Genomic DNA, 121,896 nt, shown 5'->3' with positions numbered 1-121,896 from the left:
GATGTCGGATGTAATACTGGTTCATCTCACTTGAATCACCTAATGTTTGCAGATGACTTGTGTGTATTTAGTCCAAGTGCTAAAGGTACCCAAAAACTCATTGGTGTGTGTGAATCCTATGCTTCTAGACATGACATTATTTTCAACTGTAACAAAACTGTTGGATTGGCCCATCAATGTCGCAAATTTAAAGTTTTGACTTCTCCATGCATGCGGCTGTACAATACACAAACTAAATTTGTTGGACAAGTGAAATATTTAGGTATATATACTGATTGATGATACCATCAGTGATGACGCAGATATTAAAAGGCAAGTGCGATCTCTTTATGTCGCTGCCAATCAGCTTAGGTCCAAGTTTGGAAATTGCTCTACCGAAGTTAAAAATGTAATGTACCAATCATATTGTATGCCAATGTATGGTTCGCAACTACGGTGTAACTATAAAACTTCTACTTTAAATCGCATACGAGTTGCTTACAACGACTCGTACAGAATTATCCACAATTTGTCGAGATGCGACAGTGCTGGGTCCACGTCTTTTAGGCGCTGACAGTTAGGCGCTGGTCTAATAGGCGCGCACACTGTGGCGTCTGGATATTTAGGTGCGGAGCACTGTGGCGCCCAGTCATTTAGGTGCTATTCCTAGTAAAATCTGTAGATTGTATCAGCTTGGCAGGTAGGGGCGTAGGGCAATGCTTTTCACACAAAATGTTATATTGAACAGGAAAAAAAATTGTTTTGTTAATGCAGTCCTCGAAATTAGCGGCGGCACACGGCAATTGCCGTAGTAAATGCCGCCGCAAACGTCATAATGGCCATTCTGCTACGGCAATAAAAATGCCGTCGCAAAATGAGCATTTAATTCCGACAAAAATTGTTCAAAATTTCTTCCTGTTTGATTTACTCGCAGCGGGAGTTTAATCAGCAGAAACATCGCACCAAGACCTCACCTAAATAATAATAAATAAATTTTACTTGCTGTGAACACTCACACAGTCTTCGAAATTAGCATATTTTTACTTGGCAAAAACGTTGACGAGGCCAAACGGCAAAAGTTGAAATTGCCTCGGCAATTGCTGTGAACGTTTATTACGAAAAAATTGTACCAAAACATGTAAAACGAGAAAAGAAAAAAATAATCGAATAGTCTATCACGACCGCACTGTTTGATTTGTTGTGATGTAATAATACCAAAAGTAGCGATACGCACGCTGATACGCACTGATACGCACGCTGATACGATACGCACGCTGATCAACGCGATACGCACGCTGTTACGGTGGTTCACGTTATAACTCACGGAGAGGAAAAGTAAGTTAATTTTGGGTTGATTCAACGTTCGAGTCAGCACAAATCGATTTAATTTTCCTGGCGAGTTATATCGCGTAACAACAATGCCCAATAAGAAATTTACGTTTGTTTTACATTAATTCGACATCTAGCGACGTTAAATTATCATGAAATAACGTTAATTGCTCAATCAGGTACCGATAACAAATCAATAGCTCCCTGCGAGAAGATTGCCTCGATTTACGTATACAGTACACTAACATAATTTCGGCACAATTAGGATACTGCGAGCAACACAAAGTCTGTTGGATAAAGAACTAGTCAGAATCGGAATCATCGGAGGATGAGGTTGTCGCGTCGTCACTGGAATACTTGAAGACGCAAAACTTCCCGTTCATGAACGCGCGATGCCATATGATCGGAAGCATTACTTTTCTTTACTGCCGAAGAACCATTTATTTTGTACCACTTTTTATATTCGCAACGACACGGGTCAAAAATAAGCATTCGATGAAAGAATAACTTTTGCATAACAATTAAGCCAGTATTTATAAGGTTGCAAACTTTTTACAGTTCACAAGAGCATTGTCAGCGCATAAAATAGCGTGCGTGATGCTCTGGGCTACCGCCGTGTGACACGATGCGCATAAAATTTCGTTTGATTAAAGCATACGGCAATTGCCGCCGTGATCCAAGGTTTGTTGATTTGGCGACGGCAATGTTTTTGCCGTCGTAGATGGAAGCTAATTTCGAGGGCTGTTAATGCGTGTGTGTTGTTGGTCATGGCTTCAGTGAGTGAAGTTGCTGAGTAATGCTGAGTATAGTGTATTCAGGTAGGCTATTTTTCAACATAAATGCTTTTCTTGACTAGGTCAATAGTATCCCAGTGCTTGTTTGTTAAATGACTTTCAAAATGTTTAAAAGCGCACAACTTTGATTAATTAATGCTATAGTGTGTACAAACTTGAGATGTCCAAAGCGGTTAAGCTATAGCCTGAAAAACTGTAGCCTACATTAAAAACTATTAGATAGATTTTCCTATTAGTTTACATGTAATGTTTTAGTTTACATGTAATAAAATTTTAACCACCCGCTTCAATGTAGGCCACGGTATGATATTTTTTTTACTGATGTTTAGTGTAGTTATTATTTGACTCTTTCGCAACCACCGAGGTCAAGACGTTTAATCTAAATAGTACCAGACATTTTTCACACAAATCTGTTGTATTTACGCCGTAAAAACATCTCATGTGATCGACATAGATGCACAATCTTGACATCAAATGAAAGCATACATCTTCAGCTATCCGAAGATGCAAAGCTTTGCAATAAAATTTAAAACATTCAATGTACAACTAGCAACTTTCCACACGGTATTTTTTCTAATTTCTAAAAAAATTAAAAATTGGCAGAAAAGTGTAGCCTACTTCATTATAATCCTTACTACCCAAGCATGATACAATAATATGAAAATATATGTAGTTTAATCGAATGCCAAAACAATTCTGCACATGAGAAAAATTTTATCTGCCATCATTTACATTTTTTTTGCTTGAAATAGGCTACCTTTCAACCTTGGACGTAGGGATACTTGGGGATACTTCCTTGGTCATCATGGCAAAAATCCCAAGACGTGTGTATACGTCCGTGGTCGCGAAAGAGTTAACTAAAAATGAACTCAATAATGTTCGGAAGCTTGAATGATTTATTGATAAAGCTTTCATCAACGCAAACCTGGACTAACAACAAATAAAACAGTAATAAATCAATAAAACAACAATATATTTTTCTGTTCAATATAACATTTTGTGTGAAAAGCATTGCCGGTTTAAGCAGCTTCACTCACGGAAGTCAGGATATAATTTTCTGGCAAGCTGATACAATCTACAGACTTTACTAGGAATAGCACCTAAATGACCGGGCGCCACAGTGCTCCGCACCTAAATATCCAGACGCCACAGTGTGCGCGCCTATTAGACCAGCGCCTAACTGTCAGTGCCTAAAAGACTTGCTCCCACAGTGCTAGAGTGGATCAGGTACAGAGCGACGTGTTAACATTTGATGCTCTATTAAGAAAAAATTGCTATGCATTTGTAGAACGTTGCAAAAGATCAGTTAATCCACTTTTGCGCAATGTTATGTCTTCTGATTACTACTTTAATTCTACATTTTATATTCACTACAACAGTAGCCTATTTTGTACGTTGTTTGATGTAGCCTGCTTGATGTTGTGTAAGTCTGATATTTTGTGTGATGACTGTTAAAAATTTGAATTCTATGGACTTTGAGTCTGATTGCAAATGAATAATAATAAATAATAAAAAAGCGGTTGGAGACGTCGTTAATGCCGGCAATAGCCTATCTGCGACTAAGACCATTAAACACTTTTTCTTTTGTCGGTTTTCGATTTAATTCTCACACATTGCGAACAAAACAATGTGTTCTGTTGAATCATAATTTATGCACCGCGGGAAGACCTCGTTGAAATAGCGCTTCTAATTTAGCTGGTTTACTTATTATTGCCGTAATTAGTTACGTGACTACTTCAGCCGCGTAAGTTACTCTACGCTCTACTTTGAAATTTCCTCGCCGTATGTCAATGCCAATACTTAGATGAACCATCGAATGGTAGTGTCGGGAATAAGCTATTCGACTTATAACTTACACGGGAGAAGGAAATATCAGTATCACTGATTTTCGGCTCAAAAGTAGGGGTTCGACTTATACACGAGATCGACCTATACTCGAGTATATACAGGAGTGTATATTGATAAGTGTATGAGCTTATTGAAGCAAAACACGGATGATAGTATTGACAAATGCATTTTTTCTGCAGTATTCACGTAGTTGTTTGTTGCGTTGTAGTTTCAACTCGATAAAGTTTGCTAAAATCGATTTTATGTTTGAAGTCACAAAAAATCTAACGGACGTTTGGATCACTCGTGAAATGAGAATAAATATTCAACCTTGCATTAACTTTTTCGCTACCACGCGTTTTGACTTTGAAGTTGTTTTGACTATTGTTTTCAGGTGTAATCGCATTTCTCTCAAGCGATTATACCTTTCAACGTCGTGAAATTATTCAACTAAGTTAGTTATTTATTTAGAAGAAAAAAATACATCAGTTCACAGAACAGAATAATTTCTAAGCATTTATAGGACACTAAACAAAGTAGGCTACACATAAGTTTAGTTTAGAAATATTCTAACTGTATCATTTTCTGACGCTTGTTCCACCATTAGCAGCAACACAAAACCCTATTGTTTTGTTGACTATATGTATGTTACAAAATATGTTTTCGAACACAACAAAATATTTCTGAAACTGCTTGCAACATTACATCAAAATGACTTCACACTGACTGAACGCGCATGATGGTGTTTAAATTTTATACACCCGAAGGAAGCCATTAAAAAAAACCATTTAGGATGAAATCTTTTTATTGCAATTGTGGTTATATTGTAGGTGAGTGCAGAAGCTATCTAATATTGTAATAGAGTGATTTAGGGATTAATGATTTCTGTCAGGCTGCAATCGTTATTGTAGTGTAAACAATGCATCTATGTTTCTTCACACGTCATAATTGCGCCTTCCAGACAAAGCGAATACAGGAAAGCGAAATTAAAAGTGCCATGAATAGCTGCGATCACGAAAACGACAATTGTCGTCTTACGCACAGCAAGAGCGGCTGTCTAGGACGACAATTGTTGTCATACGCACTTAACAGGTTAAGTCCAGTTTAAATGATCTAAATCTCTTTCGCAAAGTATTTTATTATTGAAACACCATTTGTAATAGCCATTTTTGTTGCCCTTCAACCATATATTGACGGAGGGCGCCGGCCCCTCCGAAAGTCGGTGCGTATGCTTAACATATTCGAGAAAGTTAAGTGTAGTGAAAGAGGAGACAGTAAAAAGTTGGAATTTGCCTGCTGTAGGCTACACAGTTGAGGAAGGGAAATATTGCATACGGCAATTGCCGCCGCAATCCGAGGTTTGTTGATTTGGCGTTGGCAATGTTTTTGCTGTAGTAGATGGAAGCTAATTTCGAGGGCTGGTCCCTTAATATATTACATCATAAACTGATTCCAAGGTAAATTTCAATGGATCAATGCTCCAGTGCTTGTCAAGCCTTGCCTTGAATGCATTCAAGCTAAGTGCATTTATGACTGTTGGAGTGTTGGTGTTAAATTATTCTAGGCATTTATTACAAGTAGGCTACTGTGTAAAAGTTACTTCTCACTCTTGACATAGTTTGTGGCTTATTCAATTTTGAGTTACCGTATGTATATCATAGGTATTTGGATTCATTTGAAATAATATAGTATAATTTACACCATAAAAGCCATTTAAATATTTATACAGTAGAATTCGCCTATAACGGCACCTCTAAGGGATTGCAAAATCTGACGTTATAGCCGAATTGACGTTATAGACGAACTGCCGCAAACTATTCCAAAACTGTCTTTTGATTAAAGAAAGAGGTGTATAATCCAGTCAGGTTTACTGTGTACCACCAAACCGACAAAAGTCACGCAGAAAATACAGTAAATAAAGAAATTGTTTAAAAAAAAATAACCTACAGCGAAAGGTACAGGAAATTTGCTCAGTGCAGCTCGTTACATACAGTAGTAGGCTACTGTGTAACACTGCAGCTTCTAGTTTATACAGTAACTTACTGCACGTACAACTGTTGCTTTGAGTTGTTTAAAGGTCAGCTGTAGAGCTGCTTTTTACACGTGATAGTTTTTCACGCGGGAAAAAAATTAATTCAGTTGTGAACAACGTCGCAAAATAAAGGGAAGACATTTTGCAAGCAGCAGCGCGAACTGAATTAAAAGACTGACCGTTCGTGGTGAAGGTGATAGCTTAAAGTGACGTTATAAACGAACAAAAGACTTCTGGGGACCAGTAAAGGGTGCTGTTACATGCGAATTGACGTTATAGGCGATGCTGTTGTGGCCGAACTACAATGTACGTAAAAGATAGGAATTCTGCCGGGACCGAGCGAAATGTGACGTAATAGGCGGATTGACGTTATAAACGAAGCCGTTATAGGCGAATTCTACTGTATATACACTTGAATAATATCATGGCGAAGACGTCGGAATGCTAGAGTAGACAAGTTTAATTTTTCTAATCTTTCAGAATTATGGCAAATGCTGTAATCCAGGAACCAATTTGGTTGCACGCCTTTGAATAATTTCTACTAAAGCTACAGAGTACGGTACTTATATGTTGGGAACCAGATCAAATTATTGTATTCCAAAATTGGACGAATTAATACATTAAAAGGAGTGACAAATACTGTGGGGTCATTCCATGCCAAGCGTCCTAGACCTATCAGTTTGACCCTCTTCAATTTTCCTTAAACTTGGTCAGAATGTTATTTGGCATGGTTTAGCCATGTATTACAAATTTTAGCTCAGTATCTATTATAGTTTTGGAAATATGATGCTTTAAAGTTTTAGGTACCCCCTAAACTTTTCCGCATTCGGTTTTTTGGACCATTTTTAATTAACCATATCTTTTTCTCCGAAGGTTATATAAAGTTTATTTTTGGTAAAATGATTCACATTTAGCCATATTACATGATTGCATTGTCAAAATACAATTAATTTGCAGCATACCCAGCCAGCAAGCCCATATGGGCCCCATATACTACAGGCTGCCCACATTTTTTATGGGCAGACCATGGGCTACCCACATTTTTCATGGGCAGACCATGGGCTGCCCACATTTTTTATGGGCAGACCATGGGCTGCCCACATTTTTTATAGGCAGCCCATGGGCTACCCACATTTTTCATGGGCAGGCCATGGGCTGCCCACATTTTTTATGGGCAGACCATGGACTGCCCACATTTTTTATGGGCAGACCATGAGCTGCCACATTTTTTTATGGGCAGACCATGGGCTACCCACACAGTGATTCAAAGGTTTGTGGGCAACCCATACTAATATGATATACTTGGGTGTAACATTTTTCCAAAAGTATGGCAATAATATGTTCTATAGGTGGGAAGTGGTGATACTAAAATGCTCTAAAAAGATTTTTGACAATAAATCAATTTTTGAGGTTCCACACTTAACTTGAAAATATTCATATTTTTAGCTATAAAATGTCACACGACCTATTAATACTGTTGTTTTTGGCAAGGCCTTTGTTGTTGTAGAACAGTTGTATATGTGTAAGAGAGTTTTAAGTTTGTCTGGTCATGAAAAATAACTAAACTAACTTCTTCCTAGCTTTATTGGCCTAAATTTAAAGGCATAAAATAATTTTAAAACTCCTAATTGAACACCATTTTACCGTAAAATGCAAACGGTGATATCTAAAGTAGAACAAATGTTACGGCAGCAGATATCTTTAATTTACATAAAACAACATGTCCGAGAAAAGTAACCAACAAAAAATCAAATTGGAATCAAAAGACACATCACATCTTATTTAATTTCCTTCAACAAAGCTGTCATGCTTGTCACAAATCCTCTAACAGCATTGTCTATTTTCCGTATCTTTTCATTATCCATGGAATCTTCACTATTAACCAGCACCTTCTTTTCCTCTAGGCAATTTTTACACACCCAATTAGCCTTTCATTTGCCATTTCATTGTTTTTGAATGATTTCCAATCACCGGGTGAACCAATTGAAATAGCTGGAGAACATTTACTAGTAATATAAAAAAAAAAGATTTCAAAGGCCTATTTGTCCAAACAAGTTTCTGGGTGTCAATTGATGGAACAGAAATTTTCTTAACATTTTCAACACTAACAGGTGGTTGGTCAAAGTTTGGTGGTGTTTAGTCGAAACCTTGCTCTCCAGGAGTCCAGGTAAGACCAGATGCCAAAGTTTAGGGGGTTCAGGTGTGGGAATGAAAGAGGCTATTCTTCCTTGGAAATGAAAAACGGCACATTGGCTGAAAGTCAGTTTTGTGTTCTCTTAGCTCCATGTGAAGGTGCAGAATCTTGTTTCTTTGCCCAAGGCAACAATGAACCCTCATGAATATCATTTTTAGGTTCAATTTTACTCCTTGGTCCACAAAAATTAATGGACTCCTTCCTGATTCGTTGACTGTGGACCACAGTCCTCACACCATCACTGATGCCGCCTCTTGTCTCCGAGTGACTACCCGGAGTTCCACGTCACCATCTCTTGACCAAACACAATCATTTTGACTGTTAAAATGATCATATTTCAATTTTCAAATTTCTTCTCATTGCTTAACACAAGGCTTGGTAGCGTGCCTCCTCCTTCAAGGGAGCAAGTCTTTTAGGCGCTGACAGTTAGGCGCTGGTCTAATAGACGCGCACACTGTGGCGTCTGGATATTTAGGTGCGGAGCACTGTGGCGCCCGGTCATTTAGGTGCTATTCCTAGTAAAGTCTGTAGATTGTATCAGCTTGGCAGCTTGCCAGAAAATTATATCATGGCTTCCGTGAGTGAAGAGCTGCTTAAACCGGCAATGCTTTTCACACAAAATGTTATATTGAACAGAAAAATATATTGTTGTTTTATTGATTTATTATTGTTTTATTTGTTGTTAGTCCAAGTTTGCGTTGGTGAAAGCTTTATCAATAAATTATTCAAGCTTCCGAACATTATTGAGTTCATTTTTAGTTAACTCTTTCGCGACCACGGACGTATACACACGTCTTGGGATTTTTGCCATGATGCCCAAGGAAGTATCCCTACGTCCAAGGTTAAAATGTAGACTATTTCAAGCATATAACATTTTGTGTGAAAGGCATTTCCGGTTCAAGCAGCTTCACCCATATATTTTTCTGTTTAATATAACATTTTGTGTGAAAAAGCATTGCCGGTTTAAGCAACTTCACTCACTGAAGCCATGACCAACAACGCACAAGCATTAACAAAACAACATATTTTTCTGTTCAATATAACATTTTATATGAAAATCATTGCCGGTTTAAGCAGCTTCACTCACGGAAGCCATGACATATTTTTCTGTTGAATATAACATTTTGTGTGAAAAAGCATTCCCGGTTTAAGCAGCTTCACTCACTGAAGCCATGACCAACAACACACACGCATTAACAAAACAATATATTTTCCTGTTTAATATAATATTTTGTGTGAAAAGCCCCTACCTGCCAAGCTGATACAATCTACAGACTTTACTAGTAATAGCACCTAAATGACCGGGCGCCACAGTGCTACGCGCCTAAATATCCAGACGCCACAGTGTGCGCGCCTATTAGACCAGCGCCTAACTGTCAGCGCCTAAAAGACGTGGACCCTCCTTCAATGCGTGATAGCAGAGTTCTGGCTCTGGAGAGATGTTTCACAATGGTATTGGCATTTAGCAAAGTCTGTTTCTTCATTGTGTTTGAATGAACTCATCATCAAAACCTTCATGAGAACTGTGAACATGGTTCCATAGACCACGTTCGCTTCCTTTGCCAGTTTTTGAATTGGATCTCTAGTAACGTTAATTATTGATGACCCTGTATAGTAGGGGTCTGCTACTATTCGGTGAGTCCGATTCGGTGAGTTCCTAACCTCTAACCCTTAACCCTATCCCCTAAACCCTAAAACGGCAATGATAATTAGGCTACGGTACCTAATAATTTAAAAAAAAATTAAAAAAATCCCCCGTTAAGGGATCGGACTCACCGAATCGGACTCACCGAATTGGACTCACCGAATCGGACTCACCGAAACAGGCCATTCCGTTATAGTAGTGTATATCATAGCCATATATTCTAATATGTATTATAATAAGGTAAAACCTCAATTGCTAAGGTAACAGGGATCAGTTGTCAGTAGATGCAACAGAAAATATATTTCGCACTTGCTAGTGCATCCTTGCATCAGTTTAGTTGCATCATCTAGTTGCATCACTTGCTTTCTAGATATGGAACAGGGATCGTTTCAGAATAAGACTAGGTCAGAAAGCGAGGCAGACTCCGAGTCAGCTAAGCAGCAGCCTAGAGCAGTTAGCTACATGTATTATATCATACATATACTTATCCCAACCAAGCCAAGGAACCATCAATGACAAACAGTTGCTTACAAATTATAAGCATATATTATAATATAAAACAATGAAAACTATTAATACTACAAAAAGTGCTCAATGCTAAGCAAAAAGGCAAAGCAGAGCAAATTAAATCAAATATAGTTATTACTATCTGAAGCCTTTACAATATGAAGAAAAGCTTCAGATAGTAATAACTATATGATATTTGATTTTATTATAATATAATGTATGTTTGTAGAAATTTTACAGTTGATGGCAATTGTACAAAAAGATAGTGCAAAAATGTAAGAAAAAATACTACAAATGTTGTAAGCACATTGGGTTATTTACAGTACACAGATAACAAATGTTGCAAAACATGATTTGATAGGTAATATAGAATAGGTATGACATTCCGATAATATAATATGTAATGCATCCTTTTCCTACCACTTGCAAACAAAAAAATTAAGTGTAAAACATAAATGAGCCCCTATTTTACCTAATTTGCATATTCGAAAGTGCTATATTTCAACCTGAGTGTGGAACTTGAAAAAATCGTTTTTATTCCCTAAAAATTGGTTTCTGCTATCAGTGAGGCATTTCCCACCTGTTAGAAACATTATTGGAACAAAGTGAAAATATTTTTCAAAAAGTGTTACACCCTAATGATATACACCTTGGTTTGGTTTTGAATCTTTATCCTCGGACTGACAAAGCCTTGATAGGTTATTCCTGGTACTTGTTCGCATACTTGTAGAGGCACTTGACGCAGGGCCGGTTACCGAGATTGGCAGAGTGAAGTTTTCCGATTGTTGAAGTCTTGTTGCCGAGAAATTATTCCATTCACTAGGTGCCGCTGAATGGAGAGCAGTCCTGAAATGCGTTGCTCAAACGCACACCCCGAGAGTCGAACCAGCGCCGTGTGACCTTGAGCCCGGCGCGTAACCACTGAGCTATTGGGGCGGATTGATCGGAGCTATTGATCAGCATTTGTTTAGACTTTGAGATATTTTATTGTTGTCTCAAACGACTTTTATTGATCTTTTAAACAAACACAAAATGAAATTGAACAAGCAAAATTACTGGGGGCACCTTGCTATGCATTGCGCAAAGCTCACTGCTTGCAGTTGGAGCACTTTGGCAAGGTTGGCAGTAGAACTATTTTTGGTGCTTACGTACCACAAATAGGAAAATGTCACATGGAGGTATATATACCTTCATGGCCATTCCAGTGTACAATAAACGGTGTGCACTGTCTACAGATATCAGATCGCAAGATGTCGCACTCAAGCGTAGAGAAGATTACAATCAAGCGAAAAATATGCTCCACACTCTGGACGCTCATCCAGACCACGTCCTGGAAGATCGTCGCCCGGAATTCTTGGAGAAAATCAACAAAGTCGGCAGCCGTGGCCGAGTGGTTAGCGCGTTGGGCTCGCAATCGAGAGCCTGCATGTTCGACTCCAGCCACCCGCTGTTGTTTCTCTGGGCAAGAAACTTAACGATAATTGCCTCTACCTAGTGATCGATTTCGAGTAATGGGTAGTACCAAATAGTCATAAGTAAAGTAGACAACCGGAAAATAGACATTGCCGTCGGCTGCAGCGTGGGTCAGGTGTATGTCGGAAGGCGTACACCGATGCATAGCGCTCAAGTCCGCTTTCCCGCAATGCAGGATAAAGTACAGATATTGACGCTCTTGGCTTACGCCGATTGAGCACTTTACTGGGGGCACCTTGCTATGCATTGCGCAAAGTTCACTGCTTGCAGTTTGAGCACTTTGTCATCTGTCTGTAGTTATATCAAATGTAGTTATTACTATCTGAAGCCTTTACAAATTGTTTCACCTAACGGATCATCAGAAGGTCTTATTCAAATAGAATAAGACCATGGTCTGCCTGTCTGTAGTTATATATATACCTGATATACATGTGGGCAGCCTGTATTAGATTTATGGGTTACACTTACATATGGGCAGCCCATATTAGATTTGTGGGTTGAGTGTGAGCAACCCATAAATGAATATGGGCAGCCTATATGGGGGCAATGTGATGCCCGCGGACACAATGTGTATGGGCCCCATATAGGCAGCTCACATGGGGCCCGTACATCAGCCCATATGGGTCCCCATATGGGCTTGCTGGCTGGGTAATGGAGTAATCAAGCCTCAAAGTAGCCCCTTTCTTCACCAAAAACAAATTTTGTGCAATATTTGGAAGTCTGTAACTTTTTTATGAAAAGTTGGACGGTTATTATATTTATCATGAATGTTCTTTCCCTACTGGACAATAACTTCACCAAGTTTGATAAGTAACATTATATTTATTAGAAAGTTACAATTCATCAAAATAGACACCCCAAGCAAAAAAGCCAAAATAATGCCATCTTGTGGTATAAAAATACCCCCGTAACAAGGTGTTTACAAAATAATTTTTTTAACCTGTTGAAGAACATTAGGCCTACCCAAGGAACTTGAGTGCAAAGTTTTGACTTTGTCACTCAACCATTTTAGCGGTTGAAGTGAAGGAGTAAAAAATAACAAAGCTACTGCTCTAAGCCATTTGGAACCATTTTTATTGAATTCAGCACCCCTGAAAACCCCCAAATAGCAATTTTTCCCTCTCCTCTACCATCCATATAAGATATATACTTAAAAATCATTCATGCGTAACCAGAATTTGCACCTCGTGTGGCCAAATTGGAATCCTCAATATCTCGACAACCGAAGGTCATAGAACGCTAATTTCTTTTTAAAACAGTTGTCTCAATGAGCTCTATCTGAACACAAGATATCATGAAATTCTGGAACCATGGATGAACTAATATTTTTTCCCCTAAATTTAGCATGGAATGACTCCTCTGCAAATAAGCCAATTTTTTATTATGGAGAGTTAAAAAGTGACCCCCAACTTACCCTTTATTAGTTGAGTGACATTGAAGTTAAAACTTAGTATATATATAAGTTCCTTAGATCATAGGCGCTGGGTTTTGAAAATTGCCGGGTGAGGCAAACTTTCCAGCCAACTGATTGCTTACATTCAAAATACTGATGTTTGTTTGTCAGCATTGATGTTTGTTTGCGTCTATCTGCCATTGTATATCGCCAAGCTTTATAATGTAGGCTCAGGCCTTGATTATATTCACGACATGTCCGCCGTCACAGCATGTGATGTCCGCGGGAAGTACCTTCTAGATCGGTCATATTTGTCCGCCGAGAAATAACACAGGAACTAGCGATACAAATCGTCATTGCACAGCACGAACAATTGTTGCAATAATATATTTTCCAGCGCATTCTAGCGCGCATCTAGAAAATGTGAATACTGTATCCCTTAGCTTCCATTCAAGGAGGAAAACTTTCGTTTTTATGTTGCTTCAACGATTGATGGCATTGAATCAGCATAACAAAGGTGAATTCTTCGCTAAGAATCGATAGGAGTACAGGTACTTTTACACTAATCACGCGCAATTTAGTTCAAGTTTTAGGTCACAATGTCTAGCTTTGATCTACAAGTAGGCTAATAATGATACGCAAGGTTCGTTACTAAATTAGATTATACGAGTAGGCTATTACAGCAAGATGCAACAAAATTTGTTAAGTTTTGGTATTTCAGTAAGAAAGAAAAGACCCAAGGAAAATTCACTTTCGCTCAAATGACATGCAAAAATAAACTTTTTGCACAGCAGAAAATAGTAGCGTTGGTGTAGAAATTTTCCGACTCCTGCCCAGACTATTGTGACGCAATAAGCCACACGACTTCGTTCGGGGGAAGTTAATCAGTTATGTGACGTATTGACCAGGTAGGCCTACACGGCGCTTTGACTCTTCAAGCGCAAGTCGTTGGTCTGATGAAAGCCTTTCAGAGTGACTTTCCTGATTTTTTAAAAAGCCTTCTAAAACCGTAGTTATAGTTCTGAAATGGCGAAGAATTATTATCAAGATAAAGTGATTAAGCATGACGATCGACGGCTAAAACTGGTGTGTCCGCCGTGAGACTTGATTTGTCCGCCGAGATAGCTGCTCAGACCGGACACGTTTGTCCGCCGTCAACAATAACGAATTTCGAGGCACGTAGGCTACTTCGAATTGTATGCTAGTCACTTTTAACTTTAGCTCTTAATACGCGTAGAATCGTAGATACTACACTGAGCAAACTGCACCTCGTTATTGACACTCCCAAGAAAAAACAAAACGGAAGAAATCAAGAAAAACGTTTTTCAATCATTGTTACTATGCTTCAACGGCACCATGCTGGCGTTTATCAGCTACCGCACTTCTGTTTCTTTTGTTATCTTAGGAGCAGCGCTCTTGTTGCAACAAGTAGATCTTTTAATTGAGATCAATCCGCAATGAAGGTCAAACTAACGCAAATTTGAACTTACAAACATTTGCTTTAGGATTTTTTAAAATAATTTGCGGGGTCAGCCCCCCGAGCTAAATTCACGGGGGGGCGCCGCCCCTCTGCCCCCCGGAGTCGGCGCCTAGGCTATGCCTTAGATAATATTCTTCAACAGGTAAAAAAGATTATTTTGTAAACACCTTGTTACGGGGGTATTTTTATACCACAAGATGGCGTTATTTTGGCTTTTTTGCTTTTAGTGCATATTTTGATCCATTGTAACTTTCTTCAAAAAAGTTACAGACTTCCAAATATTGCACAAAATTTGTTTTTGGTGAAGAAAAGAGCTACTTTGAGGCTTGATTACTCCACTATGCTGCAAATTAATTGCATTTTGACAATGCAATCCTGTAATATAGCTAAAAGTGAACCATTTTACCAAAAATAAACTTTATATAACCTTTGGAGCAAAAGATATGGTTAATTGAAAATGGTCCAAAAAAACAAATGCGGAAAAGTTTAGGGGGTACCTAAAACTTTAAAGCATCATATTTCCAAAATTATAATACAGTAGATGTTGAGCTAAAATTTGTAATGCATGGCTAAATCATGCCAAATAACATTTTGACAAAGTTTGAGCAAAATCGAACAGGGTCAAACTGGGATCTTTATGATTTTCAGGATGTTTGGCATGGAATGACTCTGTGGTATCAAAATTAGATGTAGAACGTGGAATCAGTCCTACCATACTGTTAGCTCTAGAAATCATTTTTTCTATGTGTATTATAGGTAGTTACAAACATTATAAGGACATATTCTCAGTGTTCAATTGAATATTAATAAATCCAGAGACATCAGAAAATCACTTCCCGCATCCAATTCCAGACCGACATTACTCGCTTAGGTTTTTTTTTGTTAAAACAATGTGTTTATATGTGTTTTCTGAATGATATATAAGTCTTCATCAATACCTACACCAAGGTCCTTATAGTCACTCACAAATGTCAATTCCTTTCTTGAGTTGTCAGTATATAGTCTTGAATCATGGTATATCATATAATTCTAGAATCTAGATTGTTGGTGGGTCTTTCCCATTCTTAAAATACAGGACTTTTCTGGGTGGAATTTCCATCTTCTGAACCACTCATTCAGTGTATCAAGATCATTCTGCGGTTTTAAACAGTCACTTCTACTGCAGTTTTAAACAGTCACTTCTACTATATGAGTAATAACTTTAGAATTATGGAGTAATAAGTTTGTTAAAACATGCTTGGAAACTATTGGTGCGTTTCCAAAGTAACGATTGGCTGTTTTAAATTATTTCTTTTTGAACATTATTTTATCAGCAAGAATGGATAAACGAATTCAAAAAAAAGATGGAAAAAGAAGAAATGAAAATTTTGTTTGCTGCTGGATAATTGTTCTGCACACAGCATCGACAAACTCACCTTAAGCAAGTAGAAGTTGTGTTTGTTCCAGCAAACACAACTTTTTCTGTCCACCCTTTAGACCAGGAGTGACGAACCTTTTTGCGGTCGCGGGCCACTTTGTCAATTACACATGAATTAATCGGGACACACAACTTTTGAATCGTAACCTACTATGAAATATTTTAGAAGCGACTCAAGATATTATTTACGAAAGGTAACAAACGGCAGATAAAAGCAATAAAATCCACACAGTTGAAATTATCTTACTCAGAATCGAAACATACAACAGTAAAAAATAAAAACAAATCAACTGGAGCAAAAAGGATAGAGCAACAGTACTTGCACTGATAATGAAGACAATTTAATTTTCGAAGCGTTTGCTCTCATATGAGTATGATTTCTTCTTTGTTTGGCTCTATCCTTTTTGCTCAAGTTGAGTAAATGTTTCAACCAATATGCTCCGAAACAACAAATCAGTTAATGAAATTTTTTTTTCAAACAACATACATAAGCCCATGCGAATCATACAGCTGAAGCTATCTTATGCAGCATTGAAGCATAAAATATTAAGAATTAACATGGAAGCATTGAATTTTTTTGCTTAATGGGATTTTTGGAAAGTTTTTTGCTTGACTAAGCGACAAGCATTCAATATTAGGTCGAACAGACGATGTGGCAACTCTCACTGCATACTAAGATTTTCATCTTTCAGCCTCGACCTGTAACAACTTTTTGTAAAAAGCATTTTAGAAAAGAACCATTCGTATAGGTACTTGCTGCCTTTGAGCTTTGGGATGTCTTTGTCTTTAATGCATGAGCAATAAGGCGATGTGAAAATCAAAAAATTTTAAAAAATCAAAAATCGAATTATCACACAGGGTGACTATTGCTATGTAGAGCATTTCTCTAAAATTTCACGCAAAAATATTCAGTAACCTTAAACATGTAGTCGATTTTGTCCCTGGCGTTTGTTGCCAGCACAGAGTTGCCAGGTACAAATTTTTTGAAGAAAAAAACTTTGTTTATTTTTTTTTAATTATAAAAATTTCCAACTTTAACAACCACAACAACAATTAAATATGACGCGACTGCTAGTTGCCCTTTTAGTTAAAGGCTGGGGGTATACGGTAAGATATTAAACAATCACCTGGCAACCCTAATTTTGCTTGGTCAGCAAAAACTGATGATATTAAAGCTTTTTTCACTTCTATGGCAAGAGTAAGAATGCACTGTGCATAAGATGACACTTTGGTTTTGTTGTAGTAATATGTATTACATAATCCAACAACGCACTGCACTAATATTCGATTGTTTTGGGCGATTTACATTTGTTTTTTTGAGAGATATAGTACCTTCAACTCTACCAATGGTAGCTTACACATCAACCAACCAACTTTATATGTGCTTGTAAAACGTGCACAAACGAATGAACAAGAGCTGCTGCCTTTGGTTTGCGAATATTTTCTAACATGTTCACAGCAAAAGATCGCAGAGCAGGATCATCACTGGATACTGGGGCATTGTCACATTCAGATCACTTGGTGCAGCTGGTTCGAAAGGAGAGTCATTTTCTTCATCAATTGCTGCAGAAAACTGCTGTTTTTTCCAGTTCTCTTCCTCTACCACTTGTGACTTCTTTGCTGCAGCGAAATCATCTACTCGCTGTTGTTTGAGGCTCTTGAAAAACAAGTTTTTTGTGTGAATGATAAATGTAAAGAACACAAAATAATCCATGTAAATCAGTTCAGTTTATTTTTATTTCTGACTGTCACGACAAAAAACAATATATATATACCAAACATAACAAATAATACTCTTTCGGACAAATGGCAGCAAAAATCAGTGAAGAAAAAACTTCTCAACATAGCTCGACTAGCTTTAGTGAAAGCACAACCCTGTCTTTACAGACATAGAAATCAGAACATCTGAATCTCTTTCCCGCGAGGAAATGCTTTAGGAAAAGGAAAAATCCACCACCTACTATCTAGAGTTGGTTGCACTACATCTGCAATGGTGAAGTGGGGTTGTAGAATTGGCAGTAACTCATTGTCTCTCTCATATGGCTCCATTCAACAAATGTTGTTAGAAGAGCCACGTCAATGACAACAACTGACCAACCCCAGCACACAATTTGAGACCTGTCTATGCATGACCCGACCCTGTTATCAAAGAATATACTTATACAAGCCTGTGGTCGAACAAAAGTTTGGTACATTTCACAGAAAATCACTAGACAAAAAAATTTGAAAAGATATGTAAGAACTCACCTTTTTGTTAACTCTCTTTTGAAGCGTTTTCCTTGTCCTTTTGTCAAGAGGCCCAATTTGGTATAACGGTGCTTCTACTCCATGATAACGTTGGGAGAGGAGAAACCTCAATTCTGTTTTAGGAATGCGATCTTCATTTGAAAAGAGAATAGTTAGCTTTTTTTCCAGCTTCCTGAAAAAATAATTCCTTATGAGTGCTCTATCTTCGTAAACATGCAATTAATTATTTCAACACATTAAGGTTTTTAAAAGTGTCTGCTATTTGGTTATTGTACGTGCACTGTCCATTCATGCAAGCTATATGTTAGTATTTTTAACAACTACCGGTACCCTTCATCCATATGAAAATATACGAGTTGGTCTATGTTTTATGCCACTACCAAGCTTAATTAAAACCTGTCAGAGATAAAGTACTCGAGTATCACCTTCAACAAAGCACAGAATGCAAGAACATAACATACCGTAGTGTTGGTAAATCAGCAGTGGGAAGCTCCTTCAAGGGTCCAATGACAGAAGAGCTTTCCGTGCTTCTTACTCTTTTTTAGAACTTTTAGGCATGATTTAACAGTTAACAATGCTACCCACAACAAGGTCACCTTTATGAACTAAAGATAATATATATGTGAAGAGATTAATGCAATTTTTTGAAAACAGATAATCTACATACAGTACAGAGAACTAAGAATTTAAGTGCTGAAAACTTGAGATGTCTGAGCCTTCCGTAATACCTCTGGTAATACTATGAACTTTATTAATGTCATTTTAAAAGCTATATATTATAAACGCAGAAATATCAGAACCACAAACTGCAACTTGACCTGAACAAGCAGTTCTTATTCCAGAAGACCTGATAATTACAGACATTGCCTCCTACTTTACATGATTTGGAAAACCTAGCCTAACCTAACTTTGAACCGAAGCCTGAATGATTTAACAACCAAGCATAAAATTATAGTAAACAGTTCGGCTAAAACAACTTCTTATCTGAATTTTGCAGCCTTATCTTCAGTAATCAGCAGCAAGTTATAAATCTCTAGTCTCAGGAGTAAGGACTTGACAGCAATCGCTCGCGCGCGCGTGTGTGCGGCACACAACGCGTTTTCCCTAACTAGCCAATCAGAGCGCGCTATCTGGATCACGTGGATTGATGCGTTGTGATAGTATTTTTTGTGGAATCACCTTGCAAGAATTAGAAAATACTAACCTTAAAATGATTACATGTTTACGGATACTGGATTTTATTGCATAAAACTTCACAAAAATACTCTACACAACAGTAGTCACCCTGTGTGATAATTCGATTTTGTCCATTCAAATTTCACATCGCCTTAATGAGCAATTGTCAAATTGTTTTGCGGGCCGCACAAAATTCTTTGACAGGCTGCAGATTCGTCACCTCTGCTTTAGACCAAGGTATCATCAAGAATTTCAAACATCTTTATCGACGCAGTATGTTGCAAAAACTTCTGGTCACCATCGGATGCTGATGAAGATGCTACAGCCACCAACATAGCCTGTGCAATTAGTGTTCTAGACGCTATAAATCTTATGTGCGCAGCATAGCAGAACGTCACTGCACAGACAATCCAAAATTGTTTTTTCTGAGGATGAACTCCTGCTGTTTCGGATGAACCTATTTTGGGATTTTTCCAGAAATCCTCCCAGCGTTGACACAAGAAGCGTAGTTTGTTTGCATAGATGACAATCTACAAGTGACGGGACTGCAAACAGATATGAAACTGTGTTCCGAAGTGGTGCATGATTAAGCAATGACATTGAAATTGTTGACGAGGAAATCGATGAACTACCTCCTTCAAACAATAAAGAAGTTTTCAATGCTTTTGATATCATCCGTGGGCGACTGGCCATCCAAGGAATGGACACGGACAAATTATTTAGGCTTGAGAGGGAGCTGTTGGAAAGCATGTCCAAAAGTTTAAATGAGAAAACTTTGGAGAATTTTTTTTAAGTTGCTGAATAAAAGTACTGTTGTGAAATGTAGTGCATAACTTCATTTGTGCGGTTTTGTTCAGTTGTAGAACATTGCAAATTAATTATTTTATGAGACAGCGCAACCACTTGAAAAAAAAACCTTTGCGATTTCAAAACAAACAGTAAATGTGAGCGACATACACAGCAGGTACAGATCTAAAAATAGCACGCTTGAAACAAAAACTTCAGCGGTCAAAGTTTGCGTTGTGATGTCACAATGATTGGTGAGATGAAAAAAAGTCCCATTGCCGCAGTTTGCAGAAAAATGCTTTCATTGCACAATGTAGCCTACATGCTCTCCCAGCCAGCAAAACTGGTCCTTTTTACATTGATTCAATGTCTATTCATCATCATCATTCATCGTGTCTATTAGCGATGACTTAATGTCAATAGGGTCTGCTACTATTCGGTGAGTCCGATTCGGTGATTTCCTAAGCCCTAACCCTAAAACGGCAATGATAATTAGGCTACGGTACCCGATAATTAAAAAAAAAATTGAAAAAATCTCCCGTTAAGGGATCGGACTCACCGAATCGGACTCACCGAATCGGACTCACCGAAACGGGCCATTCCGATGTAAATAAGACCAGTCTTTCTGGCAGGGACCATCGCTGACGATACAGCATAGTGTTATGTAACACAAAACTAGTAAACTCTTTGAAGTTTAAACCAGAATTGTAGGCAGTATCAATTGTAATGTGCATTGCAACCTAGTCAGCACAGACATCTTAACAATTACAGTGCCCATTCACAATAAACCTTTTTTTTAGCAGATTGGTTAAACGTATCGAAACATCTAGTAAATAGGTGATACAATTAACCGATTTTGTCTGTAGTATTAATAATAAAATATGAATGTTTGCCTATGAAAAGAAAAGCTCAAGTTAAAAGCAAACATTATGGCGAACTCTGGCAATAATCAAATGGAAGATTTGGACATACAAACTTTGGAGAATGGAGATTTCATGGTCAGTCGATTCATCGAAACTGACCAACCCGAAAACCTTCCAGCTTTGTTACAAATGCCAGGTAAAATATTCATTTGTTGATCAAACTTGTTTTCAATACAGGCAAAACCAGTTGATTGCATCATCAGATTGCCAAGCTTTTGCATTTTTTTAACTGTTTTATGTGATCATCCAAATTGGCAAATTAGAAGGTAAGTTTTCATTGTGTCACACTGAATTTGCTTAGCCCAGGCAGCATGCCATATTTAGCGAACATGAATGATACGATCCCTAGGTCGCAAGGCATGAATGACGCAAATCATATATGATGCAAGGCCCGAATGCTACAATACATGAATGATTTGAGATTTAATTACAGTATTTCATACTTAAATTATATATGGTGATTTCCCTAACCACGAATATTTAGTAAAATAACCCGAAACACGAATTTCAACACAGTTAAATGTTTAAACTCAAAAACTGAAATGGCACAGGTAAGAAGATTGCTATCCCTATTTCTGCACTAAAAATTAGACCAAAACTGCTTTTCAGATTTCAGCAGTCAGAAAATGTTTCACCTAGGCTAGGGGTCACCGACCTTTTTTGCATGCGGGCCACTTTGGCACTAAGAAAAGCTGTGGCGGGCCGCACTAATAAAATTTTAGGTAGGTTGACTCTCATGTTAGAAAAGAACGCATTTCGTACCCAGTATCCAGCGTTACATGTTGTTAATATTTTTCTTAGAATATCGCAGCAACAAAATTAGTCGAACAACGCTACTGCCAGGCTAAGCTCCTTTAACAACACTTTTTACTTTTTTAACAATGCCTAATAAACGAAGGTGGGCAAAGTTACTTTCAAAAGTAACTGAGTTACAGTTATTTGACCAAAATAGTAATTGAGTTACCATTACAGTTACCGATTTTAAAAAGTAACTAGTTACCGTTAGGGATGTGCCGATTGCAAAATTTTTGCCGATGCCGATGCCGATACCACTGCCGATTCTTTGGTTAAATGATTAAAGCTGCTTTTAGTTGGCACTCTACAAGTGGTTGCGATTTTGTTACAAGTTGCTGCCTTTGAAATGTCTAAAAGCGTTCACTTTGTCGCCTGATCTAGACAGCGTGATTTTTTACGGTAGTTCTTCACTTCTTGTGCGCTACAAAGTGGTGATAGACACGCGTTTTATTTGTCGCGGAAATCAGTTAAAAGAGAAAACTCGCCATCCCCATCGCTCACGGGTCTGCTACTATTCGGTGAGTCCGATTCGGTGAGAGCCTTTTTCGGTGAGAGCCCTATTCGGTGAGTTTTTTTTTTTAATTATTGCGCGCCGTAGCCTAATTATCATTGCCGTTATAGGGTTAGGGGATAGGGGTTAGAGGTTGGGGGATAGGGGTTTTTTGGGGTTGGGGGTTTTTGTGTTTTTTTTTTGAATTTTTGTTTGAAAATTATCGGGTACTGTAGCCTAATTAAAACCCAAAACCCCCCAAGTCCCCCAAACCCCCAACCCCAAAAACCCCCAAGTCCCCAAAACCCCCAACCCCAAAAAACCCCAACCCCAAAAACCCCAACCCCAAAAACCCCAAAACCCCCAAACCCCAAGTCCCCAAAACCCCCAATCTATCCCCTATCCCTATAACGGCAATGATAATTAGGCTACGGCGCGCAATAATTTAAAAAAAAAAAACTCACCGAATAGGGCTCTCACCGAAAAAGACTCCCACCGAATCGGACTCACCGAATCGGGCCATTCCATCGCTCACAGAGTGCAAAATCAACTTAGCTTAATGCAGTGTGCAAAATATTATCTTGTGCGGTTTGCAGTATTTTTCTCGCAGAATTCAAGAAGGTGCCAGAAACTAGAAGAGAAAAAGAAAGAAAATGAATGCGGCGGTATTGAATATACAAAAACCTTTAAAAAAAGTAACACACCAGCCTTGCATTCAAAGTGCATCAATAGGTGAAAAAAGAAAAACATCTTGTGAAGAAATTAGTATTGTTTTTGAACGCAGAGTTGCAGCCAATCTTGTTGCTTAGCAAACACGTGAAAAAAGATTACCAGGTAGCTGGTTTGATTAGGTTTGCGCAATCACACGATTGTTTGTTGAACGCATTAAGCTTATTGGCTTATACTTGGAATTTACTTCTCTCTGCTTAGTAAATTAACATTAAGCAACTTTTAGTGACTACGAATTTTACAACGAAGAATAATTACAAAGAACATTTCCGCTTTTTAATATTCAAAATTAAAGGCACGTAAATTAAAATGCAATAACATCAACTTTTCTCCAGTTGCTGGAGTATTGGAGTAAGTCTGTTCCGTTGAGGCGTAAAAATATTGCCACCTGTGCTAAAAATTCATTCGCTTTTGATCGACGATGGGGGTGATGAAAGCAATTTATATTGTCTTTTAGAAATTATTTTGATCTGGTGCTTACTAAACAAGAGTTTACAACAGGGGTGGGCAAACTTTTTGTACTGAGGGCCACATTTGAAAAAATGTTGCAGCCGGGGGGCCGCACACTCTCATTACAAAGTAGGAAAATTTACCCAGTCTTCGAAATTAGCATATTTTTACTTCGGCAAAAACGTTGCCGAGGCCAAACGGCAAAAGTTGAAATTGCCTCGGCAATTGCTGTGAACGTTTATTACGAAAAAATTGTAGGCTACCACAACATGTAAAACGAGAAGCGAAAAATATAATAGAGTAGTCTATTAAGACCGCATTGTTTGATTTGTTGTGATGTAATAATCCAAACGTAGCGATAAAGCGATCAACGCGATACGCACGCTGTTACGATAATTCATGTTAAATAACTCACGAGGAGGGGGGAAGTATGTTAATTTTGGGTTGATTCAACGTTCAAGTCAGCACAAATCGATTTAATTTTCCCGACCGGTTGTATTGCGTAACAACAATGCCCAATAAGAAATGACGACGACGTCATTTCTTAAGACGCTTGAAGACGCAAAACTGCCCGTTCATGAATGCGCGATGTCATATGATCGGAAGCATTACTTTTCTTTACTGCCGAAGTACCATTTATCCAATTTTGAATATACTACTTTTTTAACTGGACCCCGTAGCTTTTCTAATTCCGATTTGTTTCCGTCATAAAATTCTTTACAAATTTTGTAAAATACTACACTAACTTTTCCTTCTGTCGCCTCTGTTTCATAACCTATAGCAGGTAAATTCCACTTTTTAACTGTACCTTCCTTTACCATGATTTATATTGGCAATGACACTGGTAAAGAACAAGCATTCGATGAAAGAATAACTTTTGCGTGACAATTAAGCCAGTATTTATAAGGTTGCAAACTTTTTTTATAGTTCACATGAGCATTGTCAGCGCATAAAATTGCATCTATTGTTGTTACGCAACCAGACATCTATCACAAACCGCAATTAACAAAGCTCACTCTAAAGGTTAACGCGTTAACCTACTTACATGTATTCGACGTCTGTTGATGTTGTGTGGTTCGTTGTGACAGCGGCGCGATCGTTTCTGATACAACTGGACGAGATAACGGAAGGCAAAGCGCAATAAGGAGTAAATGCTTACAATAATTTGACGTCTACTGGCGTTGAATCAATGCAAATAGGAAAAGATTCAATTCTCCCAGCTGGGCACGTGTCTAAGCGGCGGCGAAGTAGAAAGTAACCCAAATAAAAACATCAAGCAATACAGACGAAATCGGTTAATCGAATCACCTATTTGCCAGACATTTTGATACGATTATACGATTGATTCGTTTAACCAATTTACTAAAAAAAGGTTTATTGTGAATGGGCGTAATGTTGAGAAGATGTCTGTGCTGACTAGGCTGCAACGCACATTACCACTGATACTTCCTACAACTGTTTACAATTCTGGTTAAACTTTAAAGAATTTCCTAGTTCTGTGTTAACATACCACTACGCTGTATGTCCCAGCCAGCAAAACTGGTCTTTTTTACATTAATTTATTGTCTGCAGACGTTGAAACAATGTAAAAAAGATCAGCTTTGCTGACTGGGAGAACCATCAAAGCATTTTTCTGCAAACTGCAGCAATCGGACTTCAAATCGGCAATCTTTCATATCACCGATCTCTGTGACGTCACAACGCGAACTTTGACGTTGAAGATTTTGATTCAAGCGGGCTATTTTTAGCTCTGTACCAGCTGTGTAGTTTTGAGTATGAAAAAGGGCCTACGAAAATAGTGGTATGGTGGAAAAACACAGCTCACACTCATTGTTTGTTTTGAAATCGCAAAGTTTTTTTTTTCAAGTGTTTTGCCATGTCTGGTAAAATAATTAATTTGCAATGTTCTTCAACTGAACAATACTGCAACAAATGTAATTACGCACTGCATTTCACAACAATAGGCTACTTTTTTTCAGCAATTTAAAAAAAAATTCTCCACAGTTTTCTGGTTTAAACTTTTAGACATTCTTTTCAACACTTCCCTCTCAAGCCGAAATAATTTGTCCATGTCCTTTCCTTGCAAGGCCAGTCGCCGACCGATGACATCAAAAGCATTTAAACTTCTTTATTGGGAAGTGTGATTATTCCTTTTGTGTGCTCTTCTGTTTTAATGAAGCCCAGCTGTGCGAAAATTGGTTCTTTGTAGTGCGATGTCTAGCACATAAGATTATGGCCTGGGATTACAGACACTAGTCTTTGTTTTGATCGCTTGCGTCTGCCTCACCTTTGCTTTATTTCGCCTTTGAACATTGCAGACAATTATGCGAAGCAAAAAAGAGACATTCTCTTTTCGCTAACGGGTACATCCGGTACAATTATACGATTAAATGAATAAAGTAGGCAAACTAGAAGCAAATCCTGATGCTTTTATCCGACTTATTCTTTTAAGCGGTATACGCTTAACCGATGTTTTTACTTAACATTAGATTGGATTTGGTTTGGAATTTCAGGTTTTGATTCAAATAAACGATTGATACGTTTAAGCAGTATACTATTAACCGATTTCGTCTGTAGTAAGATTGAATCAACCTTCTAGTCTGGTGTGGTCTAAGAAAATTAGGGTTATTTTTGTAATCTTGTGGTCCTTACAAGCGCTCGTGTGGCCTCGGCATTTTTATTGCCGAGGCTAATGTGCCATTCATGCATCTGCCTCGGCAATCACCTCGGCAATTGCCGAGGCTAATTTCGAAGACTGTTTACTCGGTGTGTAAATACACGCATATTCATATTAAACTTAATTTTTGTATTTCACACTCAGTTACGTTTAAAGCTATGCAATCATCATCACAAAAGTTAATGAGACTTGTGCAACTGTTCACAGTTTTTCACAATCTTCTGGTTTGGTTGTGTCTTTTTAAATTGTATGATACTCCTTGAAAACAGCCACGGACTCACGGCACAACAAGCAAACTGCTTTATTCCCAATTTCGATAAAATAGTATTTAACAGTCCATTCCTTATTGAAAACACGACTTTCGTCTTCAATCTTTCGCTTCTTATCAGCACTCATTATTTTAACAGACTAAAAATATACATCTTTTATTTTTTAACGAAAATCCTATTAAAGTAGAAAACATTATACTGTGCGTCTCAAATAACAATGAAAAGCTATTTGGAGGAAAGTAGATGTACTGGTAGGCCTACGGTAGCCGCTACCGTATTTGTAATTTATGATCAAACAATTGAATCAAACAATGCATGAGAGCATGTTGCAATACATGCGCGACTGACATGTGTGTGTTTACGCACTGAAAGTGAAGAGAAAAACACACTCGTAAGGGGAATCATATTTTGTCATGTAATCTGTTTAATTAAAACAATAGGCCTAAGTGATGAGTAGTAGTTTCTGCAAGTGCCAGCGGGCCGTAGTTCGCCCACCCCTGGTTTACAACATGGCGGACAATTGTCATAATTTAGACTACCGCTCTCCGAATGCTCGTTGACGCTGATGCGGTTGTTCAAAGAAGCCGTTCTTTGATCGGTATTTCCACGCGCTCGCGCTGCTTTTGGTTAGGAAACTTTGATAAAGAATCGGAAAGAATCAGCAATTTTTTCCAATGCCGATTCTCCAAAAATTGCCGATACCTGCTGATTCCGATTAATCGACACATCCTTATTCCGTAGTTACCGTTACTAATTACAGTTACTAGTTACTTTCAGTTACTCACAAACCTGAACATAAAATTCTGCACCTGGCCAGCTCTGCATGCAAGTCCAGTTTAACCGCAATGTTTGATATATAGTCACTGGCGTAGAGTAAGGGGGTGCAGGGGTGCGGCGCACCCCCTGCTCTTATCGGTATTGACATACGTTGAGGAAATTTCAAAGTAGAGCGTAGAGTAACTTAATCCAAACGCGCTATTTTCAACGAGGTCTTCCCGCTGTGAGATCAAGTATGATTTAACAGAACGCATTGTTTTGTTATCAGAGGCACAAGAATCGAAATCCTCTCATTAACACATGAACATTCAACACTGGCAGACAGTGAATCAATGTAAAAATGAGCTAATGTACGCTCGCGCCAGCAATTATTTGTCTCGGGCGAAAAAGATTCACTAGTCAAACTAGTGCAAAGGAAAAACTGTTACTTCTGACTTGAGTGGTTGCCCAGACAGCAAAATCCACCAATTTTACATTGATTCAACGTCTGCAGACGGATTTTGCTGTCAGGGTGAACTCAAACAAAACTAGGCCAGCAAAATGTGCTATTCTCCCCACGATGTTCTTGAAGCAAAGATAGTTCGCAATGTGTGAGAATTAAATCGAAAACCGATAAAAGAAAAGGTGTTTAATGGTCTTGGTCGCAGATATTGCTTGCATTAACGACGTCTCTTACCGCCATTATCACCTACCACCTAGCCAACCTAACGTCATTGTTTTATGCAGCCGCTAAGGTTTGACATCGACTTCAATGATCATGGAATGTTACGTAATAAGAACGATTATATCCTGCACGCAAAGATAAAAAATTGATCGGTTAACAAGTGTATAAAGTGTAACATGTGTATAAATATTACAATTGACAAGAAATCATTAAGTTTGAATCACTGCAAATAAACGTATTCAAAACTTTTACTTCGGCCGACGCCATTTCACAATCCGTAATTTAAGTCGGCAAGGATTTTGCCGCAGCAAAAAATGCGTTAATTTTGAAAGCTGCCGAGCGAGACAACAGCTTGTCTCGTGTATAAGTCGAACCTGTTTTTTAAGGTGAAAATCACTTGCGAAAATCTCGACGTATACTCGAGTATATACCGTATTTGATGTTTATGCATGTGATATTCTGACATAACTGCACCCCCGGTAGTTTCTAAAACTCTACGCCTATGTATATAGTGTTAGAGCCATCCATGCTAACATAACAGCACAAGTACAAAACCAACAATGTTTTATTTAAAAAAAATACTCAGTGGCTTATATGTTTATTTCCTTTGAGAAATACAAGCATTTCAAAGTACTCGTCACTTAGGTCTGCCCTTTTGGGCTTTAAAATGTCCTTGCTCATTCGTCGTTGTGTGAGCCTCTGGGGCCGAGGGTCTATCCTTTTACCGCCCCAGATTCACGATTTTCCTGGACTACACTGGAAGGCTTCTAGAGAGCAGCCAGTCTTTGTTTCATCATTCATGACACGCAGACCTTCCACTGCATTAGGTGGCTTGAAGATGGTACAGTCATTGATGGTGGCCACCATGATAGTTCAATTGGTTAGCGCCTCACTTCTGGAACGAAGAAACTTCAAGATCAATTGGCGCTGGTTCGACTCTCAGGGCGTGCGCTTGAGCAACGCATGTTAAGGACTGCTCTCCATTTAGACTTTAGAGGCATCTAATAAGATGATGGAATACTAATAGATGGAATAATTCCCCGGCAACAAGACTTCAACAATCGGAAACTTCACTCTGTCAATCTCGGTGATTGTCAGGGCCTGCGTCAGTGATTTAAAGCCTTTAGTCTACAAGTATGCGAAACTGCCAGGATTAAGCTCTGCAAGAAGCTTTCCCAAGTCCGAGGATAAAGATTCAATCAATCAATGATGTGGTCTGCAGTCTGTTCCTCGGCACCACATTTACAGGGGGAGGAAGAGACCATTTCCCATTGGTGCATGGTTGAGCGGAAAAGCCCGACGCCCGTACGGAGACGGTTTAAGTGGAGGGCGCACCCATGTCTGTCTTGGTAGTGTCAGGCCGATGGGGCATGTGTTGGCATCGGGGATGAACGAATAAAGTCTGGTAATGAACAAGTGCTGCAATGAAAACAATATTTCCACTGCAGCACTTGACGGAATGGAAGTGTTATGTTTTTAAAACAGTTTTTTCATTGGTCCGCTTGTGAATCTGGATCCGCTTAACTTGGGCTCAGGGTCTGCTTCCAAATACTCCTGTAACAGATTCAACACGCATTGCTTTCTTTTCTTGGTTTTTGCGTAAAGTGGTACAAAAAAGTCCTCGGTGGCTCTACCACCATCCACTTCAGTGTCGCTGCTACTCCCCTCTTCAGCAGAGCAGTTTGCTTCTTCAATTGCTTGAAGCATATGTTCTGTTTTATTTTGGTCTTAAATTCAGCAGTGTCGCTTAATTGTCAGCCATTAAACACAGATAAGTCTAAATTGTGGGTGGAATGCAGTCGCGAGCTGAAAGTCGCTGTCGCAAGCTGAAAGGCGATCAAACCAATGACCAAATTTGGTTTGCATTGCTTCCACAAGAACGTCCACCAACGGCAAGCAAACAACAATGCTGTTGCTGGTTTTGATGTCTGACAATCTTTTTAGAGGCATTGCAAGCATTCCACTAACTGCAATAAATTTCAACTTCTTGAAAGTATATAACTAACTAACTGACTATAAGCATCAAGAAATCGCTTTTTATCGCTGCGTGTTTCTTGATGTTTAGATAGTCACTAGTCAGTTAGCTAGTTACCTTCAAGAAGTTGAAATTTATTGCATTTTTATAAATATTTTTAGGTTCCTGGTGAGGGCTTAAGTTAAACCGAAAACGTTTGACTGTTAAACTATTTGTAAATATGTAAAATATATTGTTATTGGCCTAATGCTTAACCCTGTTGTATTGTTGTGTCTTGCCTGTCTTTGGTACATATTGATAAACTGGGTTTTTTTTTTGCTGAGACTTTTCGGTCATTTGTCCAAAATGACTTGAAAAAATTCAGTCATTTTTTATTTATTTCGGTCATTTTTGCTGATGAAAATATTTCCTTTGGAGTAGCTGATACAAACGAAAATTTGCGCTTCCTGAGTAGCTACAACATTAAGTTTCGCTGAGAAACGTTGTCGTGTTTTATCTGAGAAAAGTTAGAACAGACAAACGTTACTTCCAGTCTTCAAAATTAGCATATTTTTAGTTTTGCAAAAACATTGTCGAGGCCAAACGGCAAAAGTTGAAATTGCCTCGGCAATTGCATGTGAACGTTTATTACGAAAAAATTGTACCAAAACATGTAAAGCGAGAAGCGAAAAATATACTAGAGTAGTCTATCACGACCGCACTGTTTGATTTGTTGTGATGTAATAATACCAAAACTAGCGATAAAGCGAGCAACGCGATACGCACGCTGAACTTACAGTAATTCACGTTATATAACTCACGGGGGAAAAGTAAGTTAATTTTGGGTTGATTCAATGTTGGAGGCAACACAAATCGATTTAATTTTCCCGGCAGGTTATATTGCGTAACAACAGTACCCAATAAGAAATTTACGTTTGTTTTTCATTAATTCGACATCTAGTGACGTTGAATTATCATAAAATAACGTTAATTGCTCAACCAGGTACCGGTAAGAAACTAATAGCTCCCCGCGAAAAGATTGCCTCAATTTACGTTTACACTAACATAATTTCGGCACAATTGGGATACTGCGAGCAACACAAAGTCGCGAGGCGCGATAAGGAGTAGATGCTTAGACTAATTTGACGTCTACTATCGTTGAATCAATGCAAATAGGGTGATATTTTTATAAAAGATTAAATTCTCTCAGCTGGGCACGTGTCTAAGCGCTGGCGAAGTAGGAAGTAACCCAAATAAAACATCCAGCAGTAGTAAGAGTCTAGTGTACTCCAAGAAAATTTTTTTTTTTTGTAATCTTTTGGTCCTTACAAGCGCTCCTGTGGCCTCAGCATTTTCATTGTCAACGCTAATGCGCCATTCACGCATCTGCGTCGGCAATCACCTCAGCAAGTTTCGATTGCCCACGCTAATTTCGAAGAATGACTTCTGTATTTGCGTTTTCACATATAATAAGACATTGGATCAACGTTTAAACACTAAGTCTACGTCTTGTATTTCCGATTGACAAAAAATTGTACAGTGGCGCAAGAAGCTTCTTTGCAATCACTGAAATCGATTTGAGCGTGTACATATTTTTTCTGACATTTTGACCGAATGGACTATATATAATTATATATATATTTTCTATTTGAATAAGACCTTCTGATGATCCGTTAGGTGAAACAATTTGTAAAGGCTTCAGATAGTAATAACTACATTTGATTTAATTCGCTCTGCTTTGCCTTTTTGCTTGGCATTGAGCACTTTTTGTAGTATTAATAGTTTTCATTGTTTTAATTATATATATACATATTTTTTCGGACATTTTGACTGAATTGACTATATTTTTTTTGGACATTTTGCTAAAAAAATCGGTCAAATGACCGAAAAAAAAACCCAGTTGATAAATCGCCAAAAACAATTAATTTAGCCAAATCAGTTATCAAAAATCGCCAAAAAAGAGCCAACTCATAAATATGAAACCAAACGTCTTAAAAAAATCGCCAGATTTCTGGATTTTAGCGATAAATTTGCCAATATAGCTACCCTGCTCCACAAGACCACAAAACAAAAGTAGAACCGCGCATGCGCAGTGCTGCGCCGATGCAGCTGCGAGAAAAATGCATTGTTGCGCAAAAGCGTAGCAAACACACACAAAGCAAGACACAAACACAGGCAGAGAAATAAACGGCAATTAGAAACTGAAATTTCAATGCAAAAGTACCTTGTAACTGTAACTGTTAAAAAAGTGCTAAAGTAGGAACTTGTTATAATACCGCGTTTCGTTACTTTTGGAAAATAGTAACGAAGTTACCGTTATAGTTACTCAAAAAGTAACTATTTACAGTAACTAGCCTAGTTACTTTTGTAACTAGTTACTGCCCACCTTTGCTAATAAACGAGGCCACTTGTTTTGCGCACTTATAGCGAGGCAAGCGGTTTCCTCAGAATATTCATCACCAAGTAAGAGTGGTGTTGTCACTTTGCTTCACAAAAGATATATCTTGCAATTAACAGTTTCAGTGAACAAGGAAATGTTTGACACATCGCAATACTGGCAACACTAGTGACCTGCAAACATATCAGCGAAAAATAGGCTCCAGTAACAGGGAGAAAGAAACCAGGCACCATGGAACAAACGCTTGTGGAAATCACCGAAAAAACGATTCTATCGTAACTCATGAACAGTGTTCCCTCCTAAAAAAAGCAACGAGTTGGTTTTTCATCCTTTTTGTGAGAGTCTATAAAACCGTCTTTCTTTGATTATTTATTAGACAACTGTCACTTGTGGTGCTTATCAGCATGGCAAGAATTGTTGATTAACAACATTTTGCAGTACTAAGCTAAATATTTCCATAATACAACCAGAAAAAGTCTTTAAATTTATATAATATTTTACCAATTTATTATAATTTGAATTGGCATACCGACCTATTTTGCCAACAAAAAGTTGTTTAAAGGAAACACCGCTCGTGAAACACAATAACGATGAAACGCACACTAGTGTTTCTCACAGTGTGGCTGGACATCGCATTGGAATAACTTTAAGTGACCCCCACCTAGAACTACAATTTGATTGGTCGGTCGGAATCATTTGCAAAGTGAAAATATGCTTCCCAGAAAGTATTTTTTGCCTTCATGCTCTTTAACTCCTCAAGAAAAGTATTTTTGGTTATACTTGTACGCTGATAGCCTGATCCCTAATAAAATTGAAAACTTTCTGACTCTCTGCACTAGCTTTACTGTAAATTCTCTTCTGGTGAACCTAGAATTACCAGTGAAACATCAATAGAATCGGAAAATAATACTCTAGCGCAGTAGTTCTCAAACTGTGCGTCGCGACGCCCTGGTGCGTCGTTTCAATTTTCCAAGGGCATCGCAGAATAGTCCCGTTTTGTGGCTGAAATCAGTTTATCTTATAAAAATGAGGTAACCTTTTGAGGACGCCCACTGAAGTCAAGAGCCTTCGAAAAACTTTGTGGAGAAATGAATGCAGAACATCGGAGTTTGCTCTTTTTTTGTTTATCTAGGCGGCTTTCGCTTGGAAAATCCTTTGAACGCTTTTACGAATTGGTGGACGAACTTCAGGCTTTTTGCAGAAAGAAAATAATCCAATTGCAGATTGTTTAGCTCAAAACGATTTTTTATTGAAATTGGCTTACTTGTGTGATATCTTCGCCAAACTGAACATTTCTATGCAAGGGCAGGATAAAAATATGCTTGACGTTTCAGATAAAATTGCAGCATTCGTTAAAAAGCTGCTGTTGTAGAAGGAAGATATAGCAGATCTGTCTGGAAGCTCTCAATACTTTACTTTTATTTTCTTGTCCAATTTGCTTGCAAGAAAAGTATGACGCTGCCTTCAAATTTGCGAAGCATATTTGGGCAAGCTCGAGTCGAAATTTACAAAATACTTCCAGAAAAATTTATCAAAAATACGAATGGATTCGTGATCTTTTCGTCCAACCTACTCCATCGTCTTTTACTGCACAATAAAAAGAAGCCTACATTGACCTTTCCTCTGACAAGTCCCTCAAGAGGATGTTTAAGTTCAGGAAATCCGACAAATTTTTGTATTTCAATAAATCGCTACCATCCAGCTTTGGTGAAGAAATCACTACAAATTATTATCCCATTCGCCACGTCGTATTTATGTGAAGCAGGATTTTCTGCCTTGACGATGATAAAAAGCAAATATCGATCACGAAGAAACACTGAAAGAGAAATGCGGATGGTAATTTCAAAAAATCTCTCAAGATTCAACGAACTTTGTAAAAACAAACCACCCACACGTCACACTAAGTAATATGCATTGGTTTTTGTTGTTGTATCAATAAACAAAACTTTAATAATAAGATTCCTTATTAACGTTTATTTGCTGGTGCGTCGCAAGTCAGAAAACTTTTTCAGAGGCGTCGCAACAAAAAAAGTTTGAGAACCACTGCTCTAGCGCCATGTGACATATAAGGCGATAGTAAGTTTCATGGTTCGAGAAATTTTAACATTGCATAAAAACGACCATGTTTTTGGCATATAGGATCTGGTCATAGAAAAGGTGAGGAAGTGTAATGAAGAGTAGCCTTTGCTTAGGATACAGATATAATTCAGATATATTCATCAGAGAATGTAGAAACTTATTTAAACATCTATGATATAATTGTATATTATACAGTAGACCTCCCCAATCCCCGGACTTTCTTTTGTTTTCATCTATATTGTAACTTTTCTGCATGGGTTTTCAATGCTGATTTCAAAAATATGCATAAAAATTTTTTTCAATCAACGTCTGGGAAGTTATTTGCTGTTGCTTAGCAACAACTATTCAAAAAAATTACAAAAATCCCCTTTAGAACCCCTTTACTTTTAACCTAGTATGCTGATATCTAGATTATCTGAAAGCATTTCTTCTGCTGATGAATTAAAAAATAAAATTATTAAAACTGGACAATCGGTACCAGAGTTATGACCGTTTAAGTACCCAGATTACGCAGTCACGCATGACTGATTTTTGTTAATTTATTGCCAAATGATACTAGAATAATGGTGAAAGTTGCTTTCAAGGGGTTTTTGGGGGTAAGGAGTTCAAAAAATATATAAAAAAGTGTCTCAGAGCAACAGAAAAAAAGTTATTAAAAAATTGATACGAACAGTCATGCATGAATGATTTGTTTTGTTTTATTATCTTTATCCTGCATTGCGGGAAAGCGGACTTGAGCGCTATGCATCGGTGTACGCCTTCCGACGTACACCTGACCCACGCTGCAGCCGGCGGCAATGTCTGTTTCCGGTTGTCTATTCTACTTATGACTGAAATTTGGTACTACCCATTACTCGAAATCGATCACTGGGTAGAGGCAATTATCGTAAAGTTTCTTGCCAAGAGAAACAACAGCAAGTGCGAGTGGCTGGAGTCGAACATGCAGGCTCTCGACTGCGAACCCAACGCGCTAACCACTCGGCCACTGCTGCCGACTGATTTTGTCGCAGTCGCTTCATTCCTACAACAAGATGTATTCCTTAGGCACCGCAAACGTTAAATGCCTGGAGTCATATACAGTATAACATGGAACCAGGCGCGAATCTAAGAGTTTTTTTCGGGGGGGGGGCCAGAAAATTTGAAAATCAATTAAAAAGAAAGAAAAGGCTAAACAGATATGAACAATGATACTACGACATATACGATACCGTATGCTATAAAATAGACATTAAAAGAACCATTTTCATTAATTGTGATGCCGAGGGACTAATATCAGCTGTTTAGAAGCTTATCAAACCATTTGATGCGGAAACATACAATTTCTACAATTTTTCACAAAATTTTGGGGGGGCCCGGGCCCCCCCCATAAATCCGCGCCTGCGTGGAACCGATCATCTCAATGTAGCTAACATCTGGGTACCAGTGTTGTACGCGTCATTGAAATAAATTGACGGCGTCAGCGCGAATTGCCTAAAAACTTTACGGCGTAAAGTACTGCGTAAGCTCTTAAAGAAATTGACGGCGTCAGCGCTAATTTCTAGCGCTATTTTTTGCCAGCGTCTCATAAAACGGATATATTTCAACCAAGTTTAGGCTAACAATAGCTAAAAATAAAGAGCAGATATTATGTTTTGAGACTGTATTGTAATTAGCTGCTTAGCCTATTAGTTATTTCCTTACAGAAAAAGCAAGCATTTCAAAACGTTTGTCTGACAATTTGCTGCGTTTGGGACGCATAGCCTAAGCTATTGTCCTTTCCAAGTGAAAACATGCGTTCCACAGCAGCGCTGGTTGGCATTGGTGTGTTGTATTTCAAAAATAAATTGAAAACGTTTACTCGGAAAGGTATCACTGTTCCTAACGTGCTGTGATAGTTTAGCATGTATAAATCTTTTAACCAGGTTCACTGCACCAACATCGCTCTTTTCAGAGGCACAAAGCTCTTGAAATAAAGTATCTTCAACGTTCCGCGAAGCCGATCATGGATTTTTCGCTTTCTGTCTCTGATCTCTCGTTCTCAATACATGGGTGATCACTATAGGGCCCGCAAAAGTCAATAAAGTCAAAAAATTTTAAGGACCTCGTCTATCCACGAATCCAAGAATAAAGTTATTTTTAGCACCTAGGGGACTGTTTCTAAGAAGTTTATAGGTCAAAATAAAGTCAAAATTGACAATAAAGTCAAAATTTTCAATAAAGTCAAAATTTGTCAAATTATGGCTTTTGACAAACTTTTTGTGTTTCTTGAAAGTAATTTTTGTCAAAATCCTCGTGGAAGCATTGTAAATCAGGAACTGCGACACAATTAAACCATATTAACCTATAAAAGCAGGAAATATGTCACAATGCTGACGGATCAGCAGTACCTTTTATCCCAAATTGCCCATTGTTTATTCATTGTTACGTATTTAAATATTTTTTATAAAAAGCTCCATCTTCACAAACGTAGTCTTTTCGAAAATCAACAGTTTGGATTTTAGGAATAGCCAAGCTAAATCGTCTTCAGCAAAAGTTAGACAGATTTGTGGAGATTTTCCTATCGGCGAAAAACACGACGCACTTTTTATAATCCATAAAAACCTTGACTTTTCGACAAAATATTACGTTTGGGTCTGAAATCGACAAAATATTATGTTTGGATAACTAGTATGAATTCAAGGAAGAAATGTGACCTTTACAAATAAGCAATTTCGTTACGTCAAAATAAAGTCAAAATTTGATAAAAATAAAGTCAAAAAAAATTTTTTTTAGGTCAAAATAAAAATGGCCCTAGACTGATCATCATTTGGCGAACTTCTTCCGCGTGTATTCCAGGGAGCCATTCCAACCAACGCAAAAGCCGGTAATTCGGATGAGTCGCGCTGGCCAGAATACATTGTGAAACCATAGGTGAAACTCTAATTGTGAAACGAGATTTTTCATTTTTTTTCCATGAAAATAAAAAATGATGCATAGCGCTTGACGCTTAAAATCGGCAAAATAGTTGACGGCGCTATCACTTCCGTTAACTGAAAAATAAATTGACGGCGCTAGCCTCAGCGTCAACAAAAAGTTGACGCCGTCAAATGACGCCGTCAAATGACGCCGTCAAATTGACGGCGTCAACGTACAACACTGCTGGGTACCCATTGCACTTGATGTTAGAATACACGCTTCATTGCTCGGAAAGAGCTCTGATCAAGTGCAAGATGGTCACGGTCCGCCACAATTTCAATAGCATCTCTCAACCAGCATATTGTAGTCTATGCATCTAAATCATGTGGTAAAAATGGATTAAGTCAGCTGAACTTAACGATAACCTTCTGTAATGCATTTCAGGTTTCACTATTGATCAGTTAGCATTTTCTACTTGTATCTTGTATCATTATATAACGTAATGTATACACTTCTACTGTCTAATATTCCGTGTGTATTCATGTATCCATCATGGAGCTGAGGAAGAGTAAAATGAACAATGGTGGTTTGCTTGGTAATTTGCAGCGTTTAAAACATTTTAAGGAAGGACAATTTAGACCAACTACTGGAGATGTTCTTCAAAAATGCATATACAGTAGAATTCGCCTATAACGACTTCGTTTATAACGTCAATTCGCCTATTACGTCACATTTCGCACGGTCCCAGCAGAATTTCTATCTTTTACGTACATTGTAGTTCGGCTACAACAGCATCGCCTATAACGTCAATTCGCATGTAACAGCACCCTTTATTGGTCCCCAGACGTCTTTTGTTCGTTTATAACGTCACTTTCAGCCATCACCCACACCACGAACGGTCAGTCTTTTAATCCAGTTAGCGTTACTGCTTGCAAATTGTCTTCCCTTTATTTTGCTACGTCGTTCGCAGCAGGGACTTTAATTAACTGAATTAACTTTTTCTCGTGTGAAAAACTATCACGTTTAAAAAGCAGCTTTACAGCTGACCTTTAAACAACTCAAAGCAACAGTTGTACGTGCAGTACTGTAGTATAGTCGCTGTAGGGTTTTTTTTTAAAAAGAATTTCTTTGTTTGCTGTATTTTCTGCGTGACTTTTGTCACTTTGGTGGTACACAGTAAACCTGACTGGATTATACACCTCTTTCTTTAATCAAAAGACAGTTTTGGAATAGTTTGCGGTAGTTCGTCTATATCGTCAATTCGGCTATAACGTCAGTTTTTGCAATCCCCCAGAGGTGCCGTTATAGGCGAATTCTACTGTATCATCTTCAATTAAATCCTCGTAACCACCAGAGTGGGAAGCTTGCAGCTTGGGATACAGCAGTATGTCTAGCAAAAGTATGGCAGCCTGCTTGCATTCTACTGATGACAAAACAAAATATCCAAAACAAAATTATTCGTTTGGTTGATGAATACAAGAATTACAAACATGCCAAAAAGGAATCTGCTGCCTTAATTAAATTTCGAAAAACACTGACAACACGATTTATGATATCTGCTAAGAATGCCGAAAATCTTATTAACAAAAACAAAACATTGCTACCAGAAGATAAGGCAGAAGATATACAGTTTCTTAAATTACTTGAAACAAACCAACCAACATCTCTTGGACCCCTTGATAGAAAGAAGTTGAAACGCTTCAAGAATTATGCATTGAAAAATCGAATAAAGGTAATAAAGTATGATGTATGTTTGTTCCCAGTATGCTTAACAGCCCAATGATTTTTAAAGTAACATACCTATTAATTTTTGATACAGATGCATAAACAAGACATTTTTTACAGATCAATGCAGATTCTCAGTGCAGATTCGACTTAATTTACTGGGAAGATGACGAGGAGAGTAAATTAAGTCCTGAGGTAGATGGCTGAGAATCTGCATTTATCTGTAAAAAACGTCTTGTTTATGCATCCGTATCAAAAATTAATAGGTATGTTATTTTAAAAATCATTGGGCTGTTCAGCATACTGGGAACAAACATACATCATACTTTATTGCCTTCATTTGATTTTTCAATACATAATTCTTGAAGCGTTTCAACCTCTTTCTATCAAGGGATCCAAGAGATGTTGGTTGGTTTGTTTCAAGTAATTTAAGAAACTGTATATCTTATGCCTTATCTTCTGGTAGCAATGTTTTGATTTTGATAATAAGATTTTCGGCATTCTTAGCAGATATCATAAATCGTGTTGTCAGTGTTTCTCAAAATTTAATTAAGGCAGCAGATTCCTTTTTGGCATGTTTGTATTTCTTGTATTCATCAACCAAACGAATAATTTTGTTTTGGATATTTTGTTTTGTCATCAGTAGAATGCAAGCAGGCTGCCATACTTTTGCTAGACATACTGCTGTATCACAAGCTGCGAGCTTCCCACTCTGGTGGTTACGAGGAGGTTACGAGGTTACGAAGGTTTAATTGAAGATGATGTATGCATTTCTGAAGAACATCTCCAGTAGTTGGTCTAAATTATCCTTCCTTAAAATGTTTTAAAGGCTGAAAATTACCAAGCAAACCACCATGGTTCATTTTACTCTTCCTCAGCTCCATGATGGATACATGAATACACACGGAATATTAGACAGTAGAAGTGTATACAAAACGTTATAATAATCATACAAAATACAAGTAGAAAATGCTAACTGATCAATAGTGAAACCTGAAATGCATTACAGAAGGTTATCGTTAAGTTCAGCTGACTTAATCCATTTTTACCACATGATTTAGATGCATAGACTACAATATGCTGGTTGAGAGATGCTATTGAAATTGTGGCGGACCGTGACCATCTTGCACTTGATCTGAGCTCTTTCCGAGCAATGAAGCGTGTATTCTAACATCAAGTGCAATGGGTACCCAGATGTTAGCTAGTACATTGAGATGATCGGTTCCACGTTATACTGTATATGACTCCAGGCATTTAACGTTTGTGGTGCCAAGGAATACATCTTGTTGTAGGAATGACGCGACTGCGACAAAATCATTCATGCATGACTGTTCGTATCAATTTTTTAATAACTTTTTTTCTGTTGCTCTGGAACACTTTTTAATATATTTTTTGAACTCCTTACCCCCAAAAACCCCTTGAAAGCAACTTTCACCATTTTTCTAGTATCATTTGGCAATAAATTAACAAAAATCAGTCATGCGTGACTGCGTAATCTGGGTACTTAAACGGTCATAACTCTGGTACCGATTGTCCAATTTTAATAATTTTTTTTTTTAATTCATCAGCAGAAGAAATGCTTTCAGATAATCCAGATATCAGCACACTGGGTTAAAAGTAAAGGGGTTTTAAAGGGGATTTTTGTAATTTTTTTGAAAAGTTGTTGCTAAGCAACAGCGAATAACTTCCCAGACGTTGATCGAAAAAAAAATTTATGCATATTTTTGAAATCAGCATTGAAAACCCATGCAGAAAAGTCACAATATAGATGAAAACAAAAGAAAGTCCGGGGATTGGGAAGGTCTATTATACAGGCTAGTGTAGTGGCATTCAGGGTGGGCAAATTTATGGGGCCCGCGCTTATCCAAAATATGCACAAATAAAATTTACATTAATCACTAGCAGAAAGCAGTAGTCTAACTTAAACTTTTCCAGTTCCACCATATTAGTTTATAGTTTGCATCCCTATTTTTTTTTTGGAGTCAGTTTTACATATTTTTTCAACCAGCACCTGGCAACCTTGTTTGAAGGTGCTGAATCAGGGGCGCAACTAGGGGGGCTGTCTAGTCGGCATGACAGCCCCCTTTAAGATTTGCAACTTCAAGAAGAGGGACGACTAACTAGACTGAGACGTACTACTTAACGTGTGTCAGTTCAAGCTACGTTCTATGCATACCAAACTTGTTTCACGCTCAAGTCGCATAAACCGCAATACAAAATATTAACAGACCGTCATTTATTCACGCAAACTTGTGTCATAGAATTTTCTTGAATTTGTATCGATCGCTTTAAATGAATGATTTCGTCCGGGTACAGATAACGCAAGCCTTAAAGCAGCCGGCGGCCATGGCCGCTAAGTAGTGCTTGAATGACCGCCGGTGCTACCTCCTCAGTCGGCCAAGTTTGGCCGCCGGTTTTTTATAGCCAATTATTTGATTTCGCATTAGAATGATCATGGATTAAATGTCGAAAATACGTGGTATCAGAGTGACGCAGAATTAGGTCAGCGCTTCATAATCACCACTGTTGTATTGCACGGGAACATTTGCTATTGTATATGCATAAATGGAATATATCCAGCTGCGATCACCAGCGCTATAAGTCTTGTTTGCAATTCCTGACGTTTATTTTAACAAAGTGTTAATCCGAAGTGCTAATTTACATCGGCTGGCAATATTGTCGTTTTTATATCGATTCAATGTTGTCGGACATTGAATCGTTGTTAAAAAGGAGAACTAGGTTAGTTGAAATCAGAGGGGAAAACACGTATCTTCATAGTTGAGAAATGTTCCCGCTGTAGGTTAGTGACTTCACACCCTCAATGGTGACATCATAACTGGGTATTTTTTTCGGTCATTTACCGACTTTTTAGCAAAATGTCGGAAAAAAATATAGTCAATTCGGTGCAATAAAAGATGTCTGCGGCCAGGTGTTGCAAGGTTGAGTTTCGCTGATGAACGTTGAAGAAACGTTTGTCTGTTCTGACTTTTCTCAGATAAAACACGACAACGTTTCTCAGTGAAACTTAATGTTGAAGCTAGTCAGGAAGTGCAAATTTTGGTTTGTATCAGCTACTTGAAAGGAAATATTTTCATCAGAAAAAATGACCGAAATAAATAAAAAATGACCGAATTTTTTCAAGTCATTTCGGACAAATGACCGAAAAGTCTCAGCGAAATTGACTAACTTAGGATGCAACCTTATTATTAACCCACAAGACGAAACTGCAGCTGGCTTTGGGCTAGCCTGATTTGTAATCTTCATATGGTCGCAACTTCACACATTCTTAAACCAATTTTATAATTTTGGTATCAAAAAGACGGCAATTAAATTTTCTTCACAATCTTGACGCGTATCCAGGCCCTAAGCTTGTGTGGACTACTTTTTAATATGTGGGCCTGGAGAGCAAACAATGTGCAGCCTACTTTCGAAAGCGCAGGAAAAGTTTTTTTGAGTGTGAGTAGCAAGCGCAGACAGAGCGAAAAAGGTTGCTTCGCACGTCACAGAATTGGATCATTGCTCTGTCAATTTACATTAGGCTAATATTCTAACAACCTAACTGTGATATATCCGCTTCTACAAATAATTGTTAGTTTTCTCTCTTGTTGCCTACCCCCTTTGATTTTTTCTAGTTGCGCCGCTGTGCTGAGTGCTGATTAGAATAGCCTATGCTATGTTGTTGATTTTAATTTCTTTAATAAATTTCTTATGTTGACTGTTGTGTTGTGTAATGGCATTGATGAGTAATGTCATCACTGCTATTGTGTTCTCAAGTCTTTAAAATGTTTGGATTGATATTTTTTCACTAAATAAATAAGAATTAGGAAAATTGTGGCTTCGCAGTAATTTATATATAATCCTACAGACCAACATCGTTTTCGGGATCCATTACGCCAAGGTTTGTTTGTTTTTTCAGATGAAACTATCTGAAAATATAATCAGTAGGTATGCAGGAGCTAACCATGTCACATGTAAGTAAATTTATTCCAAAATAAACGTGCAATTGAAAGATTTGTTGTATCCACAAATTTCCCCAACTGCGCCATTACGCATTACGGATTTTTCCAATTCCACGAAAATCCTTGCTCTCAATCACGATCTACGTCGGTATTTGCAAAGTTGATGGAGTTTTCGGCTGAAATTAATTTTTGTAAGGTAGACGCAAGTAGCTAGAAGTGGATTATCACCACAAAATATATAATACATTCAGAATTAAAGAGTGGGTAATGAAATCACTATATAATTGTTCGTTTGAACGTGGTAGTAATTTCAATTTTCATTTTTTATACAAACAAAAATATAAAAAAAAAATTTTCACTTAACAAAATAAAGTTAAAGGTGCCATTAATTTATTTGTTGCTTTTTAATCTTAAAAGGGATCATATCTTAGTATTCCCAAACATCTGGCAAACTCGAAGTGTAGCTAAGTCTGGCTTCCCACATTTAATCTTCTTCATCGCTGATTCAGGAACAATACAGGAGATCAGTTACACATATTTTGTTTTCGAAGTAGACCGATTAGGTTCAGACTGAAGCAAGCAAGTTCATACAGAATCAAGTCCTTGAACTTTCCTAGTGCCAATTCATGTCGTCTCTTTATTAAATACATTACCTCCATTCCTTCTAGTGCTATGGTGGAGATATTGTTCTCCGTTCGAAAAGTCATTCTAAAGCCGGCAGGGCTCAACAACTCGCATTTTGAAAAACTCATGTTTTTAAAAGATGCGTAACAATAACAATAAATGTTTTTTTATATTATATAACGACATTGATATGACAGTGTAAATCGTGTAAACGAATGATATTGTTTGTTTTCAAGGTAATTTTGATGTCGCAAAGTGCTAGCTGTGTCAGCTTAAGTTAGACAAAGTAGCAGTGCACACTACTTCAACCTGAGTAGTGGGTAGCTCGTGCTACTTTTAAAGAAGCGGATACACACCTTTGATAATAACCAATGTGAGAGAGCCATAGTTCTACTACCACTACTATCTACTACCGGTACTTCTACTATGCTGAGCTATTTCTTGAAGCATATTAATAAGTAAGATGTCTCTGCAGACATGTCCAATGTCCATTAAGATTAAAAAGCAACAAATGAATTAATGACACCTTCATCTTTATTTTATTAAGTGGATAAAACAATTTTTACATGTTTTTTTATATAAAAAAATAAAAGTTGTACCAGATAAAATGGTTGTTTTTTGGTAAGAAAGTTCTTGTGGAACCTTGGTTGAAAATCACTGTTTTAGCACAATACATTTCATGAATAAAAAGCAATCAGACTTTTTATAACAGAAGTTTAATTAGTAAGAAAAGAACTACTGAGCATAATAAGGCACCAAAGCAATAAAAGTTTAGATTAACAAAATTAACAGTATATATGTATAATATATTTTACATTAAGAAATTTGTACATAAATACAAGCTTGCCAGCTTTTGCAATGCCCAGTCGATTTCAAACTTCAGATTCAATTAGTCCGAAAGTAGAAAAAAACACGTTCAACATCTTTACTGGTAGCTTTGCCCCCAAAACCCTCAAAGCCACCTTCAGCATGTCATTGCTGATTCTGTCATACTGAGATATCCACCATGTCAAAGGTGTTAGAATTTTGAGCATATCTTTTTTAAACATATTAGGTTTGAAAGGCCCAGTTTCAGCACGATAGTTGAAGACTTCAAAGAAAATGCTAAGACTAATGTCACCAACAAATTCCATTACTTCATCAATCTGTCAAAGATAACGTTTCACCTCTTTATCGGGAATCTAATATATATGTTTTATAAAAGATGGGTTGGAGTGCATGCTTGCTTCATGCTCTCTTTTAACCTTTTATATACTCTGGTCTGGAGTGGGCAGTACTTGGAATATCTTCTTCCAGATTTTTCAGACGTCTACGCCTGCGAACTCGTCTTTTTTCAGACGTCTACGGCTTTAGCTACTTACACACCAAGTGTGTCTTCGTATGTTACCGTACTACATTTAATGCAACTGCAATAGGCTTCAGAAGCAACAGATAATCTTCAGCAAGTCTTTCTATCTGTAAGGCTGTGTAAATCTTGTACTTTGTTGTGAATTGTGCTTTCTATATGATATCTGTGCGATGTTCTTCACATATCGGAAGCAAAATAGCCCAGTTTTGCAAGTACTTCTCAATGGCATCTGCTAAAGTGCGTCTTGTGCCAATACTAGCACATCTTCTGCCAAGACTAGACGTTTTCCGCCTGCTTGCTTATATCAAGCAGCTGACAAATGATGATATCCGAAATACTTAACAATTTGAACCATGTGTTCATTTATACCAGTAATCTTTCAATCATGTGCCAGAAGCTTCAACAAATGAGCGGAGCACAGATAAGCGATAACATGAAAACAATGTTTTTATTGCCTTACATGTTTTTGCCATATTTACTGCATTACACAAGATGACAATTTTTTGTTTATCTGTTATATTCAGTGTTCCGATATGTTTTAGTGGTCGCTGATGCCGAATTTGGTGCTACAGTCAAACTTCGATACTATGCCACCTTTTGGCACTGAGAGAAAGTGGCATAGTAGCGAGAGTTTGTAAAAACAGCCTTGTGACGTGACCATGTAATGCCACGTTGTGTTGTACGGTTATAATTGTACGAGGAAATCCAATCTGAGCCAGATGATGTTAATTTGCTCGAGATCTGGGAAGCGCTGCATACCGAGGAAAAGATGCACGCGAACGAGGAGATCGAGCTGTGTCACTTTCTTGAAGCTGATGAGTGCCTCGAGACTGGTTGATCTTTTACATTGGATGAGATTACGAATGAGATGTTGCACAGTGACGCTTCGCTTGTGTGATTAAAAAAGATGCACGTGAACGAGGAGATCGAGCTGTCTGACTTTCTTGAAGCTGATGAGCGCCTCGGGACTGGTGGATCTTTCACACTGGATGAGATTGCGAAGGAGATGTTGCACAGCGAGGAGCCGGTTGAAAGCGAAGATGATGAGATAACTGTTGAGGAGGAAATCGTTTTGTTCGTGGACGCCCAGCGGGCATGGAGTGCTGTCCGGAAGTTCATGCAGCAGAGAAGCGGGAAGCCCAGTGTGATGCAAGCATGTGATCGGCTAGACGACGAGGTGCACGAAATTCGCCGAAAGAACATGCGCCAGCTGACAATTCCTCATAGTTTTGGGCTGAGCTACAGTAGATAACTTGAGAGAACACATTACGTGCACATACATATACTTTTTCCGTTTTCAGCCGTTTAATCGTTTCGTTCATAGCGTTTATTGTTTCGTTAATACAGTAATACTGTTATCTCATGTGGCATACTAGCAAGGGTCAGAATGGCCCGTTTCGGTGAGTCCGATCCCTTAACCGGGGATTTTTTCAATTTTATTTTAAATTATCGGGTACCGTAGCCTAATTATCATTGCCGTTTTAGGGTTAGGGCTTAGGAGTTAGGGTTAGAGGTTAGGAACTCACCGAATCGGACTCACCGAATAGTAGCAGACCCAGCGAGGGTAAGGGGTGGCATAGTAAATATATTTTCTATTGAATGTAGCTGGTGATGATCAAAAGGGGTAGGCTATAGTAGCGAGGGTGGCATAATAGCAAGGTGGCATAGTATCGAAGTTTGACTGTAGTTTTTCTTTAGTGTCAATGGTTTTAAAGATATTTGCAAAAAAACGTTTTCACTGGTATTTAAAAATTAGTCAAAATATTGTGCTTTAATTAAGATTATTGAGACTAACAATCAAAGGCGAAATAAAAGGAAAAGGAACGAAGGAGTATGGTATATGGTATATTTTTTTATTTCGCCTTTGATTGTTAGTTTTTCTATTAATTCTTTGACGTAGCAAGAATAAAACGTTTTTCATTCCTTCGCACTTTCATGATTTGAATTTTTGTGCTGTTTGCTTTCAGCTTAACTGAAGATGATCTAGCTACTAGCTGATCGAAATCGATTTTTAGCTATTTATGATTGAACTGACTCGTGTGAGAATAAAATCCTTTGCATTACAAGACATGTAACCGAGTCGTTCATATCAAGCATTGTTGTGAGTTTTGTAGTGTTTAGCTTTATTCAATAACTCAGATACTAATAACTCAAAATGGCTGCTGATGGCGACAGTCGTATATATACACGAACTGTAGGTCACGTGTTCTACGGATGAACACACAGGGAGGTAATACCACATCTCCCCTTCAAGAAACTAAAACGTTTAAAAGAAACAACACCAACGTAGAGAGAGGAAGGGCTACATCACCCTTCGAGAAAAAAAAAACAATTCCACTTATAGTCAAGAAGAAGACTGAGGGAGGAAGGGCTACATCTCCTCTCGATAAAAATAAACCTCATAAAAAAAAGAACAACACCGAAACAATAACACGATACTATTGCCAATTATCAGTATAACGATCTGGTGGCTTTATAGTACGACCACTGCGGGTTCTATACAAATCAGAATTGGGATGATCATGATCAGAATTGGGCTGATCATGGTCAACCTGATCAGTTTCTGACTCTGTAACCGCGATTTCGTTTTTTGGTTTGCCGGTCTTGATACTAAATTGTGGCGGTTTTGTCTGATAATGCCACGAGGAGTTTCGACCATGTAAGAGCGAGGAGATGGAGCTTGTTCAATTATGTGTCCTTCATCCAAATCTGGCTTGATCAAAACACTTGAGTTTGGAGATAGAGGAGGCAGCACCGTTGCTCTATGTCTCTTATCGTGATCTAACTTTTGCTGTTGTTTTAGTTTTTTATCACGAAGGCGAAATTGTTTTAAGTAAGGCCACTTTGGATCATATATTTTAGGATCAGCGGTAACAATCGATCGCAGCTTGTGTCCCATTAATAGTTCACACGGACTGAATCCAGACTGCAGTGGAGTGCTTGCGTAATTAATGAGTGCAAGTTGTGGATCTGTTGATTTGTCGAATAGCAATTTCACTGTTTGAACAGCTCTTTCTGCTTCGCCATTGCTCTTTGGATATCGCGGACTGCTCGTTTTGTGTAAAAACCCATACTCCTCGGAGAATCTGCAAAAGATGTGAGAAGAGTATTGTGGGCCATTATCGCTGACGAGTATTTTGGGGATTCCGTGAGTCGAAAAAATCCTTTTCAAATGTTCGATAACATCAAAGGTTGTAGTGGAGTGGTCAAGACACGACACTTCAATAAAACGCGAAAAATAGTCGACCACAATCAAATACTGTTTGTTCTGCCATTGGAACAAATCACAGCCAACTTTCTGCCAAGGATAATCCGGCAAACTCGAAGGCATGAGAGGTTCTGGGCTCTAAACACGGTGTTGGCTGCAAGCAGAACATTTGGTTACAAAACTGGCAAGGTCATCATTCATACCAGGCCACCATATACAAGATCTAGCAAGGGATCTACACTTGACTATTCCTTGATGGCCAGTGTGGATGCGGTGCAGCATATCATTACGTAGCTTGAGAGGGATTAACAGGCGATTGTGAAAGAGCAATAAGTTCCTTTCAAACGACAGTTCATTTCGGACTTTGAAGTACGGCATCAAGTGCAAATCTAGCACGGATTTGCTCGGCCACTGCGTTTGACAGTAGTCAATTAATTTAGCACATACCGGATCATCTCGAATTTCGATGCGAATCTGATTTAAGCGTTCGGACGAGGCAGGCAGTGAAACGATAACGGCATCCACATGAAGTTCTGCCTCCTCATGCAAATCATCTTTGTTGCCTGTTGAGACAGGGCTTCTGGAGAGCATGTCTGCTGAACAAAGTAATTTTCCTGGAACGTATTTAATCTCGTAAGAATACTACATCAATCTCATTCTGAAGCGTTGAATGCGAGGAGGCACCTCGTCAAGACTTTTGTTGCCCAGTAGCGATATTAATGGTTGATGATCAGTGTTTATTTCAAATAAAGTGCCAATTAAAAAGTTTCGGAATTTTCACACCCCCAAGTTACAGCCGATGCCACTTTTTCGATCTGGGCATATCGAGTTTTAGCCGGAGTGAGTGATCTTGATGCAAAGGCAACAGGATGCAATTGCCCAGATTGCATTTGCCACAATACCGCCCCTAACCTATAAGAGGACGAGTCTGCCGAAAGAACAGTTTTAGCTTTAGGGTCATAGTGAATTAACACAGGGGTGTCTGTTAATGCAGACTTGATATCATTGAAAGATTTTTGTTGGCTGAGGCCCCAAACCCAAGAGGTCTCTTTGCGTAACAACTCTCGTAATGGTTGTGACAATTCTGCTAGATTAGGCAAAAACTTTGCAAGCTGATTAGCCATGCCTAAAAACCGGCGTACTCCACTTGTATCTGAGGGGGCTTCCATGTCTTTTAGCGCGTTGGGCTCGCAGTCGAGAGCCTGCATGTTCGACTCCAGCCACCCGCACTTGCTGTTGTTTCTCTGGGCAAGAAACTTAACGATAATTGCCTCTAACCAGTGATCGATTTCGAGTAATGGGTAGTACCAAATTTAAGTCATAAGTAAAGTAGACAACCGGAAACAGACATTGCGTCGGCTGCAGCGTGGGTCAGGTGTATGTCGGAAGGCGTACACCGATGCATAGCGCTCAAGTCCGCTTTCCCGCAATGCAGGATAAAGATAAACAAACAAACAAAACAGCCGATATCTTTTTAGGGTCAGCATGGATATTGGATACCCTTGTTATCAACTATGTGGCCCAGGAATTTTATCGATTGCTTGGAAAATTCACATTTATTGTCATTAAGAGTCACTCCCGCAGCGGACAGCCAAGCCAAAACGTCATTTAGTCTTTTATCATGTTCACTTTTTGTCGCCCCTAATATCAACACGTCATCCATAAGACATAACACGCCAGGTAATCCTTCCAGAATAGACGACATTTCACGTTGAAAATGTTCTGGGGCTGATGAGATTCCGAATGGTAATCGGTTGAAACAATACCTCCTGGATGGACTGATAAATGTAGTCAGTAATCGTGATTGTTCGGACAGGGGAAGTTGCCAAAATCCTGAATTGGCATCAAGTTTTGAAAAATACTGGGCACCCGAAAGTTTGGCCAGGGTTTCTTCAACAGTGGGGAGCATATGACGCTCTCTTTGAACACTTTTATTTAGCTGTGTAAAGTCTACACAAATTCGTACCCTACCGTTTTTCTTTGGAGCCACAACCATTTCAAAACACCACTCTGTAGGCTCCGTAACTTTTGAGATGACTCCAAGTTCCTCCATGCGCTTCAACTCACCCTTCACCTGGTCCTCCAACGGCAATGGAACTCGTCTCGGAGCTCTGTCCTGCTCACCATGATGTTCGTACGGGTTGAGCGCAAAGGTGACTTGCCACTTCATGGAATCTGTTATTCAACAGGCTATCTCCTTTATTTCTGCGTGCTATGGACATTACAAACAGACTGTAGTACAATGTCAGAGACAAGGTTAAAGGTATGGCTGTAACTAACAGGCAAAGGGTCATCAACACCGAAGTTGTGTACCTTGCCACCAACAACTGAGGCATTCAAAGAGAATGTTAAAAGAGCTCACTATCAGGCTTTGGTATGGCAGTCACTAGAAGCGTAGAATCCACCCAAGGTGGACCCAATGGAATATGGTTGGGTAAAGGATGACCAAAACAGGTCCCTTCAACCAGTCACCCTACCTGATGAAGTCGAACTAGCCCCAGAGATGGTACTACTTTTAATAAAATGTGGATGCTACTAAGCAAATATGAAATGCACAATATTTTGCGCCTGCTATAATCGGGGTTGCTGTAACCCGACATCATAGCTGATTGCCTGTCTTTGTGATGCACATGGACAACACAATGTACAACTGTGTAGATTATTTAGTAAAGTGGTAGCCATCCTAAATGAATTGTATGATGATTATGTGCCTGATCTGATACAGATGTTGGTGATCATGGTCTTCCAAACTTCTCTGTCATTTGACATCCGTATAAAATCGTTTGTTTTGACTGTTGTATTTGTGGCCCATTGATTCAAGCTGTTTAAATCAGTGCTTTATTTCTTTATAATATGCTTTATTGCCTTTGGTAGTCGGTGTGAGAATTCAGATTTACAATTAAAGAACATTTGTTGTAATATAGCACCTGTGGTCGTTTTCCTTTTTTTATTTTCCTCCAAGATTGAATAGTATAGAAGACAATTTAGTGTTACGGCAGCCATCTTGGAAATTACCGTTATGTAATACGATATTAACATAACACTTAGTTCTAATGGATAGCTTGAAATCTACAACCAAGTTATAGAGACAAAAATCACCTTCCTTAGGTGAATGGGTACCGTAGGGACTTATGGTCATTTATAGGTAATGGCCGGCTGGCCGCCATCTTAAATTTCTCAAACTGCCCAAAGGTAACATGTAATTAAGCAGTTTCTGAAAATAGAGACCCTTGGCTACCAAAATCAACAGTACAAAAAATTAATACAGCAATGCAAAGTTAAGGGGGAACGGAATGGCTCGTTTTGGCGAGTCCGATTCGGCAAGTTCCCTATTCGGCGAGTGCCCTATTCGGCGAGTTTTTGAAAGGAAATTATCGGGTACCGTAGTCTAATTGTAATTGCCGTTTTTACATCGTTTTAACATCGCTAAACGTTGAAATCGTGCAGAAAGGAATAAAAATAAAATGTTTGAACTATTAAATTAAAATTCGTCATGTCAGGTCAGTTGTTTTTATTTCTGATCATGATATCAATAACAATACACGTCAACATAGCAAAGGTGTAGAAAAAGGTAGAAGCGACAAAACGTGAAGGGAAAATTTAAAAAAAGAAAATGTTACAAACAAAAAAAATAAATCATGTTTATGTCTATAAGTTAGTACTTTTGCATAATTAAAATGATTAGTTTGGATCAACAAATGTTTGGCCTACAGCTTGGATTAAATGGAAATTATCGGGTACCGTAGCCTAGTTATCCCGATCAGCAAAAATTTGTTCCAAGAACCCAGTTAGCCTAACAGTTCATTTTTACATTGTAATAACAGAATGACAAGGCTAACCAAATGTGTGGCCTATCGTTTTAACGTCGCTAAACGTTGAAATTGTGTAGAAAAGGGAAGTTTTGCTGACTAGGATACGTTGAAACTGAGAAACATTCACAGAAGCCCTTCGATTTGTTCCAAGAACCCAGTTAGCCTAACAGTTCATTTTTACATTGTAGTAACAGAATGAAATGGCTAACCAAATGTGTGGCCTACAGCTTGGATTAAAAAGAAATTATCGGGTACTGTAGCCTAGTTATCCCGACCAGCAGAAATCGCCGTTTTTACATCGTTTTGACGTCGCTAAACGTTAAAATCATGTAGAAAAGAGAACTTTTGCTGACTAGGATACGTTGACACGTTGTATTTTTAAGATTATGTTTTTCAAACACTGTTTTACTGATGCATACTTTAAACTTTTTGGTTTTGTCATCTTCTCCTTTTGTTGGTGTAAAATTCGTGTGTTTACTTTATCGTTCTCTACATGATCGCGCCAGCAATGAAAAATAAAATTGAATTGATATTTGAATCCTCAACTATTAGAAAATTCCAAATCCAACAACGCCTTCTGCTTATTTAGAGAATTTTGTATTTTATTCCACAATATCGTTTCTTTTGCATTCTGACAAAGAAAAACAAATGAAAATGAGATTTAGCAAAAAATGTTTGAACTATTGAATTAAAATGTTTGCTCACATAATTATTATTATTTATTTGCGTCAGACAAGGCTGTCCATATCCAAAACAAAACAACGAAAAATACACAAACTGCAAATGCACAAAGGTCACAGAGAGAGCCACTTTGGATGTCATCAGTTTAAAATCTCACTAAATAGGCTATCTACTGTTACAACTTTACATACAATGGTAGTGTTACAAGTTAGAAGAATTTGAAAGTACCGTTATTCACAACGATAAAAACAATCAGAAGATATCAGGTCTAATCAAGCGATTTGAGGAGTGAATGCAACGGACGATTAGGATGATTTGGTCGGGATAACTAGGCTACAGTACCCGATAATTTCCTTTCAATCCAAGCTGTAGGCCACACATTTGGTTAGCCTTTTCATTTTTTTCAATGAACTGTTAGGCAAACTGGGTTCTTGAAACAAATTTTTGCTGGTCGGGATAACTAGGCTACGGTACCCGATAGTTTCCTTTCAATCCAAGCTGTACGCCACACACTTGTTGATCCTAACTTATCATTTTAACTATTCAAAAGTACTAACTTATAGACATCACATAAACATGATTTTTTTTTGTAACATTTTCTTTTTTTTATTTTTCCTTCTTATCTTAAATTTTTCTGAAGGTGTTGCGACCATGCCAAATTTCTTTCAACTCAATAACTTACTTCGGTCACAAGCACGTTTTAAAGCTCGCGTTTTGTCGCTTCTACGTTTGTCTACACCTTTGCTATGTTGACGTGTATTGTTTTTGATATGATGGTCAGAAATAAAAACAACTGAACTGACATGACAAATTTTAATTTAATAGTTCAAACATTTTATTTTTATTCCTTTCTGCACGATTTCAAGGTTTAGCGACGTTAAAACGATGTAAAAACGGCAATTATAATTAGGCTACGGTACCCGATAATTTCCTTTCAAAAATTGGACTAGCCGAATCGGACTCGCCGAATAGTAGCAGACCCAAGGGGGAAAATGGTTGTTGCCTCCCAGATTAAAGGAAGGCCGTCTATGGGAAAGAGCTCTATGTTGGCCGATCTGCTGGACCCGGCTGCCAGCTCCTCTTTCTGCAGTTGGACCCGCACACTGGCGGCGACCTCATCTTGACCCAATGGGACAACTGAAGCAAGGAAACTTTTTCTTGACTTCAGTCACCTGAGTGCTAGAGTTTGGTCATATAATGGGTGTCTGAATTCCATGTCCTGACAAGATCTTTTCTGCTTCAATTGTAAAGTGAGAGAAAGGGTCTGATTGAAAGTGTTCTTTATAGTCTTCATAGAGGTCTGCTGAGTCTGAATTTAGACCAGAGATGTAACGTATCCTACAGCCTCTAGGGATTTTTTTTATGCTGTTCGTACAGCGTCTATGAAGTCAGAGTATTTATCTGGTGAGGCATGCAAATGGGCGCAGCAAAGAGTAGGCATTAGCAAAGACTAAGAATAAATCTTCATTTGAAATCACTTTCAATACGTTTACCTTTTCGAATTCAAAGCTGCATTAATAAACACATGATTTTCAGGCTATTTTTCTGGTGATGTACTGATTGACAACCATTTTCATGCCTTCCTTTGATAAATCGTAGTTCATTTCAACCCTTACTTGTGTTTTAAAGTTTCCTACAACCAATCAACCAATAGAATTAGACAAACACAATTATGATATCTTAATGGTAAACAGGGCTGAAAATAAATAGTTTGCCGATTAGACGTTTTTGGGCAACGGTTTCAAAAATGCTTTCATTGGTCAATATCTTGAAAACTAAAACCAATTCGAAAAAACTAAGTGCATTTTCGGAATCAGGGGCCTTGACATACTCAAAAATGACTCTCACGTGCCTTGCCTTTTGACAAAAAAAAAAGTTTGTTGGGCCGAATAATAGTTTTTTGCTATTATGACGCAATAATGATTTTAACATTTCCCGCCGGACTATTTATTGTCTGAGAAAATGCTATCTTCATTAATGTAAAAAAATTCAAGTTGAATTAGTATCATTTCTGTGTGTCTGCCTACCAAAAATAACATTGCAACAACACGCTGGCCATACATCGCGGGCATTGCATTGCATAGTATTACGGGCTGAATTTGGCCCGTACACCGGACTTTAAATACCCCTGGGCTACAGTATATATTATATGCAATTTCACTTTAAAGTTTAGTTTATTGTTTGAAATTTGCTGTATTTTCACAGCGACACCTATTCCGGCTGTACCAAAGAAGGTGACTATTGGCACTGCGAGAAACATGACTATGTTTGTTGGAACAAAGATAGTATGCACTGCCCCACAGCAACAAAATCCCCAACCAGGAGGAGGTACAAGCGCCCATTCTTCTCAAAGTGCTCAGCTACAGCAAAGTGGCCAATCACAACACCCTAACTTTGGCAACGATTGGCGTCAACCACCGTCGCACTACAGCCAACCTGACGCCGATGTGCGCGCACAACCGTCGCAAGGAAGACAAGTCCATACTCAATCTCCATCGGATGTGCAACCATATCCAGAAACCAATAGACAACGTCAACAGGGACAAGGCACCGACCGTGCTTTTATATAACCAAGCTAAGATTTAAAGTACTGTTGCCAATAAGGTTCATCATGTAGAAATAACAAACCTTTCCTTGAACTTTCCCATTAACATTGACCTACTATCTTGTCAACGTTTTGAAAATAAGCAGTTTCCGTATACGTTTAATTTTTAAAGCGCAGAGTTTAATTGATGTTTTCTGTTGGTATAGAATTTTTAACTATGATAGCGTTAATCTATTGCGACCAGGCCTAGATGATTTATCATAATTTCATGCCTTTTGGTTGTCTTCCTGTCAACCTTTTTTCTGACTTGTTTATGTAATTCGATATTGTTTTGCAAGGATATGGTAATGTCACAGTTGTCATTTGCAATGAATGATATGGCCATTCATATTCCATATTCTTGTAATTAAATGTTTCGGCTTTACCTATTCAATCCTCACTGCGATTAATTTTACAATGGTTTTATTCAAGCATGCAGCAGTCACGTCTTGGCTATAACTTTACCCAAGAACAGTGTTTTAATTTTTATCTCTTCTAAAGTATACATCATTAAGGATCACATAAAGAACCTCCTTCTTAAATTGTATCATAGCAGAGAATCTTCATGTGATGATGTTTTGTTACAAAGGTGATCATTGAATTGGATTTTTATCGTCAATTTTTCCTCTTAATTATTAATCAATGCATTCGAATTGTGCATGCACTCAGTGATTCTCAACTTTTTTTGGCCCATGGACCATATTTTTTTTTAAAATACCCAATGGACCACTTTCCTATGTTGACATCTCATGAACCCCACTAGTTGAAACTGTATTGCACATAGGTCAGAAAACCCAAAGGCATCCACATATTGTTTCACTAGAACAGTTCACACTTCACAGTGATAGCGACTAACTCGGCTTTGTTGTTTCTGGCACAAGAAATCAAAATCTGTTTTGACAAAACCATTCAGTCTTAATCTGATAGTTGATGTCCAATCTGTTTTTTTTTTACTGAAAACATCTAGTACAGCTGAAAACCAGATTCCACCATCCATCCATGCAGTAAGGAAGGCAATGATGCTTGCTTCTACTTGTTGAAAAACATTTGGGTGTAAATCTTTTATCAAGATGTAGGCAAATACCCCTTCCTTGTTAACTCTTCCTCTTAGTTTCATATCTTCTTTTAAGTCCAGTAGCGTTTCGGCCAACTTGGCACTGTCATCTCCCGGCTCATAATTTTCAAGGTCTACAAACCAGAGTGGATGATCAATCTTCAAAAGATCCTCGAATCTTCTCTCAGTCTGCTCGAAGACCTTCAAGATGAACAATGCATGCAAAAATGCATTCTAATGTAGGATCAGTTTTCTTGAAATTTTCTAACATCAACATATTCTTTTTCTCAAACTGTTTTTTCCAATGTTTTAATTTCTCGATGTAACCTACCGTATTATCTTCTGACCACAGGTCACCAAGTCTGATATTTTGCCTTGCAGCTCCACGTTCAGCATATTCACTATTTTAAACATATCATTAAGGCGGAATATTTTTGATTTTATCTCAGCAGTCTCAAGTTTTTCCATAATTTCTTATGCTTAACAAGCTTGCTTTTTGTAGTTGAAACCAGCCATTTGAGACTTAAACTTGAGAAAGGTGGTTACTTGTTCCCACAAATTAACAAGTCTTTCGAGACTCAAGCCTTTTGACAGCCATCTCACCTTTGTGTGAAGCAAGAGTTTTTTGAACTTTTTAGTTTCACAGAATTTCATAAATAACCTATCATTCACTGAGTTTGCTTTCACAAAGTTAATCGCATGTATGGCAGCGTTGAGTGCTTCTTCCATGTCTCCTCCAATATTATTAGCAGCTAAATGCTGTCTGTGGACAATGCAATGAACATGGGATATGTGAGGAGCAACTGATTTCATTCTAGAAACAAAGCCTTTCACTCTTTCAGTTTCAGTCATGGCTGCAGCTCCATCCAATGCAATGTAAATCAAATTGGTCAACGGAATGCCTTTACCATTACAATACTGCATTACGTTGTAGTTTCAGGCAGACTTTTAATGAATAGCATTTCTTCCCTTACATCATCTTCATAGATGAATCTGACATAGACAAGAAGGATAGCTTGGTTATGAATCGTGCTCTCGTCAGTCTGGATAGAAAACTTAGTGTTGCGCCGAATTTCCACTATTTAATCCTCAACAAAACTAGCCATTTCATCTTGCCTTGAAATGGTTTCACTCGAAAGAGGAATTTTACTCAGAGCAGATGCAGCATCTTATCCCAAAACTTGGTTGCCCAGGCTAACATAGCCGGCTTGATGAGCTTCTCACCACTAACTTGAGGTGCTCCAACCTTGGCAAGAATTTCAGAGACTAATAAATATAACAATAATATACCGGTATGAGACAAATAACTTGGTTTGAGTGTCTTTGTATTTGCAGTATTCATCTTTTTGAGAAAGTCGAATAGTTTGACTGGCTGTGGATGTGTTTTCTTTATTCTCTCAAAATATTCCTTATCTTTACCAACAAATGATGGATGCTTGCAATTTTGATGATGCTACAGCTTGACTTCATAGAATCGTTTGTCAGCATGACATGATATTCGAGGCACTTAAGTTTTCTGTCAAAAGATGCAAAACCAAACATGATAAAATCATCCTGGTAATGTCTCAGTTTTGGCATTCGTTAATTTGAAAGCACTGCAGAATACTTAACTTAGCGTCTGAAACAATATAACATTCATAAAATAATTTAATTAACATTCAGTGAAACATTCATAGGTCTACTCTCCTAAAGAAACTTTGTACCATAAAGAAGCGCAATCTTCATGCACCGACAACACCACAACAATTATATACAGCAACATTGATTAGGCCTGCCGGCCTGCCAGCACCACTTATTCCTTGAACAGTTTAATAACCTACTCGTCAACTAGTAAACTAAGTTCAATAACTGCTGAGCCTATGCTTATCTAGCATTTTCAGAAAAATCAATCAAAAATCACAAAGTAAACATGATTATTTCGTCACGCTGACATACTGTACAATCATCTGTATGCAGTCCTTACATTTTACTGCAGTAAATGATACAATTTTGAAGGACGTTTTATCAAGGATTTATAAAACTCTCTGTGGACCAATAGAAATTTCAGGTGGACCACCAGTGGTTCACCTGGACCATGTTGAAAATCAATGGACTGTATAGCACTAATATTTGCATGATAAACACTTTTGTCCAAAAAGTGCCTGTAGGCTAACATGCACGCAAATTGAAGCTGTACACTAATTGAAGTTGACACTAATTGAAGCTGTACACTAATTGAAGCTGTTCATTTTCTTTTGTTCTAGCAAACTGGAATGTTGTTTCAATTACTCACCGCTTTGCAAATATTCTGTCTTCTCATAAGTGGCTCAGTGGATAAGGCGGTGGCTCAATAATGCAAACCTGGTTTGACGCCCAGCTGAAGCTGGTTGTCGATAAACACCGCTCACCTCTACCCAGAGTGTGATAAAGTGGGTGGGCATAATTTCTGAATTAAAGGCGGCCGAGAGAAAGTAACTGGCCATCCTATTCTCATCAGTGCCGAAGGCTTAGTGTGATGAGAGCCTTATCTTCTGATTCCCCCAAGTTCCTCTCACAAGATGTGATTACAAGTTTTGCTTTCAGCGTAAAAGTTGGTGACCGTTGTTATTGGTATTAGTGAAGGTGGTCTGTGCTGCTATAGCTTTTCAGAAATTGTGTTAATCTGCACCAATTTATCAGGACATAGGTGAAAAAATGTCTAGATTTTCTGGAAGCTGATTTGATGTGGGGTTTCCCACGGTCTGCAGGAATGCAGTTGGGCCTTTTGGGTCATTTTTAACAATCTGGTTGACCACAGGTGACTAGTGATTGTGGGGTCAACGCCTTTGCTGGAGTGTCTTACCATCCGTCCGGGTGGGGTTTTTGTAATTCTTTAATCTAGTGAGACGAAAACCGTCCCTTTGAAACTCGCATCTTTGTCGTCTTGGTTTGCTTATCGGTTATGAAATCGATAGTATTGAAAAATGTTCATTTTTATTGTATGTTGTAGAACGTTGCTTTTTTCCAAACATTGATGACGTTTGAGCTGATTGATAAAGTGCGTTATGTGTACCTTCCAGTCAGACTGGGTAACGTCATCGGCGTTTCGAACCGTTGATTTCCCAAATAGCATCATGTTGTTTTCTCCCTTTCTCCAACATTTTCCTGCACTGTATTGATGATCATTGTTTTTCAAGAACGTTCTTCAGTTTTGTATCAACTACAGTAGAATTTGTTTAATTTGTCAATCTTATGGAGTTAAAAAAAGTGACGAAACTAGACGAACTCATCAATTGTACAGGCAGATAAACCTGTCACTGTCATCTGCAATAATTCGTGTTTCATCGCGGATTATTTTATTATTTCGTAACTAGTGGGGAAGGGGGGTTAATCGGATTTTAATCGGATCCTAAAAGATTGGGGTCATTGCCGTATTTGACGCATTAACGTTTCTTGACTTTACTTACATGCATTAAGTTAAGATCTTTTGTTTGACTTCAGTTTTTATAAATTCCCTTTGCAACAAAACTAATATGAAACGCAAAAGTGCAGCTCCATATATAACTGTTAATCTTTTTAACACTGAAACTGTGTAGTTACTCAATCTAATTTTGAACAGTGTCAGTATTAAAAAGCTTACCCAGTTATTTGTTCAAACTGGAATTACTCACTTTAATGTTATACTAACCCAGACAGTAAAATCCATCATTTTTACATAGATTCAACGAAAAGTGTAGACTCTCGAATTTGTCCATTTAAATTTGAGATTTGGTAAATCATAGCCAACATATTTTCTGCTATCCGGGTGATCGCAGTTGCATGACGCAGCTCACTTTTCGCCCATTGCGCAACTGCAACGAGGTTTCCACGTGGCGATTTAACCTGAGAATCATCGTTTGTTTGAAGTATCGCGCGTTGAATCTGCCAGTGCTGCAGTAACGAATAATTGTGTGAGTACCTCTGGAAAATGTGAATCAAATCTGCCAATGACGACTCAAACGAATTCAAAAGTTTACCAAACATAGGAATTCTGCTGGTAGCCTACTAAAAAAATGACTGAGCGGTTTGACGAATTAAACAAATTCTGTTAAAATACTTTCTGTTATTTCCATTACCATACTTTCAATACGTTATCATTTCACAGATCGATGAGGATACATTCTTCGTATTTACAAATGATTGAAATGTTCTTTTTGTGACTTCCGCCAGTGATTGTATATGCAAACATGCTTTAGCATTGCTTTTTCAATTCAATATTTTCTTTGCCGTGACATTACATCGTTCACGGAAAGTGTAGCAGTTTGTCTACAATTCGTGTCAGAAATATACACTAGGCTACATTATCCGTACGTCCTCCGAATATCCGTACGTCCCCCGTCGTGTGAGCCTCTGGGGCTGAGGATCTATCCTTTCACCACCCCAGATTCACGATGTTCCAGGACCACACTGGAAAGCTACTGGAGAGCAGCCAGTCTTTGGCCCGACGCCCGTGCGAAGACGGTTGGGGCGCACCCACACGCCTGTCTTTGTAGTGTCAGGCCGATGGAGCGTGCGTCGGCGAAGAACGAATGACAAAGCCTTGATAGGTTATTTCTGGTAGTTCCGCATACTTATAGACTAGAGGCTTTTGAAGTTTTGACGCAGGGCCGGTTACTGAGATTGGCAGATTGAAGTTTTCCGATTGTTGTAGAAATTTTGTTGCCAAGAGCATTTTTCAAAATGCATTGTTCAAACGCAAACCCTGAGAGTCGAACCATCGCTGCGTGATCTTGAGTCGGGCGCTTAACCTTTCATACATTGATAGTCCAGTCGCTGAATGCTTTGACCAGGAAAAAAATAATATTGAGCTGAAACATTGTGAGGAGTAGGCCCGGATTTATGAGCGTGCCCCTGGCCCCCCGACTTTTGAAGGGCCCCCCTACGTGAAAAAAATGTGTTATCTTTTTTTTCAGCCTTTGAAGTTTATGCAAAATGTTGTGCAGTGCTGGATTAATGGTAGGCTACTGTAAAGGTGGTTTTTGCACGGGGGCCCCCTGATCTAAAAGTGATCCGGGCCCCCCATCAGCTAAATCCTGCCCTGGTCAGGAGGTTCGATTGGTGATGTGGAGTCACCAAAAAAAGCCCCATGATTCCACTTTGGGAATAGTGAGTTTGGCCATTTTTCCATAATGGCTGCAGCTCCCATAGGTCAAAAATTCGAAATCGTTTAAAGTTGATTTTTTATGCCTCATTAGAAAGATAATTTATTGCTGAATCGCTTTCATATAAGAATTATGGTAAAAAAATACACACATTTGAAGTTATTATACGACTTGTTACTCAATGCAACAAACAGAGTAGCCTACCAGCCTCATTTTTAATCGCAAATTGATTTCGCCATAGCGAAATCGATCTGAATAAAAAATGATGCAGGTATAGGTAAGGTTGGGCAAGATGATCATCGTAGGCTAAGGTTAAATCTCAATAAAATCCAAAGTTTAAAAGATGTTTACAAATTCTTAGCATTACAAAAGTATGTGTTCATCAGCGCATCTAATGGTAGCATGCTTTGCATAATAAGCCAACAGCATGACATTCTATAGCTATTTGAAAAAATGTGGACGAGATGATCATCTCGCCCCAGTAATATTGATCACACATATGGGGCAAGGTGATCATAGATTTTATGCATTCTGTGAGGTGGGATTTATTATCAAAAAATAGAAAAAACTTGGTGTAGCCACAAATTGAAAAGGCAAGCAACTGACATTATGAAAAACAACGCTTGGTATGCAATATGTGAACTGCAAAAGAATCTTTCAAACGAACAGCAAAAAACATTCAAACACACGGCACATTGCTCAACAGCAGGGCCATAGGTACTATACAAGGGGGTATCATAGGGTACAATTGAACAAAACCCACTTCTTTACAGTAGCATGCACAAATGTCAATCAAAGACTAATTTAGGAATGTTAATCATCTGATTTCATGATATTCCCTATACAAAAACGTTGATTTTTATTCTGCACCCCAAACATAAATGTGCTTCCCTTATAGTTGGGCCCTGCTTGGAGAATCTTAGACAAAATTTTTACAAATTAAATGCGGACAGGTTGGCATTAAAATACAGTTGGTGTGATTTTCTCTCACTTCCACTCCTGAAGTGAGGTGACGGCAATTTGTGAACAATATCATTTTTTGTGAATAAAGCACTATACAGTAGAATTCGCCTATAACGGCTTCGTTTATAACGTCAATTCGCCTATTACGTCACATTTCGCTCGGTCCCGGCAGAATTCCTATCTTTTGCGTACATTGTAGTTCGGCTACAACAGCATCGCCTATAACGTCAATTCGCATATAACAGCACCCTTTATTGGTCCCCGGACGTCTTTTGTTCGTTTATAACGTCACTTTAAGGCATCACCTTCACCACGAACGGTCAGTCGTAATCCAGTTAGCGCTGCTGCTGCTTGCAAAATGTCTTCCCTTTATTTTGCTACGTCGTTCGCAGCAGGGACTTTAATTAACTGAATTAACTTTTTTTCCCGCATGAAAAACAATCACGTGTAAAAAGCAGCTCTACAGCTGACCTTTAAACAATACTCAAAGCAACAGTTGTACGTGCAGTAGGCTACTGTATAAACTAATTAACTGAATTAACTTTTTTTCCCGCGTGAAAAACTATCACGTGTAAAAAGCAGCTCTACAGCAAAACAACTCAAAGCAACAGTCGTACGTGCAATGAACTTCTCTACGTGACAACTAACTTCTCTACTACTGAATGTAACGAGCTGTATTGCGCAAATTTCCTGTACCTTTCGCTGTAGGTTTTTTTTTTAAACAATTCTTTTGTTTACTGTATTTTCTGCGTGACTTTTGTCAGTTTGGTGGTACACAGTGTACCTGACTGGATTATACACCTCTTTCTTTAATCAAGAGACAGTTTTGGTATAGTTTGCTGTAGCTCGTCTATAACGTCAATTCGGCTATAACGTCAGTTTTTTGCAATCCCCTAGAGGTGCCGTTATAGGCGAATTCTACTGTATTACAAAGAGAAGCTTTTCAAAGTTTCCTGGTAAGCTCTGGATTTTCTTCAAAAATACTCCCTCGTATTCGTCATCTTCAAAAGAGTCGATTCTCGCGATATATGGAACTACTCTCGATTTTCCGGTAATATTTACTACAATGAAGTCTCCTTCTACAATTTCTGTATCACTTAAATCGCAGTCACTAGAGCTATCGGCAAAAGGAATTGGCATTGTATTGCAATCCTCGTCGCTGGATTCTTGTGGAGGGGGTCTAGCATTTTTGTTTGAAATTTTGTTTAGAATTCTTCTTCGTTTGGGCTTGTTCTTGCGTTGTTCTCGTTGCATGTTCGCATTCGAAATTTCATTTCTCACTGGAGTGTTTGTTAATATTTTGGTAGAGCCAGTTTTTCTCCTGTTGTTGGTATTCTTTCGTGGTGGAGCTTTGGGCAAAGGAAGAAGATCATGTACTGGTGTATGCGGAGTCATGGTAGAGGAGCATGGCTGATGATCTCCTATTTGTGGAGACATGGTGATGGTGGAGGAGCATGATTGAGGATTTGTTGTTTCTGGAAATTGAGTAGACGGGTTTTCAGTATTCTCAGCCCCATCTCGATGGCCCAGATCAGCTATGCTTTCCTCAGCATTTGCATCAAATGTGCCAGGTTCATTTGCCAGATCTTCAATTGTAGGTGTAAGAAGCGGTCGATCGTAAACGTCTGCGGAAACAAAATCGCTTTCAGTGAAGGTATCACGGTTAAATGGAAATATTCCCGTGTTTTTAAATCCAGAAACGATAATGCGAGAAGTCATTGCAACTTCTTGAGCTGCTTTTACTAATCCAGGAATATCATGTATTGTCACCGTTTTTCCCGGATTGCTTCGCATCCATCCATCCACTGCAGTAGTATATGCACGTTTAAAAGGTCCAAAAACAGTCACATCTAGTGGCTGAAGGCGGTGGGATTGTGAGAAGAGTTATAACTTACCATTTTCTTTAGCAAAGTCAACTGAGGCCAATGAAGTATGTGATTCATGGTTGTCCAAGATTAGTAGGATGGGATGGTCTTTGGAACAGCGAGAGTATTTCTTGATGTGCTCTAGGTATGTTGGAAAAATGTCTTCTTTCATCCATCCTGTCTTGGACGCAACACCGGAAGATCCACCGGGTGCAAGATTCAAAAAGTGATTTTTGAACCTTACTCTGGGGAAAATAAACATTGGGGGCAGGACATTTCCAAGCGCATTTATTGTGTACACCAGTGTAACTAATTCTCCTTGTTCTCGGGAGGTTATAGCTCCAACTCTCTTTTGACCTCTTCTAGTGATCACTTTCCCTGGAGTCTGCACAGTGTGGCAACCACTTTCGTTGCAGTTGTAGATATCTTGTGGCTCAAAAGCATGCTTGTCCAGTACAGAAGCCAAATTGTCGTAAAATTGATTTACAACACGGCTGTTGAAAGCAGTAGCACGAGCAACTGATGTTGCTTCTGGAATTCTAACAGACAAACTGTGTCTGCTTCGAAATGACCTAAACCATTCAATTCCTGCTTTTTCATGTTGGTTCCATGCAGCTGGAATTGCTATGCCATTGACTTTCGCAAACTCATAGGCAAGTTTCCGAAATTTGTCCGGAGTAATGTCAAAATACATATCTAAAAGTTTGATAACACGTGCAGCTAGGTCAGCTTCATAAGTGCTATGCAAAACTTTCTTGATATCTGCAAGGTGAGTAAGTCCAGTCAAAATATTTTGATCAGTAGATGTTTGCGTTTGCCTCTTTATAAATCGTTTCAATGTCATTCGATCAATACCATATCGCTTTGCTGCCGTGTTAAACTCAGAACCTTCAGAAACCGCTTTAGAAGCTTGCAAAAGACGTTCCAAAGAAGCATTCCCATGATAAGTTTTTCGTTTATATACCCGTACCAATGCGTACCATAGCCCAATTCTTTCAGAAAAAGTAACTATGTTATGAAGTATGGTAGGCCTAAATCAAAAGATATGCAAGAAAATTGCAGTTATTCAGGGAGATGTCACTTTATGGAATTTTACGAGGTTAACCAGGAACAATGCAAGCAATTTTAACTTATGTAAATCCACTCATTTAAATTAGTCTCAATCTAGCAGAATTATATTGTCCAAAATTATTTCAAGTGGGGCAAGGTGATCACCCTGATCAATTTGTCCCACGCACAAGTGATCATCTTGCCCCATGCCAAACATTTTACTTTCAACTGCACTCTACTGAAACTTAAAAATACTAACGAGCTGTAAGAAGCAAGGCTAAATTATGAATTGACTCCCTACCTGATGCGCATACTTTCGCTTTTCTGACATTCTTCAAAAACAACGTTATCACCTGCTTTTTGTGATTTCGCAATTTTACTTTTAGCTATCAAAATCACGTTTTTCAGCACAAGTCCTAAACAGCTAGTCTAATTAAAATGGCTGAAAGTTACATATAAAATGGCGCTTTGGTAGAGCTGCCACTACCTGGCAGCATTGTGTTAAAGCTGCATTTTAAAAGAAAATAAACCGGGGTGATCATCTTGCCCCCGTAATCATCTTACCCCAGCTTGCCCCTGTTTGTTGCATTGAGTAAGAATTCTTATAGTAATGATATGAGACAGTCAATCGCTTCAAATGGACAGTTTGCTGGGTTGGTTCACAAAAACAGAAAGTTTTATTAGTCACATTTGAAGTTATTAAATACGGACTATAGCCTAAGGCGGAATCCACCATTAGGCTTTAGCTTGGTGGATTTTTGTGAGGAGTGACATGCAATGAATTATTCCATGGTTAAACCAGAGCTTACGAAAAAACATACAATTTTCCATCCGAAGTTACTCCTCAAACTGATTTTGGAAAACTCAATATACAAACAACAAGTCTCTATAAATGTGGAAAATTAAATCCAATTGTAAAGTGTAGAAATTTAAAAGTTGATGAATCTATAATAATTTTTGGAATATTTTATCCTGAATTACTCTCAAACCAATATTGACATATTTTTGACATTAAAATACACAACACTGAAAAAATGTTGATCGGTAAATAAGTTAGCAAAATGACCGGTAAATTGCTTAACAATTTCCATATGGTTACTTGATGACGTGCACGAAGAGCATGGTAATAAGCTGCTCTGCTGGTTGGTGGCAGTTTTTCAGTGACGATCTGTGAGGGAAAGCAAGGAAAGCAGTGCTTACCTTAGCAAAAACTACGCAAAATATAATGACTGAATTCTAGGTTTACTTATTATTTTTATCACGTCTATTTTAACTTGAAAATTACTGTATTCGTGACTAGAATTACTCGTAACGCTTGTGAGTTGTCTAAGTCCTCACCAAACCGCATGTCTTGCCTATAAATGCCAATTGACGCAAACGCTTCTGTCAGAAACAATCACTGAGGCTCCAGGTAAGCAACTATCAAACTTGTTTTCCCAGATTCAAAAATGTCAAAAAACGCCTTCGTTTTAACCAATCCTCACCCGTTTTGCAAAACGTCACCAGCTGCTTAGCCAATCAGATGTGTTATGGTTATGGTAGGTTAGTTGTGCTTTCCCAGTGACGTCAATGTGTACATTCGCTAGAGCGACTAGACTAACTCGTCAGAATGGTATCTCGTCACGGTAAACGCACAGCATCATAATGCCAAAAAGCTTGTTGCTGTTTTTTGATGTCTCCTCGCCATGTACTTTAGCCTACTGTACTAGCTTTCATAGTCATGCCTTTGCCCTTTTTACAGCGTTGATATAACGTTACTTCGCCAATGAACGTTCAGGTGCGGATGCAATATTTAGTTTGTTAAGCTTCTATACGCAGGAGGCAAACTTATCCAGCTTTTTGTACAAATTGCTTGCGGTTGTAATGTTTAGGCCTAAGTGTTAGCTTTTGTAGTGTAGGCTTAACTGAATATCTGAGAATGAACATTCATGACGAATTAAACATTTAGACAACTATTATTCCATGTCTAACACAGGATTTTGGTCCTGCAACGTTAAAATTAAGATTGTTCATGACTTCTAAACATTAAATGGATGTATGATCACGAGATAGGCGAAGCACAATTTGACAGATTTTTATTTTTGATTTGTTTTGGAAATGCTCTCAGAGCGCACCAAATTGGAAGTGTTTTTCAAAAATTTTTGGGGGAGGCCCCCCAGACCCCCCGCTGGAAGTGTTGCCTTCGGCAACACGCCTTCGGGCTTCGCCGGACGGTTACGCCCTTCGTGCCTACTACCTTGCTGCAGCATATTTCCAAGTTGCTTTCCCAACGGTTTAAGCCACCGAACGTCACTGCTTGATGACGTGCACGAAGAGCATGGTAATAAGCTGCTCTGCTTGTTGGTGGCAGTTTTTATGGTTCCAACCATGGCTACCTAAAGATACGGCCTGATTTGTCACATTTTGCAGAAATTTCCAGGTTTTTCTAACTTTGGGCAAACGTTTAAATAAATTTTTCTAAAAATTAGATTTTTACGCATTCTTTATTCTTTTCCCCAGATGACACAATAAGTTTTAACATTCTCACCACATGTTCAAAAACAGAGAAAATTTGATTTCGAGAATTTTAGTCAGACTGTTAATTTTCAATAACAGTCTGATTTTGCGTAGGCCTATTTCAACTTACTTTTTCTCGTTTGCCACTGCTTCCCCAAGGCAACAAAAAAGTTTTATGTCATTAAGAAACCGCAAAAAGTAAAAACATTTCAAAAAATGTCAGTCAAGCACTAACAGTAGCTGTTATCAAAATCTGCAAAATGTGACAAATCAGGCCGCATCTCCAGGTGGCCATGTTCCAACACACCTTTGGTTGCCATCTCCATATACTTTCTATATCTAAAGTAAAATTAATAATGGAAGGTTAGTTATATGAAATAATCTTATTAGAGATTGTTAGACAGGGTTTCTGAAGAGATGTTTAAAAGAACAAGGAAATTATCTTGAATTGCCTCTCTTCAGCGTTAATTTAGTTAAAGTGTTACACTCTTACGCACAAATACAATGTTTTTGAGATTCGTGCTAAATTGCTGATTTGTTAATACATGTGGTTCGTTAATTTTCTGTAGCCTACTAGGGTAGGCCTAATATAGAGTGATCTTCAGTGAGAAATATACATTGTAGCCTATACAGTAACTGACTTAGCCAATACTTTTAAAACTAACCTGAGTTGTGTTAAGGTGTCAAATTTCTTTCCACCGTTGCTATAAAGATTAGTTCTGCTAACATTGCAACTTTAGTAAAAATTTTAATTGCATTTTTTTTTGCATGTTTAGTTGATTTCAACAACATGGTCCTATGTTTTGCCATGCTAGACAGGTAGTCACTAGACTACCTGGTCTAGCTCCTTAAAGAAGTCAGTCCAGTCTGATTGACGAAACTTCGAAATAAAAGCAGATTGTCACTTTATACATTGTGTGATAGTTTAGCTTAGTTTACACCAGTAGGCTAGAACGCATCATGTTATTTGATTGCAATTTTAGCTTGGTCTGCCCAAGTATCGCTCATTTCTGTGGATAAATCTTTCAGTTCATCAGATTTTTTCACAAGGTTGAGAAAGCTTGCTTTTCCTTTTCCAAATGGAGCCGAAACAGTATCACAGCTGGACCATGCATGAATAAATAGAAGATGCTCTCTGATCTGATGTGTCTCCAGTGGTGGTAAAACAGTTTTCATGCTTCATCCCTTCTGAGCCCTTTCTTGGAAAATTCCTGTGTTGTGTTTGAAATGCTCTTAAGGTTGCTTGTGTGTTCATTGTGACATGCTTTATGTTGAGGTTTGGCAATCCACATTTCTGATTTGGACAAATCATGTTTTGATCATGAGTGTGAGTCTATTGGAGAGGATTTTACTCAAAATATTGTAGTCTGTGTTTAGGAGAGAGATTGGTCTAAGGTTTTTGAGCTTTTCTTTTTCACCTTTTTGAAGATTAGCTTCACTTTTGCTTCTCTCATGGAAGGAGTCATTTTTTTCTCAAATAACATTGTAAGCATTTTTAAAATGTCGTGTTTCAAGAAATGCCAGCACTTTTGGTAAAAGAATGTGCCGAGACCATCGGATCCGGGTGCGATATTTTTATTCAGAGAGCCAATGGCGATTTTTACTTTTATTTAAAATCAGCTGCTCCGCTTGTTCAGCTGTGTCTTCGTCAATTTCGGTATCTCCCAGAACGTTGAAATAGCTGTTCTAATTTTGTGGGTTGATGTCATCTTCCACACCCCATAGGAAGTGAAAGCTGTTTACTTCCTTGAATATGTCGTACTTCCTGGTGAGAGTTGTATTGTTTACATCGTGTATCTCCGTGATGGAGCTCCTTTTACAGCTTTTTTCTTCTGCTTCGAAGAATTTTTTAAAGGTTTTTCATTGCTTATTTGAGTGGATTTAGATCTGATTTGAGAACCGATTGGTTTGTAGTCAGGGCCTATGAGAGGGGGGTACGGAGGGTACGGCGTACCCTTGAGGACCCAGGCTTGTGTTTGTTGGGGGCTCGAAATTGTGGTTTTATAGTTTACGCGCAAAAATGTTTGGTTAAAACCATCTTAAACGACTAATTTCAAACACAAAAGTTGTTATTCTTTAGTCCTGGGGGGGGCCCGTAATCTAGAAAAAGGGCCCAGAAAGGTAATCAGCAAATTAGGGGCCCAAAATGGTGATTTATTGCTTTACGTGCAAAAATATTCTGTTAAAAGCACTCTAAATTAAATCATAAAAGTTAGTTATTCTGCTGTCCTGGGGTGGGGGGGGGGGGGGAGAGGGACATCATATCGACATAGTGTAGCAAAAGCAAGTTTGAGAAAAACCCGAGCAAAAAGCCCGGGTGTTTTTTTTTTTTTTTTAAACTATTTGACAGAGGTAGTTTCACGCTTATTTCACTTCAAAATGAATTTCAAAGTTAGAGCAGGAACCGGAGAATACTTTCGGAGCGGGACCGGACCCGGAGTCAAAAAAGTGACTTCTCTCGTTCACCTCTGCTAGTGCTGGGCATGTGGTGAATGCAAAAGTTAATGAAGAAAGGTTAGGATTGGTCAGATGATTAACTTGATTATGTTTTAACAAGATGTTATGTTTGAGCCTTGGTAGAGCGTCTGGCTTGTACCAGATACATATAACACTCAGTAATGTTAATAAATTTAACATTAAACACACAAAAAAATGAAACAACTACTAAATCTAACGTTTTCGACATGACATACCGGTAGTGTCCTCTTCAGAAATAATTATAGCCTAAGCTACATCTAAGAAAAAAAAAATGAATTTAAAAATTGCACATTAAAGATGTACGATAAGCGACACCTCTCAACAGCAGTACAGCATCATCAATAACTGACACACGAATTCAATGCAGGATACAGAAATTGGCGAGGGTCAGATCACATTATATGCACAACACAAAATAATAGTTTTATTGCAGCCTGATACTATTATTGCGCACAGATGTACAATTCTGCAGTAAAAATGTTGTGTGGTGTGCAATACGCTTAAGCAAACATCACACTTTTTGCCCAAGACAAAGTTCAGTTCAGTTTATTTTTTGTTTTGTTGGCGAAAAAGAAAGACACAAAAAGCAAAAAGACAATAAACACAAATAATTCGCACAACAAGGATGGCAGCAAAAGACCAAAAGGTCACCAAAGTCAGCTGCCACCCAAACATTTAAACAAAAGACCCAAAATTAAGAACATTAACACATGCGGTATATAATATATAGCACAAGACTAGCATTTTAATTTGTAAAAATTAACAATGGAATTAACAATACATTAACAATGGAATAACAAAGGGGGGCCCGGAGTGAGAGGGGGGCCCGGAATGACTCTTCGTACCCCTAGTGAAAATTTCTCTCAGAGGCCCTGTTTGTAGTCGGAGGAGTTTTGATTTTCTTCAAGAATTTTGGTCGACACTCTGGAGGAGTGTCGACCACCTTACCTATCCTCCACGCCCTATCAACTAGCTCATGCAGAATACAAATAGGGTGAATTTTATAGATTATTACAATCCAGTAGAATCACAAACTACAAAATTTGCCGAAAACCCTATGATAACGTAATTCAGTGCTCTTTTACGCGAGGAACATGGGAGCGCCTGAGATAGCAATACTCTAACTCACAATGAAAACCTCAAAATAATAAAGGACATGATCCTCTACAATTAATTCCCTGGCAGACAAAAGAAGAATCCAATGTCATTGTTTTTGATGAATGTCGCCAAACATACCACCATCCAAAAGAAGATATCTCTGGATATTGGTAACACATACATATGGAACACTAAACCGTCCACTATCCAAGTCATGTGGGTGATCATGACAAAAAAAAAACATAGCCTAACACAAAAAGATACCATTATTTTGTCATCTGACATTTCCTTTCTTCCTAAACCTCCTCCTACGGTCAGAAGAAAGAAGAATCAGTCAAGGCTCTCTCCTCAATCGTCCCTTTCAGCCATCCTTGATGGTAGGGTTGACATTGCAGCGGTGGGTCTCATTAGCTCAGTACGGTTGTAGAACATCTTTGAAAAAGTTTAAATAGCCAAGGGTGTAAAAAGCCATCTCTAACCTGGCCCTCTCACTCATCTGAAATGTCCCGATGCCGGAAGAGTGATTGCAGCGGAAAAATCTTTAACCATTCATCTCCCTCCTCTCACTCGCTCTGGAATGACAGGATTGCAGCGGCTCAACCAAAGAAGATTCTGAAGTCAGCAAAAAGTTTCCCTCCCTCTGGCCACCCTTCTCTGGCATCTCCGCCAAATAAGATGTCAAACTGCAGTGGCCCATTCTCCACACGCCGGCGCCCTTCTTTAAACGAGCACCAGAAGAAACCCACACACACACAAATCATCAAAATATAAAAACTTCACTAAAACGTGCTAGTTCTCGAGCTTGACCCGCCACTTTCTAGTCTGCTCCAACATCAGCAAGAGGAAAGTTGAGACAAGTAGCTTGAGGTAGCCAATAACCTTTTTTATACCCACAAATTACCATCTACCACGGTGGGTCCCTTCGGTCAGAGTAAGTCCCTCGGCTCTCTGGTAAGTATTCCCCATGCAAGTAATAAGGTGTGCCTGCTGAGTGTTTGGGTGAGTGAATGGCCTCCAGAGCTGATGCACTAATGATGAGTTAGGTAACAAATCAATTTTATAAGGGAAAATGTAAACCTGCAAGATGTAGTGTAGTGGTATCCATATTGAACTCTGAACGTTGCGCGAAAAAAAAGAAAACAATAATACTAAGTTCATCGTTGTCATTGTGTGAGCCTCTGGTGCACAGGGGGTATCCTTTTACCACGCCAGATTTGCAATGTCCCGCACTATACTGGAAGGCTACTAGAGAGTAGCCAGTCTTTTGTTTCATTACGTAAGACACGCAGAACTCCTTCTCCATTAGGTGACTTGAAGATGGTGCAATCGTTGATGATGTGGTCTGCGGTCTGTTCCTCAGCGCCACATTCACAGGAGGAAAGTAGAGCGTAGTTTCACAAGTAGAGTAAGAAACCATTCCCCATTGGTGCATGGTTAAGCGGAAAAGCCCGACGCCGGTACGAAGACGATTGAGGCGCACCCACACGCCTGTCTTTGTAGTGTCAGCCGGTGGGAGGGGTGTAGGCGTGATAAATGAATGGGGTCTGATGGTGCTTGACTTCCATTTAGATTTTTTATTTATGGTTGACCCAATTAGCCGCAGAGATGTTTTGTCCATCAGCTTCTTTGAACAAAAGTTGAGCGGCTGGCACGAATGGGTGTCTTTTTTTACGCTTTACTGCAGGCTTGCTTTCAACTAAAAACCTTAAATTACTTTAAAACCAACTTAACTCTTCTTATATAACCCATAAAAAGTAAAATATTTTGTAAAATAGAAAAAAACGTAACCCTTCTAGTGTTGCGGATAAGCCAAAAGCGGATGAAGTTTCGCATCCCTATGATCTACAATCCCTAGCTCATACGTAGCCATCAGTAAGATGGCGACATTCCTGGGCGAAGTCGGCAAGGTATGATCGGACACGAGGTCGACTTTGCTGCTGTATGTCCACTGACTCAAATCCAACCGAGTAGTGCTTACTCACAAGTATATTTGTTTATGATTTTAATCTTCGATTAACCCTTTGCTTTTCAACGTTTTTTTGGAAGTTAACTGCTCAAGGGGGGGCCGTTTTTGGATCAAATTCAATCAGCTGTTACGTGTTATCCGCTGGTGCTATTTCAACAGAAGTTGCACTGGTGTGAAAACAAATCATTTGTCTATAAGTTTGAAAAGTCATTATTTTAAAATTTTATATGCTAAACTTGATATTTCAATTTTTGCAAAGGTACCCAAAAACGGCAATTTTGATTTATCTTACCGCTATTTAATTACCATGCTAATCCGATTTCATGCAAAGTTCTGAATAACAAAGAGCTCAATCGACTGCACGAAGTGTGTGTGCGGTGTGCCGAATCATTGCATTGGTAAAGATTTGCGAGCAAATCTTATTGTAAGCTACTCACTGATTCTAAAATAGTTACAATCAGAGTAATATTGTTACACGAATTTGAAAAAAACAAAACTGCGTTTGTTGTCTTACATTTTTGTCCTAAACTAATGCATTCCGAAACTCATGGCTAGCTTCTAGTTTTATGGAACCAAATTTCTCATAAGTAACACCTTAGCCTGCTTGAACAGCTGTTTACATCTTCGTTTGTGTATTTTAGGTCTACAATTGAGTTTGTAGTATGAATATTTTTAGTAGAGAGAAGACAATTGAACAAGTTGTTGAAATTATCTGAAATTTCTAAGTTCAAATTAGGTGCTTTTGAAATTGTGGATTTGTGTCAAGTCGCATCACAAATATCATGCAGGCTCCATCATAAGTCATTTCGCTTACGGGTGTTTATAAACATGACTCATAAATTACATCCACAAAAAATACAGCATTTACATCAACAAAGCTAAGTTCGAAGCCCACTTTTTATTGAAGATTGCGTCAATCAATTTGAAAATACATTTTTAGACCGCCAGCGTCGCAACAATGCAACAGCGAATTGAGGAACATGCGTAAACAAAGGAAATGTGAAATAACCCACAGTCAGCAAATCTACATAAATTTAACGTTTACAAATGTTGAATCAATGTAAATAGACTGGATTGCTGACTGGGTCCTTATTGTTTGAAGCACAAAAAATACGCGTAAAGGCGACAACATCAGCAAGGCAATGATTATGTTTCTGGCCAAAAAAAAATTAACTTTTGACTTCAAAGATAAAAATGATTATAACGAAGCTTCAAAGTTTGTCGTAAAACATTTTGCAGAGATACAATAAACATAATCACTTTGTGCCAGATTGTGAGAAGACTTCCTAGATTCTTTCCAACCATTTGCATGATTGCAAATTATTTTCTATAACTTTATATTGCCAAAAAATGGCTTCTTTGTTGAAACAACGTGGCTACAATTCTATAAAAAATTCTTAGGCCTACTACATTGAAGTAATGAAAAATTATTTTGTGATTTTGCTGAGGACGTTTTACAATATCCGAGAAGTAAAAAATAATAATGATGAATTATTTTACAAAACCGTGGTTTGCAAGCGCTTCACAAAAAATTGTTGGGGGAAAATTTACTATTAGACGTAAAACGTTTGTAAAAGAAAAGTGTCGGTTTACGTATTTATAATGTTTATTGCGCTGTTATCGAATTATAAACTGCCTGTGTTGTCTACCTTTGTGGTTGCCGGCCAGCTTAGAGCGGCATGCAAACTAAGCGTTTATGGTATTTGCATCGTGTTATGATTCTCGAAAATTTCCCACAAGGTCTTTATTTTTATCGTGATATTTTCTGCCTCTTCTGTCCTAAACTTGAAGTTATTGTGCAGCACAATCCACATCGGTTTTTAGACTCAGTCTTCATTGAAAATCTTTTGTGTGGTCCATCATTTCAAGTAGTGTCTTCCCCTAAACTGTTACACAAATCGTCCAGAACCAGGTTGATTATTATGTATCTTACAGCCGTTGAGAGCCTGTTATTGTATGTGTAGAATTATTACTGTAGATGTCTGACTAAATTCATGCCAAAGTCGAGCAAATTCTGCTTTCGGGATCCTTGCCGTTATTTACGGTATTTTTTGTTGATAAGTTTAGGCAGCATTTTTCCAAGATAAATGAAGACATCGGTATTGTTCGTCACTTAGATTTAGTTTTCTCAGCATTGTTTATTCATTCTTTGATTCACTAGTTTGTCCCACTTTTGGTATAATCGGATCGTTTATAAATGGCGGGTCTTCACAATAGCCGGCCTCTTATACATTGGGGCAACGTATTCAGATGTTGAATCAATGAAGAAGAAAGCTGATTTGTTGTTTGTCTTATGTGATGCCTAACTATATGTTTCGTCTACATTACAAAATATTTTGTAATGTAGATGAGGCATTATCATCTTTATTTTGCGCTCTTTGGAACAAAACACAATGCACTGTGAAACAAAAATACAGGACATAACAACAAGTAGGCGACATAAAGCAGGGTAGGGACGCCATCGAGTTAGCTGCTATACGTGTAAATGGAGCCTATCTCATAATTTTGAGTGTATCTCACAATTACTGTTTGCAAAAACGCTATTTCTCCGGCTTCTCCAAAAAGCATTTGCAGTGATACATTTCCTCAATTGCAAGTTTTGTCAATGAGAGCATTTCCATAGAACGTTTATTTCGAAACCAGGTTTTCGTGTCTTTACTACCCAAGAGAAGATTTCTTATTGTAACGTTTTTTATTCATCAATGAATATTATCTGCTTGAAACAACTGTTTTGAATAGCTTGTGGCCTCCATAGCCTACTATTTTGATCGTGGATTGCTATTCTTCTTTGTAGAGCTGATAACGCAAAAAACGTTTGCTATTATTGTTTCTAATTAACAGCTTTGCGATCACTGTCTTTTCTTTGTAGCATAAGAAATAACGCGCTTTGTATTATTGAGGTCAAACCAAACAAAGGAAAGCAAGAGGATGCTTCTCTCTGCTCGCGCATATCGATGCACGAAGCAATTATGAGCTTATGGCTTGTTATCGCAATGTAATCCATTTCACGCTTTGCTGGAAGTTAGCTAGAAATAGCAAAAATTCACTAAAATTTTGAATTTACAAGAAAACTACACAACTTTTAGCATCAAATTTAATATCATCAGATCCGCCTGGCAATTTTAGAAAAAGTCAAGAAAAACCAAGTGCATGGCGTTACTGTGCTTCAAATAATTAAAGGAAATTTGAGGGGGGGGCCAAATCTGGCCTCCCTTTGAGGAGCAAAGTGTTAATCTTCGATCCAATAACACAAAAAGCAAGAAAAGAAAACACCCGAAGGGTTTACGTTCCATCACCAAAAACTGGACATAAAGTATTGTCGCTTCTACATTATTAACAGTCTTGAGTCAGAAATCATAGCTGCTGCACCAAAATCATAGCATACAGACTCTGAACATAATAGCCTACCAAACTGATTCAAACGTTATACTTGAGGCAGCAGAAGTAGAAGCAGTAGCAGCAATAAAACTGATACATTGATATCTCACATCTGGTATACTGACATACTGATGTACTGACATAACGCAACACGACTGCAAATCTACATAACGATGAACCATGGTTGGAATTCGGCATAGCGCCTTACAAAAGGTTGATTACTGAATTGAATTCCCGAGACGTGCAAAGCAGTTCGCGGTATGTGCTCAAAGGCCAGAACTTTCTGGAACAATTCTAATGACGTGGAACGTGACGTCAGAGACAGAGCTCTCTGGCGCTACAGATTCATAACCAACCAACCAAAATGTGAAAGATGGCAATAGATGGAAGTCAAGTCTATTTATGTTATTTCAATAGCACCACATACTGTATAAACAAACAAGCAGACTAAACGAAAAGTAAAAGCAATGCATTGTAATTTACAGCTGTTGGTTAGATGATGGCACAATCAGCATAAAAAATCAAAAAAAATCAGCATAAAACAAATAAATGGACACCTATTTTTCGTTGGGAACTGTTCTTCAATGGTTTGATTGATTGATTGAATCTTTATCTTCGGACTGGGAAAGCTTATTGCAGAGCTTAATCCTGGCAGTTTCGCATACTTGTAGAGGCTTTGAATCACTGACACAGGCCCGGTCACCGAGATTGACAGAGTGAAGTTTCCGATTGTTGAAGTTTTGTTGCCGGGGAATTATTCCATCCATTACATGCCACTGAATGGAGAGCAATCCTTAACTTGCGTTGCTCAAGCACACACCCCGAGAGTCGAACTTGCGCCGCTTGATCTTGAAGTTTCTTCTTTCCATAAGTCATGCGCAAACCAACTGAGCTATCCGAGGTATAGGCTCCATTCCAATGCGTAGTACGCCTAGTTGTAGAGAATGTTAGAAGTAAAGACTGCAAAAGTCTCTCGAATAGGAACAAACTTATCTGTTAAATATTGTGTAAACAAATAAATATTGTGTTAAATTAAATATTGTATACAAATTAAATATTGTGTTAAATAAAGCATTCAACTTTTTTAAATCTTTGTAGGCTACAGTGCTGCGAAACGGAAGCTATGAGACAATAACCCAATGCAGGGGTCACCAACCTTTTTTGCATGCTGGCCACTTTGGCACTAAGGAAAGCTGTGGCGGGCTGCACTAATAAAATTTTAGGTAGGTTGACTCTTATGCTAGAAAAGAAACCATTTCGTACCCAGTATCCAGCGTTACATGTTGTTCATATTCATGTTAGAATACCGTAGCAACAAAATTAATCGAACAACGCTACTGCAAGGCCAAGCTCGTTTTACAACACTTTTGACTTTTTTAACAATGTCTAATAAACGAGGCCACTTGTTTTGCGCACTTATAGCGAGGCGAGCAATTTCATCAGAATATTCATCGCCAAGCAAGAGTGGTGTTGTCACTTCGCTTCACAAAAGATATCTTGCAATTAACAATTTCAGTAAACAAGGAAATGTTTGACACATCGCAATACTGGCAACAATAGTGACCTGCAAGCATATACCAGCGAAAAATAGGCTCCAATAACAGGGGTAAAGAAACCAGGCACCATGAAACAAACGCTTGTGGAAATCACCGAAAAGTCGTAATTCATGAACAGTCTTCCCTCTAAAAAAGCAATGAGTTGGTTTTCATCCTTTTTGTGAAAGTCTATAAAACCTTCTTTCTTTTATTATAGACATCTGTCACTTGCGATGCTTATCAGCGTGGCAAGAATTTGTTGATTAACAACATTTTGCAGTACTTGCTTCGGCAGTAGATGTACTAAAATTGGAACGATACAGAGAAGATTAGCATGGTCCCTGCGCAAGGATGACACGCAAAATCGTGAAGCGTTCCATATTTCTTTAAAAAAAAAACATTTTGCTGTACTAAGCTAAATATTTTCATAAGACAATCAGAAAAAGTCTTTAAATTTATATACAATATTTTGCCAACGAAAACCTGCATAATGAGAACACTGCTCGTGACACACAACAACGGTGAAACACACACACAAGTGTTTACATCACATTTGCAAACTTAAAATAAGCAATATGCTCAACCCTAATTATCGAAATTCGAAAACAGACGTTTTAAGCAACCACTGGGACAGTGTGGCTGGACATCGCATTGGAATAACTTTAAGCAACCCCCACCTAGAGAAATATAATCTGATTGGTCGGTCGGTGGAATCGTATGCAAAGCGAAAATATGTTTCCCGGAAAGTATTTTTTGCCTTCGTGCTTTTTAACTCTTCAAGAAAAGTATTTTTGGTTATACTTGTACGCTGATACCTTCCGCGGGCCGCAGCGATATAGCGTGGCTGGCCGCCAGTTGGTGACCCCTGACCTAATGACTAAATTGAAGAGTAATTTTACAAAGATCAAGCGGAGCTACTTAGGCATTCAAGGTGTGCGCTTGAGCAACGCATTTCAGGACTGCTCTTCATTCAGCGCCACCTAATGGATGTAATATTTTTCCCCGGCAACAACACTTCAACAATCGGAAACTTCACTCTGTCAATCTCGGTAACCAGCACTGCATCAAAAGCCTCTACAAGTATGCGAAACTACCAGTATGCGAAACTAATGAGTTAGGTGAATTTTTTCTCATTTCCAACGGGATTGAGTTTCAAATTTCTACACCTTTATATTTGAAGGTACGTTGAAGTTTTGAAGATGAGTAGGCCTATTGAGGAATATAAAAATTATCCATGTCAATTGCATTTCTGGTAGGCTATTGCAAAAATGAACATTTTTGCCTCTTTGAAATAATTAGAAAAAATACATGGTAGTGAATGTTATCATATTTATGCACTAATTTTTCAGTTTCGAGTTTGAACAAATCTTTTATTTAACATTTAGTTGTTTCAAATATGGTGTCACGTGATCCGACCCTCCACCTCTCGCAACGATTTTGATTGCTTTGTTTTGGAATGGTTGGAGTATGTCGACACGTGTCTTAAAAATGGAACCCCATATTGTTATTGCGTAGCTTATTGTACACGGGGATGCACAAGCGAGTGATATAATTGAAGTCTGGTTTTCGGAAGAATGAAAGATTTCAATTTAGACAAGATGCCGACAGACCGAGCAAGTTTCGATTTCAGATCATCGATGTGGGCTTTAAACGAAAGTTGATGGTCAATAGTTACTCCAAAATATTTAGCATGGTCAACTATACATTGTATTTCTAATCTATCCTCGTTGTAGAGAACATGGATTTTATCAAGATTACTGTAGTTTGTCTTTTTTTGGCGGAATTACTAACTTAATAAATTCGATTTGGAAGCATTGATAATTAACTTGTTGGCATTTATCCAGCTATTAACTTCAGCTAGTTCCAAATTGAGCTTGTTTTCTAACGAGTTAAGTTTTCGGCTTTGGCAATGAGACACGTGTCTGTTTGTTTGTTTGTTTGTTTGTTTATCTTTATCCTGCATTGCGGGAAAGCGGACTTGAGCGCTATGCATCGGTGTACGCCTTCCGACGTACACCTGACCCACGCTGCAGCCGACGCAATGTCTGTTTCCGGTTGTCTACTGTACTTATGACTTAAATCTGGTACTACCCATTACTCGAAATCGATCTCTGGGTAGAGGCAATTATCGTAAAGTTTCTTGCCCAGAGAAACAACAGCAAGTGCGGTGGCTGGAGTCGAACATGCAGGCTCTCGACTGCGAGCCCAACGCGCTAACCACTCGGCCACTGCTGCCGACGTGTCGTCGGCAAACGATCTTGGTATCGATGATATGCGATTGGACGAATCATTTACGGTGTAGGCTATATATATAACAAGAAAAACAATGGGCCTAGTGTAGATCCCTGCGGAACACCGTACTCAATAACTGTTGAGTAGAACAGTAATTGTTAATCTCAACATATTGTTGACGGCCATTTAAATAGGATGAGACAAGGTCAGTGGTTCAAAGTCTCCATAATGCAAAACTGCCAGGAAGAACCTATCAGAAACTTTTTCAGTGTAAGGAAAAATATTTTAACCAACCAACAACAAAAATGTTTTTGGTAGAAATCCGTAGCCTATGTGCAACCGACGAGGACGAAGTAGAGGCAACTACAGAATTGCAAGAGATGCTATATGCAACGTTACACAGCTGCAATGGTTGAACACGCTGTATTTGTTACTCAACAAAGTTTTGTTTAGATGTTGAAACTTTATCTCACAGTTGATGTCCCTATACGCAACTTTACCAGAGAAGTATTTTGAAACTACAGTAAAGTTGATACAATTTAGCTAATTAAAAATCTCATGCGGGGAAAGGAAGTTATCTGCTTTGTTTATGTTTTTATTACTTTCTATGACTTTCAGTAATACCATTAATTTTGAAATTATCTGTTTGTGTAAGAAGCACAATGGTAGACATGGTTGGGCAATCTTTTTCTTCTTCGTTTGACTTTAATCCCTTGATGTGAAGTTGGTGGCTCGGACTTTTGATATAACTTGTTGTGCGCATCCTCTTGTATCAATCCATCTTCCTTATTCTATCAAATGCAGTCCCTCTGTAGCCTACATTTTTTGGTCTTTTTCTCTTTCCCCACCTCACTACCAATCGATGAACAGTGTTACCAATAAACCATCACTCTCTTTCGTTGAAAGATACCCTTTAAAGGCAGCCTTGTTTCTTTAAGTTTTCCTTGTAAAACTTTCGTTTCCTCTGTTCCCACTTCGTTTCTGGACCTTAGCTTTCCTCGTTATGCCGAATGAAAAGATTGACCGATCGATACCCTCGCCTATTGAAGGCTTAAAACAGTAGGGGAAGGTCGGGACCCATGATCATGGTGGGAGCCATAATCCACCCCTGTTTTTTTTAATATAAAGTACTCTTTTTGCATTTTTTGACGTCATTATATTTTTTATGCTTGGATAACTTTCCCACAATCCTTTGGTCAAAATTGTACTAAAAATGAAGGTGCAAAGAGGATTTATAGGTTTTGGGTTAAAAAAGTAAATTTTTTTGGCTGAATGTGTTTTAAAATAACTCATTTGTTATGCAAGAAATGTTGATGAACTTTTTAGTAGTGGTAGGTGATGTATTTATGATGAGATTAAGCTGAAAGTTTTTTAGATAGCAATGTTAGTTTTTTTTCAGCTGTTGTTTCATTTCTGAACGATCAGGTAGGGAGCCTTGAGTCACCTTGTGTTGGGACCTACAAGCCATGACAAGTGCCTATGATAGTAGATGTTAAAGTGTCATATGACATCATTTTTTTGTTTTCACACCTTTCCATTAGGATATATCACAATTCTGACTTTTGTTTCGTTTGCCACTATTAATTATGCTATTTCACATGAAAATTCTGACAACTCATCCCAAGGAATCATTTGAAAGTTCTCCATCGCTTATTTCAAAATTTAAAACTTGGAAGCTGGCTTGAAGATTGATTTGACAAATAAATAATACAACTATGTTTTAGAATTGTATTTTTGATATGGCGAAGTGATTTCTTTGCTAAAATACTACATTTTTTGGCTTATCACAATTGTGGCTTATCGCTCCCCACATGTGGGGTGCGATAAGCCGCTTGGCGCGTGTTTATGTTTTTGAGCGTAAATTAAACATTCGCTGAAATAATAACTTGTGCTTTTGCTGTAGAGTAGGTAGCAATACAAGGCATTGCAAAACCAATTTTTAGAGAAAAATATTGAGAAACGTAGCAGATATGCATCTAAAAGAAAAAAGTGGCTCGCAGGTCCCGACCTTCCCCTACCTGGGTTAATGTTTTGTGTCTGCATTAGCTCACCTGTTAAAATTAGTACCCTACTTTTGTATTTTAAAACAATTCCATTGACCTACTGTACTTTTGAGGGACTAGCCTAATAAGCCTGTAAAGCCTAGCCTGTAAAGAGGGTGGCAATTTGTCCAAATATCCAAGAGTGGCAGATGATATTGCTACGCCACAGAGTAATTTTACTTTTTAACTTGAATTCGATGCACTAAAGTTACTATTCTCATCTTGCACCTTTTTAAACAATCTCATGTTGTGATAGTGGTTGATGCAATATCACCTTAGCTAGAGCCTCCATCTGCGTTGAAGGGAATTTGTTTTTTGCAGAAATTACACAGCAACACGTCATCACACAATGGATATGTCCTGAGATAGAAGTATGACGTATGCCAGTGCTTCATTTCCGGTTGGATTTATTGACCATGACAATATCTCCCTAAACAGGCTCACATTGGAGTTTTATAATCTGCCCATCAGTTTACAATATCGTGCACAAGCTTTGTACAAGTGTAGGCTACTGTCCATCATCAAAAAGAAATAATTAAATAAAGAACCTGAGGATAGATATTCCCACAATTCATCAAAGTGGATCTTTTCCTCATGAAAAGAAGCCACAGCAAATCACAATAAGCCATCCAACTAAGCTATAAATGACATTAACTTATCAAAATAATTTCCTTTTAACTAAAAGTTACAGTTTGGGGTCGTGATATGTGCAAAACATTTTGTTGAGGTGAAACGTTTGCTGTGATTAATTAATGTTGGGAAGCGCATTAGCGACTTAAAAGGTTAATTTTAGGTTGGTGAGAATAACGATACGTGACAGGAGAGAACGTATTTTATTATTTTAAAAATTAAATCAAGTTCGAAAATCTTTGCAATTATGATATTTGACATATTTTTGGAGCCGGAAGTGAATATTGATCACGTTACAAAAAGAACTTATTTTCCCAGCGCAAAATTGCCTTTTGGAGACTAATTATGTTTAGTCGTGTTTTTTCTTCGTGTTGAAGGTAGAAATAACGGGTTAAAATCTGAGTATATATTTGCTTGTTCAAAACCGATCCACAGAACAGAAACGTTAAGACTTGAAATTAACATTTAGATTTCGAAATAGCCTACAAAGTATTTATCACTGAAGCAATTGAGCTTGGGTTGCGTATAATAATAGCCTAGTATAACTTACAGTTCGAAAGGGCTTTATACAGAACTTAGCCAACTTTACACAAATGAAGTAGGCTATAGCAAGTTGCTCAAATGTCATTATTTGTTCAACCAAAAGATTTTTAGTGAAACTATAAACGAATTCAACAGCTGAAGTCAAAAATAAATTTCAGTTTAAAGATGATTTATTCAACAACTTGGTGAGTAGGCCTTCTGCCGTTTGGGTTAGTGAAAAATGCAACTTGAAAAATAATTTCTTGAAGGAGCAGAAAACAATAGAAGTTGACGATGGCTTCACTTTAAAAGCACCCCAGGAATACGATTTCATTGAACGCCACGAAACGAATGAAGCCTACACATCAAATATGCAAATGTCAAGGCAAAGATTCCGGTGGATTGCTTGGACATGTATAGGCTATTTCGACATTGTCACTGTCCATCCCAATAAAACAGTTGGTTAGCACGTGACTTCTTGAACGGGGAAGCTTCATGATCAAACGGCTTGAGTTTGACTCTCAGGGCGTGCGGTTGAGCAACGCACGCTAATAAGGACTGCTCTCCATTCAGCGCCAAATAATAGATGGAATAATTCTAGGCAACAACACTTCAACAATCGGAAATTTCACTCTGTCAATCTCGGTGATCGGGTGTGTGTCAGTGGTTCAAAGCCTCTACATGTATGCGACACTGCCAGGATCAAGCTCCCAAAAAAGCTTTCCCAGTCCGAGAATAAAGATTTATTCAATCAATCAGTCAATCATCTTAGGTCATCTTTGACATGTTCGTTTTAGTATCCAAGTTTCTAAAAAAAATAAAGTAGCCTACAACAAAAATAATTAAAAATTTTCCTTTTAGAAAGTTAATGATACACTGAAACCGATATTATTGAGTGATAAACTAAAAAGTTAATAAAAAAAAGTCTTTGCCAAGTTTCATTACCCCCATTTACAAGAAGAGTCCACACAAAATGGCCTCACAGAAGAAAGGTATTCAAAGTTGGATTAGAGTGGACGACATCGCGATCCGCGACTCGACTACGTCAATGGTGAGTCATCAAACAATATAGCTTCCGAATTTCAAGTAGGTTGCGTTGAATGACGTTATTTAAACAATCCAGTATGCAACTATATCGGAAAAGTTTGTTTGTCACGCAAATTCCAGTAGTCTGCCCTGGACTGGTCTGATCAACTGACCTCACAAAGGTGGTTTGCTTTCGGGCCATAGTTCGATGACTCGCTAAGCTTCAGCATATAATAGATTAGACCTACTTGTTTAAACCGATTGACTGATCAACTCTCTTTTAATAATTACAGTAGGCTACATTATTATTAACCTAATGTATTATTAATCTACCATCGGCTGCATACTGCAATGACTGCATAGCCTAGTGGTTGAGAGCACTGGTACGGCACTCGAAAGGGCGCCGGTTCCACACCGCTCAAGAGCATGCAGCTGTGTCTTTGGCAGGACACTTTAAGACGTGCCTGAAGGTGGACACAAAGATTGGTTTCCTTGCCTTCCCATCTACTCAAATCTAAATCTTCAACCACCGGGCGTACGCCTGGATACGACACACACACATTAATCTACCAACTCGTACAATACAACAAGGCTACCTAACAAGTTAAAAATAAAAATTGAACCAAATTCAGATTCTTTTTTATTCGGTTTAATACGGCAGCACATATGCTATACATCAATTAGTAAATAGATACATGAATAAATACATTAAATGTGGTGCTGATAACAACGAAATACCACAAGGTCTACGAAGTCAGCTGCCACCCTCATACAAATATAAAAAATAAACTACGCAAAGAGTCAATAACAACAAGAGAACAACAACAAAAATAAAATCATATCATGAAAAAATAAACAAAAATAGATTCATTCAAGAAAAGAACTGAGAAAAGGTTAACTTTTGTGTAGAATGATGTCATACACATAACGTTCTCATCGGTATTTGCTTGCTGTCATTTATGGTTTCACGAGTCAAATCAGCGCAAGACACCAGCTTAAACGAGTTTTGAAAATGCGTAGGCCTACCAAGTAGCCTATCTCATGTCCAATATTCTGTAACGCTATCTCACGTGTTTGACGATTTGAATGCCCTAGTTGTACTCATGGTGGCTTTTAACAAATGTATAATATGCATAATATGTAACACCTTATGCGCTAATTGCCTATTCGCTACGGAAAACCTAACGAGGAAGGGGGTAACTTGTCCACGTGATCAGGTCAATAGGTCATAGGTAGTGGGCGTCTTCACACTTGATTTCTGTGGACCTTAGACCTGAATTTGATTCCCTGCCAGATCATTCCAAAGATGTTATATACTGTGTTGTTTCATTTGCAAATTGCTGAGGTTGTGTTATGTAAAATTTAAAACCGAATGTCGAAAAATACTCGACCATTTATACCGCCGACCTACAGTAACAAATATATTTTGTTACAAATTTATATCTTGATAAGCAAAATCTAGCTTAGTTGTTAACAAATACGTGCAACCAGTGGCGGCTGGTGCTGTTTGTGAGCAGTGGGGCTGCAATAAATCGTCCGGGGGGCGAAGCCCGTCGCTGAGTTCGCCGAAGGCGAACGACTTCGCGGACGGGTCTGGGAGGTGACCCCCCAGAACAATTTGAAAAATCGCATTAAATTTGGTGCGTTCTGAGCATGTTTTTACCCCAAATTTTGAAAAAAATGCATTCAAACTTTGTTGAAAAGTTGATGTATCCTAAGCTGTATTTAAAAAAAAACTAACAGTATTGCTTTGGAGACAAACTTTACTAGTATTGAGCTTAGTCTTGACTAGCCTAGCCGTTGCATACAAGGTTCAAGTGATTTTGAGATGACCTAGGCTGGACTAGCACTTCCTGTAACCTGTTGAATAACCTAACTCTACAGCTAACACTTCTACATTCATGGCTCATCGTTACTCTGCGAAATAAAAACTAACTTTAAAAAGTCTGTAAAGTTATTCGGTTAGGTGGGGCTGTTTTCCATGCAGCCCCAACAGATTCAAAAATTGCTGTAAAATACCAAAAGAAGTGGAGCTTCAAGGATAATTTTTAGCCAATCAGAGCGCTTGCAATCCAGAATCTTGGGCTGCAGAGCAGTTTACCCAAAGTCGGTGTTACCAAACGAAACTTTTAATATTTTAAATTTCGATCTGCAATTCTTAAGTGAAAAAAGTAACCGGGTCGGACAAACACAGAGAAAAACATATTTTCCTTCTTCTCTTTCTTTCAGGTAGGGCTGCAGCCCTGCAGCCCCATGGCACGAGCCGCCACTGCGTTCAACTATGTAAAAGCTAAACACTTCTCTTGGTATTAAAGTCACTTTACTACTTTCAGGTGTTGGCTGTGCGGAGGGTTCAAAACTGTGCCCGAGTGAAACCAATCTCTATAGATACACCCACCCCAACTTCGCAATGGGTATTTTGGGCTAGCCCTTATAATTGCTTCACGAGAATCATAGGGAAGGAGCACAATGGAAAGTTGTTCTTCATGGTGGTTGAAGACGGCAGGCTGGTGCTCAGAGAGGGAGAAACACCAGGACCTGTCAAGCCATCCGATCCAAGGTTGTTTCAGTACATACAGAAATTAAAAACTGGTAAGAATGTCTTACAAAATGTCTCATCTAATCTTTATCTAAATCTTGGAACTTCTGGAAAGTTGAGTATGGAAGAATATCCGTCCAGATGGAGCAACTGGAATTTCTCATAAACTCCATTATGGTTTCAAGTGCTTGGCGTATTTTCAACGTTTTTATGATTTCATTTGCAGCTTTAATATTATGTAAAGCCTGGCAGCCGTTTTTAGTGCTTATTATTGTAAAAGTTGACGCTGCGTTAAATAAAGTTTGTTATCATGATTGATAGTTTGATTTTTTATTTAATACTAACGTTGACGACTTTTTGAGAAACCTTGAGAAGACATATGCCCTCAAATGATATGATAGGTTTGATAATTTCAAACCTCAGTAACCTACAATTACCTCACGTTTTCTGACCTTCTTTGTATGAAGCTTTATCTTTTTCGCCGCTCCAAGGGTCGAGGGACTGTGCCTTTTACCACCCTTCAGCATTGATGGTGACTTGTTCTAGTTGTTTGGGCAATTGTAGAGTAGCTACTGAATTGATTCGTCTGCTAGCTCACGTAGACCACGCACACCATATGGCGCATGGTAGATGGCGCAGTTACAGATGGTGTGGTCTGCGGTTTATTCCTCCTTTCCACAATAACAGATCGTGGATGGAATCCCTATGTGTGCATGTTGAAGTGGAATAGTCCGACGCAAGTGCACAAGCGGTTAAGCCGCATCCATTCCTTCTTTGGCAAAAGCATTCCAGTTTCGAGTCCTCTTTCGAAGATGAAACTTTGGAGTCTTGAGGAATTCTTCTTCCACTCCAGGATCCATTGTGGTCGGCCCAGGTAGCCGCACTGATGGATTAGACTTAAGCAGTTTTCATTAAGAGTTGTGCTGCCTTTACAAATGGGTGTCCCGATTCTCCAATCGAACTCAATGTGTATTTGCATAACTGTCACGCAATGCAAAAGAAAGAAAAACATTGATAAAAATTGCAATTAATCAAAAGGTAAGCAGACAGAAAAAAAGCGACGTGTCCGAAGCTATATCACTAAGCGAAACATAACGTAAAAAGAAAACAGGAGGGAATGAAAGTGAAACACATCGTGTGCCGGACATTTTGCTTATGATATTTTATTGTTACACAGTATGCGGTAACGTTATAAATGGAACAATAGGTGCAGTAGGTAGGCTACCACTGGTGACATCACTTTAAGTTTGAAACTGAAGCTCACAGATGTTGTTTTTTTCTTCATCATTGGATCGAGTGATGTAAAGTGCACAACATTAGCTTATGCATAGGCAGTAGGAGATTCAGAAGAAAAAAAACTTTAAAAGATTAAACTTTAAAATTAAAAAAAAAAGATTAATAAAGACACTCTAGGTTGATTTCAAATAACCACAACAAAAATTTTGAAGTAAGTAATGGCTTCAACTCAAATGGACTAAGCTTTGGCTTGAAAGTTTTGGGAGGACATTACGCTTTCAAAATTTTGCCTTGGTTTATCGTACGAAAACATGATTGTTCTCAATTATGACAATGACAGTGACAATGTGCTTCATTAAATCTGCTGATGTTTTTGTTATACAGTTGTTATTTCTTGCAATAAATATTTTACGTAAAGAGCACATTGCACAGTTTGGATGATTGCGTATTCGTCTGTTAGGTGGTTGCCTGTATTGTCATAAGTTATTGTTTGGATTGTGGGAAACGCCTGTTGCCGGTAGACATAATTACACTTGCCATGCTGCTACATATGTACTGTATACTATAAACTTTTGTCATGTCCTGCTGATGAAGTTCGTAAGCAACTAAGCAGACGACATCAATGCCAAAAGCAGTCACTTTTCAACTCTAAATGAATACGAGACCTGCCATGTTTCAGCCTTGTATGGTAAACCACGTAAAAAAACACTCAGAGACATTTTCCTGCGAGTGCCGCATGCTACTGATTTCTTCACTTGTGCAAAGATAATAATCTTTTTTCTTACTGACGCTTTGCGTTGGATGCTACATTCATGAGGACGAGTGGGTTGCTGCTGAATGTGTTCCCGCGTTTCTAAATAAGTTTTCAACTTAAGCTGCAACGTTCAGTGGCATGCATTCACCTAAAGGGATGAAATAAGTTGAGGAAGCATTAAGACTCCGCGGTTACTTATTACATGCTTGCGTACATGTTTCACCGTTCATTTCCTTCCTAGTTTGAAAGTGAAAGTGTTCCAAAGCATTACAATGAACTATTATTATTTTTATTCAAGCTATAACAAATTATTTTAACCATAATTTAATATTTAAATTTTTGGAATAAACATGGATGATAATATTAAAGTTGAAACTAAACATAAATAAGAGGTAAAACTATGCTGTTTGTTTTCCTTATTACCTCTATCAATCCGATTCAAGTATTGTAGTCTTCTATTACGTAATCATTGTGGTTTCCATCGTTTCCAATACATGACGTAAGAATGTAGGATGGGGGAGCTCCAGGCGTGAGAGTTTGCGTTTAAACTGGTGAAGTGAATGGAGGATCGTTTTAAGGCAATCACTTTCTTGAAAATCCGTGTCCAGGCCACGGATGGGCATCTTACTTCCCTATCTACTTATCAAAATGCATCTGAAAATGTGATGTTGATACATTTTAACAATCTTTACATTTCCAGTGTTAAAGGGATACTAAAGGAAAAACCTGGCTTGGCGATTTTCCACGTTCTTTCTGTTTAACATGCTACCATAAAACGATTTTCAATAAAATTTTGCCCCATTGCGGTCTGACCACCATTGCGCGCGTGCTTTTGTCAGAGCTTTCAAAAGGTGATTGGGCTTGAGCAGCGAAGCGTGCGACTGTGCGGTCTGCGTCACTAGAGACTAGCAATCAGCTGATTTCGCAATAATTGTTACTGCCGGCGATTTGACTGTAGGCTATGTATGTATGTACATCAAAACATCAGATTTCAACATCAAAATATCAGACTGTTTGCTCAAAACATCAGATGTGGTAACGTGGCTTTTGTTACTGCTGTCTTTTGTGACGTATTCTCGAGCAGTGTTTGCACTTTTGGTTATTTTGAAAAAAAATGAAAATAAATGAAACATTGGACTTTGGGCCTTGCCAGCGCCACTGAAAACAAGTTTTTTCGGTAATTTTTCTTGAAATGTATTCTTGAATGTTCAGTTTACGCATTTTAATGCTTAATTCCTGTTTGAAATTTTTATTTAGTAGGCCTTTAAGTTCAGTTCGGTATATTTGTTTTGTTGGCGAATAACTAAAATTATACAAACAAACGCAAGTGGCAAATAATTCGCACAACAAGGATGACAGCAAAAGACCAAAGTCAACTGCTACCCAAACATTAAAATACTTCCACTGCCAATCACTAGATATTTAAACGAGTGAGGTAGTGTTGTCGTTGACAAAATGCCTAGGCAAAGTAAACTGTATATTTAAGTCTTGTTTATTCAACACATAAGGGCAACGTCAATGTAATTCGCAGACAGCAAAATCCGTCATTTTTAAATTGTCAAGGGGATAAAATAAACACAAAGTAATTGGATTATACAATATTATTCACAACACTTTTTCGCAAATGACACAACTAACACTAGAAGGAATTTAACAGTGTTTCTATTTTAGTATCAAAAGTGCCCTACTGTAGCCTACTTCGCATTTGCCTGCATATGCCACCACTATGAACACTTTGTGGATCAAAATAATCTTGCCGAACACCAAACAAAATTTTATGATAATGCAACAAAATAAACAACACAACAACAATTTTTTACTTTCAGTTTTTCTCAGTGCGAAATCTAGGCCTGTTTGGATAAGCACAAAGTTGATATTCGGGCAGCAATTGCAGGAAGACAAACGCGAAGCTCTTGGAATTTTGAATTTCGACCAGTGTTCCATGGAACACTAGTTAAACTAATAATTTTCCTACGGAACACCTGGCGATCTTTCACGGAATACTTGTGTTTTGGAGGAACACCGGTTGAAAATCACTGCTCTAAGTGTTTCTGTTGTCATAAACACTTCTATTATACCACATCACCGATATACAATTCATACGAATCATTGTGACATTGCTGCTGCTAAACCTTTCAAAATATTGCTAGTTCTCGTTTTAGGTACTAGAATGGAGAACATAGGAAAAGTAGTTAAAATACGGTAAGGTTTTGCAGTAGCGCAATCTTTATCTGCAAAAGGCAAATTTGAGTGATCACATTTATAAGCGTCTAGTTTACATAGGGAGCAATGGAATCTAATAAAAACTACTTAAAAAGAATGAAGCTACTGATTCATAAACCATTCAAAAATGCTTAGTGGGTTACTTTGCTTTCAAGTGAATCCCACGGGTCAACGCAGTTTTCATCCTCAGCTTACCTCACTATTCAGTTTGTAAAAATAAGTTTCTCAAAACACTGGTTTAAATAAAAAGCGATCTTCTCTCTTATTGACCTGAGCTTTGGATGATGCATACCGTATCCTGTGATAGGTAAGGCAGTCAGCGAACTGAGAGTATTACCGAATCAAAACGTCACTGCGAACAAATCGACGTATGCTAACGTTGAAAAAACGCAAGAAATTTATAAATTTTTGGTGCGGCAATGTCAGCAAGCTCGCGTGATGAGAGTTGTTTACGATTGAGATCGGTTCTGCATATTTTAACGATGATAGTTATGCACGTCACGTTTCTTACGGGCAGACTGTATTTTGAAACACGAAAGCCCACATTGCTTTCATTACCGCACTGCATGCGTTTAAATCGTAGAAAATTTCTAATCCCTACAATCACCAGTGCACTGCATCGCATTAGTGACAACGAGTATCATCACCTTACGTCAGTCTTGGAACCCGATTAGTCTAGTTGCTCTTACAACCTGCTAGGGATTAAAATAAGTAGTTGCCAAAATATTATCCCCGCAAAACGCAAAATAAGTTAACTTTTTGTAGCCCACGTTCAAAGGCATTAAGCCAACATTATTAAGGACCTAGTATAGGCCTATTGTGTATCCTCAGTGGCGTAACCAGTAATTTGAAAGGGGGGGGGGGGGGGGGGGTGACGCCGTGTTCGCTTAAGACGACACCCAGCAGCGGGTGTCTGAGGGCTTCCCCGAGAAATTTTTGAAAATTTAGTGCGTTCTGAGAGCATTTTCAACAAAAATGTGAGTATGAATATTCCTGTAAAGTGGTGCTGTCCGGGGGCATAGCAAAAGGATAAGATCATGTTTTCTTCGGCATTTTTCGGAAATAAAGCTAAGTCTCTATGTTTTCTTGTTGCTAATTCTTGGCTGAGATATTTGAATGTTTGGTATTGGCAAAACTCGCTCTCTAATGCAGCTTTGTTTAAAATTAGGCAAACTTTGTTTTAGAGACAAAGAGACAAAAAGCATCATTCTCAATATAGTGACGCCACACGCGTGCCAACAAGGGGGGGTGAACCCCCCCTTGGCTACGCCACTGTGTATCCGTATTCTACATTGGATATTAAAACCCATGCAGCAGAAGCCAGCGAAAGGGTCAACGTAATCTTATGCTTCTTTATAACAACTCGTGTCTTCTTTGACCCTCTGCCTAAAAGCTTTTCATTAAGGGGGACTTGGAAAGTTTTTTGGCGAAAAATCATGCTCTAATAGGATGAAAATACGGACCATTATAAAAAAATTCTAACAAACCCAAATTTATGCTTCTGTACCGTCGTTTACCCCCTTGAACATACCCCATGAAGATGACCGAGTGAGTGATTACAGTGATTACAGATTAGTGATGCAAGCCGCGCCGTGCCGCCTACGCGGCCACTTTTGACTTTTTCGCCGCGTGCCGCGCCGCGTGGAATGTTGAAATGACAAAGCCGCGCCGCTTGCCGCGTAAACTTTCAAGAAATTAAACTTTCAACTTTTCAAGAAAATCAGTTATGAAACTTCAAATTTAAATTGGAAACACTGAAGAGTTTTTTTTAAACCCTAAGCTGGAAGGCTTCTTCGTCGTATGAGCTGTTCTTCCGGACTATATGTTTGGGCATGATGTCATCAGCCACTCGACAGTCTCGTCATCCAGGGCCCTCAGTCCAAGCGCTCCATGTGGTGGTTGATGGATTGGGCAGTCATGGACGACATGATCTGCTGTCTGGTTTGTGGCGCCACACTCGTATCCCGGTGAGGGAGCCAGGCCCCATCTGCACATGTCTGAACGAAAGCGACCGACGGCGGTTCGTAGGCGGTTAAGCCGGACCCACGCAAGTCTTGCGAGGGACATTCCCGGAGGGCGGGGATCGACGTCGGGTAGGAAATCACGGAGTCGGGAGGTGTTGTTTTGCCACTCCATGCTCCATGTGTAGTTCGTCCAGTATGCCGCACTTATTCCAAGATCTTCAACGTTGTTCAGAAGCTGTCGTGCGGCGGGCACAAATGGGCGTTGAGCTATGGCACATGGCACAAATGGCACAAATGAGCTGGAAGGCTATGCAAATAGCTTGCAGTTGACAGGGTTTTGGGGCTAGCTTGTGACTTGTGAGGGAAGCTGTACGAGTGTTTTTGGTTAATAGCTTCGCTGATAAGCTCAGCTCCCAGTTACCAGGCTATAGGCCTAGCGCAACTACTGCATTAGTTACTAGAACAGTTAGCCTAGTGAGTTCAAGCTATAAGTTTTACTCTTGTGTGTGTAGTTCATACAGCCACTGACATTAAAATTGCATTATTGCTTACAAAAAGTGTTCAAAAGTCCTGACACTGGATCCAGGAACATTCTATTTGAAAAAGCATGATGTCTTACAACTTGGATGCATTGATTATAAGAGAATATGATCTGGTTAGCCTAGTCAATTAGTGCACAAATGTACTGGTATAGTAGGTTACGGTACCAGTTAGGTATATGCCATGGGTCAGTGACGTTCGGTGGCTTAAACCGTTGGGAAAGCAACACTTCCAGCGGGGGTCTGGGGGGCCTCCCCCAGAAAAATTTGAAAAACACTTCCAATTTGGTGCGCTCAGAGAGCATTTCCAAAACAAAATCTTCGGACTTTCCCAGTCCGAGGATAAAGATTTAATCAATCAATCAAACTGAGACTAGTCTAGAATGTTGGCTGCTTTTTTAGACTGAGCACAAAAATTTAACTTATTGTCAATGTCATCTGTAAGCATTTAAGACATGCATTGGACTGGTGCACTAGCAAAGAGCAAATAATTAGCCTATAAATTAAGCTAGTCCATTCTTGAAGAACACAAGTAAATTTGCTCTGAACTTGTGATGTCAGTCTATTGACCAAAAAGAATTTAAAAAAACACTTCTGCTGTTTCAGTACTGGTTGGGTAATGTACCCTTTGGAATTGCATGTTTTATTGTAGAATCTATGTTTTTTTTGGTAAGAGAATCAGCTTTATTTTCAGCGTACTCAGTAGCCTATAGTTACAAGCGCGAAAATCACTCATGCGTAGAGGTTGTATTCCTTTCGTCCGAAACCAAAAGCTATGAGATACGCATGACGTCACTGGGAAAGCAAGACTAACCATACCATAACCATAACACATCTGATTGGCTAAGCAGCTGGTGACGTTTTGCAAAACGAGTGATGATTGGATAAAACGAAGGCGTTTTTTGACATTTTTGAACCTGGGAAAGCAACTTTGAAAGTTGATTTCCCTGGAGCTTTAGTGATGGTTTCTGACAAAAGCGTTTGCGTTAATTGGCATTTATAGGCAAGACATGCGGTTTGGTGAGGACTTAGACTACTCACAAGCGTTACGAGTAACTCTAGTCACGAACACAGTAATTTTCAAGTTAAAATAGACTTGATAAAAATAATAAGAAGTTAAACCTAGAATTCAGTCATTATATTTTGCATAGTTTTCACTCAGGTAAGCACTGCTTTCCTTGCTTTCCCTCACCGATCGTCACTGCCATGGGTGCTTTTTGCCACAATCGACTTTCTAAAAAATAACGCGTTAAAATATTTTTTGTAATTTGCAGTGTGCGGTGCGGTGCAGTGTCAAAGTTCCAGATAAATTGCGGTGTGCAGTGCAGTGTGCGGATAGATGATTCAGTTGCGGTGCAATGTGCGGATAAAAATTTTGGGCTCGCTGCATCTCTATTAGGCTACAAATATTTTCATGCAGCGTTGCCATATATAATAACAGCATCACTTTTAAACCTTTTCCGTCTTACAAAATTAATTACTTTGTAAATATAAAGAGCTTTCTTTTATTACACAGAACATAAAGGTATGTTTGAGTTGTTAAATGACATGTGTTATTGAATTTAGCTTAAAATAAATATTTTTTTTTTTCGAATGGCAACACTAGTAGGCCTACAGGTTTGGAAAATGGCAAAATTGCAATTGTTGATTGTTTATGCTTTAAACAAACTTTATACAGTTTGGTGCGAGTGACAATACAAAATAACTAGGTAAATTTGTTGCTTTATAGCCAATATGTGATAGTTCTTAGTCTAAGCTCTTCTAATAAGTTACAGCTTTTGGTAAAAGTAAGTTTTAACATATTGACATCTAAGATAGTAGGCCTACCGTAAGCTGCTATACAGTTGCAACAAAGATGTTCAGTTGCTCATGTTGTTTGGCTGATGTCCTTAATTTGGTACTGCCCTTGTGTTTATCTCAATCGTGTCCGAATATCCGTTGGGTTAGAATAAAAAACTTTAAAAGGAAACGCTGTCCAAGTGTCCATGGAAGGTAAACGAAAGACATGAAGAGACAGTCACTGTGGAATGGGACAAACTGGAAGTGGTTGAAAAGTTCTGCTACCTAGGAGATGTTTTGAGTATGGATGGAATAGCGCAAAATTCAATAATATCAAGAATAAGAGCCGGTTAGAAAAAATTCAAAAAGTGTCCGGGATTCTGTGTAGAAGAGTGATTTCTCAAAAATGTATGATGAAAAGCATTGTTTATAAGACACGCATAAGAACAATGTGCTATGGAGCTGAAAGATGGGCGATGAGGATCGAAGATATAAACAGGATGGACACAACAGAAATAAGAATGATTGAAATAATGCGTACAAAAAACTTGAAAAATAATATTAGGAATGAAGATATTCGAGAGGTAACACAAGTGAAAAATATCCCTGAGTTTGTTAGAAATCACCGTTTGCCATGGTAATAGCATGAGAAACGTATACATGATGACAAGGCTCCACTAATGGCAGATACGATTTCTGTCTATGGGAAGAAAATTAGGATACCAAACAAAAGATGACTGGAGTTGATGAGAGGAGACATCAATGCAAGGAATATGGATCAGATTAATTCTCACAACCGGAAAGCATGCCCAAAAGGCTGCAAAAACTGGCGGAGCCATATAGTACGGTTCCACACCACGTGGAAGCTGCGGTGCTGATCTTTTCTGCAACGTCCTGATGGTATCAGCGTTGTATGTGACGCCACTTGCCGGTGCGACCACAGCGTGGATTCCCTTCGAAATGCAGCCGATAAGAAGCACGACAAGCAGGCTACGGCGATTTATGTGTAAACATAAAGGAAGACAGTAAGCGCGCTTGCAGGGACGTCCTGTCACTTTCGTTTGCCGTAGGCTTCCTCAGGAAAATGCTCCGTTGAGTTCTCGGGCTCTGGCGGCTTTAGGTGTGTCCTGCTCGTGGAGTAGCAGAGGTGGCAAGAAAAGTGGTCTCCCTCTCAATCGAAGGTTCCCTCCGTGTCTGGACACCTTGGAAGGCCGGGCTCACTTGTTGAGGAGTAACATCATAGAAAAGGCGACTCCAGCGATCAGAAGCTCAATTTCCCAACAGTAGAAGCTTTGCAGAAAGTATCCGAGCCCGCAAGATAGAAAACGTTACAACCTGCCAATAATTGTGTGACGTCAAGTAGGCTATGCTAAATCCATCACTCCATTATCAACTTATATATAAACAATTGTCGTTTCATCAGCAAGCTGCAGCCCAATGAAGAATACAATCATCACCAATAAAAAAAAGAACTGAATGAATTAAGCATTTATTGCATATTGTGAATGAACTCATATCATCTATCAATTACGTAATATCATCAATAACATTGGATCTGTATTATCAACTTTCATTATTTTAGCATATCACACACTGTCTTGTCTTAGTATGCTGCTCTTGCCCGCTCGGATCAACATCGCGTTGCTTTTAACACATCGACAAACACGATTTCCCTGATCAACTCGATGCAACCTCCAAAGTTTTATCGTACTATTCTATCCTTTTCCTGGTAACGTAGCTGGGTTATGTCTGCGCTTCGATCACTAGTCCCCGCCCCAGCTGGACGAATCTGCCCCAACGTCTGGCCAGTGCACATCCGTGCTCGCTGGTTCAACGTCTACACATTTTCAGTAAGTAAAGTGTGCAATAAAAACAGAGAGAGACTGTTCACCAGGCATTTTATAATAAAAGTAATTTGCGTTCTTCTGGTGACTATTTACTAGGTTACCTCCTGATGTTAAAGATGATAACTAGCTTTTGTATTTCCGACGTTTCGTCAGTCAGCACGACTGACTTTATCAAGGTGGCTAAAACAGGTTAACACAACCTGTTCAGCAACGATGGCACAACACAAAAACGTACTGATAAAATGAATAAAGTAAGCAGCAAGAATCAGAATTAAAACACGCAACAAGACACCTAGAGGTTAAACTGAATGCAGTGAATGCCTAAAACCAGTAGGCTGCTTTCCAACAGCGTAAATTTATCTATCTATTGGGCCACCGTCAAGAAACATTGAAAAGTCATCAGACAAGACAGAAACCAAGGGAATTGGCAATAACAATGATAGAGAAGACGCACTGAGAATGGAAAAGGTGAAGTTAAAGTTAAAGTAATTTTTTGTACACAGAGGGAAAATTCTGACCATCTTTCTGGTTGAGAGCATGTTGTGCTTTCTGGTTTATGTACCACTTTTCTGTAAATAATCTTTTTGTGTAATCCTTTTCAGTTTTAAGAATGGTAGCGTTGGTCCAAGTAATTTTATGGTCTGAATTTATAGAATGTTTGCAAAGAGCGGAATGCTCCGGACGTTGAAATTTAATAGCTCTTTGGTGCTCGTTGATTCTAGATTTAAGGTCACGTTTTGTCTGTCCAATGTAGATTAAATCACAGTCATGACACGGAACTTGGTAGATCAATCCAGAAACTTCACCTTCTTTCATGGGGTCTTTAGCCAGTTGTTGCTAACATCTTCATGGAATTTGTTGAACGCAAAGCCATCAGCACCTTTCACACTCCTCCACAATTATGGGTTAGATATGTTGACGACACGTTTTGCATCATCAAAAAAACTGCAGTTAATGATTTTCACAAGCACCTTAACAGCATTTCATCATCCATTCAATTTACCATAGAACATGAGGTCAACGGCAAAATTTCATTTTTGGATGTTAAAGTGGTTCGCCATAGCAACAACAAAAAACTAACCACTACCATACACAAAAAACCAACACATACAGACAGATACCTGCAGTTCAACTCACATCACCCCAAGCATCAAAAACTCACAGTGGCCAAAACATTGTACAACAGACTGGACACTCACATAACGGATGATTCTGAACGTTCACACCACAAGAAAAACATTCACAATACTTTAATGCTCAACGGATTTCCACGAAAACTTGCTTGCATACAGCGACCCAAACCGAAACCTTCGCTTCCTCCTTATAAATCTTTTACTTGTCTTCCTTACATAAGGGGGGTAACCGACAAAATTCAGCGTATCCTTTATGGCATAGGAATCAAAGTTGCGATGAAACCCTATCTGACAATAGGTAAATACCTTCCCTCGGCTAAAGACCCCATGAAAGAAGGTGAAGTTTCTGGATTGATCTACCAAGTTCCGTGTCATGACTGTGATTTAATCTACATTGGACAGACAAAACGTGACCTTAAATCTAGAATCAACGAGCACCAAAGAGCTATTAAATTTCAACGTCCGGAGCATTCCGCTCTTTGCAAACATTCTATAAATTCAGACCATAAAATTACTTGGACCAACGCTACCATTCTTAAAACTGAAAAGGATTACACAAAAAGATTATTTACAGAAAAGTGGTACATAAACCAGAAAGCACAACATGCTCTCAACCAGAAAGATGGTCAGAATTTTCCCTCTGTGTACAAAAAATTACTTTAACTTTAACTTCACCTTTTCCATTCTCAGTGCGTCTTCTCTATCATTGTTATTGCCAATTCCCTTGGTTTCTGTCTTGTCTGATGACTTTTCAATGTTTCTTGACGGTGGCCCAATAGATAGATAAATTTACGCTGTTGGAAAGCAGCCTACTGGTTTTAGGCATTCACTGCATTCAGTTTAACCTCTAGGTGTCTTGTTGCGTGTTTTAATTCTGATTCTTGCTGCTTACTTTATTCATTTTATCAGTACGTTTTTGTGTTGTGCCATCGTTGCTGAACAGGTTGTGTTAACCTGTTTTAGCCACCTTGATAAAGTCAGTCGTGCTGACTGACGAAACGTCGGAAATACAAAAGCTAGTTATCATCTTTAACATCAGGAGGTAACCTAGTAAATAGTCACCAGAAGAACGCAAATTACTTTTATTATAAAGTGTGCAATATTGTAACATGTACCTTGTTTCTAACTACCAAATTTAAATTAAGAGAACATTTAGCCGAAGCTTATGAGAATTGCAATTGCAAATGCTTTACAACTGTACAAATTAAAAACCTAAATTCTGCTCTCACGGAATTTAGGTCACCACATCCGTATTTCTGAAGCGACATAAGTGTGTAACCGTTTCGCTTTCATAACTCCCACCATATTACTGATAAAAAGGCACTATATTATAAAATAAGCGGGAAAGTGAAAAAGATCGGTACCGTAACATACTCTGTAATATAAACCAAAAGAATTTCCATTCAGACAGTGAGAGGAGAAGAGACTTTCAAAAGAGAACAGACTGAACGACGCTAGAAATTCAGAACGTGAGAATGTCGCTTTTCTGACACCCGTCGTTATAAACTAAACAGAGGTGGGCAGTAGCGCGCTACTTTTTTAGTAAAAGTAGCGGTAGCGGCGCTACTTTTTAGTTGGAGTAGCGGATGCAGTAGCCGCGCTATTTTTTTCCAAAGTAGCGGTAACGGGAAAGGCGCTACTTTTTTTCAGTCGCACTCCCGCTACCCGCTACTTTTTAATTTAAAATAAAGAAAATACTCGTTTTTTTTGGCAACACCGGCGTGGTCAAGCAGCTATATAATCGGTTTGGTTGCAAAGTTTCGGTCTTTTGGATGTAATTCGACTGTTGTACTTCGACTACAAGACAGATGTAATTCGACTGTTGCGGGAGACATCAAACCAGGTTTGATACCGAGAAGAGTGACACCAACACCAGTCACGACTCCAAGGATGAATTTTTTAGTGTGTTAGCGCCATCCCGTGAACGTCGGTGCAGAAGGAAACAGCAATTGTGGACGCCTTTTTTCGGACAGGAGCAAGTCCTTGAGCTTTTCGAATACCGAGTTAAAACATCTGTTCATTAAATACACCCTATTCATTCCAGTGCTGCGGTGGAGAGACTTTTCTCTGTTGGAAAAGATGTGCTTAAAGCCAAAGCGGGCAGTGATTCTCATTTTGAAATGCTCGTGTTTTTGAAAGATGCGTAACAATGAATTTCCCTTAGAATGTGTTTTCTATAACGACGTTAAAATGACATTGTAAACGAATGATAACATTCATTGAAGCGTGTTTCCTAGTATCATTTTAGACAAAAGTAGCGGAAGAAGTAGCGGTAGCGCGCGCTACTTTGGTTCGAGTAGCGGGTAGCGCGCTACTTTTTTAAATTGGTAGCGGGTAACGGTAGCGCGATAAGTATTTCTCAGATTCTCGAATAAGAGCTTGTAACTTTGATTAACAAAAAATACATTTAACATTACCGTACATTTAACTTGTTTACTTTTTGTAGGCAATCATACCCTTAGACAGAAAACATAAATAATCCTGTTTGTAGCTAGAGACTCAGAGTCCTCTCAATAAGCTAAAGACAGTTCAATCTTTCCACAGGTACCTAGACTCCTCAACCTGCACCAACACTGTAAGATGTAGTGATATCCATCTTGAACTCTGAGCGTTGCGCGAAAAATAAATAAAAATAAAAAACAGTTTAACACAAAAAAGCCTGCACTGGGGGCTCGTCCGGGATTTGATTTTAAACATCAAAAAAGCCTTCAATTTATTTCAAGATACCACTTTTTTACACCAATTAATTGAGCCTTCGCTCCAGATTTTATTTAAATTTTGTCTTAAACAAGAATTAAATTTTTCTTAAATAGCTCAGCTTCTCTTTCTCGTTGGAGACCCCAAATTCGCTCTGCCTACGGACAGACGGGACATAGGAGTTCAACGCACATGTGTTAAGGTCACGAGATAGAGACATGGGCGCTGCCCGACTATCAAACTACCGTCGGTACCAGCCACCTTACACGATGTGCCGCCCGCGAAATTTTTTTTCCCACGAGATTTCTGTCTCATTGATTTTAGTCACTTTAAAAGTAAGATTTTCCGAAAGTGTTTGAGAGATTGGTTGATTCAGATTGCGAAATAACTATTTGCCAATAAAATTCTGTAATGATAATAAAATATAAGCTTTCCCTAACCCTACTTTTTTGAAAAGCTCTTGTGCACCGCAAAAATTAATTTAAAAAAAAAAGAAGCTTGACTTCGACGGACGTCGAACCCTCGTTCTCACGATTACTAGGCAGAGGATGATACCACTGAACCAACCGTGCCAACGAGAGAATGTTGCATTCACACGGTTTTAATACAAACTTTTACCAAAATATGTAAATGAGACAGAAATCTCGTGGGAAAAAATATTTCGCGTGCCGCCCGGCCTGTCGTGGGCCAACCTTTTTGCCTTTGCGGATTGCTAAACCTGTCTCCCTCGCCCGTTCCGCCATCCTAAATTTTGCGGATGGGTCGCATAGAATTTTCAGCCAACACTCTCTTTCCACAGGCACCTAGACTCCTCAGCCTGGCCCCCGCGACCTAAGCTGGTGGACTTCCCTTCCGGGTGCATCGCCACCCCATAGATCCACGCCGGTGCGGGGTGTCGCAGGTCGGTTCTGTAAAGTTTCTGACCTGGCTATGCTTAATGTGTGCTTTTCTCAGTGTCAATTATTTTGTACTTGTGCGTTGTCGATCCAAATAAAACAGTTCATCACCGTAACATTTTTCGTTTTTGTAAATGTGTCTCCATATTTTGAGGGGGTTAGACCAAAACGTTTGGTCTAACCCCCTCTATTTTCATCTGTAAAACAATTAAAACTTTTTCATAACATCTGAACTTGCTTCTAATTAGCTAGAAATCTAATAGGGTTAAAAATATTCCCTCTTACATCCTATCTTATCTTCAGCGTATCAGTTACCAAAGGTTTAATTAAGGTCAGGCACTAATAGTTCTGTATTTTCCGACTATAAACGAGTTTGAAAGCTCTTTCAATAAGCAACTGCGCTAACATTAGTTTTTACTTTAGGTCTATATGCTGGTTTACTTTCATCAGGTTTTACTGTTTCCCACAATCTTGCGTTACAGGTCTTCCAATCATCAAGTTACATAATGAAAGTTACCTAGCTATCTATGACATCATAAGCGGTTCAAGTCTACACCAAACCAAATTGCTCTATAGAGTAGTTGTCAAAGGAGTGTTTTTTTTAAATCTGATGTCCATGCTACAATGCTACATTTAATTATATCAAACAGACGTGCTACGGGTAACATCCTATGCTGAATTTAAGTAAATATTGACTATCCAAATAAAACTCACAACTTCAGTCAGAAAAGATTCTCATATCAGTCTTATTCAATTCAATGTAGGTTTACATTGCCATACCTAACTTATGAAAGTAGTGTTGTTGATGAAAAACAGTAGAAATCTCTTGACTATTATGATGGCATTGCTTTTAGGCAACCCAATACAAAAGAAACCTAAATTCTTTCAAGCTTTGCTTTATTAGACTGAAATTAATCTTTTTCACCATAAAACTTAACATTTTCCTTGCCCTTTGCTCAGATTTTGTTTTAGCTTAGATTTTGTTTGTTAAATTATTTGGCCTTGTAAAATGTCTTTATCGGAATAAAAAAAAAAGGAAGCAAAATTTAAAGACCTTACTTAGATTGGCATCATACATGTATGTATATTGAAATTAAAAAAAAAACTTATTAACGCGAAGACTATTTACAGATTTCATACAGAAATACGTTTATGTTCATTGAAATGTTCTAACTTTGATGAAAAATACTTACAAATATGCAAATGTTTTTTTCATGATAAACATTACGAGGCAGTTTTCTCACTCAAATACTCTCTCTGAAGTTGGTTCGAGGTGGAAAACTTGAATATTGTGGGTACTAAGATTTTTCTAAGCTGGAGTACTTCTTGTCTAACTCTCTTCAGGAGCTTGTCGTCAGAATGAAGTCAACCTAAATGTGGTGAGGTATTTATAGATAGAGGCTGCTTTGGAAAAAAGAACTAAAAAGAACGAAAATCTTTGAAAATCAAAGTGGAGTAGTTTCAGGTTATATGCCCTAAAACTCCTTCGTTAGCCTGAAATTGATGATAAAATTAAAGCTTATTGATTTTTCATTTTTGAAATATTGGTTTCCTTACAACACAATGCACAGCGTATACATGTTGAATTGTTGATGCTTTTAAAGGTTTAATTCATGCCCTTCCATTCTTCTAATATTCCAACTAGACTTTATTCATTTCGGGCTTTTTAATAATTTCAGTCTAAACAGGTGGTTCTGAACCATTTTAATCCCATGGACATGGACCATTCTTTGAAGAAAAAAAAATCCCACGGACTATTTTGTTTTGCTGACAACTCAAAAGAGCCAGGGGATGGGATGGAATGAAATGAAAAGGCAGATTTTGTGATGGAAGATAGAAAATGTCAAGGATTGAAAGGAATAAAAAATTTGGATGATTGGATGGATAAACGCTAAATGTGGTAATATAATAATCAATCAAATTCATTTCAGTATAGCTTCATATAGCCTACTGGTGAATTATATTTTACAAAATTCATATAGGCTATATACCAAACAAACACATAACTTTTATCCATGTGGACATCCCATAAAAATCATGCGGTTATCTCACTTTAGGTGCCTCATTACTTTAGATAAAACCTAAGCTCATGGAAGCTTGTAACTCAGCTTGCCGATTAAGTGCCAGCAAGATAACAGGTACTAATCTGGGTGGTAAACGGCTTGCCCGTAGACTTCAAACACCTCGAAAACAAAACAAACAAAAGCAACCGTTTCTACGCTCCGCCAACTCGCGAGAATTTGTTGGCAATACACCTGAGACACCGAAAAACCAAACAATTAATTATCTATATGTGAAATACCCTTGATGTTTCTGGTGAATTGGCAGAACACAAAAAATAGCCACTCCAACGCATTCCACCTTGCTGCGTTACCAGCACACCAAAGTTGGAGCAAATACTACAATTGAAATTGAATGTATTGAAATTGAATGAATTTTTATGCAATCATAATTGTAAATGAGATTTTTTGTTGTCTTGCAATGTGGGCTAAATGTAATTTCGAAAATTTTAGTACAAAATCAATTATATTTGGTGACTTGCATGAATGCATAGCACTTAGGCCTACTGGGTAAAGACAACAATTTTTATCAAAAAAAAAAATTATTCCTAGTTTATTATTTGATAAAATCAAACTGTAAAAATCAGAGTAGAATACATATCTTAAATCATTTAATTTGTGTGATTGAAACATGTAAGTAATTACTTTTGGAAGTAAGTGTGATTTGAAAATTCCAAAACAAAGTAGGCTATTTGTAATGCAATTAAAAGTTTAGATACGGTAGGCTAATTGTGATGTAGTTGAACTGAAACTACGTGGTTGATCCAACTCTGCTGCGCACCAAATTTTGAAGCTGCACCAACACAAAGCCACAGATATAGGTTTTTTCATGAAATGATGCGTAATAGAAGTCAGTATTTTACGATAAGACTTTACGAAAAAAATAAAAATAATAAAATATTTTATTTATATAAAATAATAAATATAATATTTATAAAAAATAATAATATTTTATAAGTTGATCCAGTAAATTGTAATTTGTTTTTTCGTAAAGTCTTATCGTAAAATACTGACTTCTATTGCGCATCATTTCATGAAAAAACCTGATTTCTATTACGTTTTTCGTTCTCATAATAGCTTGTTGATGAGTCTTTGTGACGTCAGCCGCAATTTAATTTAAACCTAAGCGCATCAGGGATTGCTTACATTTATAACACTGAAGATGAAGACAGTATAGTTTTCGAAACGTTTGTTTGCTGAACATGAGTTTGGTATCTACATTTTGGGCTCTTTATTTTTTTATTAGAAAGGAGACTACTTTGGACAGACACAGATTATACAATAGATTACGCAGATGATAGACAACAAGATCTTTGCGTTTCCAGAGCGTCATTGAAACCCAGTTGACTTGTTTTGCTACTGTCTTATCTATAGAGAAGCGAAATCACTTTACAAAATAACCCATAAACCGTGTTAGCTTTATTGTATCAATCCCGGATTGATTCAATTCTAAATAACTCACACAACTTGTAAGTTTATTAGGCTTATAGGCTACAAAACCAACCCATTGCAGTACCCAGACAGCAAAATCTGTCATTTTTACATTGATTCAACGTCTGCAGACAATGAGTCGATGCGTTTTTAGGCAATATGGGGTCATAAAAAAGTTTCTCAATCCTGTGCGGTATCTAATCTCTAAAGGTATGGGAAACTTGAAGAAATGTTCTCGCAATCTGGTAGGCTATAGTGCAGGCCCTTAGGGGAATCTTTAGGCTAAACGTGTTAGGCTACACGTTGTGTTTTTGCATATTTTTGCAGTTGATCCAGCCAACTTTGATTTTAGTGGGTGCCGCAACTTTTTTGGGTCACGTGATCACCCCCAAATCGGGGATTTCTCCAGAAATCACCTTTCAGCTCTTTTTACGGCATTTTTTTGTAATTACATATTTGATTTTTGTATATTTTAACTTAAAAAGCACATAGGCTACAAATAAGTGAGACAAAATAAACACAAAATAATTTGATTGATGACGTCGTTATGACGTTATCACATATATGTTTTTGCTTTTTTAACCTATTTTGGTCGTTTGCTGTTGGTTTTAGTTGGAGTACCGGTTACTAAAACCATTTCACAATTCCTAAAAGTAGTTTCGTCATGATTGCATCTTTTATGACGTCATCATTACATTATTAAAAAACACTTGCAAAACACGAAATTGCAATAATTACCATAATCAATATCTATTGTTTTGACTATGGCATCGGATTTTCCACGTTTCACATGGAGAAACATACGGGTGTCTGCCTCTTTGTGATCACATGGGGAAACCTCAGACATGTCCAATGTTTGATTGTTAAGAGCTGTATCTAACGATGTAACAACAATTGTAGACAAGTTTGGATCGACTGAAGTTATCACAGCTTGTTGAACCAGTTGATATAACGCAGTTTTGTTGCTGTCATTTCCCAAAAACTCAGACCAGTTGAGAGGAAGACGAGTATTAGGCCTACTTGTGACAGCTACGTAACATCTAGACCATGTTTCTTGCCGAAGATAAGCCTCAAATAGCTACTGCCATCACAGAACATGCCAGCAGTGTGATGTCAGGCGATTATAAAGTATTGAAAGAATCTGCCTCGAAAACCGATCGCTACGTCCTTGATGGAGGGTTCTTGTTGCATCGAGTGCCATTGAAACTGGAGACAGTTATGAGTCTATTCCACAGTCGTATGCAGATTTTACCATTCGTCATTATTGCTTAGCAACGGTGGTCTTTGATGGATATGGTGGTCCGTCTATCAAAGACAATACCCATCAAAGACGCGCATGAACGTCCACCCGGTTGTGCACTTTACTGTAGACACCAAGTTCATTGGAAAGAAGGAGCAGTTCTGGTCTCGAGCTTCCAACAAAGAAGGATTAATTTCTCTAATTTCTGCTCAACTGAGAAATAGAAGCTGCAATGTGATCAACGCAACAGGTGATGCAGATGTGAACATCGTCAAGACGGCAGATGGACAGCTCTCATCGACATAGTACGACTTTAATTGGTGAAGACACGGACCTTTTAATATTGATACTACGCTATGCTGACACTGACCCAGACATTAAAGACCTCTACTTCCGCTCCGAAAAGGCTTACGCAACCAAGATACACGACATCAACAAACTTAAAGCAATCATCGGACCAGACATATGCTCACAGCTCCTCTTCATTCATGCATTCACCGGTTGTGATTCAATGTCAAAGATATTTGGCATCGGGAAGAAGACGCTTTCAAGAAACTAGTGAAAAGTCAACCAAATCAAAGAATATGCAAATTGCTTTATTCTCCCAAATCAGACAGACCACATCATTAAGGATTTTGGAAACAAAGCTATGACCGTTATGTTTGGCAACGATGGCAGCAGTAACCTAGAAACACAGCGATACAATACATTGATCAAGAAAATTAAAACAGCCAAGTCCTTTGTTCGCCCTGAACGTTTGCCATCTACATCATCCTTTAACAAATTTCATTGCTTCAGAAATTGCTACCAGATTATGGTCAGGATGGGTAGACTACTGACGATGGTATGGATGCTCTAGACTGGAGGTTGGAAAGTAGACAATAATCAGATGGTTCCAATCATGACGGACATGAAATCTGCCCCGGACAACCCAGGCTAGGTACTGAAAATGATCACTGCAACTGCGAATCGTGTCCACCTCATTGTAGTTGCCGGAGATATGGGCTACCACACTGTTAAGTGAAAGGTGTATAAATTTCCACCCCTAGGGGTGGTCTCTGTTTTCCACCCTATGCGTTTGTAGGGTGGATCGTTCCACCAAAAATGGTGGATATTTCCACCTTTGACCAATGGTGGAGATTTCCACCCCCAACAAAATCCACCCTAAACTGTGGAAACTTCCACCCACCCTATACACTTATAGGGTGGATATTTCCATCACAAAAGCTGTAAAATTCCACCCTTCATCTGAGGTGGAAATTTCCACCTCAGCAGCATCCACTCTCAGGCTGTCTAAATTTCCACCCTTTAATAATCATTCTCTATCTCCGCTTGCAGCAGATTGCGCATCAACATGGGTTACTTGACAGGGTTCCATGTGATTTTATGAGCCGTACTGCTTCCATGCTGGCTCAAGGCAGATTGGAAGAGGATGATATGTCATTAGATTATTACCCGATTTATCCTCACTGCTTTATGCAAGAAAGAACACAATCGGTACCATTTTTGAAGTCTTTGGTATGACCCGACCTGGAATCGAACCCAGGGCTACCAGCACCAGAGCCGAAGGCGATAACCACTGAGCCACCGGTGCTCCACCCTTTAGGATGGTCCTATTTTTACCTTATTCCTTTTGCTTGAAGTGGAAATGTCCACTCTATAATTCAGACCGTTTGTTTATCGCAAAAATTCCGTGTTGCTGTATTTTTTCGTTGTATTTCTACCTCCCAATCCGCCAGGTTGCGTGAAAAGTGTTCCTTGCACAAGTGTTTTTCAACCTTCTTTGAGCCACGGAACACTTTATGTGTCAGCAGAACATGGTTTTCCATAGGGATGGTGAGCAATAGGCTTTGGCAATCAATATTTGTTTTGGTCTTGATTCTGTAAGTTCAAAGTTAGTCATTCGATATTTACATAAATTCACAATCCTTATATTGTTTTGCATCACTGTGTTTGTTGTTTCCGATGGTGAGCCAAACGTGCAGTCAGCATCGTCAAAAACCTGAACCACCGACAAAATATGATCGTACCCTACACATGAAAAATAAGTTAGAATATTTTCCGATAGATTCGTGGTTCAAATTCAATTGCTAGGAACGCTGAACGCTAATAGAAATAGGAACTCTATCAAGTTTAATTTGCAAAAAAAATTATTCCAAATTATTCATATTCGCAAGAAATCATATAACGTTGCATTAAAATTTAATTTAAAAAAAAGAATGATTACCGCAAAGCTACTGATGCTATACGTTAATTGTCTCTATTTTGTGATGTGAACAAATTGGGTGGAACAATCCACCCTTTCCTTCATTCCACCCTTGCCGCGAGAAATAACCACCCTCAATAATTTCCAACTCAGCCTATCCACCCTCGTTGTTAACAGCGTGTGTATTTCCACAGTTTAGGGTGGATTGAATACTAAACGGTGGAAATATCCACCATTCTTTTCGCTTTCCACCCTTGCCGCGAGAGATTTCCACCCATGGAAATTTCCACCCCAAGGTTTCCACCCTTTTGATTAACAGTGCAGTACCATGCCATGCTGGATGTGAACCATGCCAAACTGGTTCATGTGTCCATACAGCAATCACATAATTACAGACGATGACATCGAGAGTGACGCGATGAGCATTAGTAATACTTGATCCATTTGCTTTCTTTACGCTGGTTATGTCAAGAGTCTACATGACCACATCGCATAAACTCTTTATGCCTGCTCAGTTTACCCAAATATATATAGAAATTTACCGGGTTTTTTAATAAACAATACATTGCTATTGTACATTTTTAATTGTTTTGGCAGCCATCTTGGATTGCCATATTGACTTTATAGGCTATCAGATAAGTTAACACTTCTGAGAATGGTCTCATTGACTTTAAAGGGTATAAAAACCTAGATATAGACGCCAAAACTACATGTTTTGGTCATATGATGACCGAGTTATGGTCAATTTACTATGTTATTTTAATGGTTAGGCGGCCATGTTGGATGGCCATATTGACTTTATAGGCTATCAGATAATTTAACAATTCTGAGAATAGTCTCATTGACTTCACAGGGTATAAAAGCCTAGATATAGACACCAAAACTACATGTTTTGGTCATATGATGACCGAGTTATGGTCAATTTACTATGTTATTTTAATGGTTTGGCGGCCATCTTGGATTGCCACATTGACTTTATAGGCTATCAGATAATTCAACAATTCTGAGAATAGTCTCATTGACTTCACAGGGTATAAAACCCTATATATAGACACCAAAACTACATGTTTTAGTCATATGATGACCGAGGTATGGTCAATATACTGTTTTGTTCAATAGTTTGGCGGCCATCTTGGAAGCTATTTTGAAAATAACCACTTTTAGGAAGTTGGATTCTTTAAAATTTTTGAATATATTAGTACTGACACCCAGGGCCAGATTTATCAGTAGGCAAAGTAGGCAGTTGCCTAGGGCGGCAAATTATTTGGGGCAGCAAAATATACCAATCCTATTACCTTGATAATACTGTACGTGAATATAATAATTCACAACAGATATATAGCAATTAATAAATATGTTATCACATCACACACATTTATAAACAGTGCGGCAAGTCATGTAGGTCTATGGCAAGTCATCGCCCCTAGAGTACTTCACGCTTGATTGGTTTTTAACAAAATGTACTGCTTAGCGCTTCTTTTAGTTATCTGTCTCGCTTAGTATGGAGGACTACGCTTTGTCTGTGCAATTTTTATTAATCTTTGTTCGGTTTGTTTCACTGTTAGTTAAATTAAACGAGCCTAGAAAAAATGTTTTTAGGCAATGTTGGTTGATGGAAAAGTTGCAGGCTATTTTGTGTAGCCTACTTGCCTTGATGCTTAAAGTATGTAGCCTAAACAAATTGCAGTGCAGAGCGATCATTCTCTATTTTGAAGCTGATCAAGAATGCACGGCGGTCTATGTTGAAGCATGATCACATGAATGATCTCATATTTTTGAGCATTTACTCATCTTTACTTATTTCTACTGACTTTGAAGAAATTATTGATTCGTTTGCAAGAGATAAAGCCCGCCGGAAGCAATTTTAAACACTTTGTTCATTATACTATGACATTCATTGATTTATTCAAATAAACAGTGCAAATAATTTTTTTGTAAGAAATTGAAAATATAAATCGTAGCGCACCATTGAAAAAATTTTTTGGGGGGTCGGCACTTTTCTTATCTGCCTAGGACAGCACTTAGGCTAAATCCGGCCCTGCTGACACCCAATACTAATCAAATCAGTTGAAAAACCTTTTGTTGCAATTTTTTGGGGTCAAACCATAGGCCTATATGCCCCGACCTATCGTTATTGCCTACCTACCATACTAACCTATAAGAAATACATCTGGAAAAAAATCACATATCAAAATTATGACGTCATTTATGATGCAATACTGACATCATATTTGAAGGAGTAATTATTTTAGCATTGGTAACTTATTGTAACCAAAAAAGTAACACCAACAACAAACAAGCGACTACAATAAGAAAAAAACAAGCAAAAAATTAATATATGACGTCACAATGACGTCAGTAATAACATAATTTTGTGTGATTTTTATCTCGTGTATTTTGTAGTGGCAGTCAGTCCAAATGTAAAAAAATAACGTATCTACTTGCATAAAAATGCCGAGAAAAGAGCTCAAAATTGATTTGGGGGAAATCCAAAATTTGGGGGTGATCACGTGATCCAGAAAGTTGCGGCACCCACTAAAATTGAAGTTAGGTTCATCAACTACAAAAAATCAACGTGTAACACGCTTAGCCAAAAGATTCTCATTTTTGCCCTTAAGGGCCTGCACTACTATGAATCAATTGTCTTTTTTAATTGTTGCTCTGTGCCATTCTTTTTTTGTCATAAACTCTGAAACTACGTTGCAATCAATTCTATCGTTAAAACTATAAGTTAATTCCTTTATTCTTCTTTAGAAATTATTCCTAGAAAAAAACTCTGTCATTTTTACATTGATTCAAGAGCTGGAGGTTTTTGCTGTCTGGGGAAGTCACTGCTTACAACCTCATCCACGTAATACTTTGTGTTCCAAAAAAAAAAAAAGTTTCTGTTTGTATATTCATTTCATTTACTTAATTCGTTGTAGGCTACGTATCATTGTTACTTACGACAAAGGTGTAAGCAAATTGTCTGATTAAATATTCAATAACCCTTATTGCAAAACTTGTTTCTAGAAGATTTTGCGTACCGGTATGAGCAAACCGAGAAACTTCTATATCTTGAAGTAACATTCGACGTACGGTACGGTAATGTATGCCGTTGTGAAGTCACAAATATAGCCTACTTACATGATTGTATTAAAGCTGACTATAAGAGTGAGTTCTTATGACAAACAATTACCGTAGCTACTGGCATGGGCGCCGATCGCCCTTTAAAATTGGTGGGGACATTTAGCCTACTAGGCAGGGCCGGTTTAGCTGATGGGGGCCCCGTACAAAAAAATTTTCGCGTCTGCGGCGCGAAAAGCCACCTCTACGTCTACAGTAGCATTAATCCAGCACTGCACAAAATTTTTCAGAAATTTCAAAGGCTAAAAGAAAGAAAAAAAATTACACTTTTTCCACGTCGGGGGGCCCTTAAGGGGGCGAGGTGCACCTGCACCCTCTGTGCCTCCTAAATCCGGGCCTGCTACTAGGAAAGGTAGGAAGGAGCGACGAACGAAGCAAGCTAGAAAGATAGGGGGTATGTTCTAACAAACAAACAGATACAGTAGGTACAAGTCTAATGCGATGTAGCCTACATATATTTTAATTGTCAGTGTCAGCATTGGACAGCAGACGTCCAAACATTCGTCAACGAGTCTCCGGCAAGTTAAAAACGAAGTCCTTGGAGAGGTCATGGAGGTTGATCGCATTCAAAACTTTTTTGTGCACATGGCAGACCATTGCATGATCTAGCCGTTTCTGTGTCATGGTAGATCGTAACTAAGTTTTGACACGTCGCAAAGTTGAAAATGACCGTTCAGCTGAACACGAGCTGGCTGGTGAAATGAACAAAAGTCGCACAAAAGTTCCACTTGCGGAAACATTTGACGAACAACGGATGGCATCTTCTTGAATATCATTAGAAAATCTTCCACCGACTTTCCATTGTACTGCTTTCGGAAGAAGCATAGTTCTTGTGCAAGGGACTCTGGGTCAGAGAACTCAGGATAATCATCTACCACATGTGATTGTAGCTTTCCACTAAAGAGTGATTCCTGTAAAATTTTGTAGTGCTCAAGATCGGTCGACTTGAAATAGTCAGTAAGATTTTGCTGCGCGCTGTCAATGAGTGCAAAATACTCCGACCGATATTTCGTCTCTGGTGTTTGAAGTTGAGGAGGTTGGCGATGGCCATGTCCATGCTGAAGACGATTTGGGATCTTTTTGGGACGAGACACTTTCAATGACTCAAGGTTGCAATCCTCCATATAGCCTCTCAGCATTTACAAAGACACGATGAAATTCTTCTTCATTGCGTAGATGGCGGAGTTCAACACTACAAAGTTCAGCACCTTCAAGCATGCCAGCCACAGTCACCGTGCAACCTTGCAAGGCTTTGTTAAAACGTTCCAGACACTGAATGACAGACAATGCCGCTAATAACCCAAGCACACTCGACCCACGAGAAAAATATTTCAAAAGCCAATAAGCAGTTGATGCTACATTTGAATCAAATTGACTCACGGCTGCTTCCAAGGCTTCCAATACTGACTTATTATTATCAAGCACTGCTTTTACAGCAGCTGCACGTGTGAGCCATCTTGTGGGGCAAATTGGTTTCAGTTTTGATGCAGCCTGAGGCAAAGACTCTTCAGAGTAAAGATTTAGGTACAGATGCTTGAATTTCCCAGAAACCTTGTATAGCTTTCCAAGTTCTTGTGTGGAACTTAGAGCATCTCGAATGAACGGCGAGGCTACAACAGCTTTTGATATAATTAGATTAGTAATATGTGCCCCACAATGCACATATTTTGCAAGAAATTGAGATTTTTTTATTTCAGTTTGATAGCCACGATACTTTCCAGACATATTAGGCTACTTGCTCCATCATATGTTTGTGCACAAAGGTGCTCAATTGGAAGCTGGGGCCGTGTCATTACATCTTTCAACATGTTGCAAATGGCAATATCTTGTGTTGAATCCATTTCATACAATCCAAGAAATTCTTCCTTCACATCAAACTCATTTGTTACATCGCGCACACATACACATTCTTGCTTTTTTCCTTAGATATCTTGAGTTCCATCTGTTATAATTCCAAAACAAATAGATTGGCTGATATTGTTACATATACTTCTTAAGGTATTGTTTGCCATAAGTTGTAGACATTCGTTTTGAATTTCCCAGCCCGTGTACTTTGTTTTTCTTGTTTCCAACCACTGCTTTAAGTCTTTGTTATCTTCTGTGCGCAACAGCAGTAGATTTATCAAATTTCCATTATCGTGTTGTTTGCCACGAAGTGCCAAACCTCCTCCTGCCAGATATCAAATAGAGGATAGTATGCAGAGCAGTGATGCTTGCGCTACAGTTTGATCTTTGAGAATTTGGGCATCCAATTGTGCAGTTACTGGCTGAGAACTTAATAATGATAACAAACTATCAGCAGCATCCCGATAACATGCAGACTGCTGATGTGTCTTAAACCTTTCAGCAGCATTTTTCCAATTACGACATCCTTTTGATATAAATGCAGTATCAGCACGTCGAGATATTGTAACATTGAACTGTGTTGCTCTGGTACAGGTATGGCACAGAACTGCATTTAAATCTGCATCAAAATGCAACCAAGGAAAGCTTACAAACCATTTGCTTTGAAATTTCAATTAGGTAATTCTAACAAAGGCATGCAGCAAATGTTTTGTGGATGATATGGTCTATCAGGAATAACCTTCAGCTTTGTTGTTGTCATTGTTGCTGCAAGTGATGAAGATGCAGGCAGTTCAGGAACATGAGGGTGAGAGTCAGACATTGGCATACCAGTTGCTTCATCTCCGGAAAGTGTAGGCACTGGCCCTGCTACTACAGCAGGTAATGGAGGCTAAGAAAAATACTTTCTGATGTCCATTAGGCTGCTATTTCACTAACTACGTTATGAACCTTTACTAACTGTTTCAATAGATTAACCTACAAAACAAAAATATAATACATGACCATAAAATGACACTAAAATTATTATATTGTTTATTTCTATCTTAGAGACTAAAGAGGGTGGACAAAGACAGCCTTTAGCCTACTCTCCTAAGGACACATTTGTCCTAGGCCTATGCTACATGTAGCCTTCATAAATTCATTCTTGTCAACATATAGGCCTACTATACTAAACCACTATCAGTCTATCACAAGTTTTTTAAAAATTGGGCAGGGTAAGAATTCTTTCAATTGAATAAGGCATAAAAGCTGCCTGCCAGTCTTTCAACTGCTGGTTTGGTCTATAGCCTACAATTTTTGCCAAACCGGCAAAGACGTTTCAGCTGCTCTTAACCTCAATGTAATAATAACTCAAAAACACTTTTTTTCTTACACAAAATTAACACAAGCTAAGCCTACTGCACTAGGCTATATGCTTGTAGCCCAGGGTTGCCAGATTGATAAAACAAAAAAGGCCAAATGCATCCCCAAAAAAGGCCAAATTATAGAAAAAAAGGCCAAACCTGAGGTTCTGTTCTCTTTGTTGAAATCAGTGGTGTTTTTGCACTTATTTTCAACAACAAATTAGAAAATATGTACCCAGTTTCTATTGTTCTACATGTTATCTGTTAAAGAAGAATATTGCTTAGTAAAATTCCTGAAAAAATGCAATCCATAAAATACAAACAGATACCGTAGGTGTGGAAACAATTACAATACAACTGAAATATGTATATAACCAGAGATGTACGTATATTATACGCCGCAAATTCTACGCTGCATACTTGCGGCGTATACTTTTTGTTTGCGCTAGCGCTTACGGCCACATTTTTTTGGATAGTTTGCGCTTGAGGCTACGCCGTAAAGTTTTTGCGGTTTTTGAGCGCATAGCGTCAACGCATACTTTTTAATGTCTTTTTTTCGCTACAACACGCCAATACCTTCCAGTGCTGCAGTTGAAAGAATGTTTTCAATGGGCAAAGACGTATTGGAACCAAAACACAGCAAAATGTCAGATGAACACTTTCAGATGCTTGTGTTTCTATGTGGAAATTCAAAATAAAACTTGTTTGTTTCTAGTGGTTTATACCGTGTGAATGTTTGGCACCTAGCAAACAAAATGAGTTTACGCTAGTGTATGCATTCAACCGAACACCGCCAACTTTTTTTACAAGTTACGTTGACGCATAGCCTACAGCGTATGGTTTTTCGAATGTTTGCGTTTACGCTGACGGCGTCAATATTTTTTGTATACGCGTACATCACTGTATATAACATTAAGCTAAGCATCATCCTGTTGCATTCATGTCCAACATCCTTCCACAATGAACACTCCTTATTCTAGGAATGCTAACGCCTCTGCCATTTCGTTACTGCTAGTTTCACCATAAACGATATCAGATGTGAAACGCCTTATCATTATGGCCCTGGCATCAAAGTTTGTGCAACATGTTCCATTCAGCAGCATGTCCGTTCGTATTCGCAAAATCGCTTCCAAAAGCTCAGTCTGCATTTTGTTTCGTGGTTTTGTTTTCACTGCAGTAAGTAATGAAAAAATCCTCTCTACTACTGCATTACTGACAGGGATGCAGAGACATGTTAAAGCATAGCTAGCAAGGTCTTTGAAATGGGCATGATGTAAAACGCTACACCAAAACTTTTCACTGTTGCTAGGAATAACCAAAAGAACTATAAAAACCAAAAATAAAAAAGGCCAAACAAATGCCAATCGGGAAACTAAAAAAGGCCAAAAAAAGGCCAAGCGGCCAAACAAAAATTGTCCGGCCAAACACTTTTCAAAAAGGCCAAATTTCTGAAATTTGGCCGTAAAAAGGCCAATCTGGCAACCCTGTTGTAGCCTACGACTCTTTCTATGAAGCAATTCTAACACTCTGCACTGTCTGGCCCTGGTGTAGGCTAACCAAAACAAATAGAATTTGCTAGTTGCAACAGGGCTTCCCCGCATAGGGTTTTCTCGCATAAAACAAAAATGTTGCCCCTTCCTTTCAATAGATTTTAAACGTCTGACTAATGAAATTGTGATATTCGGTTAATATTTTCCCTTTTACGTTATAAAAATAATGTAAAAAGATGGTGGGGACATGTAAAAAGATGGTGGGGACTTGTCCCCGCTGTTCTATAGGGATCGGCGCCCATGGCTACTGGTCAAAACTTTCGTTGAAGTCTTTCAAGAATTTCTTTCTACAATTTCATAAGCAGACTATTGGTAGCCACTTTAACATAACAACTTGTGTAAGCACCCGTAAAGCATGAACCAATCAGAAGCTGCGTTGTCTGTGACGTCATTGCGTAAATGGAACTTAGAGGTAGAATAGAAAAAAAAACGCAAACAGTTCTGATAGAAAGTAAATTAAGTGAACGTTCCGCCGTAACCAGTGTGTCTTAGAAGGTTAGGGAATACATTTCGATGACTAGGATTCGATTCCCACCCCTGTCAGAACTCCTTTTTCTGTAATTACCCAGCAACGTTCAAAGCACTGATCAACTCTGGCTAAGTGCTAGACAGGGCCGTAGCATCAAAGAACGTGGCCCCCTCCGAACATAAGTCCGGGGCCCCTTCCAACACAGAAACTGAAATGTGGTATTTATATTACACAACATGCAGGGTTCATATTATGTATACACAGTAGAGGGCACAGTTCCACTAACCGCTAATTAGCGAAGCTAACGCTTTGGTTAGCGGATTAGCATTTTCGCTAATATTTACAAATTTTAGCGGACTCGTTAGCGAAAGTAAATTTATAGGAAATCTGCTGATTTCTTTGTTGAAAGCTAACTTTTACATTAGCTGCGCCCACCACTGTGCATACATTATTACATAGATCTACAGGGACAGTGTGGACATATATTCCATAATTAGTAATTACGCAAAGCGCTTCTTTCGAGCCTTGTTCTGCGCAAATTGTAATGGGTCATAGTCCAGGGATTTGGCAATCTTGTTTTCGATGGTAATTGCAAGAGCAGAAAGCCTGTCATCTGCCACGGTTAAGCGCAGGATATTCTTGATCAGGTTCATTTCGCTGATGGTCCTTTCAGCACTGGCGACAGTAACTGGTGTGGTTGATCAGAAAAATTCTGGTGCAAATGCAAAGATTCGGATATATCTCCTGAAGGCTGTTCTTGTAGGCTACGTTAAAAAAGTGCTTGACGTGACAAGTCTTCTCTCTTTCTCGATGACATAAATAAAACGGTAGCCACTTTAACAAGTCGAAATTCTGCCACTGAAATTAACTAGGATGAATCCGCCAACCAATCATAAGCTACGGTTTAAGTGACGTAAAAAATGGCGAAAAGAAGATGATAGAAAGCAAATTAAGTGATGGATTTTTTGTCAGCTGGTTGGCTTAGGGGTTAGGGTTAGGGCTAGAAATAGTCATTTCATTGACGCGTGTTCGATTCTCACCACTGCTATTGCTCTTTTTCTTCTGTAATTACCAAATAAAGTTCAAAACAAGCATTAACTCTCTGGATGAGTGCTAGAAGGGTCACAATTGGACGGTAGCCTCTTATAACACGTTCTGATTGGTTGGCGGTTGCATTGTAGTCAATTTCAGTGGCAGAATTTCGACTTGTTAAAGTGGCTACCAAATAAAACGATTCAATTCCATTATTAGTTCGTTGGCATTAATGTTTCCCATTTTTCTTTTAGTTTTTTGTAGTGATTGTCCAGTTCCATTGTTCGCCCCGTTAGCTCAGTGGTTAGCCTACGTGTCCGCTCAAGACCACGCGGCGCAAGTTCGACTCTCGGGGTGTGCGCTTGAGCAACGCATTTCAGGACTGCTCTCCATTCAGCGGCACCTAGTGAAGGGAATAATTTCCTGACAACAACACTTCAATAATCGGAAAACTTCACTCTGCCAATCTCGGTAACCGGCCCTGCATCAAGAGCCTCTACAAGTATGCGAAACTACCAGGAATAACCAATCAGGCTTTGTCAGTCCGAGGATAAAGATTCAAAACCAACTAACCCAACCATTTTCTCTGAGACACTTCTACAGGCTGCTAGCGTTGTACAGAAATTCAAACAACTTGTACCATTCAACGAGTTGGTCAAAGCGCAAAGAAACAGAAGATATGGCCTGATCAGAGAGAACAAGAAAAAAATGGGATTTGAATTTTTCTTCAGCAGAAAGACGACTCGAATCATCAGCACATTCGTAACCAAACATTCTCTTCCTACGTCGTAGGCTACCGTGTTTTTTGTAAACACCTGCTCATTGCTCAATACCAATAAGCTCTGCTATTTAGCGTGCGTTTGTGACCACGTGGTTAGCCTATATCCTGTATTTCGATAGTCTTCCAAAAACTTCGGCGGAGGGGCCCTTATTCCTTGCGGAGCCCCCTCCGATCGGAGGGAGGTTGCTACGCCTCTGGTGCTAGAAGAGTCACAATTGGACGGTAGCCAATTAAACATGTTCTGATTAGTGCATGCTTTCAAGCTCTTACAAAAGTTGTTACTGTTGAACTGGCTACCAGAACTATTCGACTATTTAATTAACTGTTTACCGTCTGACGTTCCAGTAAACTACGTTAGCAATCTTTCCAAAATCTCTTTACGTATAAGAGACTCCCTGATAGAAAGAACCGTAACACTATCATACGAATATTTTGTTTACCACCAATGGCAGTTGACGTTTCGTCAATCAAACACGACAGATGTCTTCAAAATTTTGATCTGGTAACGTTTATCTGCACAATACATGGTAAAACATAGAACAGAACCATGTAGCTGTGAACAGCTGAACGTGCAAAAAACAACAAATTCAATGAAATATGCAAGATAGAGTTTCGCTTTTAGCAGCATGATCGTTGTTTGCTTCACAAATGTAGATACAAATGACCTGTTTTAGCCTGATGCTGTTGGTTCATTGTGGTGGTAGCGGTTTGAACTATCTTTCGGAATACAGTTCCTCAGTCATGTGCTATGACAAATGGTGTTTGAGTCAGTGCATTGTTATTTTATCAGGTTCTTTTCTTTGGCTTGAGACTGCTGCTTTGATTACTTTCTGTTGAGTTTGTTTCTTGTCAGGCGTCTTCGAAACTCGAAATATAACTACCAACAGCAGACAACGCTATCTCATTACTCGACTTCACCATAATGAGCGACAGAGACGGTGCAATCCACCAGGAGTTTTATCAGAAGAAAGCAAAGGCGAAACTAATTTCACACATCGACTCGGCCCTAGCCTACCACAAGTACCAAAAAAAAAACATATTCCTACATGAAGAACAGTGAAGAAAGGATAGATGTTCCTCACTCAACAGAGTAACACTACAATTGACGGAATTCAAGAAGACGGCCGGAGACAACGGATACCCCAAGGAATTCTCCAAGCAACTACCCAGACGACGACAACAAACACCCAAACACCACATAAACCAATGCATTTTGAATTTCTTTTACGAGCGACGCTGCGTATACCGCAAAGTAAGTCTTTAAAGACTTTGATGTGCCAGTCCGCCTTTTCCGACGCTCATGAACCCTCCGAAACGCCCTTCAAAAACGACAAAAATCCGAACTTTACCGGCTACAAGACTGTCCACCACTATGGAACGGCATGTGTACCACCAAGAATTGTGTCTACAAGATCATACACAAGAACTGCAAGGAAACCTACTTAAGCAGCACAATCTGCCCATTCCACTCCTGCCTGAAAGAACACCTTAGCTTTCATAAAAATTCCGTCTTTAATCATCAACAACAGTGCAGCGTCGACTTTGAATTTACGAGCATTGCCAGAGAGAACGACACTGTGCAGTTGGGCTTCAAAGAGGCTATTTTCATACCTAGGCATAGTCCAAAGATCAACAACCGTGCCGAGAGAGAAAAATTACGTTACCTAATGTACTAATCAACTGATTCGACAAATTTTACAACAAACAAACTCAACAGACAGCAGCCTCAAGCTGAAAAAAAGAACCTCAGTCTACACAGTAAAACAACGACACACTGACTCCAACACCATTCGTCATGGTTGCATATGACTTATGACATGCATATGACTTACGCACTGTGTTCCGAAAGCTAGCGCAAACTACTATTACTACAGCGAATCCGCAAAATCATGCTAAAACAGGTCGTTTGTATCTACATTTGTGAAGCAATCAAAGTAGTATATCGCACGCAAGATTTCAATACCAGCTAAAAAAAGAAATTTAAAGGTTACCAAGCAACGAGCAAAATGATCTACGATGAGTGAAGCACATGTCATGTTGCACAACTGACGATGAGAATACTAACAGTAATTATTGGTCACGAGGCCAACACAATTTTGTTCAACATGGAAAAAATTGGTGCGCTCTCATTTAACACATTCAGTATTCGCTGAAATTTGACAATCCTTTCATGCTGAGGTTATCAATTCTTATACAAACCTGCTGGAGATGTAAACTCTCGTGTAGTTTAGCGGTACCCAATAGGATTATCTTAAGGACAAATAACTTTTCATGTTATACATAACAATGACACATCAAGAAAATTAGGCGATGGAATAAATTCAATCAATCTTACCGGTCTACCATACCGGTACACGACATTTGGGCGACGGTAGCGAAAGTTTAGCCGTTCGGAACGGTGGTGACCTATATAATTTATCTGGTTGCTTTGCGGCGTCACGGCACACCTCAGAAAAAAGACAAACGAAGACCT

The 121,896-nt window shown here is 38.5% G+C and overlaps 1 protein-coding gene and 1 non-coding gene across 2 annotated transcripts; both read left to right on the top strand.

The window, feature by feature from the left end:
• Window positions 1-21,101: 21,101 nt before the first annotated feature.
• LOC145767100 (uncharacterized) lies at window positions 21,102-60,607 on the top strand. The gene is made up of 2 exons (XM_082578854.1): window positions 21,102-21,338; window positions 54,921-60,607. Exons 1-2 carry the CDS (start codon window positions 21,209-21,211, stop codon window positions 55,283-55,285), a joined length of 495 nt encoding a protein of 164 aa, XP_082434980.1. The 5' UTR covers window positions 21,102-21,208; the 3' UTR covers window positions 55,286-60,607.
• A 17,957-nt stretch (window positions 60,608-78,564) lies between these two features.
• LOC145767723 (U6 spliceosomal RNA) lies at window positions 78,565-78,667 on the top strand. Its single transcript, XR_014288874.1, has one exon. It is a non-coding gene; the product is annotated as a U6 spliceosomal RNA (small nuclear RNA).
• The last annotated feature ends 43,229 nt before the right edge of the window (window positions 78,668-121,896 follow it).

This window comes from Aplidium turbinatum, chromosome 3, assembly GCF_918807975.1.
Source record: "Aplidium turbinatum chromosome 3, kaAplTurb1.1, whole genome shotgun sequence".
Taxonomy (NCBI): domain Eukaryota; kingdom Metazoa; phylum Chordata; class Ascidiacea; order Aplousobranchia; family Polyclinidae; genus Aplidium; species Aplidium turbinatum.
This window is presented reverse-complemented; position numbering and strand designations above follow the sequence as displayed.

Excerpts from the sequence above, each read along its gene's own strand:
- LOC145767100 (XM_082578854.1), top strand. The coding sequence starts at position 21,209 with ATGGCGAACTCTGGCAATAATCAAATGGAAGATTTGGACATACAAACT. Across the intron at positions 21,339-54,920 it reads AGCTTTGTTACAAATGCCAG|CGACACCTATTCCGGCTGTA; the intron begins GTAAAATATTCA and ends GTATTTTCACAG.